Source organism: Phoenix dactylifera, chromosome 10 (assembly GCF_051530095.1).
Source record: "Phoenix dactylifera cultivar Ajwa chromosome 10, Ajwa_hap1_PhDact_Kaust_v1.1, whole genome shotgun sequence".
In the NCBI taxonomy this organism is placed as follows: Eukaryota; Viridiplantae; Streptophyta; class Magnoliopsida; order Arecales; family Arecaceae; genus Phoenix; species Phoenix dactylifera.
The window spans coordinates 26,803,788-26,945,407 of record NC_143199.1 but is presented as its reverse complement, the minus strand read 5'-3'; the positions used below and the strand labels follow the sequence as shown (position 1 = coordinate 26,945,407).

At 42.4% G+C, this 141,620-nt stretch overlaps 12 protein-coding genes and 1 pseudogene across 18 annotated transcripts; 9 read left to right on the top strand and 4 right to left on the bottom strand.

The window, feature by feature from the left end:
- The first annotated feature begins 18,397 nt into the window (after window positions 1-18,397).
- On the top strand, window positions 18,398-19,583 carry LOC103722561 (uncharacterized). Its single transcript, XM_008813159.3, has one exon. It carries the CDS (start codon window positions 18,560-18,562, stop codon window positions 19,448-19,450), a length of 891 nt encoding a protein of 296 aa, XP_008811381.2. The 5' UTR covers window positions 18,398-18,559; the 3' UTR covers window positions 19,451-19,583.
- A 5,318-nt stretch (window positions 19,584-24,901) lies between these two features.
- On the top strand, window positions 24,902-28,507 carry LOC103722562 (UDP-N-acetylglucosamine transferase subunit ALG14-like protein). 4 transcript variants are annotated; one of them, XM_039115523.3, is made up of 7 exons: window positions 24,902-25,300; window positions 25,391-25,599; window positions 25,906-26,051; window positions 27,123-27,272; window positions 27,353-27,412; window positions 27,809-28,009; window positions 28,155-28,507. In XM_039115523.3, the coding sequence occupies exons 2-6, from the start codon at window positions 25,446-25,448 to the stop codon at window positions 27,983-27,985; spliced, it is 687 nt and encodes a 228-aa protein (XP_038971451.2). In that variant the 5' UTR covers window positions 24,902-25,300; window positions 25,391-25,445; the 3' UTR covers window positions 27,986-28,009; window positions 28,155-28,507. The 4 variants fall into 4 exon arrangements, with proteins under 4 accessions (XP_038971451.2, XP_008811385.3, XP_008811386.3 ...); XM_008813163.5 differs by having other exon boundaries at window positions 28,149-28,507; XM_008813164.6 differs by having other exon boundaries at window positions 25,138-25,334; window positions 25,418-25,599; window positions 28,149-28,507.
- A 2,591-nt stretch (window positions 28,508-31,098) lies between these two features.
- On the bottom strand, window positions 31,099-34,968 carry LOC103722563 (putative purine permease 11). Its single transcript, XM_008813166.6, has 2 exons — window positions 33,853-34,968; window positions 31,099-32,472 (listed from the first exon to the last, which is right to left on the bottom strand). The coding sequence occupies exons 1-2, from the start codon at window positions 33,887-33,889 to the stop codon at window positions 31,367-31,369; spliced, it is 1,143 nt and encodes a 380-aa protein (XP_008811388.4). The 5' UTR covers window positions 33,890-34,968; the 3' UTR covers window positions 31,099-31,366.
- A 138-nt stretch (window positions 34,969-35,106) lies between these two features.
- LOC103722564 (ras-related protein RABH1b-like) lies at window positions 35,107-40,695 on the bottom strand. Its single transcript, XM_039115524.3, has 6 exons — window positions 40,438-40,695; window positions 37,930-38,000; window positions 37,483-37,571; window positions 37,204-37,315; window positions 35,857-35,947; window positions 35,107-35,637 (listed from the first exon to the last, which is right to left on the bottom strand). The coding sequence occupies exons 1-6, from the start codon at window positions 40,552-40,554 to the stop codon at window positions 35,491-35,493; spliced, it is 627 nt and encodes a 208-aa protein (XP_038971452.1). The 5' UTR covers window positions 40,555-40,695; the 3' UTR covers window positions 35,107-35,490.
- A 2,648-nt stretch (window positions 40,696-43,343) lies between these two features.
- LOC103722565 (vesicle transport protein GOT1-like) lies at window positions 43,344-51,473 on the top strand. Of its 3 annotated transcripts, XM_039115525.3 has the most exons (8): window positions 43,344-43,621; window positions 43,925-43,969; window positions 47,026-47,101; window positions 49,974-50,065; window positions 50,186-50,266; window positions 50,346-50,443; window positions 50,907-50,988; window positions 51,121-51,473. In XM_039115525.3, exons 3-8 carry the CDS (start codon window positions 47,068-47,070, stop codon window positions 51,157-51,159), a joined length of 426 nt encoding a protein of 141 aa, XP_038971453.3. In that variant the 5' UTR covers window positions 43,344-43,621; window positions 43,925-43,969; window positions 47,026-47,067; the 3' UTR covers window positions 51,160-51,473. The 3 variants fall into 3 exon arrangements, with proteins under 3 accessions (XP_038971453.3, XP_026666379.3, XP_038971454.3); XM_026810578.4 differs by lacking the exon at window positions 43,925-43,969 and having other exon boundaries at window positions 43,349-43,621; XM_039115526.3 differs by lacking the exon at window positions 43,925-43,969 and having other exon boundaries at window positions 43,487-43,621; window positions 47,011-47,101.
- A 13,593-nt stretch (window positions 51,474-65,066) lies between these two features.
- Window positions 65,067-67,517, bottom strand: LOC103722577 (pentatricopeptide repeat-containing protein At3g12770). Its single transcript, XM_008813181.5, has one exon. It carries the CDS (start codon window positions 67,388-67,390, stop codon window positions 65,201-65,203), a length of 2,190 nt encoding a protein of 729 aa, XP_008811403.4. The 5' UTR covers window positions 67,391-67,517; the 3' UTR covers window positions 65,067-65,200.
- A 514-nt stretch (window positions 67,518-68,031) lies between these two features.
- On the top strand, window positions 68,032-68,430 carry LOC149752747 (peroxidase 60-like). The gene has a single exon (XM_089925721.1). The coding sequence runs from the start codon at window positions 68,032-68,034 to the stop codon at window positions 68,428-68,430; it is 399 nt and encodes a 132-aa protein (XP_089781847.1).
- A 1,068-nt stretch (window positions 68,431-69,498) lies between these two features.
- Window positions 69,499-76,207, bottom strand: LOC103722566 (uncharacterized). Its single transcript, XM_008813169.6, has 9 exons — window positions 75,944-76,207; window positions 75,607-75,847; window positions 75,235-75,384; window positions 73,479-73,536; window positions 73,288-73,380; window positions 72,923-73,021; window positions 70,506-70,597; window positions 70,190-70,249; window positions 69,499-70,090 (listed from the first exon to the last, which is right to left on the bottom strand). Exons 1-9 carry the CDS (start codon window positions 76,105-76,107, stop codon window positions 69,815-69,817), a joined length of 1,233 nt encoding a protein of 410 aa, XP_008811391.4. The 5' UTR covers window positions 76,108-76,207; the 3' UTR covers window positions 69,499-69,814.
- Window positions 76,208-78,016: 1,809 nt separating this feature from the next.
- LOC103722567 (large ribosomal subunit protein uL6-like) lies at window positions 78,017-81,696 on the top strand. The gene is made up of 3 exons (XM_039115527.3): window positions 78,017-78,464; window positions 81,141-81,263; window positions 81,378-81,696. The coding sequence occupies exons 1-3, from the start codon at window positions 78,102-78,104 to the stop codon at window positions 81,459-81,461; spliced, it is 570 nt and encodes a 189-aa protein (XP_038971455.2). The 5' UTR covers window positions 78,017-78,101; the 3' UTR covers window positions 81,462-81,696.
- Window positions 81,697-103,870: 22,174 nt separating this feature from the next.
- On the top strand, window positions 103,871-108,000 carry LOC103722578 (WAT1-related protein At3g30340-like; annotated as a pseudogene).
- A 4,973-nt stretch (window positions 108,001-112,973) lies between these two features.
- Window positions 112,974-114,964, top strand: LOC103722579 (berberine bridge enzyme-like D-1). Its single transcript, XM_089925853.1, has one exon. The coding sequence runs from the start codon at window positions 113,084-113,086 to the stop codon at window positions 114,701-114,703; it is 1,620 nt and encodes a 539-aa protein (XP_089781979.1). The 5' UTR covers window positions 112,974-113,083; the 3' UTR covers window positions 114,704-114,964.
- Window positions 114,965-122,382: 7,418 nt separating this feature from the next.
- LOC103722580 (berberine bridge enzyme-like D-2) lies at window positions 122,383-124,315 on the top strand. The gene has a single exon (XM_008813184.6). It carries the CDS (start codon window positions 122,463-122,465, stop codon window positions 124,089-124,091), a length of 1,629 nt encoding a protein of 542 aa, XP_008811406.5. The 5' UTR covers window positions 122,383-122,462; the 3' UTR covers window positions 124,092-124,315.
- A 7,512-nt stretch (window positions 124,316-131,827) lies between these two features.
- Window positions 131,828-137,424, top strand: LOC103722570 (NAC domain-containing protein 14-like). 2 transcript variants are annotated; one of them, XM_089925852.1, is made up of 8 exons: window positions 131,918-132,286; window positions 132,404-132,690; window positions 132,944-133,009; window positions 135,116-135,472; window positions 135,645-135,974; window positions 136,064-136,804; window positions 136,900-136,996; window positions 137,089-137,424. In XM_089925852.1, the coding sequence occupies exons 1-8, from the start codon at window positions 132,118-132,120 to the stop codon at window positions 137,310-137,312; spliced, it is 2,271 nt and encodes a 756-aa protein (XP_089781978.1). In that variant the 5' UTR covers window positions 131,918-132,117; the 3' UTR covers window positions 137,313-137,424. The 2 variants fall into 2 exon arrangements, with proteins under 2 accessions (XP_038971457.2, XP_089781978.1); XM_039115529.3 differs by lacking the exon at window positions 132,944-133,009 and having other exon boundaries at window positions 131,828-132,286.
- The last annotated feature ends 4,196 nt before the right edge of the window (window positions 137,425-141,620 follow it).

Below are 141,620 nucleotides of genomic sequence, written 5' to 3'. Positions count from 1 at the left end.
GGCGTCTTAATTACTAGGGTTGACACGTGTCATGATCTGGTCGGTGAGCAGCGCTCCGTCCCGCGGATCCGGGCCGTTGGAGGGGTGTATATATAAGTCTTCCTTGGGCCACCTCCTACCTCCTTTCTTCTTCTTCCTACTTTCTTCTCAGTCTGGAGTAACCGATTTCCGGCGAACTTCCGACAGGTTCTCTTCTTTTTTTTCTTTTTTGTCCGGAGTCTCCCTTCTTCCTCTCCTTTCTGATGGGTTCTGGTCCGAATGACATTGCGTCCGTCATGAGCGAGGTAGAGGTTGAGATGGTCGAGGAGTGGTTTTTCCCTCTGCACGGGTTCCGTTTGGAACCCGCCGGGTTGGGGGACCGTGTTACGAATCCCCCGGTAGGCCGGATCGGAGTGTATTTGGAGGCACTCTGGGCCGGCCTACGGTTCCCGCTTCATGGGTTTGTGAACGAGCTGCTCGCAGAGTACCAGTTAGTCCCGGCGCAGCTCGCTCCAAATGCATGGAGGACCATCATCGGGTTCCTGTCGCTATGTCTGGCGTACGGGATCCCGTCCTCTGTGAACGTCTTCCGGCGACTTTTTATGTTAAAGTCGAATCCGGGAGACGGGGAGTGGCTCTACATCGCCCTTCGAGCGGGTCGGCCACTCTTCCAGGGCGCTCCGTCGTCCATCCATGACTGGAAGAAGAAATTCTTCTTTTTGGGCTCGGAGCGAATATGGGGGTTTGACCCTAGGTGGAGGCCGAGCCGACTCAGGAGTGCCAATAAAATTCCCAAGCTTACTGCGCGCGAGCAGGGGATCCTCGACGACATTCGCAGCCTCGGGGACGGTATCCTCCTAAGCGGCCTCATAAGCGAGGACGCTTTAGTGAATGTAGGCCTGAGCTCGGCGCGCCCTCAGGGTAAGGGTAATAGTAGGAAGTTTGTTTTTTCCTCTCTCCTCTTTTTGTCTAACACATTCTGCCCGTCCCTGCAGACATCGCAAAGATGGTGACAAAGAGCGAGGTCATATATGCTCGGTTCCGCAAGAGGGCCGCCGAGCTCTCGGGGGAGCCGCTGGAACCGAAGAAAAAGGCGAAGATCGCCGCTCCCCGAGTCGGCCCTTCCGAAGGTGCGAGGGGAGGTCGAAGCTCCGATCCCGGAGGCTCGGGGAGTGAGGTCTTGCCGTTGGCGTGCCCTGCGCCTATTTCACAAGTACCGGGCCGGCCTTCAACTCAGCCCGGGGGCTCGGCATCCGAGCCGAGCAGCAGCAGAAGGGCTGCGAGGCCGCCTTCCCCGGTGGCGGCGAGGCCCGGCTCTCCCGCCCCGCCAGAGGAGGAAGAACGAGGGGAGCGGACCTACACCGTCGAGTGGAGGCTATCCGAGGGCGACTCCGCCCTCGAAAACATCGAGACGGCGCGGCAACTCTTCCGTGTCGCAATCCTTCCCGCCGATAGGGCGAAGATTCAGGCTATGAGCCTGAATCAATTTCTGGATTTGGCCCGCCTCTCGGCCGTTCGGATAAGTTTTTCTTTAGCGACTCCTTGTACCTAGCCCTTTACTTGTCCTCGACCTGACCCCTGTTTCGCTTACAGCATCTCTTCGAGGTCGACACTCTGATCACTCTGGGTGCCGATTACATGGAACGGGCTCGCCGGTGCATGCGAGCCCAAGAAGAGGCCGAGAAGAGAGCACGAGAACTAGGGCTCCAGAAGGAGGAGCTCTTGCTTAGAGTGGGCGCTGCCGAGGATGAAGCCAAGCTCCTGACGATGGGGCTTGACGAGGAGAAGGCTGCCCATTCTTTGGCCAGGTCGGAGCTGCGGGCCTCCGAGGCTCGCCTGGCCGAGGCGCGGTCTTTGTTCGCTGTGCGTGAGCAAGCAATAAGAGAGGCGGAGCTCAAGGTCGAGGAGCTCCAGGCTCAGCTCGGAGTCCGAGAGGAGGAGGCCGAGAAGCGGGCCTTAGACGATGTCCGGCTCTTCAAAGAGTCGGAGGAGTTCCAGGAGCTACTGGAGGAGGAAGCCGTCAACGACCTTGTCCAAGGGTTCGACGACTTCCGCAACCAGCTGCACCAGCTCTGCCCCGAGTTCGATCTGAATCTGCTTCAGCATGGAGCTGGAGTCGAGGGCCTCGGGACAGAGCCTGCCGAGGCGGCCTCGGAGGTCCCCGAAGAAGAGGCAGCTCGGGAATCCGCCCCCGAGATTGCGCCCGAAGGCAACGAGGTCGGTGAGCCCGGAGCTACCGCCGAGAGGGCCGAGGCCGAGGGCACTGAAGTTGAGCCCGGGGAGATTCCGGTTGAAGGTGCCGCGCAAGCCGCGCCCTGACTTGTATATATTTTTTGTAACTCGGGGTCGGTCCGCGCCTGTCGCACGGCCGATCCCCAATTTTGTACTTGGCCTCTGGGCTTTTTTTAAATGAATGTACTTTTTAACTTTTGGTCTTTGTTCTCTAATGCTTCGGACCGAGCCGCTAATCGTACTATAGATCGGAGGATGCTCGGACCTGCCGAGCTGAGTTTGGGCCGCAATTTGGCGACCGTAGGGCTCGGGGTCCCAAATATGGGGCGCCGTGCTCTTAATCATCGCGAGACCTCGAGCTCGGGATTAAACCTCACCGAGCGGTCAAAAAAGCAAACAAAGGTTAAGTAGGCGCATTCCACCAGGTTTCTGGCCGTAGTTGGCTCAGCTTAAGACCCCGGTATCTATCGAGGTACTTCTCGCTAGAACTATCCAACGTAGGAACGAACATAGCATATATATCGAGCAGTGCATAGGCGCTAACCAAAGCGTACCTTTTCGGGGCTATAGAGGAGCCGTTCTCGAAGCCGCTACTGGCTTTCGGGGGCCCAAATCTTGATCTGGGTATATCATTGGAATTATGCATCGATAATCGAGGCGGGCTCGATGCCTGATGGAGATCGAACCGAGTTCGATGCCTGATGGAGATCGAGCCGAGCTCGATGGCTGATGGAGATCGAGCCGAGCTCGATGATCGATGGAGATCGAGCCGAGCTCGATGGTCGATGGAGATCGAGCCGAGCTCGATGACGGATGGAGATCGAGCCAAGCTCGATGATCGATGGAGATCGCGATCATTTGTTTCCGAGGGGGACCACGTAGGTACTGCCCCGTCATCCCGAAGCGTCGGCGCATCCTGACCGTGGTCGAGGTATCTGATGGAGGTCGATAGTCGATGGAGATCGAGCCGAGCTCGGTGCCTGATGGAGATCGAGCCGAGCTCGGTGCCTGATGGAGATCGAGCCGAGCTCGGTGCCTGATGGAGATCGAGCCGAGCTCGATGCCTGATGGAGATCGAGCTTGGTTGATGGAGATCGAGCCGACCTCGGTGCCTGATGGAGATCGAGCCGAGCTCGGTGCCTGATGGAGATCGAGCCGAGCTTGGTGCCTGATGGAGATCGAGCCGAGCTCGGTGCCTGATGGAGATCGAGCCGAGCTCGATGGTCGATGGAGATCGAGCCGAGCTCGGTGCCTGATGGAGATCGAGCCGAGCTCGGTGCCTGATGGAGATCGAGCCGAGCTCGGTGCCTGATGGAGATCGAGCCGAGCTCGATGCCTGATGGAGATCGAGCCGAGCTCGATGGTCGATGGAGATCGAGCCGAGCTCGATGCCTGATGGAGATCGAGCCGAGCTCGATGCCTGATGGAGATCGATAGATGGAGGTATCGGCGTTCCGAGTTTTTCGCTGCGGTGCCCGACTTTGCTCGGTTCTATTTGCATCCGAGCAGGGTCGTATATATGAGCTGGGCCGGGTCATCTGGAAGCATGTAGACACCAGGAGAAATTTAGCACAGTTAAACAGTTGCAAATAAGTCAAATTTACAATTGACGCGGAGGACCCTTTGGGACATTATTGGTAGTACACCCGAAGATTTTCGGAGCTCCAACTCCGTGGAATGGGAGTCCCGTCAAGAGATTTTAGCTTGTAGGCTCCGAGTCGCTGGACACGTGCGATCCGGTAGGGTTCTTCCCAGTTCGGGGCCAGCTTTCCTTGTTCGGTTGGCTGGGAGGCTTCTGCCTTTCTGAGAACAAAGTCCGCCTCTTTGAAGGATTTGATTTTGACTCTGGCGTTGTAGTATTGCGCCGTCCTTTGCTGGTACTTTGCCATGCGAACTCGGGCGGCTTCTCTTACTTCCTCGATTAAGTCAAGATTATTTCTGAGCTGCGAAGAGCTGGAGCTGGTATCAAAATGTTCTACCCTCGAAGAAGGGAGCCCGATCTCTAGGGGGATGACGGCTTCTGTCCCGTACGTCAAATTGAAGAGAGTTTCGCCGGTGGGCACCCGGAACGTGGTCCGGTAGGCCCACAGGACGTTGTACAGGTCTTCGACCCACTATCCTTTGGACCGATCGAGCCTGGCCTTGAGCCCCTACAAGATGGTTCGATTTGTTACCTCGATTTCTCTATTTGTCTGTGGAGGCGCGACCGAGGTGAAACGGTGGTCGATGCCAAGTTCGGAGCAAAATTTTCTAAAACGGGCGTTGTCGAACTGGCGACCATTATCTGATATGAGGATGCGGGGAAGCCCGAATCTGCAAATAATCGACTTCCAGATGAAGTCCCGCATCTTCTGCTCGGTGATCCGGGCAACCGGCTCGGCCTCCACCCACTTCGTAAAATAGTCGATGGCGACAACTATGAATTTCCTTTGCCCGGTCGCCAGAGGGAACGGTCCCAAGATATCGATCCCCCACTGGGCAAATGGCCAGGGGGAACTGATCGAGGTCAGTAGGGCCGAGGGTCGTCGTTGGATGTTGGCGTTTCTCTGACATCAGTCGCACCTCTGAACGAAGTCCAAGGTATCTTTTTGGAGCGTCGGCCAGTAGTATCCTTGGCGCAGAATCTTGTGCGCTAATGCTCGTCCCCCCATATGGCTTCCACAAATCCCCTCGTGGACTTCGCGCATTGCATAATCCGCCTCGGACGGACGGAGGCACCTAAGGAGGGGAGAGGTGAAAGATCTCCGATAGAGTTTACCTTCGTACAATATGTACCGGGCAGCCAAGCACTTGACTCGGCGAGCCTCGCGTTCATCGCTGGGGAGAACTTCATCCCGCAAGTAGCTGATGAGCTCGTCCATCCAGCTCGGCTCAATTTCAATGCAGAGAGCCGGCTCGGGCTCTTCTGTGCTGGGTATTCGGAGGTACTCCAGCGCCGCTGCTTTCGGGAGCTCGCTTATGCGGGAGGACGCCAACTTCGATAGTTGATCCGCTCGGAGGTTCTCCGTCCGGGCGATGTGTTGGATGTGGAAGGAGCTCAGGGTCGAAGTGAGATCCCGCACTTTTCGGAGATACTCCTGCATCGTGGGTTCTTTGGCTTCAAAATCACCCAGGACTTGGTTCACGACCAGCTGGAAATCACTAAAGACCCTCAGGTCCCTTACTCCCAGCTCGCCGGCCAATTTGAGCCCGGCGATGAGAGCTTCATACTCCGCCGCATTGTTGGAGGCAGGGAACTCGAAGCGTAGGGCCTGCTCGGCGACCACTCCATCTGGACTGGTGAGGATTAGGCCCGCTCCGCTACCCCCCGAGTTCGAGGAGCCATCGACATGTAAAGTCCAAATCGGACTCGGGGTCTGCTCCGCTGGAGCTGGCCTGGCTTCGGGCTCGTCCGGCACTGTGCACTCGACTATGAAGTCGGCGAGTGCCTGTGCCTTGATCGCTGGCCTGGGTCGGTACTCGATGTCGAACTCCCCGAGTTCGATGGCCCACTTCATAATTTGACCGGCGCGATCTGATCGCTGCAGGATCTGCTTCACCGGTTGGTCGGTCAACACGGCCACTGTGTGAGCTTGAAAATACGGCCGGAGCCTTCGAGCTGAGACGACCAGGGCATAAGCGGTCTTTTCCAGCTTAGAGTACCGGGTCTTGGCGTCCCTCAAGACCCGGCTCGTGTAATATACCGGCTTTTGGAGCTTGCTCTCCTCCCGAACTAGGACCGAGCTCACTGCTACGGGAGAGATAGCCAGGTACAAGTAGAGGAGCTCGCCCTGCTGAGGCTTCGTGAGCAGCGGGGGAGAGGCGAGAAGGCGTTTGAGCTCCTCGAAGGCTTGCTGACATTCGGCCGACCATAGGAAGTCCTTTGGCTTCTTGAGGGCCGCAAAGAACGAAAGGCAGCGCTCGGCCGATCGGAAGACGAACCTTCCGAGAGCTGCAACTCGGCCCGTAAGCTGCTGCACTTCCTTGATTGTCCCCGGAGGCATCATTTCCTGGAGCGCTCGGATCTTCTCGGGATTGGCTTCGATTCCTCGCTGTGTGATTACGAAGCCAAGGAACTTGTCCGAGGTGACTCCGAACGCACATTTAGCTGGATTAAGCTTCATCTGGTGCCTCCGAAGTGTAGAGAATGTTTCACTGAGGTCGGCTACATGATCTTGCGCTATCTGGCTTTTCACCAGCATGTCATCAACATAGACCTCCATGTTTCGGCTTAGTTGGTCTTTGAATATCCGGTTGACCAGCCTTTGATAAGTTGCTCCGGCATTTTTCAAGCCGAAAGGCATCACCTTGTAGCAGTAGGTACCTCCGTCGGTGATGAAGGCCGTCTTCTCCTCATCTTCTGGCGCCATCCGGATCTGATTGTATCTGGAGAAGGCGTCCATGAATGTCAGCAGCTCGTGCCCCGAAGTGGAGTCTGCAAGCTGATCAATGCTGGGGAGGGGGAAGCTGTCCTTTGGGCAGGCCTTGTTCAGGTCGGTGTAGTCCACGCACATGCGCCATTTTCCGCTAGCCTTTTTGACGAGGACCACGTTGGCGAGCCACTCTGGATAGGATATTTCCCGGATGAAGCCGGCCTTGAGGAGCTTGTCGACTTCCTCAGCTATCGCCCGTTGCCGCTCTGGGGCGGCGTTCCGCTTCTTTTGCCGCACAGGCTTGCAGGGTTTCACCTGGAGTCGGTGGACCGCGACCTCCGGGTCTATCCCTGGCATGTCTGCGGGCGACCAAGCGAAGACATCCATGTTGTCCCGCAGGAAGCTGACGAGGCGATCTCTCTCGCGGACGTCAAGGCCGGAGCCGACCTACACGGTTAGCTCGGAAAAATTTTCTCGTAAAGGAATTTGGATGAGTAGCTCACCGGGCTCTACCTGATTTTTCTGAGGGCCGACCCGTGCATCCAAGGCCTCGGCCGAGAGCTTTTTGTCTGCTGTCGATTGCTTCGCCTCACGGGTCGCCATGTAGCATCGCCTCGCTACCATTTGGTCCCCACAAACCTCGCCGACCCCTTGGCTAGTGGGGAACCGCATAAGCAGGTGACGTGTCGAGACCACAGCTCGGAGGACGTTGAGCCCTGGTCGTCCAAGGATGGCGTTGTAAACCGAGGGCAGGCGCACCACAAGGAAACTCATCTTCACGGTGCTCTCTGGGGGGGCGAGTCCGACCGTAACCAGGAGGTCGACCTCGCCCTCTACTGGGACCGAGTCCCCAGTAAAGCCGACCAGCGGGGCGTTCATCCTCCGCAGTTGCTTTTCCGTCATCCCCATTCTGGAATAGGCATCAAAATACAAAACGTTCCGAGCTTCCATTATCAATCAAAACATGCTTTACATCAAATTTGTTCACAACCATAGAGACGACCACAGCATCGTCATGGGGAGTTTCAACTCCCTTCAGGTCCTCATCTGAAAATGAGATGGCCTCCGAGGCGCGCAAGCGCTTTGAGGTGGTTCCTTCCTCTGGAGCTCCTCCAGCCGAGGCCCCGCCTCGGATGGTGTTGATAGTGCCGGCGATGGGCCTGTTGGCATTTGGATCTTCGGGCTGTGGGGGATTCTCCATCGGCCTTCCGGTGGGCTGGTTCCGCACGAACCGGTCGAGCACTCCTCGGCGAGTGAGTGCTTCGATCTCGTCCCGGAGCTGGAAGCACTCCTCCGTATCATGGCCGTGGTCCCGGTGAAAGCGGCAGTACTTCCGGGGGTTACGCCTGGCCCCGGGGTCTCGTCTCGGGGGCGGGGGCCGGAAGTAGTCTCGGCCCTCGATCTCCATAAGGATTTCGGCCCGAGGAGCGGTAAGGGGAGTGTAGTTTTCATACCTCCCGTTGGATGTGCGGGCTTGTGGAGACCTCGGGCGAGGTGGGGACCTCTGGCGAGGTGGCCTCCGCAGCCGGGGTGGACTCTTCAGGCGGGTCGGGTTCTTGGCTCGGCGCGGGAACGGGCTCCTGGGACGGCCACGCTCCTCGCGGCGCCTTTTCTGCTTCTTGGAGGCCTGCTCGGCCCCGCCCCGTCTGGAAGCAACGGCTTCTTCGGCCTTCGCATACTTCCGCGCCCGAACCAGCATCTCGGTGAGATCAGCAGGGAAACTCTTCTCGATGGAGAAGAGGAATCTGTAGGACCGGGCTCCAGTCTTCAACGCTGACATGGCGATTGACTGGTCAAGTTCCCGGACCTCCCATGTTGTGGCGGTAAATCGGTCCAGGTACTCCCTGAGAGACTCCCCCTCCTTTTGTTTTATATCAAGGAGGGAGTCAGAGGTCCGCCGCTGGGGTCGGCTGGCAGCAAAGTTGCTGGCAAACTGCTTGCCGAGCTGCTCGAAGGATGAGACGGTACTAGGCTTCAGCCTGGTAAACCAGAGCCGGGCTGCTCCTGGGAGTGTTGCTGGAAAGGCTTTACAAAGCAGAGCCTCCAAGGCTCCCTGCAGGGCCATTAAGGCCCGATAGCTTTCCAGGTGGTCGAGAGGGTCGGTCCTGCCGTTGTAGGGTTCCACCTGGGGCATCTTGAACCTTGGCGGGACCGGCTCATCTTCGATTTGCTGGAAGAAGGGGGACCTCGTGGTGAACTCAAAGTCACCATCGCATCCTGTTTTCCTGCCACGGAGCGCCTCAATCTGACGCTCCAGGTTCTCGACTTTCTTGTCGAGCTCATCACTTGGAGGGACCGCCGCAGCGGTCCGCCCCGGCGCGAGTTGTCCTGGGATTGACTCGGCTTCTGACGGTTGTGGCCAGTCTCCAGGACCCCTCATCGGGTGTTCCCCCCTCACCGGGTGTTCCCCCCAGGGGGAGGCCGGAACACGGTGATCTTGGTCTGGGAGGAGCGGTCCACTCACAGGGGGCGCCGGTTGAGCTGGGGCCGGAGGGAGTGGTGCCGTCGGGATGCCCCTAGGTTGCAGGCCTTGGATAGCAGCAGCCAAGGCCTGAACCTGCTGCACCAGGGCATCAAACTGCTCCGGCTGAACTTGGGGAGTCGAATCGGCCGGAGGCGGCGAGTTCTGGACAGAGTGTCCAGGGCTAGGTGGAGGACGTCGGGAGGCGTTGGAAGCTCCCTTGCTTCTCATCTTCATGGTCGCGACTCGAGCCCTTCCTCTAGCGCCAACTGTTGCTGGAAATTGGACCCGGGGGCGACCGTCGGCCGGAAGGGGGAGGCTCCGCCGCCTGAGTGGCGAGTGACGGTCCGTCGGCGGGTGGCGTCTTTCTGGAGACCTGCAAGAAGCCGGTGGCCGGGCTCTCCGGCGCCGGCCCTCCGATGCTTTTGTCAGCACAGGGGCAATATGTGGGGAAAAATGGACCGAGAGAGAGAGAGAGAGAGAGAGAGCCCCCCCTTGAGTGGAGAAATACTCCTTTTATAGGGAGAGCTAGTTCACCTGTGATGTGACAGAGTCTGTCGTACGATCAATCTTTTAATGCCCGATCATGTAAGTCAATGCCATCATCGCAGGAGATTAGGCCGGAGCCCAAGTCGTCATGGAGCCATGCCGTCATTTATGGGCATGTGAGTTTGCGTGAAAGGCTTGGTGTCCGTAAGCGATGGAAGCCATACGCCTTAATTGTTGAGTAAGCTGAGGGCCTGCGAACGCCATGCACTTTGATTGTTGAGTAAACCGGGAGTCTGCACGACTCATATACGTCGGCTGTTGGTGAAGTCAACACGTAATCTCCCGACTAAGCTGCGGGAGGACGTGGCCTCAGGATATGGTTTGGGCGTTCTTGGGTTGGCCAGACTAAGTATTGCTAGGTCGGACCCTGCCCAGGGGGTCCGCTCGGCTGGCTCCTCCTCAGAGGAATGTGCTCGGGTGGCTCCTACTCGGAGGAATGCGCTCGGCCGGTTCCCGCGCAGGGGCTTGCTTGGCTGGCCCTCAGCCTGCTCGGCCGGCCCCTGCTCGGCGGAATGCGCTCGGCCGAGGATGCGGCAACACTTTTCCCCCAACAGTAATACTTGTATTATTGGAACAAACCTAACAAGACGCCATATGATACAAGCGCATCCATTTCTGCAGTGGTTTCGCAAAGAATAGCTTTAAAGTTTTTAGCCAATTCTCGATAATCCTCAGCTTACCATGGATTGGATCTGCAATGGCAAAGCCAAACTCCTTTTGGTCTAGTGGACAATAATGATATCGCATTATCAAGGACAACAGCTGACCACAGCAAGAAGATTTAGATATACAGTTGCAGTTTTGAGCTCCAACATGGGTTGGGGAAGCTAAACATCAAGGCTATTTGATGTTGAGGAAAATAAGTAAGAAGTCTCTCTAAATTAGATGCATTGTTATCTACTGGTTCCTACTTTACTAGTCTCCAAAACAGGTCCTTAAATTGACATGATAATTATATACCAATGACAGTACTCAGAGATTGTGAAGAATCACAGTCTCTTTGTCAAATTAAAAGTTCACTAGGAGGTCTAAATCACTTGCACCAAAATGCAGTTCATTTGGTCACTAATCCAAATGACTGAAAACTAATTACACTTGTAGTGTTCAACCACTGTCTATATCAAATAATTCACCTATGCTAGGTCTAGCATCCATATAACTTCTACTGAGGTCTGAGTAATATAAACTTTTATGGTCAGGTGGTTACATGGATTCTTTAGCCATCCTCTTGCTAGGGAACAAGAGATCAATACTGAAGGATATTTATTTGTCCCACATGACAAGTAACGACGTAATTCACCAATGAAATCTATCTTTGTTATAATTAAACATATGTTCTGCAAACTAAACCACCAAATGAAGGTCTGTTTTTATAATAATGGTGCAAAATAATACAACATCCATTATAATCGGTTATTTAGCATTCTAATGGTATGTTATATTGGAAATATCAGCAATTGTTTCACTTGTATTGTTTTTGTAAATAAAACAAAATATTTTCAATATTCAAATTTTGTAACCAAGTTTGTTCTCCAAAAGAGATAGTATAGGATAAGAATTTTCTATTAAATAACAGTAGTTTTGAAAATAACACCACTATCTTTGCACTAGTGTTTGTTATTTTCTGTTCCAATGCCATTGTAATAGCCATTATAACAATCACTTGTTTCATACTAAAGAGTGTGAAATCACAAATAATAGCTATTATAATTGTTATAATGGTTAACAATGGTTTTGATAGGGGTCTGTTATAACAAAATAATGCTATCATTGAAACCTTGCACCAAATGAAGCATCCAACAACTCCCATGAAACTGGATCGAAAGCAGAATGCCGAGGGATAACATGCTTCCTTTCTTGTGCAGTAGTTCACTCCACTCTACATCCGTTTTAAGCTTAAGACTAGTCAATTAACCCACCCTATGGTCAATTGAGTGACAAGGCAACTTGGCAACGCTTCAACAAATCACTTTAGACACAAACAAAAAAAAAGAACCACATATCAACCTATGATTATTCCTCTCTTACATTGGAGCTCATCAGCTACTGGTAATTAAGACATGGGAATCTATTTTAGCTTTAGAAAGAAAAGAAAAATGATAGAGAATCACTCCTCTTAATATTTGATTAGATATTGAGAGCGAAATTGCTGCACTTTCTCGCAACATAGTTTGAACTTTGAAGTGCCATTTTAGCATGGCCAATGGAAAACTAGTGCTTGGGTAACTATAATCCAAGCCAACAGGGCCAGAGGAGTAGGTAGCTGCCATTGAGCTTTAGGAGTTCACTAAGCATTTAGATGAGTAATTCTGTTATCATGCTCATGAAATTGTTGTTGGTGCTCCTGCTGTAATGGAGAACCACAAAAAGGGCTCAGGTTCGTCTCTATATATCATCTTACTGGAAGCTAGTGGGCCTTGGTATGGCAAGTTCCCAGCACCCATGGGCAAGTTTGTGGGTACTTTGAACTCGATAGCCCAAAGTGCCTTGTTGTAGCCCAAAACTTCACCCAAACTACTAGTCAGAACTCAGAAGATATAAATAAGTAACAGCTACCCAACGAATAACTGATATGGGATTAAACACACGTCCACACGGATCCTCACATACTCCTCTCGATGTGAGAGCTCTGGTATCCTTGTCAGGCTAAGGGTTAGAATTCATTCAAATCTAATCACAAACGCCACGATCGACCTATAATAAACCTCCATGAATCCGTGTCGTAGTGTCCTCTAGTCCACATAGACTGTAGGTCAGATTCACTCTGATATCATTTTGACAATCCAGGACCTCACCCAAAAAAATCTAGCCAGAAGGTATTATTTAAATTCGTTGATCTAGTATAAATACTCAAGATCTACCCAGTGAATAATTGGTATGGGATTAAACATACGCCCACAGAAGAATTACCATTTCAAGGGAAAAAATAATCTACCAGTTAGGATGGTGTGAGAAAACATATTTACGGAATAGCTCAGATATGTACGCTAAGACACGATGCAAGCGCATGACTCTTTTGGTGGGATATTACAGGGCTTTTAAGCCACGTTGAGTTGCAGTTAATATCTTCAAGTTATTTGATTTATTAATATCAAAATCCAGCAATGTACTAAAAACAAAAAACAAAAAAAATCAAAATCTAGCCTGGGTGATAATTGATGGTAAAGTGAGAAATTATTAGTTAGATCGGATCCACCATCGAGAAGGCAGACTAGTCTGACTTGAAAGCAACACGGCGAAACATGAATTGAGAAGAAAGAGGATGGAAAAGGGAGTCGAGGCTTGTGGTGCTTTATGATTGGATTGGCCCACCAGCTTAGCGGTGGATCTAGTCTAAAGAAAAAATTTACTAATAAATTAGTAAAACTGAACAATCATGTAAGCTATCAACTCAAAAAATATGTTACTATCCAATATAGCAGTTGATCAGGCCAAAGACCAGGTAAACATGGTGACTCCCTGGCTCCCAATAATTCTAGTTCTTTTTCCTTCAAAATGAAGGCAAAAATAAAGAAGGCAAACAATTAATGCTCCATTTGCTATGGTTGGACTGGCATTGAGGTACAAGTCTGATTTGGATCTAATCATAGAAGTTATACACAAAAGAGAGCATCTATTTGCTTAGTATTTTTGTTAGCTAAGAATCTGTGCAACCAAAAAAAATATTAAGAAAAAGAAATCCTACAAGAGTCAAGCTTAACATAAAGATTAAATCATAACAAATATATTGTAATAAATTAATTTATTAGTAACAACTACTAACAATAACAACACATGACACAGAAATTTCATGGAATAATACAGGTTACTGTTTCATTACTCCCTTTTTTTTAGCAGTTAAGAGGAAAAATTGATACATGGATATACATACATAGATATGTATCTGTGTACGTATGTACATATGCATGGAATCAGATCAGATTTCAGGTTTTTCGATATTGATACACTTAAATCCAAACCTAACCTAGTAAGATTTCATTTATAATTTTAGGATACAAACCTAACCCAATAGTTTATTGGGTTTAGTTTTCAAACCCAAACCTTATATCTCATGTTGGTTTGAGATCGGTTAGCTAGTTGTCAGTCTCCATCGACACCCGGTATGAGATACATTAATTTAGGCATTAGTAGGTATAGAACAAGTATGAAAGATGGGAATGCGCAAGTTAATTAGCCGCTTGTTTTCATTATCCTATGAACATGTTTTGACTTTCTTAATTTTTTTAAATTAAAAAATTTATATAGGTATTGAATCCGAGTATCCAAAAAAAACAGAATATTTAATGGAAGAATAGAAAATTCTTTTGAACAACCTATTTTAATAGAAAAGTCCCTCCACCTTTGAAGGCAAGATAAGATACCTCGCCCACACACCGGAGTGCTCTCGAAGCCACCCAATCTGCAACCCTGTTAGTCTTTCTATAATCATGCTTGATCTAGAAAGTAACATCGTGACTCACCATTGCTTGAATATCTAGAAAATTCCTTTTCTTGTGCGTGGCATAAGACTTCACCAGCTATCAAACAACGGGCCGTGTACGAGAGGTCAGAAACCTTCAGCAGCTGTGACATCGCGTCCAAGACTTCGGCAAGTCTAAAGCCAAAACCAATGCTCGCATCCTCTAATCACTGTCATCTTATGCTATAAATCCATCTGTTCATGGACAACTTAAGCCTTAATTTACTCGTTATTAATTAATTGCTAACTTGTTCACAGTTTTAATATAGCTTGGCCGGTTATGCCTAAAGATTTGGACATTTTGGGGATGCAAGGCAAGAAAAAGACTTGTTGTGGATGTAGTTGTTGGAGATGGACTTTGAAGTCATACCCTTTTTTCATGCACTTGAATATTTAAGTATAGAAGCATTGAACCCATCGACTGATTGCTAAATAAATTAAGCATTAAGCTTCATGCCTTGATTAGAAAAGAACAAACACTGGGACAAAACTCGAGTAATTCCACTGCCAAACTTGACACCTTCAATGCCTTTTCTGCTCCACTCTTTGTTTCCAATGCAGATTATTTAGGAGCTAATAAGGTTTGATGATGATGAGGATTTCAACTTCTGTTTTTGTCTTATCATTACTAGTAGAATAAACACAAAAAATAAAATCTAAGATGCGTGATGTTGCAGTTTTATGCTTGTCTAAACAATGGGGCATTTCTTACTCATGAATTGACCTCTTTGAGACCTAATTTTTTGGCGACGTTCAAGGATCAATTAATTCTAGGTGGTGGTCATTTTATTCCCATAAGACAGCCCAACCAACTAGGATAGTGATTCATGCTAAGGGATCTTAATTTCCTAGTGAAATTCCATGAACCAGTATTCTTTTCTTATCGGTTCGATCGGTTGTCCTTCATTTTCAAGCCAGGGTCAACAAGACCTATTACTTCTGCTCCCTTGTGCACCAAAAGCTTGTGGAAAAATTCTATAGAAATTTGGTCTCCTTGAATTGGTCAGAACACGCATGCACCTTTCAAACATATGGAAACTACGAAGAAATGTTTAACAATAACTAGTTCTCAATTGTCATTGATGTCCAAGTAGTCATCCATATATTTTCCACAACTTTTCTATATGATATTTTGATTTTTTATTTTTATTTCCATAGGAGATAATTTTGCTTTTACCGGTTCTTCCTTCATCTAATGCTTTCCATGCTTCTCGAAGCGACGGGCATTACTCACGTTAGAGGTATATGAAATGAAATACCCCGAGAGCCAGAAGTATTGAAGGAATGGCCATAGGAATGGGCGCATCATGACACGTTTTGACCCCCCCCCCCCCCCCCCCCCCCCCCAAAAAAAAAAAAAAGCGACAGGCATTACTTACGTTGAGGTATATGAAATGAAATACCGTTTTGACCCAAAAAAAAAAAAAGCGACGGGCATGGCGAAAGCAGCATATCATCTGCACCATCCACATCCTGTGCAACATGTTAGAATGAAGAGTCATCTTCAATATCATACATTCAGGACTTGCAACATTTGCATATCATGCAGGTGGTCCTAGAAGAGAGAGAGAGAGAGAGAGAGAGAGAGATGCATCAAGAACCATTAAATAAACAACTGACAAATTATTAAAATTTACGATGTCATTGCATGTAACACGTACCTACATCCATGTAACACACACATGCAAAGCACCTAGCATCCAATATTAGAAAGCAACTTGGTGCAATATATGATTCAGGAGTAAGTTGTTAGCTACATACAACCTACCATTTCAAAACTTGGTGCAAACTGACAAATGCATATGAAAAAGATTGCCTATTGTTGGAGTATTTCAAAATTCCAAGCCTACCTTTTTTTTTTCTTCTCTTGTATACTTTCTTTAGTCCCACATTAGAAAGAGATGAAACTCGAATGATCTTTATATAGTTTTTAGCCTTTTTAACCTAGTGAAGCAAAGAAAGTAAGTAGCCAACGCGCGAATGAGCCCAATAGAGACCCAAGCCAATATTGGCAGATTCGATCTGAAAACGGGTTAATCGGATGCGTCGCGCTCGATCATCTACGCAGAGACCCCCTCCCTCCTTGTGCGGGAGTTGGGCTTGAGCTCCTCAACCAATAAGTTCTTTAATTTTTCTTACCATCTATTCTTTTCCTAACACCCACTGCAATTGTTGCCTCGCTTTTGTTGTCGGCTAATGTTTTATGATCATATCATTGCATGCAAGGTATTGGACTGCCATCGAATGAAGTGTGATTCATGCGACATGAGATGTTAGCTCACCAAACCTGTTGAATGATGGTTTTACTTGAACGATCACACGGTGCACTGATTCAAACAATTAACCAAACACTTGACCTAGGTGCCTAACACTCAGCTAACAAGTAACAAAGCACAGACTGAAATGAAAAATTTTAGATGACACGAGGTTGATTAGATGCAAAAAAAATCACCTTTAAAGTAGAAACTTCCAACCATGCGCAGACATTGCCCTCGAACAAGGCCAAAAGTCCACAATATCTAACTTTACGCTCGCACCAGTATAAGCATTATCGAATACACTAAGATTTTCTCTAGCTATGTATAAATGGACCCCTCAAATGTGTCGAGTTATTACCTCTATCATTTCAAGGTGTCACAAATGCAATAACCTAACATTAGGGTATAGTTTCCTTCCATAGAACGACATGATACCTAAGGTTCTAGTAATCAAAAATTAAGTTGCAACTACTTATAGACCCTGTTTGGCAAAGCTATTGGCAGTAGAAATTTCAGAAGTAAAGCTTTTATAAAAAGCTATTTATTGTTTGGTAATTACATTTATAAAGTGTTGTGGACTTTAATATATATTTGGCAAATAAACTAAGGTAAGACAAAATGACCATAAAGGATATTGCATAGTATTATACAATAGAGCATAATAAAATATAATATACATTAACACATAAATATATGATATAGTATAATATTACTATAATATAATATAATATTATTTTAATATAATTAATACAATATTTTATACTATAACATAATATGATATTATATAATATAACATATCAACGTATTATGATATAATGTAATATAAAGGAATATTTTCTGTAATTATATGTATTTTGGTTTAAAAAGAAAAATTTTATAAATCTAAAACAGCTTTTCAATGCGTGCTAAAAATATTTTTCCAAAGAAGCTCCATTTTGGAACTTTTCCCAAGTAAACGTTTTCAGATTTCTAGCAAAACTAAAACAGCTTTCTGATTTTTTTACCAAATACCTATATTTCATCCAAAAGTACTTTTAGAGGATTAAAATGTGCTTTCTGTCATACCAAAAGCTCTGCCAAACGGGACCATAAAACTACTAGAAGTCTCTATAGTGTCACAAATGCCAGAACAAATGTGTTCATCAAATTAATGCAATTTCACGCAGCATAGTTGTGGTTAGAAGGGGATACACTTATGGTTATCTCATGGATTAATACAGGCCAAACATCCAAATTACAATAAAACTCTTTAAAAGGCATCCTCTAGTGGAAATGGGTACCATTAGCTTTTTTTAATTCAGGCATATACTACAACAAGGCAACCGAGCAGCTGGTTGGGTGGCGGCGGCGAAGCATGGGATTCGAGCTTCTTCTTGGATGGACAAATTTAATTATTTTTGATGCTTATGGTGTATGCTACTCTAGAACCTAATTTACATGTTAGACCTCCAACATGTATTAATATATATATATATATATATATATATATATATATATATATATATATATATATATCAAATTTATTATTATTTCACCGAATTTAATGGATAATGCTACATTTGTAATTCAGCAAATTCCTGAGTGGCAGAACAATACGTGGACATGGACCATGCAACAACATTTTACAATCCTAACCTGTCACCATGCGACATGCCGACGTCAGCAACAGCCACTGCCACCCAGACTTTAAATGGCAGTAATAATTAGATGGGCGCTGTGCTGTACCCAGTGAGTCGTATCCAATCCACTTAGGTCCACAGATCTAACGGCCCCAATTGCCCCATCACCCGAATCACCGCGATTCCATCACCTAAATCACCATGATACCCCCAGTATTTTAGAAGACATAGGGTGAAATATTAGGGTATTCCGGTAAATGTATACGCATTGTTGAAGCAGTGAATACGAGTAAGTGTTGACCCCTGGAAATTTTACATGCTCCCGCGGACCACATTAATTATGCGAAACTGCCCTAGGACCGCCAGCTCCCAAATCCGTTACTTTGCGTCTCATTTAATAGAATCCGTTTAAATAAAATGGATCCAGAGGATCATTTTAATTAAATTCTTATATTTAATTCCTGCCTTCTGCTCGTGGTGTCGGAGAAGAAGGCGAAGGGAAAAGTTCCAATTTTCCTACCTCTCGATCTCGTTTCGATTTTGTTGGAATCTAGGGTTTCGGCGTCTCTGGCGGGTTCTCCGATGGGGAAAGGGAGGTGGGGCGGGCTGTGGCAGTGGAGCGACGGTGGAGCGGCGGCGGCGGAGGGACGATGAAGTGCGAGAAGCACCCCTACGAGGTGGGCGTCGGCGTTTGCGCCTCCTGCCTCCGGGAGCGCCTCCTTGCCCTCATCGCTGATCAGAACGTGGTCCCCGCCGACTATGACCACTGGCGGCCGGAAACCCCTCCCGGGCCACCGCCGCCACTTGTCTTCCCCCGATCTGTTTCGCCTTACGTCTCCCACCGCCGATCCGTCGGATCCGACGCCTCGGCGGCCTACGGTAGCCACAATAACCATCGTTTCTTCAGCACTCCCCAAGTCGGCCCCACCTTCGACGCCGCTTCCGGCGGATGTGGGGGCGATGTGGACGAGGGGAGGCGCCGGCGCTCCGGGAAGTTCTCCGTCTTCTCGAACCTGTTCCGCCACCACCGATCGGAGGAGGCTGAGAGCGATCTGGGGAGCTTCAAGAGTTACGGATCGGATTCTTGGTTCTCGGCGCTGATCCGCCGCCGCCGCCGGAAGAAGAAATCGCGTAGCTTCGCGGCGGCAGAGGAGGCGGAGCCGTCGGGGATGTCCCGGCCGTCCGACCGGGGAATGTCGCCGGTGATGGATGATGAGGCGGAGGATTGTTCTAGTGGGTACTCCACCGAGTCGTCGAGCGGGCGGCGGCGGCGGCCGACCCCGACGCCGATGCGGCGGTTCCTGGCCGGCGCCTACAACCACCACGGCAGTCTTGCCAGCGTCTCGGGCTTCGCGGTCTGCCTGAGCCCGCTGATGATGGCGGGCTCCAACGGCCGGAGGGGGAAGCCGGCGGAAGCGAGTATCTCCGGCGAGCTTCGGAGCACGCCGAGCCAGCACCACCGGCGCTGCGGGCGCCACGGCGGCGCTCGGCTCGGACCGAACCGGTCAAGGAAGCTGGCGGACTTCGGCCGGTTCGAATGACGGTTTTGCCCTCGTCCCTCTTCTCTTTTTACCCGGTCGAGGACATTTTTCTCAAATTTATGTATAGGAATTAGAAAAAAAAAGTTGGACGGTGGAATTGAATGAGCTATATAATATCCTAGTGGTTTTATTATCTCCGGAATTTTTGCACTTTTTTTCAAATATTTTAATTCAATTTTTTATCCAACGTTTATAGTGGAATCATCTAACGTTTAGTTTTTCTTTTATTTTTTTTATTTTTTTTATTTTTTATCTATGTCAGTCTTAGATTCCTTGGGCTTATTGTGTGAAAGCTCTTAGGTTGCGGCCGTTATTACAGTTTGGTAGAGTTCTGGCACGTGCCATTCTTTTGGTTATATTTATGAGGAGGGGGAATTTTTTTTTTTTTTCTTTTTTGGTACAATGGCTCATTGCTCGAGCGTAACTACAGCCAATAGAGTCGAGAAAAAAAAAAAAAATATAACGTGATGGTGAAGAGGCGGCTACAAAATATGTCCAAAAAATTTTTATCTTCTGAAAGGGAGATATTTAACGGGTGACATTTTATAGGGCATATCTAATAGATGGCCATGATTCGATCTAAAGTTGAAAGAAAGGAGGCTTGGAAATCGGCAATGAGGTTCAGAAAATATGGAGGCACAATGAGTCTTAAATTGCGACTACTAGAAACCTATCACTAGAAAATCAGCGCTCTGCACTTCTTAGCATTAACTCCTTGCATGACTTTTACACATTGTTTTTTTTATAATATTGTTGAGATATACAATGTAGCAGAGGTAATATGAATGGCTGTGAAGTTTTAATCGTATGATTAGAATGATTTGTTATTTTATATTTGATACGCTCAATTTGATGGTCTCATGGATGCACATAGATTGTTTCTCTCTTAAGGTGAAATACAAATGATATAGAGATGTATTTAGTTCATGAGTTGGTTTAATGAGGTGAAGATGCGGCAGTAAAAGTTTTTTGCTTTAATTGTAACCATTAGAGCCTATTTTTCATGAGGTACAAACCGCTCTTCCATAACTTGGACGGTTGTTCACCAATCATAAGAAGTAAAAAAAAAAAAAAAAAAACAAAAACTGATGAGAAAGAAACTCAATGAAGAATTAGAAATTAAGATGTACAGTTCTATTTGGAAGGTAATTTTCTTTATCTTTGTTTTCTTGGGAATTCACGATGTTAACTCTCTAAGTGTTTAACTTATTTTCAGTCAAAATCATATACAGAAATAATCTACAGATAAAACATACTGATATCCAAACAATTCCTTCAAATTTCTACAAAAATATATAAAATATCCATGAATTATTAGTTGATCGATAAAGCTGTTGTAATGGCTATAGATACATCTTTGATATCCTATATTTTGCTCAGAGGCAAAGATCTTGGACTGCGGTTAAAACTTGATGTATAAAAATATTTATTTACTTAAGAAATATAACAAATGGCACAGTTAAAACACCATAATCACAAAGAAAAATATATTTTTACAAGTTTTTTTTGGCTTAGTTTAATTATTGAAGGATTTTTTTTTACTGTAAATTTATAAACTATTTTGTTTCACCTATAAAAGATAAAAATAAATATCTATTCAATACATTCAATTTTTTTCTTTTATTTTTTTTAAAATAAAACTTTATGTTGCAACGAATCATATATAGAGATATTAATTGAGTATTTTTTTAGATTGCCAAGATCAATTCAGAGAACCATTTGGCCAGGGGAAAAATCTTGAATTATCAACCGAAATTTCAATAATCAGGAAGATAGTGTCGCATGAACAATCTTTGCTGAAAATGAAGTGTTTTTTTTTCATCTAATAAAGCTTTTAACGCCACCCTCCTTTTAAGTTGTAACGTTCTGATTTAACGGGCCGGGGCCGTTATCACGGCGTCCCTCATTGACGATGGGGAGTTGGTGGGAACATTAATGGCTGTAGTGGGCGTCTGACACTCTGACACGTACCCTGCACGGAAGTGGGACCCGCGCACTTGTGCTCACGGAATCCACCTCGGGCTTCCTTATGTCAGGTGCGATGCACCTCCATTTGACTTAAAGAGTGCTTACGAGCGATGACGTGATGGGAGATGGGGAAGGTTTTTGAATTGCGTTCAAAGTGGTGAGAGGAATGCTGATTTTGATCATGATGAGTTGTTGTGTTTGATGTGACACTCTGATCGATTGGATTGGTGATGGTCGGCTCAGCTCATAAGGATAAATAAGAGGGTAGATTGGGTCGTCTGCTTTATTTTCCGACATTTTGGAAATTTTTTTAAACGTTCGCATCAAACATTCCTCTTTTTTTGTATTTTTTACTTTTTCGTTGCCTAACAAATTATACTTACGTTAGAGTTATACAAAATGAGTAGTCATTTTTAACCAAAAAATTATTTTTTTTAAGACGGACATATCAAACTATATAACTCCAAGCACATCTAACAAAGTCAAAAAATAAAACATTACGAAATATTCCAAATAAATCCTCAATCCCAATCTACAAGGTACCACTTATATGGTTGGTTGTATAAACGGTCATCCAATTTATCGTTAATTTTTTTAAAAACATGCTTGATTTCAAGAGTCACGCTCTGGATCTGGCCTATCACGGAGATCGAGTCTCCATAATATCTTCTTTGACTTATAATATCCATGCAACTGGAGACTTTTGATGGTGAAAGGGCATGGGATGCATCTTTTTGATGCGTGTGCACTTGGTCCTCCCATAATAATTGTGACAGTGGAAGCACATGAGATTACATCTTTAAGTTAAATGTATACCAATTCTTTAAAAAAAGGTTTTTGAATGTCAATTTTAAAATTTGACAGCACACACATATATATATATATATATATATATATATATATATATATATATATATATATATATATATATATATATATTGAACTTAGTGGAATTATTTTTTTTTTTTGGAGAAATAAGTTTGTGATTTTGTTTTGGGTAATCATGATTCTTTTTACTACTATGGTATTTGTGAAGCATAAAGTAATATTTTATGAGCATTTTTTTGGGCAAAAATGTAAATGAGTTAAATTTTTTAGAGTAAATAAGCATATATTAAAATATCCATGCAAAAATAATCATGTATCTTATAAATAGTATTTATCCATTCTTTTTCGTAGTTCTTCCCTTTACCTTTTTCGACTTATCTTGCATATGCGTCTAAAAGCAGGCAACTGTGGTCAGATCCAATGCACAACCCAAATATAGAGCATTAAGCGCAATGAAGAGCTGGTCTTTTTTTTACGCACAAACAAGACATTCTAAAATGCTTTCGCTTCATGTTGCATGCATTCCACTGACCGCAATAATACAATTAAAGTGCATTGGATGCTCAAACATCATGTTTACTATTAATCCCATCCTAAGATGCATTGGTTCACGTTTTCAATGCATAATTAACAATGTTATTTAAGTTGAAGTGTTTCACCTAATCTGACTAAAATAATATATATATCATTATGTGCTACCAAGAAACTTCCGAATTAATTGCATGCAAATTTCAACGCAATGATTGAACAAATCTTTGGATCGAAGTTAGGGCACCTTTTGCTATCAAGGTCATTAGGATGACCCGTGGACCAAGCTCAGCTGGACATTGGCAGCAACATGTCTACATGGGAGACAACACATCACCATCTTATAGGAACGTAGATGTAATAATTCAGAATCTTTTTCAAAATGGCTAGTCGAAAAATATTATTTCGACTTCTTAGTTCTGTATAAATATCTAAGATTTTCTCGGTGAATAATCGATTTGGGACTAAACACACGTCCGCATGAGTCCTCATATATTCTCCTCATTTAATTTCTGACGTTCTCGTCGGGCTAAGGATTTAAATCCATTCAAATTTAATCGCATGCACCACGATAGGTCTGTGGTCAGCCTTCATTAACTCGTGCTATAGTGTTTCTTAGTCCGCATAGACTATGGGCCGAGTTTGCTTTAATACTATTTGTAACAACTTAGGAGCTCACTCAAAATGATTAGCCGAAAAGTATTATTTGGATTTCTTAGTCCTGTATAAGTACTCAAGATCTTCTCGACGAATAACCGATATAGAACTAAACACATGCCTGCATGAATTTTCATGGTGGATATGAAACACCGTAACCTCTTTGCCAATGACTTCAAACATGAAGCATGGTGGCTGTGAGTGGAGACCCTTCGTACGTAAGAGTTGGGAAGATGGCACAGTGATTGAGACTTTTGGTGTAGTAGCTATTTTTCGTGGGACTTTGTGGCTATATGCCATTTCTTTATGACAGCCTCTATCTCCTAGCCTCTTTATGTCAATACAAGTAATTTATACCCCTCATAGAGCAAAATCTGATCCAATTTATCGTAATCAATTAATTAATATGTCAATACAATGTTCTTTGTCCGAGCCAATAGCATAGATGTTTCAGAGAAGATGGGTGGATTTCAGAAGTGAACTAGTAAACTATTTTTTGGTACAAATTTATAGTGAATAGATCTTTATGTCACTTAAAATCTCCATTATATGTATATAATGCAAGCTTGCTGCAAAGGAAGCAAGTTGACTAACCATGAGACCATCATTTGATTTCTATCAAGCGAGCACACTCGATCATGATAAGATTAATTTATCTATCTATAGGACCTGTCTTCGGAGATAGATCTATTGGATGTGCAGAATTAAAGATCAAGAATGCAATAAAAGAGAGACTTTTATTAAACTATTTGGGGCAAAAGTTATTGACGTCTTGATCTTCAAAATCAACTCGACTGTAATCACAAGAACAAGATCTGGATGTGCTTCTCGCTGCCCATGAGTAACATCTTGATTTTCCAAACTCAACTTCGAGTATTTCTGATGGGAAGGACCTTACAAGTACTCTCGGATGAATTAGGGATCAAGTCTGTGGAGAGATGGACGTTATCTCCACTATGGTTATGTAGAATTTATCGCAATGATCACAAAAAATATCTCATCATTCGGAGGCTTATTTTGAATCAGAGTCCAAATCAAATTAAGACAACTAAAACAAATTCCTATGTGTGTTGGTGTGGGCCACATCCAAATGGGCTCAATCGGATAAATTTCAATAACTTTCTCTTCCATAGCGAGGAACTTTCTACGTTATGAATATCTTGCGCATCTATTTCACAAATATCTTAAAGAAAAGAGCATGTATCTATAATTATGATGCAACCAATCAATGATGAAGTAGACGGATGGGGATTGTATCTTTCGCACGAAGGAATCACCTTTCTTTGCACGGATCTACAGTTGGACTGAGCAACGATCGCTTCGAAACCTATGCAGATGAATGGAGAAGTTCGGAGTGCTTTAAGATCTAGGCATGGTCCAACGGTTAGCATTGTGAAAGAACATCAATCATTAAACTCGAGCCCGAATCGCCTTGACGAGAATAAGCTGAAAAAAATCCAGATCCAATCTACTCTATTTGGATCAGACCTGGAATTCACCTGATCCACTTGGATCGAAGCCAGATCGAGCACAGCCATTTGTAACCGGCGATTACCCAAATTGAACGCCAACCGGGTTTTCTGAGCACGTACACAAATTATACAGGGGTTAAATGGTTCATGGAGGGCTCTAATACCCATTTTGCCCCCCTAGGTCCAGTACGAACCCGGTTCGAGTACGCCGTGGGTGCCCAATAGAGTCGACTTCTGAAGACCTTCTTAGCTTCTCTTTTGGGGAAGACGACGAGAACCGGGGGAGAGCTAGGGTTTCTAGACGTGGCCTCGCATCACGAAATCCAGCGTTCCATCTGGCGCCGGAGAAGATCTTCAGCAACGGAAACAGAAATTCCGGCCAGATTCTCCGGCTTCGGTGTCGTAGCCCCAGCCCAATTTCTTTCTTTTAGGTTTGTTTTCACGTGAAGCTCTGATCTTTCCGGTTGTCTAAATGTTTTATTGGTAGGTAATTGTCGAAACTTTGGATCGCCAGAATCCTCAAAATTCGGTTTTTTGGAGATATGTGGCATGAAATTAGCGGAAATTTCTGCTACGTTTTCCCAATTCTCGTCGCCGCCATTGTAGTTCGTGCGGCATATGTGTTGTATTGGACTGGAAGATCCCTCAGAGCCTCTGCATCAGAGAGAGTTAGAACTCTCATTGTTCTCGGGTCAGGTATGCTGAATTTTCAAAAAATATTATGGATTTGATTGTTGTTTGTGGATTTCTTTAATGGTTAGGATGCCAAATTCGGAGATTTATAATGTTTTCTATTACACAGATTATTATTTTTTGCATCGATAAGTTTGACAGATCTATGCAAGCCAAATTGTTTAAACTTCATGTTTTATATGCTTTTATTGGAAGTTTTGGTTAAATATGCAGTGGATATGTGAGAGGGCAGCAAGGAATTATACTGAACTTAATGTTTATATTATCAATGTATTCATTTATCTGGTAATTTCTGTAATGGTAATGTAGGAGGCCACACGGCGGAAATGCTTAGCATATTGAATGTGCTTCAGAAGGACAAATTTGTGCCTAGATACTACGTTGCGGCTGTGACGGATAACATGAGCCTTCAGAAGGCTCGCGTTTTGGAGGAGTCGTTGGTCCAGCAGGGGGAGGTACAGTTTGCATGGCAGTTCTTTTTTTTTTTCACATGAAAAGGCTGGGATTGCAAGTATGTTAGAAACGTAACTGAAAGTTAAAACATATATTTGATTGCATGACAAGTTTTCCATCTTGAGGATTGTTGAAACTTAGTTGTGTTCTCAAATACTATAAATTACATTATGTTGTTTTCCTTCTATTGTTAGCTGCATTTTTAAGATGGGTATTGCTGATTTATAACTTTATATTGAAATCATGGGATTAATTAACAAATCATGAGTTTTTGTAATTCTTTTCTTTAGTTCTAACTTAAGGGACACTCTGAAATCCTTACTACTTGTATAGTTCTGTTTTGTTGCCTAACATCTAGATTCAACTTTTGTTTAGTCAATATTCTGGCCTCTGCTCTGTGAGTAATTGGATTTTGTTTCATATAATTAGCAGAATTATGAACTGTAGATGCAGGGGGGTCTTGTGATCGTCTATGTCCTTTCGCATTTGTTATAAGAAGGAGGAAGAGACTGTAATTAACAGATCACATTTTACAAAACTAAATAGAGATAGGTATGCCCTTATAGCATGAATTTACCTTTTGTTGGAAATGCAGAACTCATTGTGAAGAAGGGGAAACAATCCTTTTATCTATTCTTTGTGCAGGAGCTGCAGAATGCGTTTTCATCTATGACATGGTCTAGGGTTGGATGTCAATGTGCTAACTGTATATGATTAAACCTTTCTTGCATGCTTATCTACATAACCATAGAAATCCATAACTGCATCTTTCCTCTGCCACATAAATTACCTTAGCTTGAAAAAATACAGTAAGTGATGCAAAAGCACTCGAGTAAAACTCAAAAATTTATACAAAATGTGGTAAATGGCTTGCCCAAAAAATAACTATCTATTATTGTTCATATAATGAAGATTACTTATATCTGGTAATTGATACCACCCTTGTAGATACTGTAGCACATGCAATGATGCTCTTCTAGTCATTATATGATTCCATTTCTTTTAGTGCTATCTAAACCATCTTTCCTGTAACCTTGTTGAATAGCTGAATTTGCAGATGATTTTTGTTGCAGAATAGTGGAAGAGATATCTTAGAGGCTGCTCAGTTCATGCAGATTTATCGAAGCCGTGAAGTGGGTCAGTCTTATTTTACCTCCATTGGAACAACTTTGATTGCAATAGTACATGCACTGTGGTTAACATTACAAATTAAACCTCAAGTGGTATGATTATTATTCAACTCTCATTTCATCAATTAATTATTGTATCTGGAACCAGAAGACCACTTATCATTCTTATCCAGATCATCTGTAATGGTCCTGGGACCTGCATTCCGCTCTGTGTTTCTGCGTACCTTTTCAAGGTTAGTACTGCTTCAGTCGTACTTAATCATTGGAGGCTACCCTTGTCCTTCTCAAACAAAAGATTATTTCACTGGTATAAAATCCCTTTTTGATAACATCTGGAGCTATATTTTCCAAAAAAACATTTGGATTTTTTGTTGTCTTCTTTTTCTTGAACAACCTTATGAATTTCTTTTACTATCATATGAATTTCTTTTACCGGACAAATGACTTCCTTCTACATGCTGCTGACAGCTGCGAATCAGAATGTTTGGTTTACCTTAGGTTTTAATATACTTTTGTGATCCTTATTGCTGTTCTGCAGATGAATACACTCAAAAAGATTGACGTTTATGGTATAATTATCCATAGCATTGGTATTCAGTACCAAACTTGTTTAGCTTATACTACTGCAGGTACTCGGCCTCAGATGGTCAACAATCTTTTATGTGGAGAGCATTGCAAGAGTTAGGAAGCTCTCCTTAAGTGGCTTGTTTCTCTACAAGTTACACCTAGTTGATCAATTTGTTGTGCAATGGCCCCAGTTGCAAAAGAAGTATCCCAGAGCACACTATGTTGGTCGTCTGATGTAAAATCTTTGGCTCGTGCTGACCCTGGTATTTCGTCCATCTCCATCTCGAATTTACTGACCTTGTCGAGAACCTTTAAAATACTTCCAATTCAACTGTAAATAATTATAATATCTAATTGGTTTCTTGTATGCATGGTTTCTGGACCGCTGTACATTGGTCAAAGCAACAGAAGATCCTCGATGAGATCTACACCTCCAGCCAAAGTAATCTGGGCTTCTCCATAAATTGGGGAGCAATATTTTCCCATGAGCCTCCAAAAACAGAAGCAGCAATAACTGTCTAACCGACGTGGTCGATGGTACAATTCAATCCAAGCCTAGATTTTTTAAGACTTATGATTTTGATAGCGGTAGAATTTTTTGTTTTAGCCACTTGGAGAGGGGAGTTCTATGTGATTTAAAAGTAGGATATCTCCCATCTGTGGGATTGTGTATTATTTATTGGGCCACTTCAACCCACTTATATGCTGTTGCTATCACCAACCCAATTATCTGATAGTGCTGCTATGAATTGAACTTGCCATGATAGTGCATTGACTATGAAACTGTTTTTCTTTTTCGAAGTCAATGGATGCTTTCATGATTACCATGGTGCTATTTTCCAGCATTCACACAAAGCATGAAGCTTCCTTTTCCACTTATGTTTCTGATGACTTCCAGATTGAAATTGGGATTGTTATCCCTCTGTTGTGATCATGGTTCACTTACATTTGCAGATCATCTCCGACCATATCTAAGTGATCATTGGTAGAATCATGAGACAAATCATATCCATCTGATTCTTAGCCCTTACATGCACTGGGTAGATGAGAATATATCAATCGAGAAGTTATTGGTGGCTCCAGTATAACTATAGTTATGAGGAGGTTAAAATAGAATAATAGATTTATAAAGTAGTTTATGGCTTCTCAAGAAATAAGTTCAGCCACATTATTCACTTTTCATTGTATTGTTTTTTTATGGCGGAGTTGCAGTTTTGCCATGTGGGGATAACTAGTTTCGGATAGGAAATGATATAAATTTTATAAAAATTGCAGGGGATTCAATGAAATTTCAAAAAGAATAGGACTTCACTTAAATGAATTAAACTCACCACAAACATTGATCATCGTAGACCCATATACTATCCATGAAAACAAATGTGAAAGGACAGCTACCACAAACAGAAGTGACTATGAGAACGATATCAGCAACCTATGTCTGTCACCAATGTAAAAATCTGCATATATTTTGTACAAGTCATGAATAATATGCGAGAGTTTATATAATCAGCGTATTGAATTGTGTCAACCTATTTCAATGGCATGTGCTTTAACTTGTGAAGGCTGTGCCTGTGTTGGAGGGTTTGAAATCAATATTGCCTCTTCAGCCATGCAATCTGTTTATAGAATATTCATGAAAATCTCAGTTACTGGAATTCTTTAGAGTTGGTAGAATCATCCATATGATAAAAAAGAGAAACTGTGGATTTGAGATTTGATTTTAAATATTCAAAATATTGTCATCAGAATTTATAGGCTGTAGACAACTCATACAAGAGCTATTTTTTCTTCATTCATAAACCGGTTTTTTTTTGCCTCCTTTTATCCCATTCTGTATATTGTCAAGTAATGCCTGCAGGCTTATCTATCAGTGTCTATTACACAAGTACCAGATACCCCTTGATTGCAGTGATACAAAGAACCTAGATAGTGACCATTCCTTATGCCAGAAACATCTGAACTTGGTTTAGTCCATCATGTTCTTGCTCCAATTCCATGTCGAATCCTGTTGATCTTATCCGCCAGCATCCTTGCGCCGCCTTCAACTTAAATCATGGATTACTTTCCTAGGCATGAAGATACCCGATCTCTCCCAGGCCATAATCCACCCAAACCTAGCTGTCAGAATCTGTTCCAAATGAATGGGGACATGGAAGGCACCATTCATCACACATGACAATGAGAGCTTTTGGTGGAAGATGGAGTATATGACAAACTCTCATTTGTCTTGTCCTCCACTGCGATCCCTCTTTCCATATGCAAACTTCAAGCCTTCATTTCCTACAAATCCAATGGCCCCTTTTATTATATTGAGCAGTAGATTTGCAATGGAAGAGACAAGTTATCAAGAAATATGACATGTACCGAGAAACAATCATCCTAGGTTTTATGCTAATCATGTTTTTACAGTTTATAACTTGTACTGATCTTATCATATTATGTAAATCATGAACTATTCTCGCTTTTGTAGTTTATCACTCACAAGTTCGTTTTGCAAATTTGGAAATTAATTCCAGGAAAAAGAAGAATATTTTGAAATCTCCTCTTTGTACAGAAAACATGAGATTTGCTACCATGGCTTGATATAAATGACGACATCGACTACGCAAGGCTAGCACACCTTTAAAATTTTCTCCTCATTCTTGTCACACCTAATTTGGATTCGGCATCTTAGTTGGATTCTATCCGAACCCTGAATTTTTTTGTTTGTTTCCTTTCTTATAGAATTATATTCCGATGGATATTATATGATCTTAGTCATTATTAAGCTATTATAAATTCACTATCGAGGATATTTTTTGCCATCAAAATTTTTATGCCCATGGCCCCACCGGTTTGATTATGTGAATCCAGTAATGAAATGATTTGACAATTGTTATGGTTATGGGGAGTGGCTTCCAAGTCCCAACCAAATGTACTGGATTGAGCTTGCAAATCAACTCCAGTCGATAGGTGTTCGACATAGTAGTAACAAGTCTCATCCTGGGGTTGTACCCAGTGGCAGTTTTATGAATTTTTCTTCCTCTCAGTGTTTCAAAGTGTTACCAAAAAAATTGTAAAGAAATGTGGATATGCTATGTGATGAAAGATTATATACCATGTCATCAAAAAATAATTTTAGCACACGCATACACATGCATGCAAGTGTGGTCTGAGGGAGAGGTGAGTTGGAGATTTTTGTTGCTATGGTGTTAAGACAGTAACTCCAGTTCAGTCCATTTTTGCCAAAACCTAGGCATAAATTTCAGGCATGGCCTATATCACATGTCTAGATCTCATTAGCATAGCATTCAGTTAGTGCAATGAGTTTTTTGTTGAAAATAATTAGAGCTAATGAACTCATGAATGATGCTAGACCAAGAACCAATACTCTTTCCTCCAAAAAATACAGAAAACAGCATTCACATTTATGTTTAAAAGTTTTAAGCTCTTTCAGTTTTTTTAATCAACAATGTGACTCATGACACAAAGAACAGTATCATATATCTTCCTTTTGAGAGAATTCATATGCATCTTTCTTCGAATACATGATCACTGATTCCCATGAATGGAGGATAGGAAGACAGCCAACCAACTCATACCTAAGAGAAGAAGAAAGTTAAAGGTGACCACCTATTTTTCTATGGAGGGATGGAAACACCTGACCCAGCCTCTGTATCACTTCTAATGGCCCTTTTGGCCTCACTGTCATCAAGATACTGCTGATAAATATAAGAAATGAACCCCCAAAGAGCAATCAACATGGCCATGACCTTCACTCCATCCATCTTATCATGAAAGAAGATCACAGCAAAGATTGGCACCACAGGTAGACCCAAGGTGCTGATCACATTAGAGAATAGAGAGGACACCACAAAAACCAAACCTACTATCCCCACGGCGGCCACCTGCCAAGCCACTGCAGTCCACACCAATATCATCACATATGACACCCTCCCCTTCCCAAAGCCATCCATCTCCCCCTCCAACCTCCTCCACTCTCCACTGGCAAACAGCCCTGCCACAGTGGCAGCACTTGCGACGAACGATGTCCAAATCTGCATCCGCAGCACGACGGAGAATGTCTCGGTCTTCAGAACCGTCTGGAAGGTGAGCTGCATTAGAGACAGGATCAGTGAGTAGGTAGCTGATGCTCCAAGTGTCAACACAAATCCTAGTGGATACTTCTCTTTAGGGATATATTTGGAGTCCTCTGTATTGGATTGGATCCCCAGGAGAGCAGCAGAGAATGTTAAGAGCATGATAGAGTTGAAGATGAGGGGAGGGATCTTTTGTGAATTGAGGAAGTAGGCGAAGACTGCATTGAAAGCCAGTTGAGTAGCACATAGAAGGGAGTAGGTCGAGATAGGAAGGTACAAGAGGGCATAGGAATACATTAAGTTGTCTGCTGCTACCATGAGGCCTAACGAGATGTATATGAATGCAATGTTAGTGATGGGCACACGGGCAAAGGAGGTGGTAGAAGTGGGTGAAGGGAAGAGAAGAAGTGGAAGGAAGAGGATTGGATAGCCTGCAGACGCGACAAGTGTGAGCATCCATTTGCTGCTGCCGCCTTCGTTGTAGTAGAGCCTCCCGAGAAGGGTGCCCACTGTTTGGCCAGCGACGAGGAAGAAGATATTGAGAGCCACCATGAGCCACCACCGCCATTGTTTGAACGAGGAGGATGGTTTCGGTGGTTGATTGCCGGCGGTTGCATCTTTATGGAGGCTTTGTTGTTCTTGAGTTCCTTGGAGTGCAAAATATACATGCAAAAGGAGTGCTGTCAGTTCGCATTTTAACACTAAATCTAGCACACATGAGGATGAATAGTGTTATATGCCATGAATTAGTTCATATATTTTTTGAGAAAACATGAATTGCATAATCGTAGTTGATCATACTGAAGACTGGAATGCTTGTCTGAAAATTGATGCATCGCATCATTTGGAGCTGCATCCATATCATTTCATTCTATAGATGGGAAATTTCAAATAAAATGATGGCAGCTGCTTCATTAAAAGTTGTTGATTATCTACTACAATCTGGGAGAAGAATGCAGAAAAGAAACATTTGAAATTGACAATTGAAATAACCTACAGGGTGGCTGGCCTCTTCTCACATAATTTTGAAATTAATTTTGAAGAAACCAAGATTTAGAACATGGCTGTTCCAATTGTCGATGTTGTTATGAAGAAAAACTTTGTAATTGGAGAGATCTTCGAGAGAGATGCATCTATGCGATGTCATCACAGTGGAGAAGCAGCTGGTCTAGTAGTCCCATGCAATCAGGTAACTGCAGAGTTCAAAATCCTTGATAATCTAGTGGACTAAGATATTAAAATTCATATCTCAAATTACTTATGGAAATGTATAATAATGTATGGTTCAACCATATGGCGCTAGAAGGTGCACAGGTTCAAAAGAAAGTATTAACATTATTAATATGAAATTTACAGGACCTCCTTGGCTCCATCTTAATATAACTGTCACTAAAATATTCTTTGAGAAATTCTTCGTCAGAGGGTTTGAAGATTCTAAGACTGCGAGAACATGCATTTTTCATCACTAATGATAAGATATATTCATTAGACAGCTATATAATACAAAGTTTTGATAATTGACACATCTAACTCAAGTTTGTATAGTTTTCTATTTGTAAACTTTTGTAATTTAAAAATTGTGCTAACAAAAACTATTTTTCTTCTTTGAATATGACGTTGTAAGTTGAACAATTTATGCTAGCTCTGTGCACTTGTCACCCCAATGAGCAACCAAAGGGATCTCATATTGGATTTTAGTGACTACCAGACATACATACTAGTAGACGCAAGCAATTGCCACACGATTCGTAGACTTTCACACCATCTCACACCATTCCCAGACTTGCAGTTTGAATGGACTGATGTTTTAGGTGAATCCATGTGAGCAAGCAATGGTTCTTTGGATTAGCCAAAGCACTCTTGGACCAAGAACTATCACAAAGAGAACAGGGAGTGCATGAGGAGCCCTTTAGCACACTTACGTAGCTCTCAAAGAGCTCAAGTTGAGTGGGCTCTCTCTCGAACAAATAAAGATAACATACCACTATATTTAGATTTCTTAACAGTTCAAAGAGAGAAGTACTAACCTCTGATTTGGAGTTGAATTTCTCCGGCATCCCCCATGTCTGGCAGTTTGGAAGACCCCCTACGAGTTCGTAAGACGGTGGTTCAGTACAAGGAGTAAAGAGAAGGGAGAAGCAGAAGAGGAGAACAGAAAGAGCAGCGGCAATTACTGCAGATTTTTAGTGGGATATTTTTCCTCATCATTGACACAGGCTTGGACTTTGTGGACAGATACCGTCACTGGTTTGGTCTCTTTGAACAATGACAAAGATGTCAGGCTTATCATATAAATCTATCTTGAGTATTCTGCTGTATGTATGGATGGTGATGATTGGGTTGAAAACTTGGCCTCATTGTTCAGAAAAGAACTACAAAGATTGTATCTCGGACCCACCGGCACACCAAGGTAGACCAAAATGATGCAATCGTATGCTTGCAAGTTGCAACGCAACTTGCTCTCAACTTGCTCTCACCCATACATCGTTGCAACTTGCTCTCACCCATACATGGTCTTGCACAATGGCATCATCTATTTTTCCGTAGAAATGGCATTAAAAAGTGCAAATAGGAGGTCTTAACAAGGCAAAAGTGATGTCAACATTGCAAATGCTTGCATAGAAATATCCATGCACAGCTCATTGAGTCATTGTCAAACTCCACCATCATTGAATAAAGAGTTGAATAGAAACGTAACATGCGACGGGTTCCTTTGGGGAAAGTAGAAAAAAAACAATTATTCCATTGATGACGGCAAATCAGTAACTACAGAAGGGCAGTTACTCATCTGATGTTGTGAATAAACACTTTGATAACATCACTAGAAAAATATTTGATGGTTAATTAGCACAATCTGTATTTCATATGCTAACCAGTGAGGTTCGCCATCTTTCAACAGTTTGACCTATATGCGATCGTTACCTTCAAACAGCTGATATTCAACTGCATCAAGATATATCCCAAACTTGATGTCATAGTCAACCCAGCCATTCTGCATACCGCATGCCCAAAAGTAACCATTGCAAACTGGGATATAATCCATAAGAAATCGATGAGAAATGTACTCAGGTAACTCCAAAGAATCAAGCTTTCATGATGACTAGCAAAATAATAATACATCCACCAGCAGCAATCTTACTGTGTGGAAGCCTGTGAAGGCTACGCTGTCGAGACCAGCAGCATTGACACATTAACACATACCAATACACCCCTTTCACAAAGCAGTCTTGGCTGGAAGCATATATAGTTCATAATGTTGTTGCTGGCAATGCTCAAAAATATTTATCATCAATGACCCATGTTAGGAAGTAAACCATTATTCAACTCTCTTAAACAGTACTAAAGAAAGATAGGAGTTCACCAAAAATCTAAAAGCTGGATTCTAGTCCAACACACACCTCTACACAAGATTCTTTGGATGGTCAATTATGAATAGAAAAAAGGGAATTCTATTTACATGCTTGAGAGAATTTTTACTTTGAATCATGAAGCTGGAAACTGATTTAGCCACCATAACCATAATCTCTAGCAAATGCCCTTGACTAGGTTGCATGCTTTGAGGGAAAAACTAATGCCACTGATCAAATGATAGGACGAGCTAGTTCCACCAACTCCTTACAGATGAAGTAATTTAACACACCAACAGATTTTGAACTGGACTGGCATTAGCAACTGCAACCTCCAGATTGCTGCTGTGATTGGGATGCACTTGTAGTGGTTGTCTTGAGATTCACATCAACCATATCCTCCTGTTTTGCTGAGGAAAGATTCTCCATACCTGGCAATGCTGCAGCAATTTTCCGAAACAGTGCCTGGAGTAATTGAAATGGTCATTACACCACCTTTTTCATGAATAACATATCTAATTCCAGAAAAAGAAAAATCATAAAAAAAATAATGTCTTTTCTCATTCATATCATAATTTATCACGCACAGGGATTTGGCACCACATACTCCTGGATCTGTTTTTAAGCCAGAGCATGTCACTTTAATGAAAGAGAACAAAGAGAATTTTCAAGTGGGAGAGACACCTTGACATTGAAGCCAGCTTTGGCACTTGTTTCTATAAACATAACACCAAGATCCTGGGCTTTAGCCTCTCCTTCTTCTATTGAGACTTGCCTGTTGCAATCAACAAACCAAAAAGCAACTATCAAACCATACGTTGTTCATAGGCAATCATTGCAAGTCATAAAATAAGAATATATGAAAGGCAATGTGCAACATAAGCCCAGAGGAGGCCTAGTAAAGTTTGGTGCTAAAATCAATGTTGCATACTCTATATTCTTTTAAAAAGAGGGTAAACTAGTACGAGTGAGAACTAAGCTAAGTAGCTAAGTCGAAAGGAAGTTGCAAGAAAGAATTTGAAAAAGCTAAGACTGCATGTAGGCCTTAATTGAAATGACTGGTAAAATGTCCAGTTAGTCAGTTGTTGATTAATATGGTCAGTAAGCTTCCATAAGAACAGTAATAATTTGGAATGGAAGAGGTGCTGTGGGAAAGACTATAATATCCATCAGAATCATGATACAAGTTCCCTCACAAAATTGATTAAAATACGGCAATATTTACCAAATAGTAGCACAAATAAAGCGGTGATACCTAGGTACCTATTTCATTTCCTAGAAGAGAATAAGCTATTCCCCATTACTTCACCTGAGACCTGATTGTAAATAAATTTTGAATAACAAGAGTGAGTCAAGAATTACCAGAAAAGGAAAAAAAGTAAAAAACCATCAACCGACATCCGTATGCTGTTAACTCAACCCAATGGCCCAACCTCTCTCTCTTTCTCTCTCTCTCTCTCTCTCTCTCTCTCTCTCTCTCTTTCTCTCTCTCTGTGTGGAGAGAGAGAATGAGAGATCCTCAAATAATTTGTTTGAACAGAACTAAACAGAGAGATACATAGATACCACCACAACAATAAACAGTCTGGACTAAAACTAAACAGGGGAACCTTAAACTACAAGGCTAAGGAAAACTGCCCCTAGACACAGTCCATTAAGAAGCACTGCATCCCAACAATGGTAAGACGTTCCTAGAAAACCCTCCTTGACCTGAATTTCACCTAATCTTATGACCTAGAACCTGCCTATTTTGTTCTTGTAGACAACAAATGCTTAGCCTCCCTTCTCTAGCACCCTATGTTATCTCAAGAAGTTAATCTTTCCAAGAATCTTTTCCCCTTGCTCATCCAAGCACGATAAATCAAATAACTTGATGCCCTTCACCCAGTCCAGTGAATATTTCCTGGTTCTCTATTTCAAGGACTTCCATTCTAACAATCTTCCTATTGATAGAGCCATAACTGATATTAAAAAAAATAATGAGAGTCAAAAATATAAGCATACTATCAGATTTAACTGACACCTGATCACCTTTTGTCAACAAGGTCAGTTTTGTTTCCAACAAGGACAATGATAACATCACCACCCCTCTCAGTTCGAACCTCTTCAATCCACTTTGAGGTGTTCAGGAAAGTTTGTCGGCCTACACCATTAAGATGACAAATCAGTAAGAAGCTTTCTCATGCAACAAAAGATCTACTTCGCATTCAAAGTAGAGTATGAGATAATCCACCCAGAATCTTCCGAGCATTATTATACAGGTCCTAGCTATGGATGTATGCAATATGTGTCTGTGTGGCAGAAACATACTTGCAACATCATACACAATTACTGCAACAGAGGAATCCCTAATGTAGCTTGGAATTAGACTTCTGAATCTCTCCTGGCCAGCTGTATCCCTGTGGAGACACAAAAATAGACACAAATCAAGAACAAGAAATATATGACAGAAGAAAATTATACAAACATGGTTAAATTTATGATCTTTCTAAACAAGGAAATTTTATAAAGTAAAAGGCCAAGAGTTTCCTGTTGTCAATTTCTTGCTTTTCATTTGGCATCTAAACTTATTTGTGGTCCATCTTATGAAAGTTGGGATCCAATATCTTACTAGTTTCCAAAATGGTTGTCATTAATGGAGATCCCGGAAAAAAGTAATTACTATTTCTTCGGTCTGTTTCATGATAAGTTCTATGGAGACTGAAATGACACATTATGCCAATAACCGTTATCGGTAAAACAAAGTTGCAATCCTACCAAAGTTGCAGCCTAACAGTCCGATCTTCAAGGTACATTGTCTTGGATAGAAAATCAATACCAATTGTTGCCTGTCCAATGCAAGAATCACTAGGCATCAGAAAAAAAAACTCTATGCTTACAGAGAATAATTTTGCTGTAGTTGTAAATTAACTAAGGCCAGCATCTCATTCTATAACAGAAGAATCAAAGGAAATGAAATGATAAGAAATGCCAACACAGATCGACAAGACCAATGACAAATAACTCTGGTGCGTAATCAGTATGGCAATCACATATTCCGATTATTTATACAGAAGTATATGCAAATAGCCATAGTGATTAATTCTTATGAGATCCCAAGACAAATTTTATGTCCATTTCTAATCTATAAATGCAAATCTACATGTCATTATAAGTCAAGCAGACCGTACAACTTCATTAATTAGTGCATGTTTAAGTTTTTTTTTGATGTTTCAGTTTTAGTTTCTAGAAGCAAGAGCAGGTGTGAGGGTAGATTCAGGTGCCGGTATGGGGAAGTGGATCTTTCAACAGAAATAAGAAATATTTAGGAAGCAGGTGAAGCAACAAGTCTCCAAAGATTTCCTGCTACTAAAGTTTTGCTTAATGATCCAGAATGATCTAATGCAAAAGTATGAGAACAGCCTGTTCCTAAGTTTACAATCAATAGATACTCAAAAGAAACAACTTTAGAAACACTGGAAGAAAATATCAATAAGACTGTTGAAGATCCTAAAGATCCAATGTCAAGGATATATTCCATTACTGATTTATTGCTTTTTAAGTATCCACAGGTCAATTTTATAGACCAAGTTCCTTTGACTATCTTGATTCAAGATAGTGAAAAGTTGATCTGTAGTAATTCATGGCAATGCTCCATCTAAAGCCTGGTCATCTTGTATGATAAGGTAAACAGGTTCAACAGATGTTCTCCTTAAATTGATGGTCCAATCACATTGCATGATTGTCCAGCATCACTAAGTTTTGGAGATCAAACAGTAGAGCTCTCACTTTGGAATCAGATAAAGGATAAGGCAATACCACTGAAAAATGAGATACTGATGTTGTCTAGATCTTTGATAAGGTATGGAATTTGGGTTTTCTTTTACTAATATGATTTTATTGATACAATTTTTTTCGGTTTGGCAATTATGCTTAAGCATGCCATTTTAAGTAAAACAATCTATTGTCATGGTTAAGCAAATGACCCACCATTCTTCAACTGTAACATGGATGTTATCTCAAACGGAAGAATAGCAAAAATAGTAGTCTTGAGGTCATCCCCACTCAGCAGGATGTTCATCCCCATCCCAAATTGAAGAACATAAAGAATATTCTTGAGAAAAGGGTTACTTCATGGTTCACGATGGAATGGCCATTGCGTAAGTCATCAAAAGAAGAACAATTGTATGTTCATGTCTCCTTTTAAGCAGTAAGCTCTTCAATCTTAGAGGCACTCAAAGAGTGATTAAAAAAAAACGAAATTAACCCTAAAACCTGAAACCAAACCTAAGAATCAGAAGTTAAATTTTGGGGTTAACAAGTATTTTATGGATAGATACTATCAAAAAGGAACTAGAATCAGTCCCTTCAGACACTCCTAAGAGTAAAAGAATCGAATGTAAAACGGCCATAATCGAAAAGATGCTCAAAGCATATGAAATTAGAGAATCAAGAAATCTTGCTTACTTGCAAAACACCATAAACAATGATAAGTATTCGACTTCTTCAACACTTCTCTCTCTGTTGATACAACAACTACTCTTCAAGTTCTGGTCTATGAAGCATATAAATTGAACAATTAAAGGGACAAGTGGAGCTTGGCCAACATGAAGTGTGTAAATTGATCGAATTATCACAAGTCCCAAACAAGCAACCAGAAAATGACATCAGAAACTTGATCAATTTATGTTTCATGTGGCTTCAGTTTAACCAGATCAGACAAATGGTTATTCAGTAAGGTTATAAATTATCAAAATCTTACTGCAATTCTTTTTTTACCTCGAGACCTTTTCTCACGCAACATTTTCTGGAACATTTTGCATGTCTATAGACATCCTAACATACATAATCCTCCACCTGTACTTGTCTATTGCTCACATCTCTCTCTCCCCCCCCCCCCCCCCCCCCCCTCCTCCCACCCCATGCACATCAAAACAACAGAAATAGCACATCAAACGAAATCTGCAAGAGAGAAAACCATTGCTAAAATCCGATCTCGGCTAAAACCAGCCGACTGCAAACAATTGACGCAATCTAAATAACCGAAAAGCCTTGAATAACTCAAACAATAGCAAAACGCATCCGTCTACCAACATAAATTCCAAAAGGTATAGATTAATCAAGCTCTAATTCTTCAATCAAAAGCAGATAAAAAAACACAGATCCAATCACGATCCCACATCAACACAGAGAATCAAACCCAAAATATCCCAATTCAAACCGATTTCACGATTTCCAAAACCCTGGATCAATCGATGATCGAGGGATGCTGGGATTCCGCCTCACCTGATAGGTGTTGTCGAACTTGTCGTACATGAATCGGGTGATGATGCTCGTCTTGCCGACGGATTGGTCGCCGAGGAACACCAGCTTGTACTTGGCGAGAGCAGAGACCGGAGCCATTGCCGGAGATCTGGCGACAAAGCCGAGAGCAAAAGCCGAGAGAGCCCGGCCTAGATCCCCTTTCGTTCCTCTCTGTTTTGCGCTCTCTCGGAGCGCAACCTGGCCGTCTTTATTGGGAACCTACGTAGGATCTAAAAATTGTCTGTTTTGGATCGGGACTTTGCCTATATGTCGCTGCTCAGCTGGGTTGTGTTGGAGTTCATAAAATCGAGTTGGGTTTGGGTTAAATCCCACCCACTAATAACCTACTTGCCTTTTTACCTGGTCTGCCATGTTTTATCTTTTTACTTAAACCAACTTGAAATAATTAGGGTGGAGCTTGGCCTAATTCAGCTTGACCTAGTGAAGTTTGGCCTAGCTCAACAAAATTCTAGTTATATGCAAATTAGAAATTACGAACGTAGGATAGAATTAGACTGAATTAGGTTTGTTAGGTTATGCGTTGGTGATTACTTTTTTTTTCTAGAAATTAGGGTGGATATAGATTAGCTATTAACTTGGCCTAACCGATCAATTCATGTTGCCTCCCTCACTAATGTATTTCGGAGAAGACTAGGGATTGACTTTGGTTATATTATTAATTTTAATGTAGGATAGGATTAGGTTGGATTAGATTTTTTAGGTTATACTGGTGGTTACTTTTTGTAAGAAATCGGATTGTATATAGATTAGCTATTAACTTGGCCCAGCTGATCAATTTATGTTGTGCCCCTCACTAACTTAGCGCTCGAGCAAGTCGGACTTTAGAATTTCGAAAAAAACTAGGGATTGACTTTGGTTATATTATTAATTTTATTTTAGTCTAATTGGCCTGAACATGTATGATAGAGATAATTATACTGCGTGTGGGCTTCTATCTCTTTCTCTCTCAATACACAAAAAAAAAGGCTTCTCATGAGATGACCAATATTGGAAATAGATCATTAAAGCTACTTATTGTTCTCCCTCTAGTTGTGAGATAAAAAGAGCTCCATCTTTTAAGTTGAAATGATATTGTCATGACCCTTGACCCCTTTGTTTGAGTAATTGCACTTAGGCAATGGCAACTCAATTAAATTCTAGAAAGATGTTTGGATTGATGACCACCCTCTCTTCATCCTTTTCTCTCGTCTCTATGCCAATGTAGAGAAGAAAGAAGCTATTAGTTACCTCCTTTTATAATGATACTTCATCCCTTTAAACTTTCCGATCACAAATCTGACAATGCAGGAATTCAAGGCCCATCCTCTTGCTGGACAAGCCTGAGTTTTCTTTATCAGATCTTCAAATGAACTTCTTAATAGTGGAGGCATCATCTTTTCCTCTGTTCCTAGGATCTATCTGGACGCTGTATCCTAGAAAAATTCACATTTTTGTTTGCAGCTAAGTTCTAATTAGGACAGCTAGAAGATTAGGTTGCGTGAGGAGTTAATGCTGTTTGGTTGATGAAAACTATTGGTTTACTATTAAAATAATTCAAAATTTTTATATTTTTAAGGTAGTCCCACATTGGATATAAAACTAAACAAATACCTAGTTCAATATGAATCCTTAATCTTAGATTTTATAACTTGGTTTGCTGAGTGGATAAAGTTTGATTTTTTATTTCCTGACACTTCTCAATTAAGTAAGGGATTGAGAAGAGAATAAATTAAGTACTAACCGCACGTGCGAGTTCCCCCGCATACGGCTCAAGTGGCGAAGGCCCTTTCCTTCGCGCTTGGTAAGCGCTTCGCTGTAGCCAAGCTTACTGCTAGCCTATCGGCTAGAGCCAAGCTTCGACCGCGACTGCTCGTCGCTTCTGGCCGCCTTATTCCGTCACCCGAGATCCAAGTCAGCACCGGCAAAGATGGGCCAAAAAGAACTACTTCTATTTATTGCACGAAATGTGCAGCTACTTCGGCCCATCACAAGCTCGTAAGCTTCACATGGCGATTCTTCTGCTACATGACTAGTGCACTAACCGACTCTTGATTACCATTTTTTGCTTACTCTTTTTTGGCCTGGGGCAAAGAACAAGAAGAAAAAGAAAGAAGGAATTTGTCCAATAGTCACAAATGGTGCCTCCGAACTCCTTCCCGAGGATGATTCGCCCGAAGCTGGGTAAGCAATTGACAGAAGTATTACCTTCCTGGCTCGTATGATTGTGTTGTCTTCCTCACCGGGTCAGCTCCTCCTCTGAGGAGCCTTTCTCGCCTCCCACCACTATTCGGAATCAAGAGAATGATGGATCCCAGCTGCCTTAACTGCAGGAATCCCAACAGCAGGAATAAGAGCTACACGCCGAGCTGACAGAGCGAGACCGGCTGCAAAAGGGAGATTTGGACAACCCGTAGAGTGAAGTCTTCAAGCCCAGCTGTGCCCGGCCGATGCGTTCCATTATTGCTGCATTTAAGCGCTGGGGAAGAAGTCTCGTCATTCCAGCGTTTTTGGATGTGAATCATCCCCGCCATGAGCGAGATTTTGGTGCGTTTATTTGTCTTTGTCTAGTTAACCCTCCTATTTCTTTTTTCATTCGAGTCAACCGGCCGAGTCTAAATGAGTGAACTCAAGTGGATTCAGGAAAAAAGATCATGGGAAGCAGAAGCGAAAATGGAAGGAAATCCCGAACGGCACAACATTTTGGCAGCCAACTCCTGGTTCGCACGAAAGCGCGGGGATCGGGTCTTCTTTCGTGCGAAAGAAGGATTCACCTTCCTTCGACCGTTGGATCACCCAGTGCGCAGATCTCAAAGCAATCAGTGGATGATCCAACGGTAGGCTTGAGGGTGCCCGAGAGCTCAAGCATTTTGGTCTCTCTTGCCAATTTTGATTTGCTCGACCTGAAACGGTGAGACCTCACCTAGAAGCGTCCCTCCTCCTCCTCCTTGCTCTCCGAGATCTTCTTCCCGTCCTCCCATTCCGATTCCGAGGCGTGGGAACGCGGTGGGCGCTCTCAGTTTCCCCCTCATCCGCCTCGGCCTCTATAAATACCGGCCGATTTCTTGCCCCAGAGGTCTTCGCTCGCCTCGCTTGGTGGAGGGGAGTCTTTAGACCCCTTTCTCTCGCTCGCTCGCTCGCTTGCTCTTGCTCTCGAGGACTCCGAAAGGTACCGATCTCATCCGGATCCAATTTAGTCTCGTAGTCATCGATCGATTTCTCTTCTTTATTTCGCGTCTTTCCGGTTCTTGATAGGTTCTTTAATGATTCCTCTTTGTATTGAGGTTATCTTGATCTGCTCTAATTTGGAGATCAATATGATCTCCAGTTGCTGATTTCTTCTTAGGTTTCATTTTCTTTTAATTAGCAATTTCGTACGTCCTAATTTCGTTGGCTATTCTTTGGATTTCAAGAAAGAGGGTTCTTCTTCCGAGAATTTCATAGGATTTCTGTTGTTCTTTGCATGTTCTAGGTCAAGAGACAGATTGGATCTCTTCTTGGGTTCTCAATTCACAAAGTTAGTTCTGAATTTCTTCTTTTTTTCTCCCGTTTAATTGTTCTAATGTTCCGCTTGTGCTATAGATCTTTGAAATTATAATTGCTTTTCCCCCATCTGTTCATGACTGAGATATTAGATTTTCGCATATGCGCTTTTAATCTCATGGTGCATCTGTCGTCATGAATGTGGAGCTTACTCTTAATTGTCAGGTGACTTCATGTGAATAGCTGTTCGTTGCTTATAAATTCGGCTGCCCACCGAGCTTTCTTTTCCTCTCTATTGTTGGAATGTCTAGTGCTACCGTTGATTCTGAGATATTTTTCGTTTTTTTTTGTTGTGGTTCGCTTTGTTTGCCCACCATTTTCCCCTTCTTCGCTGCCTATAAAGAATTCAGAAGACGAGTAATCAAATTTTCCGTGGGAAATATTTAACTCAGCATCTCAATCTACAAACTCCTACTTAAACTAAAACGGGCTTCGATGGGCTTCAGTTTTACAGTCCCTATGTACGCACTTCCATATGTACTGACGTCGCCCTATAAGGAAACTGTTGCTAGTGATTCGGTGCACCATTCCAGCAGCGCATGTTCTGTTCTGTTATGTGAACGTGAGATCAGTATATAGGTGCATGCTGTTGACGTCTATTGTTAGTGCACTATGAATTTTCTGGACCTCTATTTTGTGAATGAATTAATCTGAGAACTGCAGAAACACTTTTAAAGGATAGATAAAGAATTCAGGTGAAAGCTTCGTGGATTTTTATTTTAAGATTATTAATGCATATTCAGCATTACATTATGTGGACTCTTTTATTTACTGAATATCCTACAAGTTGAGATGCAGTGCTGAGGTAGCGCTGATTTTGTCCAAAAATGAACTGCGTCTTTCCATTATCTTGTTCAGGTTGTCTCAGTTGGTTTTTTCTCCAGGATGCTTGTTTAAATACCCTTCAAGATGCCTGAGCTGAAATGATTTGGCTCAAGAAAACATTATTAGTGCCAAGCCAACTGACTTTATCCTTGGGCAAACTTGGTTAAAGCCAAGCATTTGAGCATTTGTCTAAGCATTTGCCATGATCGTGCCTAAGCTTTCTAGGAACTTACATAGGTCACCTAGGCAAGGGAAAAAAAGCATCACCTTATTTGGTTAAACTCCTAGGGTCCCCCGTTTAGCTATCTTTAGGGCACCATTTCAGTGTACTTTGGAAACATCATTTTAAAAAGAAATTAAATGCTAGATCATCATGGAAAATCAAACTATAACAATAAAAATGAGATCTAAGAGCTTTGATATCTATGTTCTTCACCTTGTTCATATTGGATGGGATGAATTGTATGATGGAGGATAAATGATGTGTATGATTCTCCAATATGTAAGTTCGAAGATTCAATAAGAAAGGTCAACTTGGTGTGGGACATTCAATATTTAATTGAGAGACCTTATTTTCTTCTTTTATGTCTCTTCTTCTTCTTCCCTCGTTTCCTTATGCTAATTGCTGGTGCATGCATTGCACATGTGCGTGCAGAATCAATAGTTTAACATAAAAAGATTCCTTCAAATTTCGCTGGTCAGAGTTAGTTGAAGCAAACTGTTAGCTAGTTTATGACTAAATTTCGTTCAACGTCAGTAACTAAGATCTGGCATTGTGATACATATAGGAGATATTGGTTTAAAAAGCTTATATGCTACCTTTTCTTTATGTGTGCATATGCTACCTATATACAATTTTTATTTTGTCAATTAGTATGTTAACACACATGCTAACATTTAGAAAAGAACTAAAAATTGTGTTATGCAAAATTATAAAGTTAATGTTGAAAAAAATACATCAAAGGTTGAATATATGCTGATGTTAGGACATGACAGTAATAATACAATTTAAGAAAATGTCCAACTTGATATATACTTATTTTAAGCTTACAAAGTAGTTTAGTCAATTTAGGTGGGGATGTTGAATTATCTAAAGCTTCAAGAGCAGATAAGATTGACAGATGAGGAGAAACATTACTTGATGGAATTTCATCTTTTATCATTATTTTTCAGCTTAGTTCTATGGTGGAAGTGTCAGCAAAGAGATATGGCATCTAAGAAGTAATTCTATGACTTTTATTGATAACTGAAGAAATCCTTCTATCAAACACTGAAAACGAGGATTGTGAATTTTTTCTGAAGCAGAATAATGGGGAACATGACCCATATAATGAATGTATCATCAATCACTGACAAAAGAGGGAAGAAAATGGGAGCAAGAAGTGAAATAAGAGTTCATCATACACGATGTTAGCATGAAATATAATGATAATCAAAATTAACAGTAAAGATGTGCCTGCAGCAAGAGGATTACAACAGGAGAGGGGGGGGGGGGGGGGGGGGGCGGGAGAGAGAGAGAGAGAGAGACTTATCTGTGAAAACATACTTGCACGTAGCCATCAATGTGCAAAGAAATAGGAAAGAGTAAATAATATAGCAAAAGGGAAGAATTATATAGAAGGAAAGCTAAGATTAATACCAGGATAGCACGGGGAAAGCGTTATGAGCAACATAATTGCCCTCATGCTAATTGTGTTCTTACACATGGATAATGAAGGCAGTTTCTCTGTGTGTTCACGTGCTTGCACATGGTAATGGGAAGGACAGAAGTAAGCTGGTATAACACAATATTCAAGTGTCCTTCATGTACTAATGTGTGTGCATGCACATGCATGCGTGCGATAGAAAATGTTGATGTGGACACCTTTTCCTTCTCTTGGATCCATAATTTTTGAAAAAAACAAAAGATGGGACAAAAGGAATGTGCATATTATAACCTACGGAACAACTACACTGTCACGAATTAGCTACCACCACGAGTGTCAAAGTTGATTAGATTTTAGCTGACAAGATTATTTTGAACTTTAGTAATTGCAAGAAACTTATTATTTCCCACATGCTGATCATATCTTGAGAAAAATTTTGCCTCATTGTTATCAAATTTCTTTTACAAAATTTTGCTTTTTATAATTTAGTGCTCTTTATGCTGAGTGGACATTGATGAATTGAATCTAATAAAATTCTTCCAAGTTATTTCTGTTGCAGGTTGTTGCGTACCAGCATCTTGCTGTGTGTCTCTAGCCTGGCATGATGGTTTCTTTTGAGATGAATGACCGCAAAAGTATGAATTCTTTGCCTAATGCATGTCATAGTCTATTTTTTCTGTCACATGCTTGTAGGTGGTGTAATGTATATGTGATTTATGATCATTCCACCTTTTTCCTTATTTTGTCGCAATCCACATATCCATTGTACGTCTTAATAATATAATAATTTTGTATTTTCAAAACTTTAGACCAGCTGGAAATTGTGTAAATTATGATGTTGTTTTTCCATTACTTATTATTATTTTCTTTCTATAGTGGCTAATATCACCCACTATAACTGCCAATATTTTAATCTCCATTTATACCCAGTCTGGGCTGAACTGTGTATATGTTGGCTGTCATTTCTGATATAATGATGAGGTCTATTATTTGGGGTTATATAAACCTCGTGTTGCACAACTTGATCCTTCTGCTCATAGCTATGCAATAAGGGAGTTTGTCTTGAGGCATGACATTTGCTCCAAATACAAAATTTTTCAGATCATCTTGTTTAAATATGAAGAAAGTGGAAGAAATCTTCTGAAACCAGCATTATGTATCATCGGGCCTCCTAATCCTGTGATTTCCAGATATCCCTAGCACATCAGAGTTAGTAGGAATTGCAACGTGGGATGTGAAATATTTAAGACATGTTAGGAAGGATGTGAAACTTTCAATCTCATAATCTCTCATGTTTCACAAGTAACTGAATACTGCAAGCAATTTTATATCTATGCATAAAAAAGGTTTCAACATATGAATATTAGTGTCAGCTGCAATATTAGACAGTCCAGAGAAACTAGAGCTACATTGTCTTCGCTCACCATCCTTTGTAAGATGTTTTTTTTGTGTTTCTAGTTGCCCACTTTGAATTAAATACTCACCTCGAAAGAGTGATGCTGGAATGACATGCTTGAGAAGAGTATAATGTCTCAGCTACCCCTACATTCCCACCCTTCTTGTTCCATCCATTAGTTATGAAGCACTTTTCTCTTAAAACTAGCATACTTAAATAGCACATCTATGGAAGCAAATTAAATGAAACCTTTTCTTAAAGATAATGTCCTCTTGAGAGAGTCTTTTTGATGCTTATTGCTTGTAAGTAATAATTCTTCTTGAAGAAAACATGTAGTACTTTGAAAATATAGAAGGGTGTATATGGTTGTACTTAGTCTTCCATTTTGAAAAATTACATCCAATTTTTGCAGCATGGGGACTCAAATGTTGGAAGACATCGTAGTAGATGCATCCAATATTTGTCGTACTACTATGAACCGCATGATTTGGGAGTATGGTACTGTATTGGATCGGAATCACTATGAAAGTACTATCTGGGTCAGTATAGGCCTCGTACTAAGCTAAACTAGGTGTGTACAATACCATATCGATCCGTACTACCCATTTTTGGATGGTACCATGATAAAAAAAGTGAGAAAAAGGGCTCGGGAGCTGTGTTGCTATGGGTTGTATACTATACTGACTCTTACTGTATCAAACTAATAACGTACCGATATGGTACATGGTATCGAGATTGCGGACTTTGGATGCATCCATCCGGAGTCCAAAAATCTTTTGAATTTTAAGCTTTCTGGATTGTTGTCTCTACTCTCTTTTTTTTTTCTTTTTTTTTTTGCTAGGGCTCTACTCTCTTACTTTCCTCGTAGTATTTTTTAACTCTTCCTCTTTTCATTTGGCTTGTAAATATTTCTTCTTAATAAATTTGGGTGGGCTTCTGCCCTCTCCTTCTTCTTGAAAGGAAGATCCTGACTGACTAGCATAGTTCTATTATGTCCCCTGGCTTAGAAATTGTCATGCTTGATCTATTTTTATAAATTTTAATTTTTAGGTTAAATTGATTGAACTCCCTCATTGTTAAGCGGCTGACAGTCATACTAATTAGTTATGTAAGCCTCATTCATGTTGGAGTGTCCTGGATGCTGGTAGTTGAGAGAGCTTGGCATGGTTATGTGGATGCCAGTCATGTCAATTACTTTAATAATCTTCATCCAATATGGAGTGTCTTGCATTGAGGTAGTAGATCCTTTTCAGTGCCTTAAGCCAAGTTGTGGGTAGTGTGAAAAGGGCAACAAGCTGATGCATCATTTGATGCTTTAAGATATACCTTGAGTTTTAATATAATAAAAAACCTTCTCAATCTGAAATTGTTATCTTGAAAGAAGAGGAAAAGAGTGGAACTAGCATATAGGCTCTGAATTTCTTTGAGGGTTTTTTTTTGCATGCCCATCTACCCTACAAATGGTTTTGTGTACACAAGTGCAGACGTTACTTTAAGCTTTATATTCAGCTAAGGAGTGGAGAGGATTGGACAGGGTGGTCCTTGTGCAGTCCAAAGATTTTGCTGATATCACTGATCACCTTTCAAATGGCTTGGAACAAGATGTGGTTATATACACAAGGCAAACACTATACACATCCATGTACTTCCTTGTATATACCATTACAAATGCATCTCTCATTCATTTGCAAGATACTGATGATTATCATAGTTGAGAATCTAAAAGTCCCTATATTGTATGAGGACCGTCAGTGCTATTTTAATTTAAGTATCTTCTAGGTATATATTTAGAACTAAAGAACTACAATGTCCTAAATAGATTGGGTTTTTTTTTTCATTTAGGTTTACAGGCTGAAAGCCAAAATAGCCATTACAATATTATGTTCTGCTAATTAATTTTTTCCTTTTCTTATCTCATAAATGAGAAAACCCTCTGGGCTCCTTGAGTTGTGCTTCCATGCCATTTATAATTTTGCATTTAAAGTGTCTTTGTTTTTTGGTTCTTTAATTAAGAGACACAGGTTGATGGTATAAGATCATTTATTATTGTATATTCATGATGTTTCAAGCATTAGCTGCTGTCTCCTAACCTGAGTTTGCATATGAAGCAGAGATTGGACTGGGACTGACAGGATTTGGTATACTTTTTTCATTTTTGGGAATCATTTTCTTCTTTGACAAGGGACTGCTAGCAATGGGGAATGTAGGTTTTTTTTTCTTTCCCATCTATTTTCATGCATTCCATTTTCTCTTTGTAGTATTGTTTCCCCATATAACTTGATAGAATGCCTGCTCAACCATCATTTTTTTTGGACCGTCTCAGATTCTCTTCCTGTCAGGTGTCATGTTAACCATCGGACTGAAATCCACCATGCAATTCTTCACCAAGCGTAAAAACTACAAGGTTTTTGCTTGTTACCGTAAGTCAACTAATCATTTCAGTAACCATTTTGATGTAACTTAAGTGTGTCATGATGTGACAGGGTACAATCTCGTTTGGATTTGGCTTCTTTCTGGTCCTGATTGGCTGGCCTGTCTTTGGCATGATCTTGGAGTCGTATGGTTTCATTGTTCTTTTCAGGTTAGTATACCCTTCTTCTGCGTCTTTGAGCATTAGTGATTGTCTAGGCTGAGTGGCTCACGCTGTTAGGTATTGGCATTGAAAAATTAGGCATTGCGACTCTTTGCTTTCAAATCATGAGGTTTGCTAGATAGCTGGTGAATAATGTTAATGGCACCCGCTTCTGAGTGATAATGTTGGGCATGTCTTTTGGAAAGCGAACCAAATGGTTAACTGGGTCGCCTTCTTCGCTGCACACCACTCTGGAGAGTTTTTCTGGACTCAGCAGTCTTCTGTTTCTTTTGCTTTACGTTGTTTGTTTGATGCTGATGTAGCTGGCAATGCTTATGCTAGGATAGTGTGAGCTGCTGATTCACCCAAAAAAAAAATGTTAATGGCTGGACACCACCACTCCTGATGCTTTTTTCCCTTTTTAGTTAAATTAACTGTGTGTCTGGAGTGCTGATTATTTTTTGTTTGGCAGTGGCTTCTGGCCGACCCTTGCAGTTTTCTTGCAAAGGATTCCTGTGCTTGGTTGGCTATTCCAACAGCCATTTGTAACATCGGTAAGATGACGTGTCCGCAGGCTGTCACCTTGGGAACTTTCCTTTTTGGGGTGGTGTTTCTATTGACACTTGTTTATCCTTGAAAGTTTGGCTAAACATTTTTATTGTTTATTTTCATTTCTTGCCCTGCAGTTCTTTGATCGATACAGAGGCAAACGTGTCCCAGTCTAACAAAGGATCTTGTTGCTACTGATTGGGTGGAATCATGCAGCACAAAGTTCTTTGTAAGATAGCAGTTGATTTTGTTAAACTCATTCTTGCCTTGATGTGTGCGATATCCCGTCACAAGCCAGCTATGTTGATAACTTAGCCAGCTCATTCTTCGTAAGATAGCCTACTCCTTGGATGTTGGATCGTGTTATAGAATTACATTGCCTCCTACTGTGTCGGCTATCTTTTCAAAGATACTTTGACGGTTTTGATTGCAACTGCTCGACATCTTCCTGCTTCACGCGGGAATGGTTAAATCAGAAAATGTTACAAGAGCCACTTCGCGTTTGGTGGTTGTGGTGCTTTTAACTGGTGTGCATGTTTGGGTAGGAAGTAATGCATTTGGTATTTACCATATTAAATTAGGAATATATGGAAGGAGTTATAGTTGTTATTTCCATCAGAGGAAGAGGCGATTTATCAAAATTTGTGTGCCAAGTATTATGTTTGTGTTAGTTGGATGGGGGAAAAGGCTACTGAATTATTAATGGTTAGTTTCTAAATGGTTTGTTTCTGGGTATGCTGCATGAAACCCAAGTTCCCAATACCCAGTCTTGGTAATTTTCCTGGTGATGACATTTATACCTGGAAACGCTGGTCCAATAAGATTCTGGGTCGGAGCTGTGGTGAAACCAGGGAGGAAATGAGAAATCTGGGTCTGGTTTAAGACTGTCATGCGCTGTACAAGTCTGAGCATTGGAAACAGTAATTTTAGCTAAATTGGAGGGTATCTAGTTCAATCTAAATCCAACTCAAATTGGCCTAGGGTCTAAGACCAAATTCATTCACTTCGCTGATCGGGTCATCTCTTGATTGAATCTGGCATTTGTCTAAGACTAAGTTCAAAGGAGGACTTAGATTTTTGAATTGATTTTATTGAGTTTGTTTGGATTAACTGGATCTCCCTCATCCATACTCGACCAAATTAAGATTTGGGTCTCAATTTAGGACCCATGCCTCACCTGTAAGTTTGGAATTGATTTGTACATGGGTATAGCTTTGCTAAAGCCTAATCTAAATGCTTAAGTTGGTGCATGGATGTGCCTATAAGTATATAAGCACTACTGAGCCCGAAATTTGTATATGAGTTTTGTTTTATTAAAGTCCAATTCAAAAGTTTAAGCTAAAAGATGGGTGGAACCATGAATATATAAACGCTAGTAAGATCCTTTCTCTAGAAACTTAAAGAGAAGTGGCACATGGTGAGAGTCTTAAAAGGAACAGCGGGGAACAGTGAGCAAGTTCAATCCAAAAGTTTAAGCCAATAGGTGAATGGTTCCTGTTACGGGGGAACTTAGCCACCATGCCCCACGTGACCGGCACGCGCGCCCAGGAAGACTACGGCAGCCCCTTGATCCAGCAATCCGACCCCGAGTCGGACATCTTCGGCTCCGCAGCCCGACCCCGAGTCGGCTGCCCCTTGATCCAGCAATCCGACCCCGAGTCGGACATCTTCGGCTCCGCAGCCCGACCCCGAGTCGGCAGCTCCTTGATCCAGCAATCCGACCCCGAGTCGGACATCTTCGTCTCCGCAGCCCGACCCCGAGTCGGACATCTCTCGACAACGACATGCTATTCCCCAGAGGCACGCCGCGGCCCTCTGCTCCACTACACCCAGCAACGGTCGTATCCGGCGCTGCTCCACGATCCCCTGTAACAGCCGTACAAAGCGGAGCTCCACTACGCCCTGTCATGGCCGTACCCAGCGCTGCCCCACGACGCCCTGTAACGGCCATGTCAGTGGCAGCTCCATCGTGCTACACGATGACCAACCCCCCAAAAGGACCCCCCAGCCTGGTATATATGCGGCTGGGGGGAGAAGGGGGGGTAAGCAAGAACTTCCAGAGCATTCTCTTACTTGCTACTATTATCTCTCCTTCTCCTCCAATCTCCTCTGACTTGATCGTCGGAGGGCCCCCACTACCCCAGTGGTGGTGCGAGGCTTGCTTGCAGGTTTCCCGGTGGAAGGTGGAGCGCAATCAACACCAACCAAGGCAACTCAAACGGAACCCCGTTCACACCGCTGTGCCAATCGTTCTCGGTTTGGACCACCAGCAACAGTTGGCGCTAGAGGAAGGGCCCGAATCTCAGAGCGATCGTAATGGCACGGCGAGGTGGTCGTGGAGCTTTCAATGCCTCCGGTCGCGGGGCCTCTCGCGCCTCCGGCCGGGAGGCCGCTGCGTCTCCAACACATTCTCAGCAACACTCCACCGCTCCACCTCCCATTCAGATGGTCGAAGCCGCTCAGTTCGACCAGTTAGCCCAGCAGGTTCGCACCCTCGCAGAGGCAGTGCAGAACCTGCAGGGTGTGATGTCCCGGGCGCCGCAGCGGGCCCAGGAGCCGCTGCTCCCTGAGCGCTCACCTGTCCTCCTCAACCCGCGCTCCTTCCTCTCCCATGGGGAGGAGCGCCGGCGCGAGGAAGATTCTCGAGCACGGTCCATTCTGCCGGGACCTTCCCATCGGAGCTGCGCGGGGTACGAGAGGCGGGCCCGGGCGCGTTCCCAGATCCCCCAGTCCTCAAGGAACCCGCGCTCCAGTCGGTCCCCCTCTCGGTGCTCCTTGTCTCCCACCCATCGGTCGCGTTCCCTGGACCGGCGGGTGGACGATCTCCACCGACAACTCCAGGTCCTGAAGGGCCACTCCAAAGATCCCTTCGCCGACTTGGAGATCTCCTCCCAGCCGGCGCTTGCCTCGAGGATCCTGCGGACCCCGAATCCGCCGGGGTTTAAAATGCCGGCGATCGAGCCCTATGACGGGGCGGCGGACCCGCGGGATCACGTCGAGAGTTTCAGGACCCTTATGCTCCTCCACGGAGCATCAGATCCTCTCCTCTGCAAGGCCTTCCCGGCGACCCTCCGTGGCCCGGCAAGGGCGTGGTTCGCCGGTTTGGAGGCTAACTCAATCCAGTCCTTCGACCAGTTTACTCGCCTCTTCATCACCCATTTCGCCGTCAGTAGCCGGCGGCGACTGGTCTCCGACTCCCTCTTTGATGTCCGGCAAAACGAGGGAGAAAGCTTGCGGGATTATCTTACCCGCTTCAACAAGGCTACGCTGGAAGTCCGGAACCTGAGCCAGGAGGTGGCTCTTTCAGCCCTGAAGCGTGGCTTCCGAAAGGGCAGACTCACCTTCTCCCTGGACAAATGCCTGCCGCGGAGCTTCCCGGAGCTGTTGTCCCGGGCGAACCAGTATGCGGACGCCGAGGAGGCGGCCGCCCACCGGAGCAAGGAGGCCGCCGAGATCCCTCCAAAGCTCGGGAAGAAAAGGCGAAAAGAGGCACGCCAGAGGAGGAGCCCGACGCCTCAACGTCGGCGCAGAAGCCTGTCGCCGGCGAGGAACCACGGCGCCCTACGCCCTCGTTCTCCGCCCCGACGTTTCAACCGGTACACTCCTCTCTTGACTCCCCGGGCCCAGATCCTCATGGAAATCAAGGGGCGGGAGGACCTCCCAGTCCCGAGACAGATGAAGAAGATTCCTGGGAGGAGGCCCTCTCGGGCGTACTGTGAGTACCACCGAGACCACGGCCACGACACGGAGGACTGCTTCCAGCTTCGGGACGAGATCGAGGCTCTCATCCGTCGGGGGCGTCTCGGTCGATATGTGAGCGACCGACGTCCCCCCGCGGACCCGCGTCCGGCCGACCCGGCTCCTCCGGAGCCTCTGGAGCAGAATCGACCCGTTGCGGGCGTGATCCATACTATCACTGGGGGCTGCTCTCGGCCTGTGAGGAACGCAGGGGGCTCGGCGGAAGCATCAGGGATGGCCGTCGTAAAGAGGCAGAGGGTCGGCAATGTAATCACCTTTTCTGATGAGGATGTAAAGGGGGTTCAGACTCCCCACGATGACGCCATGGTGATCTCCCTCACTATGGCAAACTATGATGTAAGGCGTGTTCTTGTTGATAGTGGAAGCTCAGCTGATATTTTGTTTTACGAGGCCCCCCGGTCGTTCCGATGCGGGTGGCTCCAATAAAGGCGGGCGCACCGAATCCGGAGCCGTTCCGGCTCTCGAGGCGTATCCTCCCACGATCTCCTAAGAGTCGTTCTCCTTAATTGCATTCTTCATGCAGGACACTCAGGGCAGCGTGTATCCCGCGGCCCACATATCTCCGCTCGCGCCCAGGCCGCATCCGCCTCGAAGAGCGCGCGTATCGCGGCCGCTTAACTGACACTCCTTGCAAGCAGCAACTGGCGATCCGATTTCTCAGGTAACGCTTCAATTAGCATTTAATGCCCTTCTGGTGTTCCCCAGGCAACGCTTGGAGAGGAGGAGAAACACGATCGTAGCTGGACACGGAGAAATCCCGTCGAGTGGCAAGCGACAGGCGCGTGGCCAACGAGCGGAATTTCCCGAGGCTCGGTCCTTGGATGCCAGGCTAACCCGATGACCATCCCGGGAGCAGACTAGACTGAAGCTCCGACCGGTCGCCTCGGCTTGCGCCAGCCTTGGCCGACCAACGAGCGGAATTTCCCGAGGCTCGGCCCTCGGATGCCAGGCTAACCCGATGATCATCCCGGGAGCAGACTAGCCTGAAGCCCCGACCGGTCGCCTCGGCTTGCACCAGCCTTGGCCGACCAACGAGCGGAATTTCCCGAGGCTCGACCCTCGGATGCCAGGCTAACCCGATGATCATCCCGGGAGCAGACTAGCCTGAAGCCCCGACCGGTCGCCTCGGCTTGCGCTAGCCTTGGCCGACCAACGAGCGGAATTTCCCGAGGCTCGGCCCTCGGATGCCAGGCTAACCCGATGATCATCCCAGGAGCAGACTAGCCTGAAGCCCCGACCGGTCGCCTCGGCTTACGCCAGCCTTGGCCGACCAACGAGCGGAATTTCCCGAGGCTCGGCCCTCGGATGCCAGGCTAACCCGATGATCATCCCGGGAGCAGACTAGCCTGAAGCCCCGACCGGTCGCCTCGGCTTGCGCCAGCCTTGGCCGACCAACGAGCGGAATTTCCCGAGGCTCGGCCCTCGGATGCCAGGCTAACCCGATGATCATCCCGGGAACAGACTAGCCTGAAGCCCCGACCGGTCGCCTCGGCTTGCGCCAGCCTTGGCCGACCAACGAGCGGAATTTTCCGAGGTTCGGCCCTCGGATGCCAGGCTAACCCGATGATCATCCCGGGAGCAGACTAGCCTGAAGCCCCGACCGGTCGCCTCGGCTTGCGCCAGCCTTGGCCGACCAACGAGCGGAATTTCCTGAGGCCTGACAACCCTCAGATGCCAGGCTAACCCGATGATCATCCCGGGAACAGACTAGCCTGAAGCCCCGACCGGTCGCCTCGGCTTGCGCCAGCCTTGGCCGACCAACGAGCGGAATTTTTCGAGGCTCGGCCCTCGGATGCCAGGCTAACTTGATGATCATCCCGGGAGCAGACTAGCCTGAAGCCCCGACCGGTCGCCTCGGCTTGCGCCAGCCTTGGCCGACCAACGAGCGGAATTTCCTGAGGCCTGACAACCCTCAGATGCCAGGCTAACCCGATGATCATCCCGGGAGCAGACTAGCCTGAAGCTCCGACCGGTCGCCTCGGCTTGCGCCAGCCTTGGCCGACCAACGAGCGGAATCTCCCGAGGCTCGGCCCTCGGATGCCAGGCTAACCCGATGATCATCCCGGGAGCAAACTAGCCTGAAGCCCCGACCGGTCGCCTCGGCTTGCGCCAGCCTTGGCCGACCAACGAGCGGAATTTCCTGAGGCCTAACCCTCGGATGCCTGGCTTAGCGCCGGAAGAAGTTCCTGAGGCCTAACCCTCGGATGCCTGGCCTAGCGCCGGAAGAATTTCCTGAGGCCTAACCCTCGGATGCCTGGCTTAGTGCCGGAAGAATTTCCCGAGGCCTAACCCTCGGATGCCTGGCTTAGTGCCGGAAGAATTTCCTGAGGCCTAACCCTCGGATGCCCGGCTTAGCGCCGGAAGAATTTCCTGAGGCCCAACCCTCGGATGCCTGGCTTAGCGCCGGAAGAATTCCCTGAGGCCTAACCCTCAGATACCTGACCTAGCGCCAGAAGAATTTCAAGAGTCGGGAGTCAGCGAGACGCTACCAAGAGTTAAAAAGAAGAAGGACGAAAGTGAAATGAAGAAACTCTATTTGCATTAACTTTCATTGTTTCAGGGCCGAGACCCATACAACTTGGCAAAACGCCAACACACAAAGAAAAGAACGAAAATACAGAAGGTCAGCTTGGAGGAACCCCCGGGTCGGGAACGCCGGCCACGTCCGCAGGGGGTAGGGAGACGGTTGGAGAAGTAGCAGGCAATGGCGCCGGAGGGGAGTCGAGAAGGGAGATCCCACTCAGGTCAATTTCGGGGTACTTAGCCGACACCCTTGCCAGGCCTTCCTCGAAGCCTAAGACAAAGGAGTCGGACCCCGCGTCCGACATGTCACGGACGAACTCGTCAGACTGACGATAGGCCTGTACCGCCTCCGACATATCACGGGTGAACTCGGCGGACTGACGATAAGCCTGTACCGCCTGACGCCCGATCTCCGCACTCTTCTCGGCCAGCGCCGCCTCTGCCCGCTCCATAATCTGAGCCTTCGCCTCCAAGACCTTCGCCACAATCCGGTCGTCCGCCTCGGAGGAGACCCTCAGCAGATCAGCCTGAGCCTCCTTGTGCTTCGCCTCGGCAGCAATGCGAGCAGCCTCAGCCTCCTCCAAGCGCGAATGAAGCTCCTGGTCGCTCGCGCGGGACTTCTCCAAGGCCGACTCCAATTCGCCCAGCTTGGCTTCAAGAGACCGGGTTCGGTTGCGGGCGTTGTCGGCTGACCGCTGGGCCTTCTCCCACCTCTCCCGGTAGTCGGCAGCCTTCCGGGACTGCTTCTCGGCCCGCTCCTCCGCCTTCTTGATCTCGCCCTCGAGACCCGAGGCAACCTTGAGTTGCTCCTGAGCCTCCAACAGTTGCTTCTCGAGGGTGACGAAGCCGAGTGCCCGCTCTTCGGCCACCTGGAGCCTCATCTCGAGGTCCCTGGTCGTCCTCCCCGCCGCAGCCTGACCTCCCTCCTCTACTGCCTTCAGTCGGCTCTCGGCCCTCGCCAGAAGCCTCGCCTGTTCCTCGTAGCACTCCTCCAGGCGGATCATGTACTGGGCGAGCTAAGAGATAGGAAAAACGAGGGCGTCAGGCGGGGATCAACAGAGCCTATAAATGATGAAAGCGACCAAAAGAACACTCACCGACATGAGACAGACGCAGCTGGCAGCCCCAACGTCAGGGACCCTCATCTCCCGGACCTGCCTGCGGTCCTTCTCCAGCAGCACCGTCTCGATGAGGTTTCGGGCGCCGGCGAAAGTGAAGGCCGACCCCGACTTCTCCCCGGAGTCGGACGGTGGTTCTGCAGCCTTACCCTTACCCATCGCTTGGGGAAGAGTCATGCTGACCATGCTCGGGGTGGGGACCGCCCCTGGAATTGACAGGGTCCCGCTCGGCCGGGGCCTCGGCGCGTCCCTCCTCGTATCATCCGGAGCCGACCGAGTCGAAGGCTGGGCTGGGGACCGATCACGTCCGACCCGTCCATCTCGGGCGCGCCCGGGTGATGCCTCCGGAGAAACGGTAGTCTCGGCATCGGAGGGCTGATACAGCGTCAACTGCCGGTCCGCGCCCGCGGCGTCCCCCTGATCGGTGGGTCCGGACCCGTCTGTCGGCGTCGGAGTCGCCTGCCGGCGGGACTTCTTCGCCGGTGGGGCCCCGCTCGGAGGAGCTCGTTTCTTCCTCCGGACTGCTTCCAGTAGGGACGTCCTATCAACAGCCGTTGCCTTGTCCGACCGCATGACGTCGTCGATCTCTGCAAAAAGGACGAGGTGGTCGGAGGTTGAGAAACTGAAGGAAAGAACGAGACGAAAGAGGAGAAAAGAGCTAAAAAAGAAATGGTGGCGGGCTCACGGTCAGCGGGGACCGAGCTCAGACCGACGTTCACCAAGGTATCCTCGGAAATAAGGCGAGCCACCGGGGGGAGCCGGCCCTCGGCAACCAACCCTTTCAAGACGGCGACGCCATCGGATTCCTCCCTCGACAATCTCGATAGGCCAATCGGGGACTTCATCGGCGTCTCCCAGGTTGCCCTGATTCTCCAAGAGGGATCTGCGTCAACGAAAAAGAAGCGCCCCTTCCAGCCGTGAATGGAGGTAGGAGCCTCCTTGACGAGGCCGCACCCTCGCCGCGCCGCAAAGCACCACCACCCTTTGTCCTGGGGGTGGCCGCTCAGGCCGTAGCATTCCCAAAAGACATTCAGGGTGGCGGGAACTTCGTGCATGCGGCAGAGAACCTGAAAGGCCGTCAGGGCGCGCCATGAGTTCGGCACCAGTTGCGTCGGCGCCACTCTTAAACCCCGAAGCACCTGAACGACTAAGTCCGAGGGGGGAAAGCGGAACCCGGCCTGAAGAATGCCCTCATTGATGGCAACCTTCCCTGGAGGAGGATGGGACATCCTCTCCTCAGGCCCCGGGAGCGTAACATTGCAGGCCTCGGGAAGGTGGTATCGAGCCACGAACCTATCTAGGTCTTCGGCGACCAGCTCCGACTTAATGCGGTCTGCTCTCACTTCGCCCATCCCTAATGGCCAGTGAATCTACGGTCAGGACGGGGTCAAGAAGGGGGAAAGGACCGGAACGACTGGAGTACACTAATACAAAAGGAGAAAGTATGGAGAGCCTTAAATTGAAGAATGGGACAACTCACCGGAAGAGAAGGAAGAACGGCTCCGAGAGCGTCAAAGGAGGAGCAAGCGAACAGTCCGACGGCAATGACGGCAGCGCAAAGGAGAAACTCGAAGATGTCTGTAAAGAGAAAGGCGGACGGAGGAGGGCCCCCGGTTAAATAGGCGGAAAGGTGGGTGACGCCTCGGTGACGCCAGAGAACGCCTGGCTGCCGAAGGGTCGCTCACGCCCCAAAGGCGAATCGACGCCATTAAGGAAGGATGTCCGCCGAAATCCTCAGACTGCCAGGTCAGCAACAACCGCCATACGCCATAAAGAAGGTGGGGAGCTCGAAGCGCGCGCGCCTCTCCGAGGGATGGCGGCAATCTCGAAGCATCACTCCCTTCACCCGTTCTCCTTCTGGTTCCAGGCTCGGAAGTAGGGGGCTACTGTTACGGGGAAACTTAGCCACCATGCCCTACGTGACCGGCACGCGCGCCCAGGAAGACTACGGCAGCCCCTTGATCCAGCAATCCGACCCCGAGTCGGACATCTTCGGCTCCGCAGCCCGACCCCGAGTCGGCAGCCCCTTGATCCAGCAATCCGACCCCGAGTCGGACATCTTCGTCTCCGCAGCCCGACCCCGAGTCGGACATCTCTCGACAACGACAGGCTATTCCCCAGAGGCACGCCGCGGCCCTCTGCTCCACTACACCCAGCAACGGTCGTATCCGGCGCTGCTCCACGATCCCCTGTAACAGCCGTACAAAGCGGAGCTCCACTACGCCCTGTCATGGCCGTACCCAGCGCTGCCCCACGACGCCCTGTAACGGCCATGTCAGTGGCAGCTCCATCGTGCTACACGATGACCAACCCCCCAAAAGGACCCCCCAGCCTGGTATATATGCGGCTGGGGGGAGAAGGGGGGGTAAGCAAGAACTTCCAGAGCATTCTCTTACTTGCTACTATTATCTCTCCTTCTCCTCCAATCTCCTCTGACTTGATCGTCGGAGGGCCCCCACTACCCCAGTGGTGGTGCGAGGCTTGCTTGCAGGTTTTCCGGTGGAAGGTGGAGCGCAATCAACACCAACCAAGGCAACTCAAACGGAACCCCGTTCACACCGCTGTGCCAATCGTTCTCGGTTTGGACCACCAGCAACAGTTCCCAAGCATATAAGATCTATACACACAATTAAATTTCTCCAAACTGCAAACGTAAACCTTATCTTTGCCATACTAAAAACAAAAATGATGTGGCCTAATCCGCCTATCACGAGTAAGACACATGGAAAGCATTTTGAAAAAAATTAAATTCAAAAAAAAAAGAATTCTTGGCGCAGTCCAAATAAGAAAGGAGGTTACAACAAATTTGAATCCATATAAGAAAGAAGGTTACGGCAATCCTTTGATTTTCGCTTCCAAATCGTAATGGATTCATGTTCCCACCTCTATATAAACAAGATCAAAGGACTCCAAAAGAGGACAGAGGAACAACGAGAGGCTCCAAAGCACAGATGGTGAAAAGCTTCCAAGAAGAGGCTCTCAAGCTCTTATGGCTCCCACGGAAAGGCTCCCAAGCTTTCATGGCTGCCTCCATGCCCAACTCCTTTTCCACGGCCATCCTCTCACATTGTCTCTACTCCAGACGAGATGCACGTCCTTGGAGGCTACCCTTCCATGCCATCTAAGATTCGAGCATTGTGCATACGTGATCCGAGTCCTTGGAGACCGGAATATAAGTCCTTGAAGGCTGCCCTTCCATGCCATCCAAGACATGAGCTCCCAGGCCGGGCATCTCTAGGTCGAGTTCCCAAGCCAAGCTTCCAGGTCGAGCTTTTAGCCAAAGCTTTTAGGCCAAGTTTCTAGGCCAAGCTCTCCAAGACAAGCTTCTAGGTCGAGCTCTCCAAACTGAGCTACCAAATAGAGCCCCCAGGCCGAGCACTCGAAGTTGAGCTCCCAAGCCGAGCTTTCATGCGGAGAACTTCAGACTGAGCTTCCACGACATACACTTCAGGTCGAGTTCCCAAGCCGAGCTTTTAGGCAAAACACTCCAGACCGAGTTCCCATATCAAGCTCTTCAAGCCAAACTCCCATACCAAACACCTCAAACTAAGCTTATGTTGAGCACTCCAGCTGAGTACTTCGGATCGAATTACCATACCAGGCACTCCAAGCCGAGCTTCCAAGCTGAGTACTTTGGATCGAATTCCCATACCAGACACTCTAGGCCGAGTTTTTAAGCTAAACACTCTAGATCGAGCTCCCAGGCCAAGCTTCTAGGCCAAGCACTCTAGATCGAACACTCTAAACCAAGCTCCCATACCAAGCACTTCAGGCCGAACTCCCATATCGAGTACTCCAGGCCAACCCCATGCTGCTAGGCCGAGCAATCCAGGCCAGACACTCAAAAGATTACTCTTCTTTGATACTTTTATTCTCTTGCTATTTCTCTCTATTATTCCCAAGCCATGCCTAACTTAAGCATCGAAGGAGGCCTGGTCAGAGCCACCTCGGTGGGTCTCTCTTTTCTTTATGTGTAGATCCGCAACTCTCCATGGCAGATTAGCACTTCGTCTTCCACCATAGTGGACCAAGGGTATTGATCTACATCTCCATGCCTCCAAATCATGAGACCATGGTCGAGCAGAATTTGTGCATCAACAAAAATCATAAAAGCCAACGACGAGAAAAACCAAAGAAAAAAAATAATCCCTCTATAGAGGTAGTAATGAGGTATGACATATTCTCCAACCTTTGGTAGCCCTAGTCCTCCATCATTAATGGTAAGGTCTCAGCATCCTTGAATGCTTCCTTGCACGTCTCCATCCCTTTAAGAGCGGACTTAAGCAATAACATCCCCTCAAAATAGAGCTTGGAGATCAAGTTGTCCAATGCGTCCTGGAGCTGGTCGATGGCATTATTGTAGGTATCCAAACAAGAGTTGTATCTCTCCTTTATCTTAGGATCAGACTCCAAGTCCACTAGCTCCTCAATTTCTCACACGGTGCTTATGGCATGGGAGATGGCAAGCCTCGTTGCAAGGGTTGCGAGGCCATGAAGGTCGTCGGTAGACTTGCTCTTTCTTTCTAACTTGAGTGTATTAACACAATAATGATAGCCACCGGCCGCCATTCTGCCTGTTACAGTCCCGCAGACTTCTTCGCATGATTTGAGCATTATTGATCCACAGAGGAGGCGGTATGGTGAAGAAAGAGGAGGAGAGGGAGATAGAGGATGATGAGAAGCTTCAATGGCTCAAGGGAGAGAAAAGGTGGTGAGGAATAGGGTGGAGGCGATAGTAGAGGGGAGACTAAGGATAGATATATGTTTCTACTTTTATATGGGGGCGGTAAGGAGTGAAGACCTCTTCTTGTGGAGCTAAACTATGCAGATGTTACATGGTGAGGGACATTGAATGGTTCCAAACTCGCGGGTTTAGCGTTCAACTAGTGAAAGCTTGGTGGAGTGGGTGTTGCCACAGCCTCTAATGTACTTAATTATCGGAATCTCAAGGTATATGTATGGGGGTTTCTCAACAAATTTTGGTTAAACAATGACAACTACTTCCACGGACTATTTTATCGCATTATTACAAAAACTGAAATGAATAAGTTTGGTAAAATCTATTTCGTAAAACTTGTCAAATTAATCATAAATACAAAAGTCGAGTTTTATAAAAAAAAGAAGGTGCATATTTTTTCCCGTTTTTCATAAAGTTTCTCTTACAATAAATTTGTTATTGAGCTTTCGAAAAATCTGCGTGCAACTAAACAAGTCCTAAATAAGTTTTTTTAAGAATTTAATTTTCAAGGAGGTTCAGGAATTCAAACTTTGGTAGTGACATATTACCTCTGCGTTGTTCAAAGCAAAAAGAAAAAAAAATCCATGCAATGATATGCGAGAATTTTTGAACTACTTTAACCTTCAAGTCATGCAATAGGCATGACTTATGGTGTTATGCTATCAAGGTATTGGTAGATAATATATTCTAGAATTGTCCAGTCAAAATATTAACCTAGGCTACACTATACATAAAAGCACTAAGATCATTAAATTTAACCTAAAATATATACTCTCTCTCTCTCTCTCCCTCTCCCTCTCCCTCTCCCTCCCTACCCCAAGACTACCTTACCACAATCTCCTCCCAACTCATGGCCGCATGGCTCGGAGTTCTAATTTCACCATCCTATCCCAATACCTTGAACGTAAAAGGTAACTGGCCTTGTCTGAGTTTTAAATTAACATTCTGGAATCATCCACTAATGTTTTACCATAACTCATAATGATCTGCTAGCTTCTCTTCCAAGTAGTCTCAAATAGTCCTTTCTACCCTGGATCACTCAATTTGTCCTCACCCCTCATCTCATCCTATCAACTGCTAGAAGAAGCATGACTGCAGTCCCTCTCCTAGCCCTGAACTCCCAGTCCATGTGAGTTCAAAGCTATAGTTAGTACCGTTTCTTTCAGATGTTGCAGATTATGTGAAAATCTTACAAAAAAAAAAAATCAATTGACTATTTGACTGGGACTTTGGGCGCTTCAATTCCCAAGGTTTGGAGGACTGATTGAAGAATATAATATTTTTATAAAATATCTTAATATTTTCAATTTATTTCTTTCTTTCTCTTTTGGTGGAGAATACATCTTGTCAAAGTGTTGGTATAAAAGTTTATTAAGATGGAAGAAGCATAACCCCCTAGTTCCTGAGAAGGGTCAGGGATTTGAATTTTGAGTGGTGTCATTCCTCAAGATTTCGACCCCGAGTAATTTGGAGATTCGAGGTAAAAATCTTAGGTTCGCATGTTGGACTGATTTTGAGGTTGTAGGCAATCGTATAGATCAATTAGGATCTAAAAGTATTTAAAAAAGAAGCAGATTCAGTCAGAAGTTTATTAATTTGAGTTGAAAATTAGCTCTTTTGTCAACCATATGGAGTATTCCATGTGAAAATCTTAATTTTTCAAACTATATTATCTATCTTAGATAATATAGTATTCCATGTTCCCTTTCTAGTAAGTATATTCCTCATGTTCTGGATTTCGTGTATGGCTTAAGTTACTCCTTTAGGTTGCTACAGTTTGGAAAAATCTTGGCCTGGCTTTCTCCTAGAAGGGAAGAAGCAATGGTTGAGATGCCTTCTTTGAGTTCTAGTCTCTGAATTCCGCCACCCCCCCCCCCCCCCCCCCCCCCGGACCCAAGTGAGGCAAGACTAGAATCTAACTGCAGTGGATTTTCAAAATACGGTCTTTAATACTTCTGTATTCAGCTGATATTTTCCATAGTATTAATTTTGAACCAATAAGTTCTAGGAATTATAATATGTTAAAGAATTGAGAAATACCTGGTAGCTAGTATAGCTGAGAATGAGATCTTTGGCCTTTCACCAGTAATCGCCACACGAGCAAAGACCATCCTTGAAGTGATGAAATCGATTTATATCCCTGACCACTATTTCTCTTCCCACAAGCTTAGATATAAGTTTTGTGGCAGAATGGCAGTTTACACAGGCACGAAGGTTCTTCATAATCCTGAGGGTTGTTCCAGGAGCAGTACTGATCAGCCCAAAAGCAATGGCTATTCTCTCACTGTGATTACACAAGGATTCTTCCTTCTCTTCCATGCTCAAGTCATGCAAGACAGAGCCCATATGTGGAACAAATCCAGACTTCTTCAGCTTTCTCTCCAACTCAGATAGCATCTCAAAAATCTCCTTAGATCTTGGATGCAATTTATCTCCAACTCGGAAGGAGTGAAGCTTGCCATTTATCTCGATCAAACTACACCCTATAGCCTTGGTCACTCCCTTCTCCTTCATCAAAACCCGCACCTTTGCGACATCACTCCACATGCCAGCTGAGGCATAAATGTTTGAAAGCTGAATATAGTGTCCTGCATTCAAAGGCTCTAAAGCAAATATCTGTTCAGCAGCATACTGTCCTAATCCCACATGACCATAAATCTTGCATGCATTCAATAATGCCCCCCAAACGGTTACCTCAGGTTCCATTGGCATGCTCCTGACGAACTCATAAGCTTTCTCAAGATGCCCAGCACGGGCAAGAAGATCCACAACACAAGCATAGTGCTGATGCCGCGGCTCAATCCCGTAATCTCTCATTGAGCAGAAATACTTCCAACCCTCATCTACTAAGCCTGCATGATTGCATGCTGATAAGACTCCTACAAAAGTGACATCATTTGGTCTAACCCCGGCGCACTTCATCTCTTCAAATAGATGAATAGCTTCTCGCCCACGACCATGCAATCCATAACCCATGATTATAGCACTCCAAACAACCACATCCTTATTGGAAATGCATTCAAATACCCGATGTGCACGGGCAATGCTTCCACACTTGGCATACATGTCGATAAGGGATGTCTTGACAAAGATGTCATCTTTGAATGGACTATGACCAGTGTAGTCCTCAATCCACTTCCCAACCTCAAGTGAGCCCAGCTGTGCACAAGCTAAGATTGCCGAGCGTATTGTAACTGAGTCAGGTTTCGTATGTCTTGCAATCATTTCACGGAATAGCTCGACAGCCTCACTGGCAAAACCATTCTTAGCATATCCTGAGATCATCGCATTCCACAGAATCAGAGCAGGTGATGGGACCTGATCGAACAAAGATCTCGCAGTATGGACTTGCCCACACTTTGCATACATTGCAGTGAGAGTAATGACCAAATCTGGCTCATCATCAAGTCCAAGCTTGATTACCAGTCCATGAACAGATGACCCCTGGTCCAAGTCCTCGATGTCCATATAGGCCTTCAGAACACTGACAATTGCAATGAAATCTGGTCTGACATCAGAGGACGACTGCATTCTGGCAAAAATCTGAAGGGCTTCAAGAGGGAAGCCATTCTGGGCACAACCTGAGATTATGGAAGTCCAGGAGACCACATTTCGATCACTTAGCCTATCAAAGACAGCACGGGCACAGGGAATCCAGCCGGACTTGGCATACATGGCAACAAGCCCGTTCTGGACAAAGAGGTCAGTCTCAAAGCCCCGCCGGAGGATGTGGGCATGGACAGCACGGCCAACGGTAGGGGTGGGGAGACCGCCACAGGCCTTGAGGACAGGGGGCAGGGTAAGGCCATCGGGGACCACTCCCTGGTGAAGCATTTTGTCGTAGATAAGGAGAGCGTCCACGAAGGCTCCGTGTCGGGAGTGGAGGCGGATGGCCGCGTTCCAGAGGGGGACGGATGGGCCGGGGATTTCGTCGAGCAGGTGGCGCGCTTGGTGGATGAGGCCGAGGTCAGCAGCGGAGAGGAAGAGCTTGGCGGCGAGGGAGGGGGAGCAGCGAAGGATGCCGGAGGAGAGGAGAATGGCGTGGATTTGTGAGAGGTGAGACGGCTGGGCGGCGGAGTTGAGGAGGGCGGCGGCGCGGCGGAGGAGGGTGGCGGAGGAGTTTTGAGGATCGCAGGGCTCTTCGTGGGGGGTCGGAGAAAAGGAGTGGAGGCGGAGGATTTGCCGCGGCGGGGACGACGGTGGCGGCGATGGTGGGGTTCGGGGAAGGGAGATGAGGGCTCGCCGGAGGGCGGGGACGGCTGGCACCATCCCGCGCGCATGGCGAAGGAAGGGAAATTTTTAAATCGAGCGCCGTTATTGTTTCTAACGGTACGCTAGTGCTTTAAAATGGGGAGGGTGGTGCACCTGCGATACACGTGAGAGGAAGCAATATTTGATGGAAAGCTCTCAATTAATCTAATATATCCACCTTTACCTAAAGAACAACTTTTTAACTCCTTTGCTTCCCATCTTTAACACCCCTTTAATAATATTATTAAATAAAAACCAGAAACCAAGTCTTAATCTTAGTCTGGATAAGTCTGGATAAGGAGGAGGGGAGAATAGACCAGCTTTATCCCTATAAAGATAACAAAAGAAAAAGAAGCAAAAGCAACGAAAAAACAAAAAACTTGTTCTATTGTCTCTTATTTTGTGTCTCTGATTTTTTTACCATCCTCGATGGGTAATTGGCTTTTTCTGATTAATATTCTCTGATTTTGGTAATGAATTAGAAGCATAATATTTCACACAAATGCAAGGAATATATACGAAGTCACAGGATGCGCAATTGAAGCGCAATAAAATTTAAAGTTTTGTTTCTGTTCAATCTTTGATGAATGAGGGCCCCTGATAATGAGAGTGGAATCACAAAAGAACAAAGAATTCCTTGTAACACAACTAAAATAGCGATGGCTTATGTTTTTGTAGGCGGCCACCATAGTGCTGGGAGTTACATAGTGGTTATTCATCTCCAATTGGCCACAACTTCATTGGAACAGGTCACCCTGATCCAACCATGGATCCCAAGGTGCCCTCAGAATGCAATGGTGGATAATGCAGTCGATCTTGATCAGAAACCATTAAGTTCAAATATAGACAATAGTTATTACAAACAGATCACCATGAACAGAGGCATTCTTGCAATTGATCAAGGCTTGGCCAAGAACATCATTGCATCCTTGGCTTCTCGCTCCAACTCCCCCACCCAATTCCATAATGCTACGATCAAGATGCGTGGTGCAATTGGGGCCCTCACCGGCTCCCAAGAGAAATATGAAAATCTTGCCAAAGCCACGAACACCCCATGAATCATCTGATCAACATCTTTTAATTTATATAATTTTAACCATTAAATTTTTTGTTTGAGTTGGAACATCTTTCGTCACAACTCACAAATTATGTTCTTATGGAATATAACCTTGAAGCAATCATTTTAGTTGTAAGGGAAACTGTATTCAACAAAGTGATGCTGCCCAGTTTTTGTGATACTTTTCAACATCAAAGCAATGAAATCCTGTGCTCATTTAATGGTTGTTTTCTGTGTATTCGCATTTGATGGATGATTACTCTGTCTGGTCTCTAGTATTTGCTCCATGTTCACTTGGTCTCCAGCATTTCAGGGTTCCTTCTTTTGTAAACTAGATTGAATCGTATGTTCACAACATGCATCAAAATGCCATGGCACAAACTTTTTTTTATTTGGGTAGGCCAATCTCGATGATTACTAAAAATGCAGCAAGAAGTACACGATATTCTCGATATGCTTGCATTGTGTGAGGTCATAGTTTGCTACAATACCAAATACCCAGAAGCACTAAATTTCTTCTACTCCAATAGATTTATTTCTAGTTGTTGTTTGATCATTTGGATCCATTGTAATTATATCGAATACAAGTTTCAAAGATTTTGCTTGATTGCAAGATCAAGTTAAAAATAAGGCACAAATGTTTTGAAGGAAATTTTGGCTCCACCAAAGAGAGGTCAAGGAATAAATCAGTCAAGGAATAAATCAATCACTACATAGTTCATCAATTTTTTAGAAACACACGTCAACTCATTGACCCCATGAGATAATCAACTAAGCTTATACCCTTAACCCAGTCATGATAACTAAATTTTTTTTTAACACAAACCATCCTTGTGGCTCTTACTCTGATCACCCTCACAAATCCCTAGCACCCACAGCAGTAGAATTAGCAGAAACTTTCAAAACCTAAATTGCGAGCTCATAATATTCTTGACCAACACCACACAGCTTCAACGAAGAAACAGGAAACTCATGGTGCAGAATCTTAAAAAATTTACATCATCCACCATTTTGGTTTCCACTTGAAGACAAGGATTTGGTGAAATAGGCTGGACCAACATAGACAACATGATATAAATTCCAAAAAATATTATTATTTGCCCCTCCTCTTCTTATATGAAATTGTTAATTCTGGTATCATCTGAATATCAACTGCTCAAATCTGTGGCACAACCGCACAAACCTAGGACTTCCCAAATCAATGTCTTAATCTTCTTCACCGGAATATATCAAAAAATGTTAAAAAGGGTTCAAGGTCTTCTCAAAACAATTAAATTGTAAATTAACAGTTTCAAAAAAATTACAAACTAACAAGCCTCGTATCATGCGCTTCCAAAATTGAGTGGCCGATCTTTTTCCTCATAAGTTGGAGGCAAAGCCAACAACTAACTCAGTCCCTTTGGTGGGCTTTGGAGAGAGAACACTCTTTCACTTGGATCAGCAGTAGGATTAGGGACATCTGTTGTGCCTGAAGAGGGAGTTCCCACCTCAGCCGGCCTTGTATGGCTATCAGTTTTACTTCCATCTGTGGCTTCTGTTTGGGGGCTCTCCCCAGGGGAAGCATTATAACTGTCACTGTTGAGTTTTTGGTATATTGTCAGAGCCTGAGCTACCATGGCAGAAGGGTTATCAGCAGTGCTAGGAAGCAGCAGAGTGGTTCCCTGCAATAACAAACAATGAGAAGGAGAAGAAGGATATAGAGATCAGCAGTAAGCACGCTTTAAAGCTTTTAACTGGATATCATATGTTCATTGCTTTACCTCCTTGGCTATGCGGCCAAATGCTTGTATGTATTGTTCAGCAATTTTTAGACTTGCTGCCTGTAAGTGGGGAAAAAGGTAGCAGTCTTTCAGAGCCAGGATAAACAGGAGAAAAAAAGTACTTTTCCAGATAGACATTTATGTCAAAATCTGGGCATGCAATATCTCTGAAAAGGTCTATATGGTGATGTAGTTGGTGCTTCCTATATTTTTCAGATTATACAACATGAAGGCACTGAGAAACCAGTAATTGATTTTTCATGGTGAGACAAACATAATAATAGGAAACAAGCAACCAAGTGGAAGGAAATCTTACCTGAGCACCTCCCTCTGCTTTCACAGCCTCTGATAACACCTTAAGCCCTTCTGCAGTTGCCCGTGATCTAGCAAGGATAGCTTCAGCTTCTCCTGATATATTAGCAATAAAATCCGTCAGAGTGGACTTTGCACAAGCTTTTAGCTCATGTTTTCTACTTCTAGAAGAATTTTACATTCTACATTCAGAGCAGAGTTATAGACAATTATACATGAACAACTAGGAATGAATTTCAATGAGAAGGTAGGGAAAAAAGGGTAAAAAAGAGTTACATGCATGCACCAGAAGCAACGTGTTTAAAATGACAATAAAGTTCCCTAAATGTACACCTACGACCAGCATAAATCCTTGCAAGTGCAAAAGAAGCACAGAAACATACAAGCAATATCACAGTAGTCACTATGTAACTTTTCCAGGATATCAAAAGCAGACGGGCAAATGATATGACTAAATTGACATTGAAAGGATTAACAAACCCAGCCACAACTATTTGATATATAACTCTCATGCACCATGTCGTGCATATCAATGCCAAGATGAACAAAGGAGGTGTTACGATGCCAATCTTAGTGATTGAGTTTTTTTATTACATGAATATTGGTGCTAGAGTGAAGACATGATATTGTATAGATAATAATAGATAAAAATGTGCCATGGAAAAGCAGTAGAACCTAACTTAATAGCGAGCAGTGCAACATGATTAATGGATCACTTATGAGGCTTTTGGCATTCCAAGTTAACACATGAAGATAATAGGTACATACTGTTTTGCTGTTCTGAGGAAGTTGAAAACTGAAAGCTGTGGTTCCATGCTTTGCCTCAGTACCAAAACTCTATGGCTTCAAGTAATCTTAATAGCGAGCAGTGCAACATGATTAATAGATCACTTAAGAGGCTTTTGGCATTTCAAGTTAACACGTGAAGATAATAGGTACATACTGTTTTGCTGTTCTGAGGAAGTTGAAAAATGAAAGCTGTGGTTCCATGCTTTGCCTCAGTACCAAAACTCTATGGCTTCAAGTAATCTTGCATGGACCTAGTTGAGGCTGGGTACTTTTGGAAGTCCTTCTAGGAGATGGAGATATTTACATTGCATAAAAGGAAATTCTTCTACTGTTTGAAACTGCATTTTGGAGGCTACAGAATTTTTGCTAGAAAGGATTGGGGGGGGGGGGGGGGGGGGTGATATATAAGTTCCATGATATTAAAAAGAGAAATTAAATATGTTACTCTATAAAGATGTGTTCAATACCATAATAATTGACTGGTAAATGCTACTTTATACAAAAAGACTTGTTTCAATGATATATTAAAAGAGAACACTGTGATACTTATCTAATAGTGTTTCAATGATATGCCTTTCCAGATTTTTAATAGTGATTAGCATGGAGTAGTTTTAGTTGATTAAATTTGTTATCACCATGATCAAATTTATCTGCTGATTCTTAATTTGTATAGAAGACTATGAGTAAAACTGAGGCAGATCTGTATTCCACACACCCAAACTTGCAAGAGAATGCTGTTTTCTTCAAGACTTAGATTGAGCCTAAATGACTAAATTAAATGACCAACGCCATAGACAGTGCTAGGCATTAAAGAATGGATAACACTGTTTTCTCAATTTACATTCAATTGGTCTTATGTATTGATTGGACCATATATTTACACAATATCTTTGAACGTATTGCAGTATTTGCCGCATTCTCAATTAACTATATTTCTGTCGTCTTATCTTTGTATCGGAAACATTTAACTGATATTTGTAGAAGATAAATAAAAAAGCACTTGAATAAAGACACAGATCCCTTATCTGATATTGGTCAAAATGGATTGTTATGAAAGAGATCCTTAAATAAAACCTTTCTATCATACAATATCATGAATCTCAAATTTCTTTGAACTTTTTAATATTTTTGTGATTTTTTTTTGTAATTTATGTTTTTATTTGGGCAGATTGTTTTTACTAATGTCTCATTCTAAAATGGGTGAAAATGAGACTGTTGAAGATATTAGGGATGTGGATGATAGAAATGAAGATAGTACTGAAAATAATTTTGACAAAAGTTCTAAAAAAAAATCTTGGGTATGAAATCACTTTGATGAGGAAAAAAATTCTAATAGATCAATAGCTAAGTGCAAACATTATTAAAAAGTATTAAGTGGTAGTACTAAAGGAGGAATGAGTCATCTGAAATGCCATCTTGAAAATGTTTGCAAGAAGTATCAAAAGAATCCAATTAATCAAATGTTCATAGAAGCAAGTTCAAAAGATCCAGTGAAGCCTTTCCAGTCAAAAAGAGAGTAGAAAATTTATGGCAAAATTGATCATAAGTAGGGGTTTGCAATGATTACCAGATACAATTCCAGAAAGAAGATAAGCTAAAGCTAACAACCTATAATAAAATAGAATAACATACCTTTAGCCCTATTCACCTGATCCATCATTGCAGCTTCTGATGCCAATATCACAGAACTTTTCTTTCCATCAGCAATGTTGATGTTTGCTTGTCTTTGTCCTGTTCACATTAAACAGAACTTCTCAAATTTTGTATTTCTATTATCACAGAAGGCTGGATGAAAGAACCAATTAAAAGCGCCTCTTTGTAAAATGCAACATGTAGCTGCATATGACAGTCTACAGTATCCAATGTCAACATTTCATGCTATGTTATATGGCATATTGACGAAAATCTTTCCTGATGAAATATATCAGTTATAGTATATAGCAAGGATAAGCACAAGAACCTATTAATTTCAAAAAAAAGAAAAAGAAAAAATAAACCTTCAGATTCGAGAACTTGAGCACGTTTTCTTCTTTCTGCTTCAGCTTGCATCTCCATAGCTGCCTTCACTCCAGGTGGAGGAGATATATCCCCTGCATAAAGATTAGGAAAAAAGTGAAAAATGATCAAAACGACCTTTAACAGATGGCAGATCTCAATGACAAAAATAGATCATAGTTCATAGACTTACTTATTTCATATCGCAGACACTTAAGACCCCAATTGGTTGCAGCCTCATTAATTGCTCTCTGTTAATAAGAAAATTTCACTAAACTGGATATGAATCCAACAGAAAAAAATAAAATAGTAGCAATAGCATGCTTTCTACCATGCATCCATGGCTAAAAAACCATCCTAATCAACGTCCTAAACCTGCCGGTCCAAGTCTCTACACCGTTAGCAGCAGGATGGAGGAATGATAATAAAATATGATAATGAGATAATTAAAATAACACAAAAAATTATATCAAATTTTTAAAACAAATGAAAGGAAGAACCATATTAGAGAGAGAGATAGATAGAAGGGGGGATCTAGATTGAAGGTTATTATCAAGCTAGTTATACCATCAGTTTATAACTTCTTCTAAAACCTTAGAGGGAACATAATTATTGATATTAATTACCAATTCCATCTTCCAAAAGCACAAAAATATTAACTTCACAATGCAAGTATAACAAGTACATGCTTCGCCAAAATGTTGCAAAAACCAGATAAGGCCACTTTTTCTCCAGGGTATGAAATGATGAGCTATAAAGCCTGGAGTACTCAATTCTTAAAACCAAAATGGGCCTTATAATTTTGACAGTGAAGATCTTACTGCCATCTAGGCTTACAACCAAATTAATCAAGACAAAAATACAATAATAGCAATCAATAAAAGCTGTGTCAGACAAATGCAGTAGACAAGTCTCTAATACGTTCTTATGACGGCATTTTAAAGGAACAAAGATGCCTAAATAGTAACTTTTTATTGGATGAAACAAAATGAATCCAAATAGACATAAACAGCCCTGGAATAGATTTTGTGAGTCCTTAATAGTAGCACTATAATTTCCTTCCGCTCTTTACTATGTAGAGCTGAACGAACATTCTGGCCTAGCCTTTGTTTATCGTCTTCCTGTAACTATAGTAGTTCATAACTTCCCGCAGTGTATTTTTGGACAATCTCAGAAAACTTATTGCAGTTATGCTTGATTATGAGAAGTCATGATAATCGTACGTAATATTTGTGTAATCATTGAAATGCAAGCACCAGGTCACATCTTGTTAATGGAACACATGCTCATTTACCTCAAGCAACAATTTCATGCAATCCTTTACGCTAACAAGATGAGAAGGGACAATTAAGATATCATGCTAGAGTAGTGCAAATGGAATTCAAGTGATTGTACAACTGGCTGACATGCTAGCAAAATACATTGATAGTTCAAAGGATATGCCCGCGTAGAGCAACACTGATCCTTAGCAAGTTGCGAGTGCATCATTAGTGATGACACAAGTTTGAGGGGCCTTGCATCTATTATCAAGCATAATATTTCCCTAATCTGCCATTCATCTATATATAAACATCCTAGGATTTAGAAACATTTAATCAGCACTCCATGTACTTCAATGTATACGAGCCAAGTTGACACTTCAAAAATCTCGGAATCGAAGTACATATATCTTGATGTAATAGTGCACATGCACGTGCATATATGAGTTTTGATTTCTTAGTGTCTATGAGGAGAAAGCAAGAAATTTTATGTTCTTCAAAATTATCATCCCAAACATAGAAATTGCAGCAAGTATAGAGGAAAATTCCAAAGAAGAAGAAGAAGGAGGAAGAGGAGGAGAAGTTATTGTCTCCTAACAAGCACTATAATTTCCAGCAACCACTGACACAAAATCAGAATTTAGGGAGCAAGAATAGAACCTGCAAAGAATGCTAAGAAGAATATCATACCACAATGTTCTCATTGAGTGTGTCCCTCTCCACAAATGTCTTGTCCAGAGTAATCTTCCCCAGCTCGCTTCTCATCGTTGTCTGTGCCAACTGGATCACGGCAAATATTGGATTCTCCACACCATACGAAGCAAGGATTGGGTCCACAATCTGAAAAAATTGCAAAAAAAAAAAAAAAGAAACACAAAAATTAAGAGAAACCCATTATCAAATACATATGAAATAATCAAAGATTGCTGTTCTTGAGAGGGATACAAAGAGCCTCATACAAAATCAAGAAGCACGTCAACATAATCACGTAAACTCATGAAATGGTAGCATTTTTGAGCAATAATAATTAGAGAAAATGCCCAGCCAAAGATAATTGGATACCTTGACATAGAGCACACCATCGATGAGGATGCTGACGTTGTCCTTGGTGATGGCGGACTGGTCGGGAATGGGGATAGCCTCCTCTTTGAGGGAGTGGACGTAGGCAATCCGGTCGACGAAAGGGACGAGGAGATGAATGCCCGAATCGAGAGTCTTCAGGTACTTTCCAAACCGTTCGATGATGTAGGCCTTCTTCTCCGGCACGATGCGGATGCCCCAGTTCGTCGGCGGCTGCTCGTACCTACCCCAACCCCGAACAACCCACTAGTCACCAGATCAAAAGAGTAGGAAAACATAGTAAGGAGGAACCGAAAGGCTAGGGTTTGGAGTTCGCTACCTGGAGGCGGGGAAGTCGTCACGGTGCTGGCGGCCGCCGCGGTAGCGGCGGAGGAAGAGAAGGAGGGGAGGGGATAGGAGGGCTTCGGGGAGGGGGAGGAAGGCGGAGGAGAGGGAGGAACGAAGGGGGAGAAGGACGGACGATTTGGCCCTCCACATCGCCATTTTTTTTTTTTTTCTTTTTCTCACGGAGCTCTTCGTTTAGCTCGGCGGATGAGGAGAGAGCCCTCGCAAAACCTCGAGGGCGGTAGCGCTGACCGTTGGGGTCTCGGATTGAAGTCTTATGCCTCTGGCTCCCCCCGAGGGCCGGAGTCGAACTTGAGAGTTGAGAGTCATGCCTGGCCGTCCATTTTTTGCACAACAGTCACGATTTAGTGGAACTCATCATCACGCGTCTGAATTCTGAAAGTAATAATAATACATTGGACGGGAAAAAATGTGTATCGGCACAGTATTTGCCGATATCAAAAGGTTTGCATTTCTATATACATATATATATTTTTTTTTTGATATAGCGGCTGCTTATCCTAGTCGAACATGAGTATATCTAATAAAATCAGAAAAACGTATATGATGGAGAGGAAAATGAATAGACTCGTAATTCTTCTAGAGGATCTCTTTCGAATGATGTGCAGCATAGGAAGTGATCTAGTTCGCCGCACTATGCACCTCTCGATAGACGTGAGAGGCCCGAAAGGAGCCAAATTTTCTCGCGAGCCCACGTATGTTCCGACGTAGTAGGTGCCGGTTATCGCAGTCGTGCTAGTCTCGAATCCACTTGATCACTATAGCCGAGTCTCCTTTCTGATAGATACTGTCTGTACCTAGAATCAACTTCGCATAAGTGATGCCCTCCCATGTCGCTCTCAACTCTGCTCCGAATACCGACTCATCGGAAATGCATCACCCCCAAAGGTTTCCATTTCGCACGTCATACTATGCTACACAGCAGTATGATTGGTTACACTACAAACATCATAGGTTTAATCCATTCTTGGGTTTTTTTCTTAAATGAGATGATGTAAGAAAAGAGACAAATGGCACAAGCTTTAGCCCATCATTTGGTAGCAGGTATATGGGCTCTACCCTGTCATATAAAAAGAACAATGCATAGGGTACCCCACAATTCAGCTCGATGCTGCTTAACTTTCATTCCCCATAGACCCATGAAGACATGAAAGCTAGCATCTATTGTAAAATCAAATGGCTTTCTTATTTTTGGATATTACATATGCTTGCGTGTCAAATGAATCATGTTTGTGCTTGAGCAGCAAGCTTAGAACCAGCTTTGTAGTTTTGAGATGCATGTGACATAGGTTCATATGGTTATCTTGGTGTTATTGTATCATTTGCTGCTTCATGCAGTTACCATCTTGGTATTATATGAAAGCAAGTATGTCTGATGCTCATCTTATCATCTGATGATGCGATGCAATTATCGGCTTCTGATCCTGCATCTAGCTCCATGAAAAATAACTTTTGGATTGACTTTGTTGTGCATCAGACATTCAAATGGTTCTACCCAATGTGGGATATAACTGTGTTGCAAACCTTGACCAATATATGACCCTATCAAATAATTTAATCCAATCTAATACAACTCAATGCCTTTTAGCCTGAAATTATTGTTTCGAAAATAAGAGAATCAGGGAGCAAAACCTTTTCTCTGCATTTGCTGTATTTCTTTCTTTTTTTTTCACTTTTTTTTTCTTTTCTTTTTTTCTCATCTGTTTCAATCCGCTGTCGGTATAACTCGATGTGTCCCATGATTATTTTTTTTAATATACTGATTGCTTACGCTGACTTCGCATGAGTCGATTCAACTCTTAGGCGACTGTGGAAGTCGTCTGGGCCTCGGCCTCCCAGTGCAATATAACTATTATTTTTATAGCTAAAATGCTTATCTAAGCTTAAACCTTTGTCAGCCATCACACCCATCTCTAGCATCCCAACCAATCCAGACCGCATATCCAACCATCCCAATAAATGACTCCCCATCTGACGGCTCAGATCTAATCACCCTCTCATCTCCAAAACCCCGTTCAAAACCCTAATTAATCCCCCTCACCTCGGTCATTTATACGGACCGCGATCTCCGTCGTTCCTTCCTTCCAACCTCCGAGAGAGAAAGTGATCGTCGGGGAGCGGCGGCGGCGGAGATGAAGACGATCTTGGCGTCGGAGACGATGGACATCCCGGAGGGGGTGAAGGTCCGGGTAAAGGCGAAGGTGATCGAGGTCGAGGGACCCCGGGGTAAGCTCACCCGCAACTTCAAGCACCTCAACCTCGACTTCCAGCTCACCGAAGGCGGCCGGAAGCTCAAGGTCGACGCCTGGTTCGGCTCGCGGAAGACGACGGCGGCCATCCGCACCGCTATCAGCCACGTCCAGAACCTCATCAGCGGCGTCACCAAGGGCTTCCGCTACAAGATGCGCTTCGTCTACGCCCACTTCCCCATCAACGCCTCTATCACCAACAACAGCACCAGCATCGAGATCCGCAACTTCCTCGGCGAGAAGAAGGTCAGATCACTTCTCTTTCGGTCGTTTTCTTGCTAAAAATTGGATTTTTATTTGATTTGTTTATTAGTTCGTGTTGATCTCGTGGTGGATCGGTTTGTTATGTTCCGATGTTTGTCTATTAGGGTTTTTTGAAATATTTGATGATTGGATCGCGGTAAAAATGGGGCTCATTTGGGTTTATTTTGATTTCGTTCCCTTCTTTTTCTGGTGGTGGTGGTGGGGGGATCATCATTGTATCTTTGATTGATGCAACATTGGGTCGATTTAAGTTTGGGTGTTGGGGTTTTTGGTATACTTAGTGATGGATCATTGTGGGAAACGGGTTGAGATCGATTTATGTTTTCTGAGATTAAAGTTGATTTTTAAGTCCATCATGCGGCGGTGTTTGTTTTTTAAGTTGACGTGGTGATTCACTTTGTGTAACTTCCAATGCGGAGATGGCTTCTCTGTGTGTCTTATTTTGGTTGGAGTTATAACATATTTTTTGATTTACATGACATATTAACCTGCTTAAGTTTTAATTTTTAGAGTTTTTCTGAAGTTTTGTGATGAAATCCCTTGAGCGATTGACTGTGGGAGTGTGGTTTCTAAAAATATTTCGGTAATTTTCCTATTTATACGTATGAATCATATGCATGTTGATACATGCAAACACATGCATTCAAACAAGATGCGACTTGATTTTCTTGACAATCTTGACTGATTTATCTCAGTTTGAATTACTGTTGATTTTTTAACTTATATATGCCAGTATTTTCTTGATGCATTTCTTTCTATAAATAAAGCAATGCTAATTTGAAGTAAGATAGATTGTGTGACAACAGATTGAACTTCCAAAGAAAAATCATTTTGCATTAGAAAATTGTGAAATTAACTTGGAAACAATAGAGTATATTCTTGGGCAACGTAGATGACTAAATAACATTAGTGATCGAATGCATGCATGTGGGTTGGTGTATGGCCGCATATGTATGGGTGTCTATGCATGTGTCTATTGTATACTCAATAGTTTCTTAATTATGAGTTTTATGTAAATTGTATAAATTAAAATTTTTCTTGAAACTGTGCTTAACTATTTATCATTATTTGTATTAAATGTTCACTGCATAGCACTTGAAGAACTTATAAATGTTGGCCTATTGAAAATAGCAGAATATCAAGCACTATAGATGTATAGATGATACATGAATGAAAAGATTATTAAGTTTCTTTTAACTATGCTAACTGCATGGACACTAGGATCTTTTTCTGGACTATAACCTAGGGCCACTGCTTGGATATCTTGCCATTTTGATAATTTGCAAATGCAACATAGTTGATAATTTGCAGTCACCAATACACTTATAGTTTCTTGGTGGTAAGATTTTTGCTTTTGGATCTGCTTTTCAACTTGATTGACAGATTTTGCTTTGCAGACATGTTGTGGCCATGAAAATTAGGATAATCATGGCAAAGGAAAATAAACATGCTTTTGATTTATATTGTAGAAAACATCAAAAGCTGATTGAAGCAATATGTTACTTGTCACTTTATGCTACAGCTCTTTTATAAGTTGAACCTCATTGGGATCCCATGGCTGTTTATCCTCTCTTTCCACAAACCCTGTACCAGTAATGGTACCATGGCGTAGCATATACCATAGCTGTACCTGTTGGTTTCATCATTTTGTGAGGGCATGCCAATAGATATATATATTACATCATTAGCTATGCTTTTTATGTCCATAAATCAGTATGTATGTATTCTTAGGGATCGTACAAAGCATGCATATGCACATGTTAACTTGTGTTTGTCTATGTATCTGTATTTGTATTTATGCCCGTATAAGTGTCCATATATCTGCATATGCGTGTTCAACTATGTTATTCTTGGTGACCACATAAAGCGTGTATGAACAGATGCAAACTTTTAGTTGTGTATGTATGCATACATGTATTTATGCATCTATGTCCCCATTCATGTGAGCATCACTTTTGTATACTTTCCAACTACTATATAATTTATTACTTTGAATTTTCATAACAGGTCTATGCGCACAGCTTATAAATATATAAGAGTAATTACAACGAAAATCTGAAGCACTTACAAAGATAATGTGTAAATTCCAATGCTTAACTTATTGCTGGCAAGTTTTTCTCATACTCTTTTCACCTCCCTTTCCAGTGTTACCCTCTTCAGTTTCCTTTGTAAATTCATATATTCTTAAACTCTTATGTTTCAGCTTATGCTGTGGTAATAACTTTAAAATGGTTACACATTTGCTTGCAATTCATGCTGAAATATATAAGAGTAATTACAAAGAAAATCTGAAGTACTTATAAAGATAATGTGTAAATTCCAATGTTTAGCTTATTGCTGGCAAGTTTTTCTCATACTCTTTTTACCTCCCTTTCCAATGTTATCCTCTTCAGTTTCCTTTGCAAATTCATATATTCTTAGACTTTTATGTTTCAGCTTATGCTGTGGTAATAACTTTAAAATGGTTACACATTTGCTTGCAATTCATGCTTGAGTTCGTGCTGGCGAACTTACCTGAGCCTTGGTTTATTCTTGGAAGGGAAACTGGATACCATATCTTTATTCTGTCATCACCAGAGTATTGTAGTGGGCAGAAAATAATCAACTGCTTTATGCCTTAGCTAAACTAAACCATATATTGTTATTTAACCCTCACAGGTGCGGAAAGTGGATATGCTTGAAGGGGTGACAATTGTTCGGTCTGAGAAAGTCAAGGATGAGCTCGTTCTTGACGGTAATGATATTGAACTTGTTTCCCGGTCTGCTGCCCTGATCAACCAGGTCAGCACCTAAATCTCTGCTAAATTTGGGAATGAATTTAATGCATATGCTTTTATCTTGCAGTGTGTACATTTAGAAAACTAACACCATATCTCATGTTTTTTGTTCGAACAGAAATGCCATGTAAAAAACAAGGATATCAGAAAGTTTTTGGATGGAATCTACGTTAGTGACAAAGGAACGATGGTTGAAGAATAGTAGGTGAGGGGTTGAGTCAATCTTGTAGATGTCCTAGGTTTGTTAAAGAGAGGTCGTGCTAAAATATTTTTATAGCATGCTACATGTAATGGTAGAGGTTGGGCATGGAAGCTAGATTTCGAGATTTTCCTTTATTTTGAATGATTTGAATCTCTCCTTCTTTTGTACTGATGAGTTGGAACTTGGAACTATGTTAATTCTTCCTTGTTCAAGATGTTTAGGTTGTTTGAGTTTATATTTTTTTGATTAAGATCCTTCGAAAATCCCCCTTAGCTATTGGTCATCTTGTCAGCATGATAGCTTGCAGATTGGACTATTAAATTAGTACCCTGTAGGATGGCTTGATTGATGACAAATTGGTGTAATGCCTTGAGAGCTTGTCGACGAATGTGCTGCCTGATGTTCTACAGATGACATCATTATTTTCTTGTTTACTTTATTTAATTGCCATGTATTTAGATAATTGGCAGCTAAATTGAAACTAATTATCTTTGTATATTATTGTTGTACTTGAAAATTTTAAGTTCTTAGATCTAGGTGGATAAATGTTAGTAACTCTCGTTTCTCAATGGATGAAAAATTCCATTGCAAATATCACTGCATCAAAGCACCTGAACAGATGCTTGTCATTGTCATAGTTTAATATGTAGGCAATGAACGGTTAGCATTAGACATGCAGAAACTCTTGATGAACAATTGGACATGCATATCTTGATGAAGAAAGACAATTCCTACCGCAAGTACCATGTATGTGGAATTTATCTTTACTGATATAAATCAATGTATCTCAAGATATCAGCCGATAGGATGTCAATATATCGACTCGAGATATTCTAATCTCTCTATGAATTTTTTTTAATGATTAAATAGTAAGATTGTTTTTTGTTAAATGGCATATAATCTTGTTTCTATTGATCTATTGATATTCTGATATCTTAGTTCCATTAAAAGAGATGAGATATTGGCTTCCCTCTTGTTATAAGTTCCTGACTTATATCATCTTGTCTGAGATCAACTGAAATTTTGGTATCGGTCGCCCACCGAGACCCGAAAATAATACCCCTCATTAGACATGAATTTTGAGTCTCACTAGATAGATCAGTCATGGTCCATCAAGTCAGCTCTGGAGTAGGTTCGAAATTTGAATCATGCCAAAGGGGCTACATAGCAATTTAGTTTAGGTTTAATTCTTTGTTGGGGGAGACTTGTGTTCTAATATCTCAACTTGAGGACGCGGGATAGAGTTGTGATTTGGGAATTGGGATGCTACTATCCCTTGGAAATAAATAAGGTTGGGTAAGTTCATTTGCCAAGACTTAAGAGCAGGGTCTAAGCTAGCCCTAATTGTAGGTTCCGATTGGCTTGTTTGTAGATTACAAACTGTTGCTGGGGGTCCAAACCGAGAAAGTTCCCCCGTAACACAAACTGGTTCATGAAAATAGCAGATAGAAATTTTATTGGATATGCAACTCTAGCTCACAACATATTCGGTAGACTAGTTTTAAATGGGAAAAGAATCATGCTTATATATATTTTTGGTCCCAAACTCTTCCATGTACTTGAGTTTATAAGATTGTCGGGGATCCATGGCCATGGAAAATTTTTCTTTCCAGTATAAGATTGTCATGTAAATTGGTTGTGGAGGATCCATTGCCATACCAAATAACAGAAGTCCTTTTTGGAGAATTGTGTGTGGAATAGGAGCACTGTTAAATGGTGCCAAAGTGAATTTTTTTTTTTTTTTGAGCTTTAAAGTTGCCAAGATAAAACGGTGGTGGATGGCTTCATCCTTACAATGTTTCTGAAATGCAGACAATTAGCATTGATTTCAAAGCTTTTTGAAAAAGGTGACGAGGCACATTCATGCACCAGCTTGCCGAATTTTCTTTGATGCTACTATAATCATCCTATCCACACTCTACCATGCTCTTTATTGGACGATATCCCTGATTAGGCGAACGCGTGACGCATGGATCTATTTTTGGTGATTTACCTATTTGGTGTCTGATGATTTTGGTGATTGTAATCAATGGGATTGTTTTTCCTTTTACTTTGGCAACAGAATAGGAATTGTTTCCTTAATTTATGGGAGCCGTTCCTTCTCCCTCTTCTCCTACTTTTGCCTATAAGAGAGAGGAGAGCTATAGCCTTGATAAGAAGAAAATAAATGGTGTGAGGGATTTCTACTATGGATGTAGGCTTACTACAGCCGAACCACATTATATCTTGGTCTCTACTCTTTCTCTCTTCCTCCTCTTTTCCATTACAATCTTCTTTAGATTTTAACATGGTATCAGAGCATTGATATCACACCCATCTAGTATCATGGCGGATTTCAACAGCAATACCAACTCGCTTTTTAGCGGTATCACCACGAGTTGTGATTCGGCTTATGTTCTCTATCCTTCTGACAATCCTGGTATTTCTCTCGTCACACAGAGTCTCACTGGAGACAACTATGCTACCTGGTGTCGGGCCATGCGCATGGCCCTCATGGCCAAAAACAAATTTGGTTTCGTCGATGGAACCATCAGGAAGCTTGATTCATTCGATGCTAAAGCCTCATAGTGGGAGCAATGCAACCGAATGGTATACTCCTGGATCCTGAATTCGGTGCATCATGACATCGCCAATAGCGTGATGTATGCTGAGAAAGCCAGCGAGGTATGGAGTGAACTCAAGGACCGTTTCTCCCAACAAAACGCTCCTCGTATATTCCAACTCTCTCGGGCTATCGCTACTCATCAACAAGGTACTTCTCCCATTGCTACTTATTTTACTGGCCTAAAGGCATTATGGGATGAACTATCTTCCTATAGCACTATTCCATCTTGCACCTGCGGTTCCTCAAAGGAACTCACAGCTATTCAACAACGAGAAATGGTGATGCAATTTCTTATGGGCTTAAATGAAAGCTACAATGCCATATGTAGTCAAATCCTCTTGATGGATCCTCTTCCCACTGTTAGCCGTGCATATTTCCTGTTACTTCAGGAGGAACGGCACCGCAATTTGCATTTGGTTACTTCTTCTACTGATGTTGCTGCACTTTCTGTTAGTCGTCCTCCTATTTCACAAAAACGTATCTTGTATTGTGATCATTGCAAGAGGACCAATCATACGATTGATCGATGTTTTCTTCTCCATGGATTTTCCAATAAAAATAATGGGCATCAACAGCAAGGGAGGAACAAATCGTTTCCTTCCAATCAGCGCAGCCAGCAAGCTTCTGCTTCTTTGGACACTACCACTAAAGGCCACGCTCATGGGGAGCCCTTCACTCCAAATTAGTATAAGCAGTTGATGGCCCTTCTCTCTACCATGGCTCCTACTACTTCATCTAACCCAGTAACCAATGTTTCTGGTAATATCTCTTGTCTCTCTGCTTCGATTTCTTCATATTGGATTATTGATACAGGGGCTACACACCACATGGCTTGCTCCAAGTCCTCCTTTGTCACGCTAACACCACAATCTACCATTGCTCCTGTCACTTTACCAAATGGTCAGACTGCAGATATCTCTTTTACAGGAACTGTTATTTTGCCTAATGGGCTTCGCCTAGATGATGTTCTTTATATCCCTTCCTTTAATCTAAATTTACTTTCTATTTCTCATCTCACACGTACTTTTCCTTGCCTTGCAATTTTTCATCCTGATCATTGTCATATTCAGGACCTTCAATCGAAGAGAACGATTGGAGTGGGTAGACTACATGGAGGACTTTATATCCTGGATTTACCACTTGCACATCTTGCTTCTCCCACACCGCCCAGCACCTTCGACCGTTGGCATTGGCGTCTCGGACACCCTTCTCTTCAGCGTCTACGGCTTTTATCTAAATCTATTCCTGATATTTCTTTTTCTAAGAATTGTATTTGCGACATTTGTCCTTTAGCCAAACAAACTAGATTACCTTTTCCTTCTAGTTCTATTTCTACTACTCATGTTTTTAGTTTACTTCATTGTGATATTTGGGGTAGTTATCAAACCGCTTCCCTCTCAGGTGCACATTATTTTTTAACCATTGTTGATGATTTTTCTCGTGCTACATGGGTATTTTTAATGCGCCATAAATATGAAACTCAGTCTCTTCTCCGCCACTTTCTTTCCTTTGTCAAAACACAATTTCATACTTGTGTTCAAACCCTTCGCACTGATAATGGCCAGGAATTTCTCGCCAATGACCTTCAACAATTTTTTAAGGAATATGGGCTTGTCCACCAACGCACTTGTGTTCACACTAGCCAACAAAATGGTGTTGTAGAACGCAAGCATCGCCACGTACTTGAGGTGGCACGGGCACTTCGTTTTCAAGCCCATCTACCTCTTTCTTTCTGGGGCGATTGCGTTCTTACTGCCACATATCTGATAAACAAAATTCCTACTCCTCTATTATTTGGAAAAAGCCCCTATGAGATTCTTTTTGGCTCGCCCCCCTCCTACAGTCATTTGCGTGTCTTCGGGTGTCTCTGTTATGGTCGAAATTCCCAAATCTCTCATAAGTTTGATACTCGATCCCGGCCTGGCTTCTTTATTGGTTATCCTCTCGGGCAAAAGGGATACCGTATTTATGACTTAGAGTCAAAAAGCATATATGTTAGTCGTGATGTAGTTTTTCACGAACACATTTTTCCTTTTCAGACTCTTGCACCTGAGCATTCCTCTGTCATGCCACGTCCCATTCCTGATGTTTCTGATTCGCCAGTGCCTTCAACATCCACTATTACTGATTCTATTTCAGACCCTATTACAACTCAAGACAATTCTTTCCCTCTGGCTGAACCCACATCCACCCCTGTGGAGTGATTGATCATAACCCTATTTGATTTTGATGAGTTCAAAGCATCTGAGTATATCTCTTGTTTACTAATGAATTCAATTGAGTGTTTCAGTGAAAATCTTGTCTAAAGTGTTTCTAGACTTGGTTCATAATATTTTGGATAAGTTAAGAAGTCAGTTTGAACCAAAGTCTGAGACTCGAGTCGACTCCAGAGTATTACGAGTCGACTCCAAGCGTATCAGAATCACTGGCACGGGCTCGAGTCGACTTCGGATCATTACGAGTCGACTCCGACTGAGAACAGACAGACGAGCAGAAAGCATCAACTCAAAACCTGTCAGCGAGTCGACTCCTGAAGTGCGCGAGTCGACTCCGATGTTTACCGAGTCGACTCCGGAGTAGTATGAGTCGACTCCAAGGAGTTACAGACAGAAAAGTCAGAGAGCGATTTTCGACCCTAAGATTCGAGTCGACTCCTGTGGAACGCGAGTCGACTCCGATGGTTGGTAGGTCGACTCCAAAGAAAGCGAGAGTCGACTCTCAGTGGTTCACAAGGCAAAAGTCAGAGAGCAGTTTTCGGACTCTGAGATTCGAGTCGACTCCCGCAATGCGCAAGTCGACTCCGAGACAGCGCGACCCCAAAAAGACAGAAGACCGATTTACTGTCTCTGAGAGCCGAGTCGACTCCCAGACAGCTCGAGTCGACTCCCAGACAGCTCGAGTCGACTCCAAGGCAGCGCTACACCAAAAAGGCAGAAGCCTATGTTTCGGAAATTGAGAGCCGAGTCGACTCCGGGGAAGTTCGAGTCGACTCCAAGACTGGACGAGCCAAAAGACAGAAGATCGGGAGTTCGGGCTCTGAGCGCCGAGTCGACTCCCAGGATTGTCGAGTCGACTCGAGTGGGCCAAGTTGAAAATTAGCTCCATGGATTTCATGAGATGAGCCGACTCCGAAAATGCCAAGTCAGCTCCAGAAGTTGGCGAGTCTACTCCGGGTCAAGACGAGTCGACTCCCAGTCGAAGAGGCTACTTTAATTCAAATCCGGAACAGTTGCCGAGTCGACTCTAGAAAAGCATGAGTCGACTCCCGCTACAGCCGAGTCGACTCCTGATCGCGCGAGTCGACTCCGACCCCCAACGGACATATTGTCAGGTTGTGCAGAGTGTGCAGAACGGGCAGAAAAAGGTGTCTAACGGCTAGTTTCCGTGGGGGATGGCTTAAATAGCCACAGAGGACTGTAGCAAGGTAGAGACGCACCATTCCATTAAAAGTAATCAAGCATTCATTCTCTGCAAGTGGTTTTTCAACGAAAAGAGGGAAGAGCGCCATAACTCCATCCAACTACCTCTTCCCAAACATTGAAAGAGATCTCCTCCTGCATTCAAGTCGGCCAGACATTCAAGAGGAGACCCGAAGTTCAAGAAGCCCTACTCTACTCCAACTCAAACGTGTTTGAGGGCTCTTAACTTCTCTCTAGTTTATATTGTTATTTATCTGCTTTTGAAAAGCTCTGTTTTTCTGTTTGTTGTCATTATTTCCATCTTGTCTTTGCTTGGTTCAATCGGGGGATTAAATCAAGGGTGTAGAGGTTGGTTGGTGAGCCGAGTGTAAAACCAACGAGTAAGGGTTCGATTGTGATCCCGGAAAAACAATCGGGGTGGTTCTAGTCGGTGAGCCAGGAAAAACCGACCGAGTTCGTTGTGAGCTCGTAAAACAACAAGTTTGGTTGTGAGCTTGTAAAACAACCGGCTGTAATCCAAGGGGTTATAGTGAATTCCCAAGTGAGACTTGGGGAGTGGACGTAGGAGCAAGGGTTAGCTCCGAACCACTATAAAAGCCTTGTGTTTGTGATTGTTTGTCTCTTTCTTTTACTCTCATTTCATTCACAGCACATAGCAATTAATTAATCATCTTGGTAAAGCATTAATTAGTCATCCACAACGTTTTAATTGCAAAATTATTTTAAAACCCAATTCACCCCCCCTCTTGGGTTGTCTATCTGGACAACAAGTGGTATCAGAGCCTAAACTCTTCTACCCTTAGAGTAAAAGATCAAAATGACAACCCCATTTGGATCTTCCCACATTGAGGGTCAGTCCACCCAAAGACCCCCATTCTTTAATGGATCCGACTACTCATATTGGAAGGCTAGGATGAGAATATTCATCCAAGCCCAAGACTATGAGATGTGGACCATTGTAGTAAATGGACCATACATCCCATCCATCTATGTAGAGAGTGTCACTGTACCTAAACTAGAAAAGGGTTGGGATGAACATGACATGAGAAAGGCACAACTCAATTCTAAAGCAATGAATATGCTTTACTGTGCATTAGATAGGAATGAATTCAATAGAGTCTCTACTTGCAATTCTGCAAAAGAGATTTGGGACAGACTTGAAGTGACCCATGAGGGCACGAATCAAGTTAAAGAATCCAAAATAAATATATTAGTTCATAAGTATGAACTAATTAAGATGGATTCTGATGAGACAATCACTAGCATGTTCACTAGGTTTACTGATATTGTCAATGGCCTAAAAAGCCTTGGCAAAAACTATACTAACAGTGATCTTGTCAGAAAAATTCTTCGCTGTCTACCAAGGTCATGGGAAGCCAAGGTGACGGCAATCCAAGAAGCTAAGGACTTGAACAAGCTTCCACTTGAAGAGCTCCTTGGATCCCTAATGACTCACGAGCTAACAATGAAGCAGCACAGCGAAGAAGAGTCCTCCCATAAAAAAAAGGTAATAGCTCTCAAATCTACATCATCTAACAAAGATTTGTCTTGCAGTAGCAGCAGTGAAGAAGAAGATCATGAGGGAGATGATGATGAGGCTCTTCTTGTGCGCAAGTTCAGAAAATTCATCAACCACAAGAAGTCCTATCATCAAAGGAGAGGCCCCTCAAATTCCTATCGCAAGGATAAAGGTAAGGAAAGAGAAAATGAGGGGATTGGGTGTTATGAGTGCAAGAAGCCGGGGCACATCAGAGCTGAGTGTCCCTTACTAAAGAAGGGCAGCAAGTACAAGAAGAAGAAAGCCCTTGTCACCACCTTATCGGACTCCGACGCATCATCTTCATCATTGGATGAGGAACAAGAAGAAAAGGCCAATTTCTGTTTCATGGCCAATGAAAATGAGGAGTGTCTTGCAGCCAAGGTCAACAAAAATTGCTGGTACTTGGATAGTGGCTGTTCAAGACACATGACGGGTGACAAGGATCAATTCTTCACCCTTGAAGCTAAGAAGGGAGGTGCTGTGACTTTTGGAGACAACAACCAAGGTCACATCATTGGTATAGGTAAAGTACAAATTACCCTTCTACTTTTATTGATAATGTTAGATATGTTGACGGTCTTAAGCATAATTTATTAAGCATTAGTCAATTATGTGATAAAGGTTATGATGTTATGTTTAAACCATCACTATGCATCGTAACAAACCCAAATGACAATAGTTTAGTTTTTAAAGGAATAAGACGTGGAAATGTGTATGTTGTAGACCTTGAGGATCTTGCCAAACACAACCTATGCTTAGTTGTTAATGAAACTAAGGACAATGATGCTAGTTGGTTATGGCACCGTAAGTTAGGTCATGCAAGCATGGACACAATATCTAAACTAGTTAAAAGAGATTCGGTGATAGGTTTGCCAAAATTAAAGTTTGAAAAGAATAAAATATGTGAAGCATGTCAATTTGGCAAACAATCAAAGAACTCCTTTAAATCTATAAATTGTGTCTCAACCTCTAGACCTCTAGAACTACTACACATGGACCTATTCGGACCAACTAGAACCACAAGCCTAGGTGGAAATAAATATGGTCTAGTTATTGTAGATGATTATTCTAGATACACTTGGGTCATGTTCTTAGCTCATAAGGATCAAGCTTTTTCAGTTTTCAAGAAATTTCATAAAGAAGTAACCAATGCTAGAGATACTTCAGTAATAGCTATTAGAAGTGACCATGGTACCGAATTCGAAAATCATTTATTTGATGAGTTTTGTAGTAAAAAGGGGATAACACAATTTTTCTGCACCTAGGACACCACAACAAAATGGAGTTGTGGAGAGAAAAAACAGAACTCTAGAGGAAATGGCTAGAACTATGTTATGTGAAAGTAACCTCCCTAAGTACTTTTGGGGAGAAGCCATTAATACTTCTTGTCATATATTAAATAGAGTTTTATTGAGACCTATTATAAAGAAAACACTTTATGAACTTTGGAAAAACAGAAAACCAAAGGTAAACTATTTTCATATCTTTGGATGTAGGTGTTTTGTTCATAATAATGGGAAAGATAATCTAGGAAAATTTGATTCTAAATCTGATGAGGGCATATTCTTAGGGTACTCTACAACTAGTAAAGCATATAGAGTCTTTAATAAAAGAACCCTAGTTATAGAAGAATCCATACATGTTGTCTTCGATGATTCTAGCGATATCTCTTCTAGTAAGAGAGTTAATTTTGATGATGATACGGAAATTCTTGAAGAAAAGATTGACGAGATGATATTACAAGATAACAGTCAAAAATTAATTGAAGATGCATCATCAAGCCAAGAGACTATAGTAGATAATGGGCTAACTAAAGCTTAGAGGTATGCTCACGGGCATCCTAAGGAATTAATTCTAGATGATCCGTCTCAACCTATTAGGACTAGAGCATCCCTTAGGAACTTAAACAATCATCTAGCTTTTGTTTCACATTTTGAGCCTAAACGCATAGAAGAAGCTGAAAAAGATGTAAATTGGATAAATGCAATGCAAGAAGAATTAAACCAATTTACTAGAAACAAAGTATGGAATCTAGTTGAAAGACCTTCTGAATATCCAATTATAGGTACCAAATGGATTTATAAAAATAAACTTGATGAAAATGGAATTGTCATAAGAAATAAGGCTAGACTAGTAGCAAAGGACTATAATCAAGAAGAAGGTATAGATTTTGATGAAACCTTTGCTCCTGTAGCTAGACTTGAGGCTATTAGATTATTATTAGCATATGCATGCTCTAAGGACTTCAAACTATTTCAAATGGATGTAAAAAGTGCATTTTTAAATGGGTATATTAATGAGGAGGTATATGTAGAACAACCTCCTGGTTTTGAAAATCATCAATACCCTAATCATGTTTATAAATTGAACAAAGCACTTTATGGTTTGAAACAAGTACCTAGAGCATGGTATGAAAGACTTAGCAAATTCCTATTAGAACATGAGTTCTCTAGGGGTAATGTAGATACAACACTATTTCTAAAAAAGCAAAACAAAGATATGTTATTAGTGCAGATTTACGTTGATGATATTATTTTCGGTGCTACTAACAATCGCCTCTGCGAAGAATTTGCTGATTTGATGCAGAGTGAATTTGAGATGAGCATGATGGGAGAGCTGAACTACTTCCTCGGGCTTCAAATCAAACAGTCTGAAGGAGGCATCTTCATCAATCAAGCCAAATATATCAAGGAGATGCTTAAAAAATTTGATATGGAGGGGAACAAGTCAATCAGCACCCCCATGAGCTCATCATGCAAATTAGACCAAGATGAATCAGGTAAATCTGTAGATCAGAAACTATATAGAGGTATGATAGGATCTTTATTGTATCTTACTGCAAGTAGACCTGATATCATGTTTAGTGTTTGCATGTGTGCTAGATATCACTCTAATCCTAAGAAATCACATCTAATTGCAGTTAAGAGAATCTTTAAATACATAATAGGAACTAAGAATATAGGTTTATGGTATTCTAAAGAATCTAGCCTAAAATTAATAGGATACACAGATTCAGACTTTGCTGGATGTAAACTTGATAGAAAAAGTACCAGCGGGTCTTGTCAATTTCTAGGAGAAAACTTAATCTCATGGTTTAGCAAGAAACAAAACTCGGTTGCATTATCTACTGCTGAAGCTGAATATGTTGCAGCCGGGAGTTGTTGTGCTCAAATCTTATGGATCAAACAACAATTAGAAGATTATGGCATTAAACAAGATAAAATACCCATTAATTGTGATAATACAAGTGCCATTAATCTAACTAAGAACCAATTCAGCATTCAAGAACTAAACATATTGAGATAAGACATCACTTCATAAGAGATCATGTACTGAATGGTGATGTGACACTACAATTCGTTTGTACTGATGATCAATTAGCTGACATTTTTACAAAACCCCTAAGTGAAGAGAGATTTAGTGTGCTTAGGAGGGGATTAGGAGTGATTGATCCATCCTAGTGGTATTTTCCACTAGATTCATTTGATTTTGATGATTAGATTGTGATTAATATAGAGTTTCGTTTCAATGATCATCAAATCAGATCATAATTTAGTGATTTTCCTCATTCGGCACGAACATAGCATGATTTTTAGGTGCGTGCCAGAGTTCGAGACGACTCGAGCAAGTTTCAGAGTCGGCTCGTAAGGGGGAGTCGACTCGCGCATTTGCGGGAGTCGACTCGAGATCGATGGCAGCAGAGGGGGAGTCAACTCGCATACAGACGGGAGTCGACTCGAGGTTAACAGGCACATAAGGAGAGTCGACTCGCGCCTATTTTGGAGTCGACTCGAGGTCGAGTCGACTCGCGACTCAGAGGAGTCGACTCGCAGTCGGGATCCGACTTTTTAACCCTAACTCCATCGTTTAGAAAACACTTATTTTCACCGCCGCCACTGTTCAAAACCCTAGAGCCGACTCCTAGATCATCTCCGGCCGTCCCTAAGCCTTTTCCCGTCGACCTTTCACCGTCCATTAGCGTTTTACTCCATTCTAGGTCGACCATGCCTCGTAAAACCGTTGTCCCAAGCCGGAAGAGGCCCCAACCCGCAACCGGCACCGAGCGACGTTCCAAGGCTCGGAACGATCCCGCGAGGCCACAACCTCCGGCTCGTTCCCCGCCGAGGGCGGTTCCCTCGAGGCCGTGCGCCGGGAAGGCGGTCTCCACCGGGAGATACGTCAATTTCGACTATCTATCCCGGGAGGGCTTTACGATAGGAGAGAGACTTAGGGCCCAGGGCTTAGAGTATTTCCTCACCTTAGATCTCCCCACATACCATGAACTAGTTAGGGAGTTCTACGGTACCGTCCACAGGGGCGATGGGGGTATAGAGGGCACGATAGCCGGTGTCTCATTATTCATTTCGGAGGATATCATTGCTCAGGTCCTCCATCTTCCCCAAGTTGGGGTGGCACCCGCACACCCTGAGGATAGGACTGAGGCCCTTACGGCCATTCTAGGGCATCCACCCCAGTCCCCCTTGGATGAGGTATCCGCTAGCTCACTTCCAGTTGAGGTGCGGATCCTCCTGAGCATCCTGTCTAGGTCTCTCTTCCCGAAGACTGGGCGCTTCGACTTTGTTTCTGAGAGGGACCTCGCCCTTATGTTCTATATTCTCCAGGACACCCCAGTCAACTTCCCAAAACTTATTTATAGATATCTATGTGAGCCACTAGATAGACCTAGGCTCACCCTCTCCTACGGCATGATGTTCACCCTTTTTTTTAGGGAGGCCGAGATTCCCATTCCTCAGGGGGAACCCTCTCGCGCATTGCGATGGACAGATCGCATGCGTCCGGGGACCCTACACAGGATGGAGTTTCGGAAGGTAGAGGGGACCTGGGTTAGGAAGTCTTCCACCTCCACACATACCACCAGACATTCCCCTAGTCCTGAGCCAGACTCAGATTATCCTGACTTTCCCTCCACTTCTGCTCCTACCACCTCAGCCGGACCCTCCTCCTCAGCTCCTCAGGTCATGGAGGTCTGGATCGCTCCTGAGCAGCTCTGGGAGTTGCGGCAGGAGATTGTCCGAGATCTGCGAGATGATCTACTTCGAGAGCTCCGGGGTTCAGTGCCTGCTCCCACTCCTGCACCTTCGTCAGCGTTGGTCCCTTCCTTGACAGCCGTGACTGAGATGACGGCCCATGTGCGGGAAGAGATTTACAACATCCGGAGCCTGATCCAGGCTCAATTCTCCAGTATGAGTGAGGTCACGGGCATCACTCGGAAGATGCGCGATGACATCCGGAAGGACATGAGCACCACTACTCAGGGGGCCGAGCGCTTGTCGAACGTGCTCATCGACAAGCTGGACGCACTTCAGAAGTCGGTGACCGAGCTCTCCACTACACATAGCAGGGCCACTTCGTCCATTATCTCTCAGCTCGGGCATGTTACAGATGCGATCACCCTCCTCATGGAGCAGAACAGATTGAGAGGAGGAGCCACATCCTCGAGAGGAGGAGCCACATCCTCGAGGAGACCTTAGCTGCTTTTTGCTTTATTTTGACATGTATTCCTTTTTTTTTGCTTTACTTATTGTATTCTCAAATGTATTTACATACACATCAATACAATGAGTAGACATATTCTCTTCAATTGTGTGCACTTTGATCTCTAAGTGATTGTTTGTTCTGCTTACCTCTTTTTTGATATGATGACAAAAAGGGGAAGAAATACTTAACAGATATGTAAATGGAATCAACATAAAAGGAATAATGAGAATTCAAACATAATTTGTTCTTAGTGGATTTGGTACCTCGAGGCTCATTATCTCTCTGTTGGGGCTCCTAATGGAGTAATCTCCAGAATCTATTCAAGGGATATTCGGAGATTAGTTGAATCCAACTCAAGAACAAATTGTCAGATTTTCCCTCTAAAAACCAAAAAATTTCAGTTCAAAAACTTCAATGCATTAAAAGAAAATTCAGAGAATCAAAACAAAGTTGAATGCATATGTTGAGGGGGAGAATCTGAATTTTTAAGAAAGCTAAATCATTAAATATATATAAGCCAAACAATTGATTGCATGATATGAAGGCTTATATAATTCCAAATGAAAGGGGGAGCCTTAACTCCAAAATTTATTGTTTCACACCTTTCAAGATTGGATAAATCAAATAACCAGACACTTGAATTCATTTATGGATTTTATTTCCTTGTTTATTGAGCAATTCACTTTACATATACTCAATGTTTTGTCATCATCAAAAAGGGGGAGATTGTGGAGTGATTGATCATAACCCTATTTGATTTTGATGAGCTCAAAGCATCTGAGTATATCTCTTGTTTACTAATGAATTCAATTGAGTGTTTCAGTGAAAATCTTGTCTAAAGTGTTTCTAGACTTGGTTCATAATATTTTGGATAAGTTAAGAAGTCAGTTTGAACCAAAGTCTGAGACTCGAGTCGACTCCAGAGTATTACGAGTCGACTCCAAGCGTATCAGAATCACTGGCACGGGCTCGAGTCGACTTCGGATCATTACGAGTCGACTCCGACTGAGAACAGACAGACGAGCAGAAAGCATCAACTCAAAACCTGTCAGCGAGTCGACTCCTGAAGTGCGCGAGTCGACTCCGATGTTTACCGAGTCGACTCCGGAGTAGTATGAGTCGACTCCAAGGAGTTACAGACAGAAAAGTCAGAGAGCGATTTTCGACCCTGAGATTCGAGTCGACTCCTGTGGAACGCGAGTCGACTCCGATGGTTGGTAGGTCGACTCCAAAGAAAGCGAGAGTCGACTCTCAGTGGTTCACAAGGCAAAAGTCAGAGAGCAGTTTTCGGACTCTGAGATTCGAGTCGACTCTCGCAATGCGCGAGTCGACTTCGAGACAGCGCGACCCCAAAAAGACAGAAGACCGATTTACTGTCTCTGAGAGCCGAGTCGACTCCCAGACAGCTCGAGTCGACTCCAAGGCAGCGCTACACCAAAAAGGCAGAAGCCTATGTTTCGGAAACTGAGAGCCGAGTCGACTCCGGAGAAGTTCGAGTCGACTCCAAGACTGGACGAGCCAAAAGATAGGAGATCGGGAGTTCGGGCTCTGAGCGCCGAGTCGACTCCCAGGATTGTCGAGTCGACTCGAGTGGGCCAAGTTGAAAATTAGCTCCATGGATTTCATGAGATGAGCCGACTCCGAAAATGCCAAGTCAGCTCCAGAAGTTGGCGAGTCGACTCCGGGTCAAGACGAGTCGACTCCCAGTCGAAGAGGCTACTTTAATTCAAATCCGGAACAGTTGCCGAGTCGACTCTAGAAAAGCATGAGTCGACTCCCGCTACAACCGAGTCGACTCCTGATCGCGCGAGTCGACTCCGACCCCTAACGGACATATTGTCAGGTTGTGCAGAGTGTGCAGAACGGGCAGAAAAAGGTGTCTAACGGCTAGTTTCCGTGGGGGATGGCTTAAATAGCCACAGAGGACTGTAGCAAGGTAGAGACGCACCATTCCATTAAAAGTAATCAAGCATTCATTCTCTGCAAGTGGTTTTTCAACGAAAAGAGGGAAGAGCGCCATAACTCCATCCAACTACCTCTTTCCAAACATTGAAAGAGATCTCCTCCTGCATTCAAGTCGGCCAAACATTCAAGAGGAGACCCGAAGTTCAAGAAGCCCTACTCTACTCCAACTCAAACGTGTTTGAGGGCTCTTAACTTCTCTCTAGTTTATATTATTATTTATCTGCTTTTGAGAAGCTCTGTTTTTCTGTTTGTTGTCATTATTTCCATCTTGTCTTTGCTTGGTTCAATCGGGGGATTAAATCAAGGGTGTAGAGGTTGGTTGGTGAGCCGAGTGTAAAACCAACGTGTAAGGGTTCGATTGTGATCCCGGAAAAACAATCGGGGTGGTTCTAGTCGGTGAGCCAGGGAAAACCGACCGAGTTCGTTGTGAGCTCGTAAAACAACAAGTTTGGTTGTGAGCCTGTAAAACAACCGGCTGTAATCCAAGGGGTTATAGTGAATTCCCAAGTGAGACTTGGGGAGTGGACGTAGGAGCAAGGGTTAGCTCCGAACCACTATAAAAGCCTTGTATTTGTGATTGTTTGTCTCTTTCTTTTACTCTCATTTCATTCACAGCACATAGCAATTAATTAATCATCTTGGTAAAGCATTAATTAGTCATCCACAACGTTTTAATTGCAAAATTATTTTAAAACCCAATTCACCCCCCCTCTTGGGTTGTCTATCTGGGCAACAACCCCATCCCAGGATGAAACCACAGCACCTCCCTCTCTCCTAACTCGCCAGTCTACTCGCCTATCCAAAACCCCTGTTTACCTCCAGGATTTCGAATACTCCATTGCTGGGAAACCCAACTCCTCCTCTTCCTCTACTGCTCACCCACTTTCTCATTGTCCCTCTTATTCTCGACTCTCACCTCCTCACCGAGCATTTGTGGCTGCTCTCACATCCTCTATCACACCTACTACCTTCACTCAGGCCAACAAACACTCACATTGGCGGGCTGCCATGGATATTGAACTTAAAGTATTGGCTGACAATAATACTTGGCGTTTAACCATCCTTCCTCCTGGCAAGCATGCCATCGGATGCAAATGGGTTTATAAGACCAAATATAAGCCAGATGGTTCTGTCGAACGCTATAAAGCACGACTTGTTGCTAAAGATTATACTCAATTGGAGGGTCTGGACTATCATGAAACGTTCGCACCTGTTGCCAAACTCACCACTGTTCGCTGTCTTTTAGCTCTTGCTTCCATTAAGCACTGGCCGCTATACCAATTGGATGTGCACAATGCCTTCCTTCATGGCGATTTAGAGGAAGAGGTCTACATGCAACTACCGCCTAGTCTCTCCACCATTCATCCCACTTTGGTTTGCAAGTTAAACAAATCGCTCTATGGCTTAAAGCAGGCTTCTCGGAACTGGTTTTCCAAACTCTCGGCTGCATTATCTGCTTTTGGTTTTCTTCATTCCAAAGCTGACTATTCTCTTTTCAGCAAATTTTCTAAAAATGGTTGTGTCCATGTTTTGGTTTATGTGGACGATATTGTTGTCACCGGTGACGATGCGCAAGCCATTACTCTTCTGAAGCAATTTTTCAACACTTGCTTTCACATGAAAGACTTGGGCACTCTAAAATATTTTCTCGGCATTGAAGTTGCCCGCTCCGCCAAAGGCATATTTCTCAATTAGCAAAAATATATACTTGACCTATTAGATGATGTCGGCATGCTTGGCACTCGTCCCATCGACTTTCCCATGGAGCAGAACTTGAAGCTTTCCGACACTGATGGCACGCTTATGCCAGATCCATCTCTTTATCGTCGTCTTGTTGGCCGACTCATCTACCTGACAATTACTCGACCTGACATTACTTATTCAGTTCACATACTCAGTCAGTTTATGCATCGTCCGCTTCAGCCACACTATAGTGCTGCTCTCCGGCTTCTCCGATATCTCAAAGGATCTCCTGGCAAGGGTATTTTATTTCCATCTAATGGCTCTCTTCATATCACTGGCTATTGTGACTCTGATTGGGCTAGTTGTCCCATGACTAGGCGATCTACTAGTGGCTATATTACCATGGTTCCTCACCACTTTCATGGAAAACAAAGAAACAAACAATAGTTGCCAGATCCTCCTGTGAAGCTGAATATTGCTCTATGGCTCTTCTTTGCTGTGAGCTCACTTGGCTTAAGTCCCTCCTCACAAGTCTTCGGATTCCTCATCATGAGCCTATCACTATTCATTGTGATAATCAATCCGCATTGTATATCGCTTCCAACCCAGTTTTCCACGAAAGAACGAAAACATCGAATTGCACTGTCATTTTGTCCGTGAAAAGCTCCACGCTGCTCTCATCAAACCATCATATTTGCCTACTAAAAGTCAACTGGCAGATGTATTTACTAAAGCGCTTGGCCACGACAAATTTTTAAATATCATCTGCAAGTTGGGCATGTCTGACATATTTTCCTCTGTCCAACAACCTGCTCCAACTTGAGGGGGGGTATTGGACGATATCCCTGATTAGGCGGACGCGTGACGCATGGATCTATTTTTGGTGATTTACCTATTTGGTGTTTGGTGATTTTGGTGATTGTAATCAATGGGATTGTTTTTCCTTTTACTTTGGCAACAGAATAGGAACTGTTTCCTTGATTTATGGGAGCCGTTCCTTCTCCCTCTTCTCCTACTTTTGCCTATAAGAGAGAGGAGAGATATAGCCCTGATAAGAAGAAAATAAATGGTGTGAGGGATTTCTACTGTGGATGTAGGCTTACTACAGCCGAACCACATTATATCTTGGTCTCTACTCTTTCTCTCTTCCTCCTCTTTTCCATTACAATCTTCTTTAGATTTTAACACTCTTCTTTGGAATTAAACAGAATAGATAACAGCCATTAATGTCTTGAAGCATCTTATGCTCTCACCAACGTTAATGACTAACAGGGGAAATGGTACGGCTCGAAGTTGTTCTACTGCAAATTCTACTGGCTGTTCGAAGGTTATAAAGTCATAGCCTTTATGGATTCCTATTATGAGCCGCAGCTGACCGAAATGGCTGTGCAAGAATGTGCATGCAGAGAGAGAAAATTTGCACTAGTAGTTTATGATTATTTCATATTTAGTTATGGTCTTGAACATTGGTTGATGCAGTCTATTTCTCATTTGAAGCTCAGGGTTTGCCTTATACCTTTAGATTGTTTTAAACTCATGAATATGATAAAATTAATGAATGAAAAGTATCAATATCAAAAGCTGAAGGGCTCCACAAATTGTTATATTAAGCCACCTATGTTTTTTAACTCAACATAATCTTCCCGTAATCGTGCAATATCTTTGCAGATTTGATTCTTTTTGGACCAAGATTCCTCCATTCCCACTCCAAACATAAGTGGTTAGTAATATTTCTTGCAATTTTGACTGCAATCCTAAATTGCTAGCTTAACACATTTGTGCACATGGTTTGTTGCGGGTTCGTTTCATTTTGACATGAAAATATCCCTAATTATCAGTTTGTAAGTGTTAAAAAATGAGGAAGAACACCCAAGAAGAAGGTGGTAGAAACTCCCAAGAACAAAGTTTGTAAGAAAGATAATTTTAATTCAACTCACACTTTACAAATTGATGCTTACAATCCTTTATATAGATTTTATGTGACTTTAGAAATTTCTACATGTAACTCATAACTCTTAACCCTTAATATTTCTAACTCATAACTCTTGATATATGCATGACCCATGATTTTTAAATCTCATATAATTTATGACTCTTCACATTCTACAACTTATGACTCTTAACCTTCTATAACTCATGATGAATCTTGTGACCCTTGGCCTTTTACCTTTTTGCCCTTGGCTTGACTTTGACTCTCCAACCAGAAAGCTATTTGGATGCCACATCACCTTAGGAATCAAGTTTATTATCCAACACCCCCCTTTGAATTTGATTCTTCTTCTCCACCAATTATCTTGAATTTTAATCTTTGAAAGGTGTCAACTTTGAGAGGCTTGGTGAATATATCCGCCACTTGATCTTGAGATTTGACATGTACAAGCTCGATCTCCTTTTTCTTTATGTGCTCTCTTATAAAATGATATCGAGTATTAATGTGCTTACTTCTTTCATGATAGATGGGGTTCTTGGCTAGTGATATGACAGATATATTCACCAAGCCTCTTAACATTGACACCTTCCAGAGATTAAAATTCAAGCTTGGAATAATTGATGGAGGAGAAGAATCAAGTTTAAAGGGGGGTGTTGGATAATAAACTTGATTCCTAAGGTGACGTGGCATAGTCAAGTCAAGGTCAAGAAGGTGAAAGACCAAGGATCACAAGAGTCATCATGAGTTATAGAAGGTTAAGAGCCATAAGTTGTAGAATGTGAAGAGTCATGAGTTATATGAGTTTTAAGAGTCGTGGATCATACGTATATTAAGAGTCACGAGTTTTACCATTTCTCCTTAATTAATTAACAATCACCATAACTCTTGTGAAATAATCAGCAATAAATTATGAATCTTTTATTTATAAAGACTCAAAATCATTTTAGTACTTTGAAGAAAAATCTTATTTACCTTTTCAATACCCTTGTATGCTTTTTGAAGAAATTTCTAAGCTTGTCTTAATGTTGTAGCAGCTGCAACAATCTCAAAAGTGACTTCATCCAACCCTTAATAAATCAAGAAAAGAGCCTTCTTATCCTACTTCCTTGACTTCCTTAGCAATTGCCTTTGATTCTCCATCAAAGTCGCCTCATCTTCAGGCTCCACATAGTCTTTTCCTACCATCTTCCATGCACCTTGCGAGCCGAGCAGCGCCTTCATTTGGATGCACTAATTCTCGTAGTTGGCTTTCATGAGCTGAGGAACCGAAAATGCCATCATATTGTTGGCCATTGGATCAATCTAGCTCTGATACCACTTTATTAAAAAATGAGGAAGAGCACTCAAGAAGAAGGTGGTAGAAACTCTTAAGAACAAAAGTTTGGAAGGAGGATAATTTTCATTCAACTTACACTTTATAAATGGATGCTTACAACCCTTTATATAGACTTTATGTGACTCTAGAAATTCCTACATGTAACTCATAACTCTTGACTCTTAATATTCCTAACTCATGACTCTTGATATATGCACGGCCCATGACTCTTAAATCTCATATAACTCATGACTTTTCATATTCTGCAACTTATAACTCTTAACCTTCTATAATTCATGATGACTCTTGTGACTTTTGGTCTTTCACCTTCTTAACCTTGACTTGACCTTGACTCTCCAATTAGGATGCTTGTTAGATGCCACATCACCTTGGGAATCAAGTTTATTATCCATTTCACACACCGTATAGGTGTCATGAGTTCAGTTAGTTGAATCTAACTTGTTTCACAATAGGAACATAACGTAAAGCAACATACAGTTGGAAGACCTCCTTGTTGCTTTGCTAATAATCTGCCCTTCTATGTTCTTGCTTTGAAAAGACCATTCTCCCATTGGAAGCTCCACGTCAGGAATATTTGAGGGAAGCTCTTGTATATCATCATTTTTATCTGCTGAGAGGGTGAGTGAGAGAGAGAAAAAACCTTGTAAGACATAATAGATACAAAATTCAAACTACCAACTTGAAGGTTTAAGTGATGCTTGCCTCGTATTGTTTAATGCATCATCTCTAAAGTGCCTTTAGAAGTTCAGTTTGCTTTTTCAGAAACTTCTCTGAAAAATGGAGATTTCTCAAGACTTATTTAATCAGCCATAGCACAAATCCAATATCATACACTAGTTTATACAAAGCAAGAGTTTCCATGTATTATGATCGTCAATCAATTCCTTAGCTATCCTTTGAAGCATATATCCTATAAACGAAGTAACATTTTCAGAACAAAAAATGAGCTCAAATATGACTACAAAATATATCTACGAAAATCCAAATTCTACACAAACTCTACTTAGATCATGTCTGTGAATATATCACAGTAGATTAAGCATGGACTCTCATCAAATCTAACAAAGTCATGATTATTATTTCCGATTCAAACCAAACACATTGCATGTTTAAAGAAATACATCTTTTTCTCAATTGAAGGAATAAAAAGTAAATCTTATTTTGTGTTTTGTCCTCTAAGCTGAAGGAGTAATGTACCATCATTTTATAAATTTAGTTGTATAGAACAATATTCACTAAAACGAACTCGATATAGAACTTGCCAATAGGCGATCTCATGTCCATTAACCTTGATGTAAGATTTGTCATGTATGTAGGAAGGATAATAATGTTAAAGACCCGCTTTGCATCTGATTATGAAGGTAAAGAAGATACTGGAATGTGGAAAGTGATAGGAAGCAACATAGAGGGCGATACAGCCGATACTTCCCATGTTATCTGTGTATAGTTACAATGAGAAGAAATTATCACTATCATCATCATAACCATCAAGCTTGATTCCAACTGTTCGGAGCCAGCTTTATGAAACTTGGCTTCGTTAGTATGGAAAGACATCTATGTGGTCATTTCACCCAACCCAGTATAGTGATTCCAAGACGTCACAATCCATGATCATGTATGCAAGGCTTCCATTTGTAGATTGGCTATTCAATCCTCCTAAGAATTTTGCTTTTCTGTGATGTCTTGATCTAAAAATCTTATTAGACACTGGCATTTATGACTAAGAAAAGCCAACCATGAAGTAGCCAGAAATGCTGAGAGACCCAAAGATGAAAGTAACTGGTGATGGTTGATAGATTTACTGTCCCCACGTAAGCAAATATAAGGCAGCTTCTACATCCCGTCCTGGAGAGAGCATCAGATACCACCTCGAAGGGAGTGGAAACTGAAGCAGTGGACATCATTCACTCCGACCACACCTTGGTAGTAACAGTTCTGCCTTCATCCAGAAACAATTCTGGTAGGAGAAAAGATTTGAATTTCTGAAGAAGAGAAAAGGAATCATCAAAAGTTCAAAAAGGTCATACAAATTATGTACAAAACAGAAGTTAAAATTATGTGCATATTTCTTATCTATTCATATGGAAACAGACATCATTACTTCATAAACAGTAGCAACAAAAGCACACCAAGAAAGTTGCATGCATCATTACATTGTGACCCTCCAGTGTCCATGGGAAAAGCTGCGAACATTTCATGGGTAATTCATGAATATATAATAAAATTTTCAAATCATTGAACAAAATTTTGATGAATTTGACTGCTCGACTTTCTTTGAGAAAAAGACAGAAAAAAAAAAAACAACAAAGAAAAAGCAAAGAATGCTTGGAGACTGCTTGTTGAATAATTTGAGAATCCTATTAAGCATATTGTAACTGTAGGAACAACTGAGAAGTATTCTTTAAAGAAAACAAAACGTGTATTCTGAACACTGCATGGGCGAATATGCTGTATGCATGCATTTGATGCTGCTCAACCTCGTCTGAAGGATGGCGATATTACGTTGATTTCATCTAAATAGATTCTAAAGCCATGATGTGACCCTGAGAGAATTTTGGACCCCTGGACCTTAAATAGCTGGTGTTGTGAAGATAGAGTCTTGAAAAGCATTGAGCGCATTAAGATTTCTATATTATTGGTGGAGATGGGATGGTGTGAAGAGTGGAGGCCAATTTTTGCAATGCTGGCTGTGGAAGTAGCTTTCGCTGCCATGAACACCATGATCAAGACTGCCATCGATGAGGGGATGAACCGACTCGTCCTCATCACTCTTCGCCAATTGGTTGCCACCTTGTTCATGGCTCCCATTGCCTATATTAGAGAAAGGTATCGAGCATACAGCATTTTCTTTCATACAATTTCTGAAGGATTGTAGTGGAGTTCATAATTTATCACCATGGCTGGTGATTGCAGGAAGACTAGACCAAAGCTGACAACTGAAAACTTTGTATATCTTTTCCTTAGCGCGATGTTCGGGTGGGAAGAGTTCTTTGAGGCTCAAGCAGAATTTAGCTTTAGAATGTTGAGGATTGGATATTGAATTAATGAGAGGTTGCTAATTTTGTTTCAGGGCTTCCCTCACGCAGTATCTCTTCTTCTTAGGCTTGAAACATACTACAGCAACGTTCGCTTGTGCTTTTCTTAACATGGTCCCTGTGTTAACCTTCCTGATAGCCTTGCCATTCCGGTGGTTTCTCTCTCCCACTCCCTCTGTGTAGTTAATTATGAGAAACACTCTTTCAACAATAAGAGGACTGCTTTCCCTTTTCTCAGAAGTCCCTTCTTTGACCGGACTTCAGCATATAACTCTTTGATCGTTATGATTTAATTTTTAGTCTTGCACACATTTAGATGAGATTTGCACACACTTATGAGCTTGACTGCCGGAGACCGGGAATTAAAGAAACTTCGAAATTTGAGGTGGGTATTAAAGGTTCGGTTGATACGGATTAAAGCTCATATATATGGGGCTTGGTGCACTACAATGTGGACTTTGATATTCATGTAGGGCTCGAAAATTCTTTGGATTACCATCTTTCCCTTATCACAAATCTTAGATTCCTTGGGTAGATTGAAATCACATTGATACTTAGAAGAAAAACTTTGAATATTATGTATAAAGCTGTATGGAAGAATTTAAAGCACACTGGTTTCTTATGGTTTTCCATTTTTTTTTCTTTGTTTCGTTGCTGGATGCCAAGTGGTCATTTTGTAGGAAGTGTCTCAAATGTAGCCAATTCAAAAACATTTTTAAGAGAACACCTATAACAAGCTTATAATGAACTTGTGGATTTTGTCATCCACTCCCAAAGCATTTCCTCTAAAAAATTTTTCCCCTAGCGTTTGGGTACAAAAGTCATGTCCTCTAGAAACCATGGTTTGTACCAAGTAAATGATACCCACATTTGTTGCTTAGCATTTTTATGTTGCTATGCTTTTTTTTTTTAAAAAAAAAAGAAATCGTGAAATCCATTTACTTCTGCACTTGTTTTTCTTATAACGAAGGCTATGAATAAATGGAATAATTTGTGGTGTTTATGCTAATCTTTCCTTGTTATTTCAATTAATATCTCTTACAGTTTGGAGACACTAAATGTGAAGACAAGGGCAGGGATTGCAAAGTTGCTCGGGACGTTCATATGCCTCATTGGAGAAACGTTGCTCGTATTTTATAAAGGTGTGGCCTTAACCAACACTTCCCATAGATCAGTGATATCAGAGCAACAAGAGAGACAGAATGCAGGCTACAGCACAAAGTAATGGATGATGGGTTCAATTGCCTACCTTGCTGGTTGTCTTACTTGGTCCTCGTGGTTCCTCCTCCAATCTAAAGTTGGGAAGAAGTATCCGGCACTCTGCTGCTCTGGGACTTTCCTTATTTTTTTCCTTGGTTTCCTTCAGACAACAGCATTGATCTTAGCCACTCAGAAGAGTTTATCTGCATGGGTTCTGAAAAAGAAGGTGGAGATCATGACCGTCATTGTTTCGGTAAGCAAATATTCGACCGGTTAATTATTCGAACAACATGCATCACATATTTATGATTTGCATTTTTTTTCTCGGAAAAAGAAAATGAAAAAAAACATATTTATAATTTGCATTTTGCTTAGTTAGGTTACATCTAACTTCAAGAAGAAAAAGAAGAAGAAGAAGATGATGATGATAGTTATGTTACATATTAGTACCAAAAGCATGCGTACTTTAAGAAGAAGAAGAAAGCACACTTGTTTCATTTGTGGATAGGCTAATTAAATGTTCTTAAATGAAATTTACATAAGTTATTACTAGAAAAGGCTTTGCCAGAAAAATTTAAGGAACTCATTTATAGCTAGCTTACATCTAATATCTACTTGATCATGGAATAAAACAATAAAGTCTACTGGTGGTGTCTAAATATGGGCTTCACTTTGAGTTAATCCCCTGCGCATATCAATTGGAGAAGAAAGCTCCAGCTCACCCTATCAAAAACCTCTTCAAAGTCTTACTCTCGTAGCACCCCTTTGTATACAGATCTATTGTAATAAGAAAGAGTTTCGTCTTCGAGATAATTTTGTGTACACTGTCGAGCAAGCCAATGGGATGGAGATCTTGGACAAAGTTAAGAGGTCATCATTGAATAATCTCTAATTATCTCTGGAAGAGAAGAGAGAAAATCATATTGGTTCTGTGCCTTCGAGCTGCCCAAGAAGAAAACATGATGTTGGATTTACTCCATGAAGAAGGCATCCACAAGGGTATTAATATCTAAGGTTTTGGAGCACCATGTTACAACATCTAATTAATGGAGACAATCGGATTCAAGTACAAGCCAAATAAACCGCTAAAGAAGGTATGGGGTTTCTCTCATATATCTTCTTGAAATGATTATTCAACTCCATCCTCCACCAGAGATGTAATGAGCTTTCTTCTTTTACTACCTGAGGTAACCTTGAGATTCTAATTAATGGTAGAGTGTTGGTCATTGTCAATTTTTTCCCTAAATAGATAAAAATTTGCCTAGATGAAAGATAGGTGTAAGCAAGATTCGTCGTCTCGTACCAGTGCTACATTATCACAGTATCAGTACGATACGGTACAGAGTTTTTGTTGGCATACTGAGTGTCGGTATGCCATCCGTACCGAATACCGATACCAAATTGGTATGGTACGGTATGCCTCGTATCGTTCGGTTCGGACTATAATGAGTTTTCTTCTTTTGCTGCCTAAGGTGACCTTGAGATTCTACTCTAGCAAAAAGCACTCCCCAGTAGTGGGAAGAAGTAACTGGTCTCCCTTTAGCTGGTAGAGTGTTGGTCATTGTCACCATTTTTCTAAATAGATGACAATTTGGCTAGATGAAAGATAGGTGCAATGTAAGCGTAAAAAAGCGGACTCAGTTGGACATGTCATCTCTTTCTTAAGTAGACATCACTTCCATGATCCATAGCAGCTACTTCATACATACCTTCTTTTCCTCCCCTTGAATCTATGTGTTATCCTCATAATCATTTGAAAATGGACTAGTTGCATGACAAAATCTCTTCTAGGGGGGCCATCTCTTGTAATGAGCTTATTATTTCAAAATCGGAAGTCCCGGTTTGCAGGCAGTAATAATGCATTTCCTTGAAATAAATTTCATGGTTATCCAGGGGATAGCAGGATCTGGATTTGGCCTCTTGGCAATGTCATGGTGTGCTGGAGAAGAGAGGCCCTGTCTTTACTGCTGCCTTCACTCCTCTTGTACAAATTATGGTGGCTGGAATTGACTTCTCCATCCTCCATGAACCGATTTACCTTGGAAGGTATTGGATTCAAAGCTCCTATTAGCAGTGATTGCATCCATTTACTATTGCAAACTAACTTTTGTTATTTGTTTGCCATGCCCAGTGTTTTGGGGTCTATTCTTGTGATTGCAGGCCTCTATTTTCTTCTATGGGGAAAGAGCAAGGAGGCCCCGGCGAGAGCAACCGGAGAAAATGGCGAACATCAAGTGCAATGGCAAACTGTATGATAAAACAACATCATTTTGAAGGGGTTGATATCTTTTCCGTTTGCTTTATTCTCTTGAGAGCAACACAAGTAAGCAACAGAGCTGAAGAAGGCTCATTCTTCTTCCTCTTTTTGTTTGTTTGTTTGTTTGTTTGTTTGTTTGTTTTTTTCCTAAATGGTTGAAGGGTTGGCTGCAATCTTTCAAATGAAAATTGCACCTCATTGTGTTGGGTTTTAGTTGGATAATACTGGATAAATTATTAGTTGGACTAGGTCTACCAGCTCAACATTAGACCAATCCAATCAGAAAGCCCTCCGGTGATGGCTTCCTCCCAGCCTCCATCCAGCATAGCACGCTTCACATCCTCGTGCTTTGCCGCCAGCCCTCCTCCGATCTGCCACTCCACCGTCACTGCCTCCCTCACAGCCATTTTCCCATCCATACTGCTCGCATACTACTACTCTTCTTTTATTATACCAACCCCACCAGCCCCTCCCATCACACCCTCCGCTGCCCCCACCTTCGCCTGCGTCTCCACCGACCACAGCCCTACCATAACCGCCTCCCCAACACCGCTGCTATGCTGATCCGCAACTCCATCATCGGGTGATCCTCTCCTTAATAGTTTTGTGCTATTAAGTCTCCTATTAGCCAAATTGTGATGATGCCACCCACTATCAATGCTCAATCAAGCTTATTTCTAGCAATGTTGTGAATCTAAAAATGAATTATAGTGCTACCATTGCCGCTGCCAAAATCCGAGCTGAATCATCATGGTCGGACAAAATCCAACGTGAAGAAGTGAGGTTGGCTGACTGAACTCCGATGAGCAATCGAACATTAGAGTGCCGGCAACTTCAGAGCTTAAATTTAGCTGGAGAGGCTTGCCCAATGCATCTTATCGGACCTAAAATCAGAAAGAGAAGTCCACCTGTCGGAATTTGTCCAAATACTTAAGTAAGTCAGATTCTAGAGAAAAGGAAGAAATTTGAGAGAGTTGCAGAAAATAAGAGTGTGAGAGAGCTTAGAAGCGACTTACCTAGAGGTCCCCCTATAACCTCTTATATAAAAAGAAGGCCGATGTCTATTACTAAATAAGGTGGAAGTGAGCTTTAATTGCTCGGTAACAGTCCATACATTGGCACGTGGAAAGAATTAACTACCCGATCATGCAATATCGCCAATCCATCCGGAACAAGCCGCAATCGCCATTTAATTGGTGGGATCACAATCATGCCTTTTATAGCGGACCGCCACCGCCTCCCTCGTAGCATTGCACATATTTCAAAGCATTGCGAGCTCTCTTATTTGTCCGCCTGCATAGATCCAAACGAAGGAAGGTGAATCCTTTTTTCGCACAAAGGATACAACTGCTATCCTATTGGGCCCTTAATGGAATCTCATAAGAATTCATAACAATATTAATGGACCTGGCCCATCCCTGGTCCACCGGGCCGGGTACGATTGGTGTGGTGGATGTGAGACCCATATGTATGCCAACATGCTGGGCCTCCCTTGCAACACAGGCCTGGACATAACTTGGCAGAGGTTTGATCTGCACATCAGCCCATAACCAGGAAATATCCCACCAGGATCAGAGAAAGAACCCTCGGCATTAAATTTGAACAAAGATTCATGTACAAGTTCCCATTGAGTCCATCGCATAATGAGGTTGAGTCAGTGGCCTTCAGCGAGAAGAAGAAATCCAGCACCACGGCCCGGGTCCTGTGAGCCTTGTGTGGGAGTCCTCACTAAGGACTGAAATAAGGAAATATCGATCAATTTGTTCCCTTTTTCTAGATTTTGGCCTCGGAATAAGATAGGGATTCACCGTAGTTCATCCAAACCAGCGAATAAGCGATGCCAAACCAAACTGCACACCTCCAACAATGTTCAAGATCGAAGGCTATTCCAATCATTTCCATGGGCTCATCTTGCAACTTTCATACATCATGAATTTTAATGTAACAATTGTTATTTAGCAGCTATCTTCCTATAATAAGTGTTCTATAGATTGATATTTTTTTAAAAAAGTTTAAAACACCCTGCTAGCTGGAAAATATTATTTGATGAACAAAAGCCATATAACTATTTTGTTTCATATCATAATATCTAATGGTGACTGTTATAATAGTCGTTTTTTATTTTCCTGACAAGAAAATGTATCAGTTATATATATATATATATATATATATATATATATATATATATATATATATATATATATATATATATATATATATAATAATTAGTATCACCACAAAAATGGTTGATGTGTCCTATTAGCCGAGTTGTTATGGTGCCATTATCAATGCTCAATTAAGCTTATTTCTAGCAATGTTGTGAATCTAAAAATAAATTACAGTGCTACCATTGTCGCCGCCAAAATCCGAGCTGAATCATCAAAATCGGACAAAATCCAACGTGAAGCGGTGAGGTTGGCTGGCCGAACTCCGAGGAGCAAGGGAATATGAGTGCCGGTAACTTTTGAGCTTGAATTTAGCTAGAGAGGCTTGCCTAACGCATCTTATTCGATTTGAAATCAGAAATAGAAGTCCACTTGCGAAATTTGTCCAAATGCTTAAATAAACCAGATTTTAGAAGCGACTTACCTAGAGGTCACCCTATGATCTCTTAATTGCTCGGTAATAGTCCACATATTGGCACATGGGCAGAATTAACTACTTGCTCATGTAATGTCGCCAATCCATCCGGAACATCACGTAATCGCCATTTAATTGGTGGGATCACAATCATGCATTTTATGGTGGTTTATCGCTTTAAATACGTTTGATTTGGAGACACGTGACACATTATCTTTGGCCAGTCAGCTCATTCCGATTAGCCTAACCGACGGCTGAGCTCGATTCTCCTTCGGTGAACCTCGAGGTTAACATTCGATTAACTACCATGGCTAATTGCTCAGGGCTAATTCGACTGTTAAGACTATCAACTCGGTTCATACCAAAGTCATCACGTCGATCGGCCAACGAGATCATCACTTAGGTGAGTTGCTGAGGTCAGATCACATCAACCAAAAATAGCAATGATGCTATAATTCCCTCCCCTGAATAACAACTTGACAATGACTAAAGTACATCTTGGCCGAGCGTTGGTTCCGGCATCATCACAGCTGGTTTCAGGCATCCAATGGAAGGACTCGTTGGTCAAAGACGCCGCACGGAGGTTAGGTCAGGCCTCACAAACGACCATATTTTTCTTATGATCCCTTTAATTGATGTCAACATTTAGGAGGTTTGGAGCCTAATGGACACGTTGGCATTTGAGGCTAATTGCATCCAACTCGTTCAAGAAATGTCTTTTAGACTACGTTCATATATCCAGTCATCAACGAAACGGAAGAAAGATTAGTCAGTCAAATAAGTCTTTGAATCCTATAAAACTCTGAAGTATACGAAGCTTGGATCATCTTTTACTTCTTTTATTTTTTTTTTAATATATAAACTAAGATGGTTAATTGAAAGCTTCATGGAAATCAAAGCTGAGGCAGTATTCAACTTAAATTTCGATGCAAAAGGTTTACCAAGTTGACTAATTGGTATTCTTAACAATAAATACTAAATTTTAAAATGGAAAATCAACAAAAGATAGCATGCGGAGATTGCTAGATACGTAGCTAGGACTCATTCTAATGTTGGACAACCTTAGCTTAGATTTGCTTAGATAGTAGCAGTGGGTGAAACGGAAATGTTTCCATATGCGTGTATGACTTTTTATTTTATCAATTTCACGTGCGTGATTAACATATCCAAGCATTTGTAGATAAGTCTTTTTCATTAGCTTCTCATTAAAAAAGAAGTATGACAATTGATAATATTCCTTCCTAAACGCCACCTATATCCTATCAAACTTCAAAATAAGCATATATTTGGTACTTACTCCAACTTCAAGCCCATTCACCTTGTTCTAAAAGGTCAAAGAACGATATGACCAGGCATAAAGTGTCAGAATTTAATTTGATGCACCATTTGTTATAAAAATGAATAAAAAAGATGAAATTTGAGAATTGTACAAGGAGTCCTCATGAGATATGAGTTTATATAGCCAAAAAAAAAAAAAAAAAAATTTATTGATATGAGAATCCAAAATAAATAAATAAATAAATAATTAATGTCAAATGTCAGACAAATATCAATATTTATTAAAAATCAAAAAACAAGTGCCGGTTCCTCTCTTGCATATAAAACCAAATTTTGTAGAGATATGATCAGTCTATGTCCTTCCCCATGCATTCGAAAATAGATATTGACAAAAATAAATGATTGATCCTCCATATCACCACATGGTAAATCTCTCAAATGAACATATAATCCTATAAATGGTCTGGACGATCTTAATTCATCTATGGGCTATAAAATCTTGATATTTATGTTTTGAGAGATACTTAATCTTGATACTTCAACTAGAATAAAGTTATATGATTACTAATTTGCTAACTATAGTGATAGAAGAATCCAACCAGAAATTTTAGTATACATGACAGCATACTGGTACCATGATTCAGCAACATAACCCTTCCTAATAATGCTTTAATGATTATATGATCTATCAAAGACACACTCAGAGGAAGAGAATTGCAATCACCAGAACATGCTCTATTTGTAGCTAGTTAAAGAATTCATCTTGAATGCTAAAAAAATTTTGCAAGTAACACGCAAAAATCTTAAGAAAATGTTTGGATTGCGATCAGAATCGAAATTGGAATCGATTGGAATGTGAATCGGAATTGGCCTTTTTTTTTGACGTATTTTGTTTATGATTGGAATCAGAATTAAAAACAAAATAAAATTTAAATATTTTTGAAAGAGCAGAAATTGAATTTTGGAGGAATAAGGTATTCTCAGAACGGGACTTTTCTCAAATAAATTGCTGGGATGACTTTTTTTCTCTTTTTTTTTTTATGATGAAGAATAAAAGTCGCTTCTATTTATTTTTATTCGATAGTTCAATTTCTTTCAACTAAGTATATCCTAAAAATAATATTTTTTTAACGTGTCCTGCAGGTATATATATGCAAAATACGTGCTGAAACTTCCAATGCGTGGTCTTCCCCATAGCCCGCCGTCCCACTACAACTCCTCTTTTTATATTCTCCTCCCGGCCAGGCCGTTCACAAAAAAAGAAAAAAGTAGTCCCATAGACAACAAAGAAATCAATGAATCCAGAGCCTAGTCCTCCCCTCCTCCTCCTCCTCCTCCCCCTCTTCCTCCTCTTCACCACCACCCGCTCCCAAAGTAACACTTCTTCTACCACTGAGACTGCCACAGCAAATGCTAACATCTCTTCTTGCCTCCTTTATTCCCATGTTCAAAACTTCACCATCTTCTCCCTTCCACCTTCCATCCAATACTCCGATCTCCTCAACTTCTCAATCCAAAACCTCCGCTTCGCTGGCCCCTATGTACACAAGCCTTCGGTCCTCATCCTCCCAAAGACCCAACAAGAGCTCCAAAGCTCCATCCTCTGCTGCCGTTCTTCTTCCTTGGCCATTAGACTGAGGAGCGGCGGCCACAGCTATGAAGGCTTATCCTACACCGCGGGACAGCACACTCCCTTCGCGGTCATCGACTTGATGAACCTGAACCGGGTCTGGATCGATTCCGGCTCGTCCACGGCCTGGGCCGAATCCGGTGCTACACTGGGCGAGATCTACTACGCCGTGGCCCGGTCCAACCGCTCCCTCGCCTTCTCGGCCGGGTCCTGCTCGACCGTCGGCAGCGGCGGCCACATCTCCGGAGGCGGCTTCGGCTTCCTCTCTCGGAAATACGGCCTCTCCGCCGATAACGTCTTGGACGCGGTTCTCATCGACCCCGCCGGTCGAGCTCTGGGCCGGAAAGCCATGGGCGAGGACGTCTTCTGGGCCATCCGGGGCGGCGGTGGCGGGAGCTGGGGGGCGGTCTACGCGTGGAAGCTCCGGCTCGTCCCGGTCCCGGACCGGGTCACTGCGTGCACCATCAGCCGGCCCGGCTCGGTCAGGCAAGTTGCCGAGTTGACTCACAAGTGGCAGTACGTCGCCCCGAGTCTCCCGGACGAGTTCTATCTCTCCACGTATATCCAAGGGTCAACCACTGGGAACCTCGACCACTCGTTCTCGGGCCAATTCCTCGGCCCTAGAAGAACGGCAGTTTCCATACTGAGTCAACGATTCTCCGAGTTGAACGTATCAGAATCGGAGTGCAAGGAGATGAGTTGGATCGAATCGGCGGTCCGGTTCGCAAATATAAAATCCGTCTCGGATCTACTGAACCGCGAGCCAGCGAAGACGTACTTCAAGGCCAAGTCGGACTACGTGAGGGCCCCAATCACGCTGGAGGGTCTGATCACAGCCGTTGATTTGTTATCCATGCAGCCAAAAGCGTACGTTATTTTCGACCCCTACGGTGGGGAGATGGGCAGGATAGGCAGCGGTGATCTGCCGTTCCCTCACCGGGGAGGGAATTTGTACGGGATCCAGTACATGATCGATTGGCGAGAGGGAGAGGAAGGAATGGCGTACGTGGCATGGCTGCGGAGGTTCTACGAGTACATGGGACGCTTTGCTTCGAAGAACCCCCGGGCGGCGTACGTGAATTATGTGGACCTCGATCTCGGGACCATAAAATGGACCACAGGAAGTGGTGGGTCCTGGGACGCGGTGCGTGTGGCGAGGGCGTGGGGCGACAGGTATTTCCTGAAGAACTACGACAGGTTGGTGAGGGCCAAGGCGGCAATTGATCCGGATAACGTGTTTAGAAATGAGCAGAGCATTCCTCCTTTGCCCAAAGGAGGTTCTTAAACTAATACTATTCCTTAATGGTCATACCTTGCACCACTTGATTGAGCTACCTAGTAAGTCATCAAAAATAAAAAAAAATAATTCACAATCCTAGTGAAGAATGTTTTCTGACTAATGTAGCTCAATCTGTATTGTGCCAAATAAGACTGCGAGGTTATTGAGTTATACTTGTCAATTATTTTTGGTCTTTATGTCTTTAATCTTATGGATTGTCAAAAGTTTCTACCATCAATTATATATATATATTGATCTTTTGGATAAGACAATTTTGTTTGTAAATAATATTGATAACATTTTGGTTGATTGACATAAATTCAATGTCATTGTAGTTGACATGACTGAATGATTGCACTACAGGCCAATGTATCTTCACATTTTCGAATCTAGAATTAAAGTTTGTTCAAAATATTGCAACCTTTAAATTGATTTAAGTATAGCAATTCACTAGCATATAAATCAGGCGATGCACTGGATACAGTTTTGTCTTCTCTCTCCAATTGTACTTGATATACAAAATAGTAATATAATAGATTACAGTAAATAGAGAGCTTCTACAGCTAAATTTTTATTGTATTTTAAGCAATGAACTTTTAAGGCCAAGTAAGGAACCTCTCTAAGTAGGAGCTCATTCAAGTAATTCGAGTAAGAAGGAAGACCATACGGGCCTTGTGGTTCCTCCTCCAATCTAAAGTTGGGAAGAAGTATCCGGCACTCTGCTCTGGGACCATCCTCATATTTTTCCTTGGTTTCCTTCTGGCAGCAGCATTGAGCTTAGCCACTTAGAAGAGTTTATCTGCATGGGTTCTGAAAAAGAAGGTGGAGATCATGACTGTCATTGCTTCGATAAGCAAATATTCGATCGGTCAATTATTCGATCAGCATGCATCACATATTCATGATTTGCAATTTTTTCTAGAAAAAAGAAAATGAAAGGAAAAACATATTTGGAATTTGAATTTTGCTTAGTTATGTCGCATCTAACTTCAAGAAGAAGAAGATAAAGAAGATAGTTATGTTACATATTAGTACTAAAAATATGCAACTTTAAGAAGAAGAAACCACACCTGTTCCATTTGTGGATAGGCTAATTAAATGTTCTTAACTGAAATTTACATAAGATATTACTAGAAATGGTTTTGTTAGACAAATTTAAGGAACTCATTTATGGCTAGCTTACATCTAATATCTACTTGATCATGGACAAAACCATAAAGTCTAGTGGTGGTTTCTAAATATTGGGTTCCACTTTGAGTTAATCCCCTGCCCATATCAATTGGAGAAGAAAGCTCCAGTTCACCTTATCAAAAACGTCCTCAACATCTTACTCTCGTAACACCCCTTTGTATCCGGATCTATTGTGATAAGCAAAAGTTTCGTCTTCGAGATAATTTTGTATACACTGTCGGTTAAGGGGATGGAGATGTTGGGCAAATACAATGTCTCTAGGGATCAGTGTGATATGAACAAAATTAAGGTGCGACAAATCAAGCAGACCTTTACGGAATTCATCCAACAAATTCAAGAGATCATCATTAATTGATCTCCAATTATCTCTAGAAGAGAAAATAGAAAATCATGCCGGTTCGGTGCCTTCTAGCTGCCCAAGAAGAAAACAACATGTTGGATTTTGTCCATGGAGAAGGCATCCACAAGGGTATTAAGATCCTAGGTTTTGGAGCACCATGTTTCAACCTCTAATTAATGGAGACAATCAGATTCAAGTACAAACCAAATAAGCTACTAAAGAAGGTGTGGGGTTTCTCTAATATATCTTCTTAAAATGATTAGGCAGCTCCATCCTCCACCAGAGATGTAATGAACTTCTTTCTTTTGCTGCCTGAGGTGACTTTAAGATTTTATTCTAGCAAAAAGCACTCTCCTCTCCCTTCCTAGTTGGTAGAATATTGGTCATTGTCAACTTTTTCCTATATAGATGAAAATTTGCTTAGATGAAAGATAGGTGTAAGCAAGGTTTGTCATCTCATACTGATGCCACACTAGCATAGTATCGATACGGTACAGTACAAAAATTTTTTTAGCATATCGAGTGTCGATAAACCATCGTACCAAGAACCAATACCGAACAGGTACGGTACAATACGCCCCGTATTGTCCGATTCGGACTGTGATGAGCTTTCTCCTTTCGCTTCTTGAGGCAACTTTGAGATTTTATTCTAGCAAAAAGCACTCCCAAGTCATAGGAAGAAGCAACTGCTCTCCCTTCCTAGCTGGTAGAGCGTTGGTCATTGTCATCTTTTTCCTAAATGGATAAAAATTTGCCTAGATGAAAGATAAGTGTAAGTGTAAAAAAAGGGACTCAGTTGGAAATGTCATCTCTTTCTTAAGTAGACATCACCTCCATCAACCATAGCAGCTACTTCATACATACCTTCTTTTCCTCCCCTTGAATCTACTTGTGTTATCCTTATAATCATTTGAAAATGGACTAGTTGCATGACAAACATACCTATTAGCATTCAGAATATTCTTCTAGGAGGGCCATCTCTTGTAATGAGCTTATTATTTCAAAATCGGAAGTCACGGTTTGCAGGCAGTAATAATGCATTTCCTTGAAATAAATTTCATGGTTATCCAGGGGATAGCAGGATCTGGATTTGGCCACTTGGCAATGTCATGGTGTGTGGAGAAGAGAGGCCCTGTCTTCACTGCTGCATTCACTCCTTTTGTACAAATTATGGTGGCTGGAATTGACTTCTCCATCCTCCATGAATCGATTTACCTTGGAAGGTATTGGATTCAAGCTCTTACAGCAGTGATTGCATCCATGTACTATTGCAAACTAACTTTTGTTATTTCATTGCGATGCCCAGTGTTTTGGGGTCTGTTCTTGTGATGCAGGCCTCTATTTTCTTCTATGGGCAAAGAGCAAGGAGGCCTCGGCGAGAGCAACCGGAGAAAATGGCGAACATCAAGTGCAACGGCAAACTGTATGATAAAACAGCATCATTTTGAAGGGGTTGATATCTTCTCCATTTGCTTTATTCTCTTGAGAGCAACACAAGTAAGCAACAGAGCTGAAGAAGGCACATTCTTCTCCCTCTTTTTGTTTGTTTGTTTTTCTTCTTTTTTTTTTCCTGAATGGTTGAAGGGCTGTCTGCAATCTTTCAAGTGAAATTACACCTCATTCTGTTGGGTTTTAGTTGGACAATGTCCTAGAGATAATATTAGTTGGACCAGGTCTACCAGTTCAACGGTACACCAATCCAATCAGGAAGCCCTCCGGCGATGCCTCTCTCCCAGCCTCCATCCGGCGCAACAGCTACACCATCGGCCCTCCTCCAATCTGCCACTCCACTGCTGCCTCCCTCGTAGCTATTGCACAGATCTCAAAGCACTCCAAGCTTTCTTTTTTGTTCACCTGATGGATTTGTAGGAAGGAAGGTGAATCCTTTTTTCGGGCGCGAAGGATACAACCCCTATGTCATAAATATTCATGATAATTTTAACAACCCTGGCCCATCCCTGGTGCACCGGGCCTTGCTGTGGGTCGATGTAAGACCCATATGCATTCCAACATACTGGGCCTCCATTACAACACAGGCCTTGACATAACTTGGCAGAGGAGTCCAAATATCATAATCTTTGATACGTACATCAGCCCAGAACCAGGAAATATTCCACCAGGATCTGAGAAAGAACCATCAGCATTAAATTTGAACACAAGATTCATGTGCAGGTTCCCATTGAGTCCATTGCATAATGAGGTTGCGTCAGTGGGCTCCAGTGAGAAGAAGAAATCCAACACCGCGACCCAGGTCCTGTGAGGCTTGCGTGGGAGTCCTCACTCAGGACTGAAATAAGGAAATATCGATCAATTTGTTTCCTTTTTCTGGATTTTGGCCTTGGGATAAGAAAGGGATTCACCGTAGTTCATCCAAACCAGCGACAGAAGATGAACAAAAGCCATATAACTCTTTGTTTCATATGATAATATCTAATGGTGACTGTTATAATAGTTGTTTTTTATTTCCTTGACAATAAAATGTATCAGTTATATATATATATATATATAATAATAATAATAATAATAATAATTAGTATCTATCTCAAGAATAGTTGATGTGTCCTATTAGCAAAGTTGCGATGATGTCACTATCAATGCTCAATCAAGCTTATTTCTAGCAATGTTTAGAATCTAAAAATGAATAGCAATACTACCATTGCCGCCGCCAAAATCTGAGTTGAATCATCAAGGTAGGACAAAATTCAAAGTGAAGTAGTGAGGTTGGTTGACTGAACTCCAAGGAGCAACCAAACACGAGAATGCCGGCAACTTCTCAGCTTGAATTTAGTTGGAGAGGCCTGCCTAGTGCATCTTATCCGACTTGAAATTAGAAAGAGAAGTCCACATGTCGGAATTTGTTCAAGAGGCTTAAGTAAGTCAGTTTGTTGGGAAACTGAAAAAATTTGAAGGAGTTGCAGGAAATAAGAGAGTGTGAGAGAGCTTAGAAGTGACTTACCTAGGGAAGGCTGATGCCTATTACTATGTAAGGTGGAAGTGAGCCTTAATTGCTCAATAATAGTCCACATATTGGGCGCGTGGGAAGAATTAACTACTTGATCATGCAGTATTGCTATAATCGCCATTTAATTGATGGGATCTCAATCATGGCTTTTATGAAGGCTAATTGCTTTAAATACACTTAATTTGGAGACACGTCGCGCATTATCTTTGCCAGTCAGCTAATTCTAATTAGTCCGACTGACGGCTCAACTCGATACTCCAGTGAACATCGAGGTTAACGGTTCGATTAACTACCATGGCTGATCGCTCGGGGCTAATTCGGCTGTTAAGACTATCAACTCGGTTCATACCAAAGTCATCACGTCGATCGGCGGCTAACGAGATCATCACTTAGGTCAGTTGCCGAGGTAAGATCACATCAACCAAAAATAGCAATGATGTTATAATTGCCTCCCCGAATAACAACTTGACAATGACTGTCTTGGCCGACTATTGGTTCCGGCACCATCACAACTGGGCTAATGCATCCAATGGAAGGTTCAAAGACGCCGCACGTAGATGACAACAAGAGTCATGGTAATGATAAAATGTTGCAACTTCGGTGAGCCCCATGGCCTCGACAACACGAGACTTGATATGCCGCTGGTCTAAAGTGATTCAACCAATTAAGCGAGCCTTACGTTGCGGACTTTCTCTTCGTCTCTTACCAGGAGAGCAGCGCCCGCTGCACGGAGGTTAGGTCAGGCCAACAAACGACCATATTTTTCTTAGAATCCCTTTAATTGATGTCAACATTTAGGAGGCTGTTGCGGGGACGGCCTTTGGCCGGAGCCTCACACAACAGCATAGCCCACATTAAGCTAGCAGAGAAAGAGGACCGCGTTCCTCCCGAGGTATTGTCCGCTTTGGGGGTCGAGCGTACCCGGAGCCCTCCTCACAGTTTTGTCCCACAAAAAGGCCCTCGAGAGAAAAGGATTTTCACCCCCCATTTAAGGCACGGAACCTTTCCGCTACTAGCCGATGTAGGACTAAATTCAAGGCCCCCTCCCCCCCCCACAACATAGCCCCCCCAGCGGGAAGGTTCCGGCCAGGTTTTACCCCAACGGGCCCCCACAGTCCTGGAGGGTAGTCAATGGAGAGAGGAGGCGCCCCTACCTAGCGCGCCATCTGTTGCGGGGACGGCCTTTGGCCGGAGCCTCATACAACAACATAGCCCACATTAAGCTAGCAGAGAAAGAGGACCGCGTTCCTCCCGAGGTATTATCAGCTTTGGGGGTCGAGCGTATCCGGAGCCCTCCTCACGGTTTTGTCCCACAAAAGGGCTCTCGAGAGGAAAGGATTTCCACCCCCATTTAAGGCACGGAACCTTTCCGCTACTAGCCGATGTAGGACTAAATTCTAAGGCCCCCCCCCCCCCCCCCAACAGAGGCTAATTGCATCCAACTCGTTCAAGAAATATCTTTTAGACTACGTTCATCCGGTCATCAACCAAACTGAAGAAAGATTAGTCAACCATGCTGCTGCTTTCCTGGAGGCTAATGGTCAAAATAAGTCTTTGAATCCTATAAACCTCTACGGAGCTTGGATCATCTTTTACTTCTTCTAACAATTGTTTTTATAATAATAATAGGAAAAAAAACTCGATGGAAATCAAAGCTGAGGCGGAATTGAACTTAAATTTCGATGTAAAAGGTTTTACCAACTTGACTAATTAATTGGTACTCTTAACAATAAATACTAAATTTTAAAATAGAAAATTAACGAAAGAATCCATGCAAAGCTTTCTAGATACACATCTAAGACTCATTCTAATGTTGGACAACCTTAGCTTATATTTGCTTAGACAATAGTTGTGGGTGAAAAGGAAATGTTTGCATATGCATATGACTTTCTATTTTATCAATTGTACATACATGATTAACATATCCAAGCATTTGCAGATAAGTCTTTTTCGTTAGTTTCTCATAAAAAAAAAAATATAACATTTGATAATATTCCTTCCAAAAAGCCACCTATATCCTATCAAACTTCAAAATAACGATATATCTGGTACTTACTCCAACTTCAAGCCTATTCACCTTGTTGTGAAATTTAAACGAACGGATTGACAAGGCATAAAGTGTCAGAATTTAATTTGATGCACCACTTGTTATAAAAATGAATGAAAAAGATGAAATTTTAGAAATGTATCTTGCCAATGGTATGATAGGAGTCCTCATGAGATATGAGTTTACATAGCTAAAAAAAAAATTTCCTTTTATTGTGGAAGCTCGGATATGAGAAGCCAAAAAAAAAACAAGTAAAAAATTATGGTCAAATGTTAGACAATTATCAATATTTGTAAAAAAAAAATAAGTGCTGGTTCCTCCCTTGTGTATAAAACCAAATTTTGCAAAAATATGCTCACGTCCTTTTCCATGTATTCGAAAATAGATATAGACAAGAATAAAAGATTGATCCTCCATATTACCATATGGTAAAGTTCTCAAACGAACATATAACCTTATAAATAGTCTAGATGATCTTAATTCATCCTTAGGTTGTAAAATCTTGATATTTGTATTTTGAGAGATGGTTAATCTTGATACTTAAACCATAATAAAGTTATATGATTACTAATTTGCTAAATATAGTGATAGGAGAATCTAACCAGAAATTTTAGTATATATGCATGGTAGCATACTGAGGCTATGATTCAACCCAAACATAACCAACTCTTGATTCTTTCCTTCATGATATTGTCTTAATGTTTATATGATCTATTAAAGACACACTCAGAGGAAGAGAATTGTAATCACCAGAACATACCCTAGTTGAAGAATTCGTCTTAAATACTAAAATTTCTGACGTATTTTGTTCACTATCTGAATCAGATTTGGAATCAAAATAAAATTGAATATTTTTGGAAGAGTAGGAATTAAATTTTGGAGCATTAAAATATCCTCAGAATGAGATTTTCTCCAAATAAATTCCTGGAATGAGAGGGTTTTTTTTCTTTTTTTAATGATGAAGAATATGGGTAACTCATATTTATTCCTATTATATCGTTCAGTTCCTTTCAACTAAATATATCCTAAAAATAATATTTTTTAACGTGTCCTGCAGGTACATCCAAAATAATTGCTGAAAATTCCAATGCGGGGTCGTCCCGAAAGTCGCCGTTCCACCCAAAGTCGCCGTCCCACTATAACCCCTCTTTGTATATCCTCCTCCCCGCCAGGCCGTTCACAGAAAAAAAAAAAAAAAATAGTCTCATAGACTCCAAAGATATCCATGAATCCAGAGATTAGTCCTCCCCTCCTCCTCCTCCTCCTCCCCCTCTTCCTCCTCTTCCCCACCACCCGCTCCCAAAGTAACACTTCTTCTACCACTGAGACTGCCACAGCAAATGCTAACATCTCTTCTTGCCTCCTTTCTTCCCATGTTCAGAACTTCACCATCTCCTCCTCTCCACCTTCCATCCAATACTCCGATCTCCTCAACCTCTCAATCCAAAACCTCCGCTTGGCTGGCCCCTCCGTCCACAAGCCTTCGGTTTTCATCCTCCCAAAGACCCAACAAGAGCTCCAAAGCTCCATCCTCTGCTGCCGTTCTTCTTCCCTGGCCATTAGACTTCGGAGCGGCGGCCACAGCTTTGAAGGCTTATCCTACACCGCGGGAGAGCACACTCCCTTCGCGGTCATCGACTTGATGAACTTGAACCGGGTCTTGATCGATGCCGGCTCGTCCACGGCCTGGGCCGAGTCGGGTGCTACACTGGGCGAGATCTACTACGCCGTAGCCCAGTCCAACCGCTCCCTCGCCTTCTCGGCCGGGTCCTGCTCGACCGTCGGCAGCGGCGGCCACATCTCCGGGGGCGGGTTCGGCCTCCTCTCTCGGAAGTACGGCCTCTCCGCCGATAACGTCTTGGACGCGGTTCTCATCGACCCCGCCGGTCGAGCTCTGGACCGGAAATCCATGGGCGAGGACGTCTTCTGGGCCATCCGGGGCGGCGGTGGCGGGAGCTGGGGGGCGGTCTACGCGTGGAAGCTCCGGCTCGTCCCGGTCCCGGACCGGGTCACTGCGTGCTCCATCAGCCGGCCCGGCTCGGTCAGGCAAGTTGCCGAGTTGACTCACAAGTGGCAGTACGTCGCCCCGAGTCTCCCGGACGAGTTCTATCTCTCCACGATTATCCAAGGGTCAACGACTGGGAACGTCCGCAACACGTTCTTGGGCCTATTCCTTGGCCCTAAAGGAACGGCAATTTCCATACTGAGTCAACGATTCCCCGAGTTGAACGTATCAGAATCGGAGTGCAACGAGATGAGTTGGATCGAATCGGCGGTCGGTTTCGCAAATATAAAATCCGTCTCGGATCTACTGAAGCGCGAGCCGTCCACGAAGACGTACTTCAAGGTCAAGTCGGACTACGTGAGGGCCCCAATCGCGATAGGTGGTCTGATCACAGCCGTTGATTTGTTATCCAGGCAGCCAAAAGCGTACGTCATTTTTGACCCCTACGGTGGAGCGATGGGCAGGATAGGGAGCGGTGATCTTCCGTTCCCTCACCGGGGTGGGAATTTGTATGGGATCCAGTACAGGATCGATTGGCGAGAGGGAGAGGATGGAATGGCGTACGTGGCATGGTTACGGAGGCTCTACGAGTACATGGGATGCTTTGTTTCGAAGAACCCCCGGGCGGCGTACGTGAATTATGTGGACCTTGATCTCGGGACCATCGAATGGACCATAGGAAGTGGTGGGTCCTTGGACGCGGTGGGTGTGGCGAGGGCGTGGGGCGGGAGGTATTTCCTGGCGAACTACGGGAGGTTGGTGCGGGCCAAGACGGCAATCGATCCGGATAACGTGTTTAGAAATGAGCAGAGCATTCCTCCTTTGCCCAAGGGAGGTTTCTTAAAGTAGTACCATTTCTTAAAGTAGTCATCAAAAATAAAAATAATAATTCACAGTCTTAGTCAAGAATGTTTTCTGACTAATGTAGCTCAATCTGTATCGTGTCAAATAAGTCTGCAAGGTTATTGAGTTATACTTGTCAATTATTTGTGGTCTTGATGTCTTCCATTTTATTTATTGTCAAAAGTTTCTACCATCAATCACATATATATTGGTCTTTTGGATAAGAATAACATTTTGGCTCATTGATATAAATTCACATCATTGCATTTGACTTGGCTAAATGACCGCACTTAACGTGCCAATGTATCTTCTCATTTTCGAATCTAGAATTGAAGTTTGTTCAAAAGATTATAATCTTTAAAATTGATTTAAATATAGCAATTCACTAGCATATAACCCATACGATGTACTGGATACATATTTTTCTTCTCTCTCCAATTGTACTTGAAATACAATATAGCAATATAATAGATTACAACAAATAAAAAGCTTCAATAGCTAAATTTTTATTGTATATTAAATAATGAACTTTTAAGGCCGAGCAAGGAGTGTCTCTAAGTAGAAGCTAATTCAAGCAACTCGAGTAAGAAGGAAGACCTTAATTAGTTCTCTTGGTTGGGAGCCTCTCTCTAAGTAGAGGCCCGATACCAAAGAGAGAAGAAGAAGATGCCAGATCAAGCGCACTGAGGCGCTTGACCCATTTTATATTTTCTATATTTTTCACTTTTCTTGGGGTCTTTGATTTTGTCTTCAACCCAAACCTAGAGTAGGAGTTGTATCTTTTTTCTAGGACCTCCAACTCAAAGAGGTAATAGGATGCATCTAAAGGTCCTTCCATGTTGCTATCTTGAATCATTACTCTAAACAAGCCTTATTCCTGCTTTAGACTTTGTAATTTTTCTAATAAGGCTAGGTGGCGACTCCTAGCAACCATTGACCACCGGGGGTGGCCCCCGTTTGCATGATAAAAGCTTCACACCATTACAGGGAAAGGATTGTTGTGTCTTCTTATAGCGAGCGAAGCTTACTTGTTGGATCCATCGGAGATATGCAGAGATGACATTGAGGATACTTAGAAATTTTTTTCTATATTCTTAAAGCATTGATGGATCTAATCAGACTTAACCATGCAAAGCTGTCGCTCGAATAGTTGTCCATTTATTCAAAAGAGAAACCCCTTAATTACATGCATATTTGTAGGCTTTTTTTTTTTTTTTTTTTTGGCTGAAAGCGGGTATTCCATACAATACGTGTACGAATACATCCAAGAAAATCAAAATACAGCAACTCACGGAGCGCATGTGGCAGCTCCTCCTCCCCCGACCAAAGGGTGTACCCTGAGTGATGGGCCGCATGGGCCGTCACCCAGTCGGCTGCCCCATTAGCTTCTCTAAATACATGCTGAGCCTGAAAGGCTCTCTCATCTCTCATCATAATCCCTATGTCGCGGATCAAGGGGTGGTCTGTACCATCACCCGTCGCCCCCCTCTGAATCCATCCGATGACCGTGGTGGAGTCGCCCTCCAAAATGATCGACCTGGCCTGCAGGATCATCCTCGCATGGCGCACGCCCGCCCAGGCTGCTCGAAGCTCTGCCTCCGGAACCGACGTGTCGAACAGCTGGCAGCCACCTGCTGCAACTACCCTGGAGTGCAGGCCTCGTATAATAAAGCCTGCACCACCCCGCATGCCGCCGTCCAGCACCGACCCGTCAAAATTAACCTTGAGGAAACTCGGGGGTGGGGGCTCCCAGGTGAAAAACACCATCTGGTGGGCTGCCGAAGCAGAGGGGGGGCCCCAGGTGTCCCGAGCTATCAAAGGTCTATCTGAAGAGGTGGTGGGTACAATCTCTGAAGCCTGAACACGAGCAAGCTCCGCAGCAAACCTCGGTGACACCCTGCGCTCACCGAGAGTACGAGCGTTTCTTGCCAGCCAAATCTGGTGCGCTGTGCAAGTCGCTCTAATGGCCTCCTGACACGTCCCTGAACTGGGTAGCCATTGCCGTATCACATGAAGGAAACGTGGCCTGTCACTCCGAGCCTCCTGCGGGATCCCGGCCCACTGCCATGTCAATCTCACCCATATACACTGGAAGAGCACATGGTCTACCGACTCCACGGCCCCACACGTCCCACACTCTGCAGGGATCCCCCATCCACGCCTGCTCAGCACTGCTCTCGTCGGAAGGCGATCCCAGAACACCTTCCATAAGAAGAGGGCTACCCGCGGGTGGAGACCGTACCTCCAGATCCATGTACAATCCGGCCCCCTCTCCTGCTCCGACTGGATGACACGGGAAAGGTCTCCTAGCCTGACACTGGCCTGGCTCGATGTGCCCCATACCCTAACATCCCGCCCCCAACATCCTGGTAACGGAAGGGACCGGATCCTCGCTACGAGGTGTTCCCCAAATAGCTGTCGAAGTCTAGCATCATCCCACTCTGCTCCACCTCCTGCCAAAAGGTCACTGACCCGTAGTCCCTCGACTGCCTCTACATCAACCATGGTCGGCCAACTCCTCAATGGCAGGGTGTCCACCCATGGCTCACTGGTCATATTTGTAGGCTTTGGCCTTTATGGGTTTGCTGCTGTATGCTTTCTTGAAAGTGTTAGCAAAATTATAATGCATTTATCATATTATTTGGCTTATATAGTTAATATTTTTTTCTGAATTAGGTTAGCATCTTGTCCATATTCACTGAGCAAATTATGTTTTGCTTGTATGAACTTTCTCTGTTTTCTTATTTTTTAAGCAGGATTTCTTCCAAATGGTAGATTTAGCAAATGTTTATCCAGATTGGCTGGAGGGGGAAAAATAGAAAAGGATGAAGAAGGCAAATAGTTGTAGACGAACATCTTTCATTATTTTTTGTTGTACCCTGTAAATTTTGGACGCCCAAATTATGAAGTGATTGCATGATATCACTCTTGGAGATCCAAGACTTGTAAACAGGACTTATGACACTAAGATTTATGTGATCTCGCAGGTGTATTAGTTTTTCAAAAAATGGGGGGGGGGGGGGGGGGGGGGGGGGGGAACCTTCCGCATTTATGCTCTCTTGAAATTCTATTAACAAAATGGTACCAAACGGAGAGTATTTATCAAAGATGCATCACGATGCTGCTGCTGCTGCTGCTGCTGCTTCTTCTTCTTCTTCTTATTCTTCTTCTTCTCTGTTTTGTTGAAAACGGCATTTCATATACTCTAACGTAAGTACATCCAGCCAGATCATAAAAAGGTAAAGAGTATAAGATCGGAGGTATGTCTCCTACAGATGTCCAGATGAACTCCCAGAGTGCCGGGCCGCAAATGAGGCAACCCAGTTCGTTGCGCTGTTCGCCTTTCGGAATACATGTAAGCCTGAAAGTCGCTCAGCTCCTGAGCCAATCTACGAGTATCACGGATAAGGGGATAACCATCACCATATCTATCCACTCTCCAAACCCAATCGATCACCACAGTGGAGTTCCTCTCGAGGCATATATGCTCAGCACTAACTACCCGCCTCGCATTGGAGATACCATCACGATGCTTTTCACATAAGAAGTGGTGTGTAAATATTTTTGGATGCAGTTGCTGTTCCTTCCTCATAAAGTTGTTAAACAGGAAACCTTTTTTGATGTTGAACAGGTCTCTGCCAACCCCGATATGGAATCTCAGCCAACCATCTATCCTCCATGATGTCGATAGACCGTCTATCTCCAATCTTTCATCTAATAAATGAAAGGCCACCCTCGCCTGGGTCGGCCGGTTCCAAATACATTTATAAACTAGAGAATGTGATGTCTTTTTATAAAGTCATATGGATGGCGGTTTTGACGCTACTTAAAGATTATGTATGATTGGATTGGGCACAAGTGAGGCACGTGTCCCCTTATCAAATTCCACCATCCACAATTCATACCGTGTCGCAGTCTGGATTTACCATTGCTCAGCCCTTTTTCTTGCAGTAGAGAGTGGGGTGCCTTTTGAAAGGTTATATGGATGGCAATCTAGATGCCCACGTAATTAAAATTCCATATGATTTGGCGCTGCATGACTATGATAGCGATAGCAAAGAAGAGAGATGATAGCGATAGCAAAGAAGAGAGAGTATTTCTAGAACCACCCTCTCTTGAGCCTGCACAATTGACCTAAAACTAAATACGTGCCTATGTAATCAATCCAAATGAACCTGTATTGCAGCCTCTTAATTTATTGATCCAAATAAACCTGTGTTGCAGTGTCTCTTAGTTCACACAGGCCAGAACCAGATCGGTTTTGGTATCATTTGCAATAATTTAAGTTCTCATCTAAAAAAGCTAGCCGAAAAATGTTATATTGATTTTTTAGTCTTGCATAAGTACTCAAAATCTATACAGTGTATAACTAATGTGAAACTAAATATATGTCCGAGTAGGCCCTCACAATTAAAATTCAATATGGCTCTATATTTTTCTCTACAAGAACTGAACGAAGGATGTGTGCAAAGTGAAAATTTAGTTTTCACTTTGTACCTACTATTGATATATATCATTTTGAGGTTTGAAAACGCCATTGTGTATTACTGCAATATTACATTGTGTATTTATTTAAGCAATACTAGGATTATTCCCATGATTTTCTAAAAGGCAAGTCTTTACAGGAGAGGTACCCATACGATAGTTGTTATTTATTACAATATATTTTATATAACTTGAAAATTTAATCTTTTTATAATTATTCATTATAATAATCTATATTGGCCTACAATATCATGTGAAGACTTATTACAAGGTCTTCAGCAAAAAAAAAAAAATGAAGACTTATTACAAGGTAACGATGTTTGAATATAAGTATTTGATTGGAATCATATAATATTTCGAATATTGCTTTGCGTATCCAGCGCCCGGCAAGTGCCATACAAAGTTTTATTCACCATATACTGAGGGCTGATATCGATTTGCTCCAAATGATGTGGCAAAAATGCAGCCTTTGTACGTGCTGGAGTTTGCATCGGGATACGAAAAAAATTTTCTTTTCTCTGAGATCTAATAAATATATTAATGTTAAGATATCAAAGAAGCATTGATACTAAGAACAATAGCGAGAAGTATGACTAACCGTTGCATAATAATAGCCACGTAAAATGTGTAGCACATTTCTTTTCTTTCTTTTAGTTCTTCTTTTTTTTTGTAGCGTGGCAAAATTGCACTACCCTTCTATAGATACAACCAAGGCACCGGAATACAATAAGCCAGTGTGGCAGAATTCCAAAGTGCTAACCCTATGTGATTGGCTGCAAATAAGGCAACCAAGTTCTTAACACTATTAGCCTCTCTATAAATATGTATTGCCTTGAATGGCACTATTAGCCTCTTTATAAGTTCTGTAGTAGGTCATCCGGGCAAAGGCTGTGGCGACGGGGCATAACATCATCGACATAAAGAAGACCCTTTGTCTTTCACTAAGAAAGAGCCCTGAAGGGCATCTGCACCCACTGAATCATGCACGAGTACTACACCGGACTTTGAGTAAAGTCCGGTGTTCAGATTCAGATCTGCCAAAACATGATGCAAATCATCATGAAGAGTAGTGGCCTCTTATATCTAACAGATCACCATCTCAGAATCTCCCTCCAGCACTACGCTGGAGGCTCTAAACATAGTAACAGCACCTCACCCTAGAAGATATAGAAGACACCATGCAAGAGTCTTGATTTTCCTCAACCATCTCGATCGTCTAATCGGTCTTGATCAAGATTTATTTGATTGCCCAGACTTGTGCTTCCAAAAGAGTATCCTTAAAAACGCAGGCATTTTTTTAGCAAAAAAAAAAACGCAGGCATTTTTTTAGCAAAAAAAAAACGCGGGCATTTCTAGACATCCAAACATGGTTAATAATGTAGCAAGTGGTAGCCACTGTGCTTGACTCTAAATGGTCCTGCACACTTTCTGATGCTTGTTATTTAAATCATTAATAAGATTTTATCGGTGAACCAAAGACGCTAGCATGTGGAATAAAGCAAATTAAGCCTGCTCGCGTGCTTGTCACTATCCCAATATATGTCAAGTGGTTAAAGGCAGCCGGTTCAAGCCAAGAACTTTTATTTTTCTTCTCTTTTATTAAATAGCAGGTGAGGTCAGGTATTTATGTATTAAAAATGTATACCAGTTGCACGACAACATAAAGAATCACAATTGGACCTACCATCAAACCTTTTAAGCATGACATGCAGGATCCTAGATATGGTTGAGGTCGAGTTAAATCTAAGTTTATTTTGAGTTTTGATATGAGTACTACAACAAAATCATCCAACGAGTCGAACCTAATTGATTTGCTTATTGAAACAATACTTATCGAACCAGTAGTCCAAGCTGATATAGCTCCTTTAGCAAGGAAGGATCTTGTTGAGGAGATTTTGGTTAACCTACTTACTTGACTTGATATAGTTAATACTAGCACGATCGAAGCTATCAAACTTGGAGCTTTATATATAATAAAAATGCATATGTAACATTTACATTACTTTAATCTTTTAAGCTGTATTTGGTTTACAAAAACTAAAAAAAAGGTTAACAGGAAACGCTTATGGGAATAATTATACTATGAGTTATTCTAATTTTGTTGAGCTATGATTTCTAGAATGTTTCTGATATTTTAATTTATAAAAAAAATAGATAGAAATGATAGTTTATTGCTACGAATAATTTATGATAATTTTTTCTTAAATTAATTAAATTTGTCATAAACAAAAAATAATCACCTAACTAGTTCCAAACAAATATGATCTTAAAGTTGAATGGGTTCATAAAGAATCACTTTTATTTTCGGTTCATGATTCTATTGGCCTAATTCAACTATTAAATTGAATAATTTAGATCAAGTGTATCAACTCTTTAAATCTATAACCGAACCATTCCATAAATAGATTGGTCGCATTATACTCAACCCAAAGCCATCCTACTTCCTATTGGATTGAAAAGCGGATCAAGGTCTCAAGGATTCGCCACCCTTGATTCCATCCTTATTGTACGCAAACCACGATCTTCTAAGACCTACCGGCGGTATCCTTATCCGGATTCAGTCCCAAAATTCACTTCGCCTTGGACCCCAGAATTTATCCTCAAATTGGAAACGAGAACGTGGCGACACAGCCAAGATCTTCTCATCGTTGGATCACGACCGAAGGCTACCTAGCTACCCTCCACGTGTCCCGCCGCTTCTTTTCCCGTTTTCCTTCGCGCGAAAGAAGGATACCTCCCTTCGCGCCCATCGACCGTTGAGAGCACTCCGAAGCCCGTCATCCATGCGATACACAGCTCTCAAAGCGGATGTGGATGATCTGACGGTCAATGGGAGCGGAGGATACAACCGGGCTCCATGAACAACTCTCCACCTCCCCAAGAAAGAACCGGGACTCACAAATAAACCCTCCCTTGTGTCCACGTAGTTCCCACGTAGAATTGCACGCCTTAAAGCGGGCCGCCGGCGCTGAAAAGGTCACACGTGTCAATCACGCATTGGTTCTTTTCCTCCTCCAAAATTACTAAGCACCCCGCCAAAATCCACAACTAGATCACGCATTTCATTTCCTCCTTCAAAATTACCAAGCAGCCCACCACAATCCACCACTTGATCCACTCCCTTATTCTAAAGATCCTAGGGACATACTCGTCCATATGAGAATATACTGGCAGATCTAGTAATTAATCCCCTAATCCAGTGGCATTTTGTTAACGCGGTATATGCAAAGGATCAAAGATGTTCTAGACGCGGCCACCCCGTGTCTCTCTCTCTCTCTCTCCCCGTACGCACAAACTTCGCTTCTTTAAGAAGCTTCCCCTTTCCTTTCTCTCTTTCTCTCACACACACTTAGCTCGAAGCCCTAGGCCGGGAAGAGATCCAAAGCCTCCATTTTTCCAGTGTTTTTTGAGTTCCCGCGATCAATCCTCCCAAATTCTAGCTTTTGGACTGAAGATTTCGTCTTCTCAACCGTTCTCGGTGTTCGATTTCGAACGGGGCGGTGGTATTTTGGAGCATAGTGGAGGAGCTGGAAGGAAGGGAGGAGCGATGACAGCGATCGCCCTGCAGTTGCTTCCCTTAGGGTTCCGGTTCCACCCGACCGACGAGGAGCTGGTCAATCACTACTTGAAGCGGAAGATCAGCGGCCGGATCAAGTCCGAGGCGGAAGTCATCCCCGAGATCGATGTCTGCAAATGCGAGCCCTGGGACCTTCCTGGTATCAATTCCCCATTACTTCTTTCAAACCTCGAGTAAAAAGATTTTTTTTTTTGGGTGTGTGCGCTTAAATATTCGACCTTGATGCGGTTTGGGTGGGTTTGATGGGGGCGGGCAGATAAATCTATTATTAGATCGGACGATCCCGAGTGGTTTTTCTTCGCGCCGAAGGATCGGAAGTACGCCAATGGACACAGGTCCAACCGCGCGACCGAGGCCGGCTACTGGAAGGCCACGGGGAAAGACCGGGTCATCCGGTCGAAGGCCGCGGCGGCGGGGCACAACGTCATCGGCATGAAGAAGACCCTCGTCTTCCACCAAGGAAGAGCGCCGAAGGGCATCCGCACCAGCTGGATCATGCACGAATACCGCACCACCGAGCCGGAGTTCGAGTCCGGTGTTCAGGTTCGGAGCGTTGCTTTCCCCTTTCTCTCTACCAACCATACTCTTTTTTTTTTTTTTTAAGAAAACAACAAACTTTATGTCTGTTTGAAGGTGCGTTTATAGTTTCTGTATGCTAATTTGGATGTTTTTGTGGATTCTTTTCCTGCGTAATGGGAGGTTTTTATTCTTGTAGTGTTGGAAAAGATAATTTTTTTTCCCTACGGCTTCAGGGTAATCTAGCTTAAATTTAGTATACTGATGTTTTCTGACGCAGGATTACATTTTTGAAGTGATTCCGATATGCGTGGGCACCGACTCCATGGTTCTGATTCGGGCGGCGGTAGATATGCTTATCTTCTCACGCGGTTTTGTCCTGATATCCGCGTGTTTTGATGTGCGGCGTGTGAAGCTTTTAACTTTAGTGAGAATTTTGTCTAGAAAGTCGTGTGGCACGACAGTCATAAAAAAGCACTGATTGTGTCGTGGCATTAAACTGAGTGTCGCCATGAAATCGGAAACAGTTTGAGACCCTGACTTGTCGGATATTGTAGTACTCCATGTATAGTTTCATACTGTGGAACACCTGTTCGTTTGTTAAGTTGCCCATCTTGTTTTAATGCTCTGGACATGCAGGTTCTTGTTTTTTTGCCTTTGCATGCATGCACTTCTTATACAAAATATGGATTTCTGTAGTTAGATAGTCCTCTCTTTTGTTTTGGTTTCTATTAGGTATCAACAAGTCCCTGATACTATTATACATATGCATATTGGCATCTCCAGTCATGATTTTAGCTAAGCTGAAAACCATGCTGATGGGCCAATCAAGGGAATGGTCTCTCCCACATTATATATGCAGATGCCTCGATGTATGTATAAGATGATGCAGCAAGGCATGCATGTATGAGATGATTCGGCCAGGCGAGTCATCCATTTATCTTGTTTACCTGTAATGGAATCTATGTGGAAATACAGGTTCATGTAGTTACTCATTCGTGCCGAGGATTTGCCCAAACACATTTCCAGAATTCTTTCATTTCATGTACCTTTGCCTTTTAAAAGATATGAAAGTTTTAAGTTCAGGTGATGGTGGTGAGAAGCTTTTTTGAAGTGGGTTTGGTAGCAGGGCTTCTCATCACCAATTTAGTCTGTATATGTTCTGATAGCTCGTCATATAATTTCATTTATGATGCATTGTAAACATTTCATTTTGTTTTCATTCTCAGACCATGGCATTAGAGAGTTGGAGTTTTATGGAATACTGAGAAGCGTTTGTATACTCCTTTGTTCTTTTGGTAATGGTAAAATAGTTCAAAAACTTCAAATGATTCGTTTAGTGAAATTGGTAGATATTATATAAGTTCAAGCTATCTTATTTTTTTTATGTGATGTTAGCTAACAAATTTGTAGTTTGAGTATCGCATGACATTTTCAGTTTAAACTCAACTTCACTTCTTTTATTTTTTTCCTTTTTTACTTAACTTTCTTAAATGAAACAAAACTATTTTATACTTATTTGATGGACCTGATTCACATGTACATGCCTCTCTGGTCATGTTGAGTAAGAACATGTCAGGTGAGTTATGTCTGGTGGCAGATATGGTGTGTACTTTTATCTTTTAAACCTAATGCCCCTCTAAGGTAAATAATTTCACGCTGCAATTAACTTTTATTTAAACCCTGATTTTTAGTTTATTGGTTACTAAAGCATGCTATTTAGAATATTTTCCCTTTTTCTGACTGGTAATAGTAGAAACAACACTGTTAGATTAGTTAGTGAATCAAATATAAGCAATTGTTAAGTTGGATGTTTAGGACAGAACTTTGAACGCCAGATGGGGGATGGTAGAATTGAAATCAATGCGTGTAGAACCTATAGGTGACAAATACTTAGGTTGAAAAGTCATAGTGTCCCCATATATCCACTTCAAAGGTGATATCCTACCTCCATGTAATTGGCTATATTATGTGTTTATAATCATCATCGAACACCAATCTATTCAAAAGCATGAAAATTGCTTGCTACTTTGATGTTATATTCAATAAACTACTACCAAGAACAATGATGAATAGAATGTTTGGATATTGCAGATCAGTAGACTATTAATATCTTCTTTAGATTAAAATGTAAGGATGATGGTTTTTCAAATGTCGGGGAGGGCTTCGTTGTTAAACAAATAGCGATGCAAAAACCGTCAAATTATTTCATAGGAAGATGCTTGAAAGAGTGGGAACTCTAGCATAGCATAGAGATATTGAAGTCTTTTTTCCCTGTTACGCTCATCTGTTCTGACCCTTACTCCTATTAATGTATGATGATTGAGACTTTTTTGTATACAGTCTGTCTGCATTTATATTGCCTAACGGCTATGCAGCTATTCATCGTGCCATAACTTGGTGTTTACATTTGTTGTTCGTCAATTCACTTTGTGATTTTTATTTTCTTCAGGGTGGTTATGTTCTTTACCGGTTATTTAAAAAGCCAGAAGAAAAGAGTCCAAACTCCAAAACTGATGAAATGGAGAGAAATTGCATCTCTCCAACCCCAGCCAAATTGTCTCCAGATGAAACACAGCACGAAGAAGATGTTATGGAGGAAATTGCAGCCCCATTAAACCAAGAATCTTCAGAATCAGGTTTGCAAGAAGAACCTCATTCCTTGGCTGATTCGGTTGAACAGCAGCCAGCAGGTATCCAGAGATGGCTGGCCGATAAAACCAATGATTCGACAACTTACTCTGTAAAACCAGATGAGAGCTCTTGCAACGTTGCTTCAGATAATCGTGATGCACAAGCTGGAGTGCATGTAAGAACTTTGTTGAACTTGGGCCATCGATAGTTTCCCCCCCCCCCCAACTTTATATTGCATTTAATTCATTTAATAGCATGCCTACCTGATAGATTTTCTTGATCGTGACATGTATCCTTGCTTGTACCTGTAGCACTGACTAAAGCATTGTTGATCTCCATAAATGCAGGCTGATGCTCTGCAGGATGTGTCGGCACAGCACCGTGATCCACAGTATGAGCAAATAGATTATAATGGCTTTCCAAACATCAGTTCCCCAATGCTGCCATACACTGTCCACGGATCCCATATGGGATTTGTTTGTAATGCTGATCAGGACCCCTTAAATGAATTCTTGGATGCAATTTTAAGTAATCAAGATGAACATTCTTCAGGGGCATCTAATGTTCGGAAAGATTCAGTTCCTGAGACTCTGCCAAGACACAGCATCTGGGATTCAGCATCATGCAGGGATAGCGGGACTAGCAGCGATATAGATACTGAAGCAATATTGCCTCAGGTGAGTGTGCTTGTTACATCGATTGATTAACGCATAACAAAATAACATGTAAACTCAGCTCTTTTCTCTCTGTTCTTTCAATTTTACAGGAACTTTTAGGTCCGGAAGCTTCTATGTGGTTTGATGGATCATCTTTTCTGTCAGATGATCCATTACAAATGAATTCTTTGTATGAATATCCAGAAATAGAACCCCAGTTGAGCACACTCTATGAAAGTGCAGCTTTGCTCCCATATGATAGCACTGGGCCAGATGTGTACTCAGTGGGCTCCACTGCAGAATCCTTGCAAGATTTGTTTAATAGCATGGAGGAATCAAGTAACCAGAAGAATGTTGCAAATAATGGAGATGATCTTGGGGTGACTGGTATCAAGTTCAGCACTCGTCAGCCACAGCATCCATCAAATTCAAACAACATATTTGCACAGCAGGGCACTGCAGCAAGAAGGATCCGTTTACAAGGTCTGACTCAAAAGTCATCATTTTTCAGTGCTGATAGTGAATCTAGCAGCAGCAAAGATGATCATGAAGACAAAGAGGCAATGAAAAAGGCTTCGCAAGATTCTTTGGATACTTTTGATAGCACCGAGGAATCATTGACCCAGAAGAATACACCTAGCATTGAAGATGGTCTTGAGGGAACTGAAATCAAGATCAGGGCTCGGCAAGCACCACATTCTCCAAGTTTGAACAAACTATCATCAAAACAGGGCATAGCAGCTGGGACGATTCTTTTGCAAGCTCATCTTCAAGGGGAAACATTTTCCTGCACGGTTGGTGAATCAAGCAGCAGTAAAGATGACCATGAAGACAAAGAGTCAGCGGCAGAGGTGCAGCATTTTAATTTGTCAATATCTAAAGTTTTTTTTGTGTGGTCTCTACTTATTTTTTCCTGAACTAATGGACCTTAACTTTGTCTCTGCAGGGAGGGGAGCATGTGGATGACAATATTGCTGAATTTGGGGAGATTTCTAAGCCTGCTTTACCAGACACGCACAAGCTTGAACAGTTATCTGTTCATGGTAATAAAGAGCAAAAAATCTATAGTATTACCTGAATATATTCTTATCAAACTAGCATTTTGCTGATCACACTTGTTTTATTTATCATGTAGATAATACATCACCTGATTCAGAGTTGTATCTGGAATCTAAACCGATGCTGAGGTTGAGAACAAAATGGACTGATGATAATACAAATATACCAGAAGGCCCTCCCTCGCGCGGTAGATTACAGAGAACTGCTTCAGTTGTTTATGTAATCTGGTTGGTTCTCTCAGTAATCCTTGTGCTGATGTGTGTTGGGATATGGAGATGCATAAACTCTCAATGCATGTAGCTTCGGCTGAAGGTCTCTGTATAATTTTGCTTTCATAGGGTCTCTTAGATATGCAACTTCTGACACGTAGTGGATTTTCAGATGCTTAAAGTGGTTTGTACATGCCGTAAAATTTTCCTGCTTGCTTGTTTATGTGAGCTTATGAACTGTCTTCGAGTGTCTGCTGTAGCAGTGACTGGATGGTGAGCCTTTACAGCTTGCTCTGGTTCCTTTGGCTTGAGTTTTCTGCCGTATATTGCTGAACTTGCCATAATGTCCAAGGAATTAGTTAGCCAGTTAATGACTTTGTGAGGTACAAGTATATGGTTGTCTTACATTTATATGATGAGGTATCATTATTGGTTATTTTTAAGCAAATACACAAGGGTACAAGCATGGTCCCAAGTTTGGTATTTGGGATAAATTCGGCTGGAGTTAATGATCTGGAAAAAAAAAAATCTGTTCTATTGATTAGAACTTCAAACGGGGTTTGGATAGAAACGATTAACAAGATAAAAATCTCATTGGCCGGAGGGTTGGAGTGGCATCCCTAGGTTTGGGCCTAACATCCGAAGCTACTAGGTTCGGGGCCCGGCTAATTTTAGTCATGGTTAGGGCTGAGCCCATCCTAAATGTAGTTCAGTCCGCCCAACCAGCAGGTCTACGAAAAAGAGAATAATTTGAGAATTTTTCAATAGTTTGGAGAATATTATAATTCAACGGTCCAAATTACTCTCTTCATTTAATATTGGGTACGTTGTTTTTCATATTTTATATTAACTCCTTGACATGATCTACACTATAAAAATATTTAGAAACTAAAATTTATATATTTTGGTGGTGTCTAACTAAATCATCAATATATTTTATTATGACCTGATCATAAAAAATTAGTGTATTTAAATTTATGCATACCATAAAACATGCAGATTATAATTTATAAAGTAGATTTTTAATTTAAATGCTGTATCAAATAGTTATCGTACTAGTGTAATTAATATTATTCTTTTTTTACTGATTGATGCATTGGATAGAGACCACTAAATATATTTCAATTTTCATTTCTAGATTTTTATTTATGTGTAGATCGTTTTCAACCATTTAGATCTTGGATTTTGATGGCTTATTATTAATATCAAAATTGTTATCTTCTTTTACAAAGAGTTAACATAAAGTGCATTCCATCTCTCTAATATATATATATATATATATATATATATAAAATCATTATTCAAGCATCCCAAAGGATAAATAGATGAGATCCAGCATGAGTCCAAAATTGTGTAGTCAACTGGGTTTTGGTTCATGTGCAATCAACACTAGTGTGTTTTTACGCTTTACACCAGCTCCTATCCTGCCCTTATCATTTCATTTATTCTGTTTGAGCAACTACATGCAAAATTATTTGAAAAAGTTATTTTCTTTGAAAATATAATTATTATTTCTTCATTTCTATTAAAAATAATAATTCTGAAAATTTGGTAACTACTTTTGGGTTTTTTTTTTTTTTAATTTCCTTGCTGTTAAATAGGCTTTCTGCACATAACTGCACATCCCATCCCCATCTTGCTCAGTCCCCACTGGGGCCCCTTTCCGTTGGAGAATGTTCGATACAGGCAAAGCAGGCGGGGGGCATCTGGTCTCCGCATTTAATCAACGCCCGTACGTTTCGAACCTGAATCACTCCGGTGAAATCTTTAGCCCTGTACCAACTGTGCTACCACCTCGGTGGTATTGCCACGTTCTTTAACATATAAGAAAAGGCAGTACCCCGTAAACGAACAATCTCCTCCTTTTAATGGTCGACTCCGTTCGATGCTGATGAAAGGTAGTTGTCCTGAGGAAATTGGCATGGAGCAAACTCTCTCCATGGCATCATTGCCTTAGGGTCCAAGGATTTGTTAGAAGAGAAGCTTGGCTGCAGTAGAAGAAGTTGGCTTATGAGATGGCATAGTCAGCCATGCTGCATGGATAAGGTTAGAAAAGAATTTGTGTGTAAAAATTCACTTTAACATGGCATATTAGATTAAAATAACTTGCCAATGAAGGTATGCAAGTTATATTTAAGAGAAGCGCATGAAGCGATATTCAATTTAATTTGAAGATGTCTTGATTTTCACCTCCATCAAGTGGAAGAAGGTGGGTTTTATCATCCAAGTCCCCCAAAATCAAAATGTATTGAAGTTATTTTAAATGCAATTAAAGCAAATATAAATGTAATTATACCATGATGGTCTTGTTGCAAGAGGTCCAACATGTAATGTCATACTTAGAAGGCTAATATTTAATCTCTTGCTGGTCTCTAAGCTTTTGTTTATTGTAATCATGTGAAAGAGATATTCTGTGAAGACCCGTGCGGGCGTGTGTTTAGTTCCACATCAGTTATTCGTGAAGTAGATCTTGGATACTTATACAGGATCAAGAAACCAAAATAATACCTTTTGACTAGCCATTTTGGGTGAGGTTCTGGGTTGTTACAAATGGTATCAGAGCGAACCCAACCCATAACCTTTGTGGACTAAAGGGCACTGCCTCACGGATCTATTGAGGCTGACTACGGGCCGATTGTGGTGTTTGTGATTAGATTTGAATGGATTTGAACCTTTAGCTTGACGAGAATGTCAGGGCTTAAACGAGGGGAGTATGTGAGGACCCATGCGGGTGTGTGTTTAATCCCATATCGGTTATTTGCTGGGTAGATCTTGGATACTTATACAAGATCAAGGAACCCAAATAATATCTTCTTGCTAGCCATTTTGGGTAAGGTCCTGAGTTATTACATATTCCATGTCTATATATACCTATTCTAGACAAATATATATGATTTAGTTAAGACTTTGCTCAAGGGAGGAAAAAAAAGACTGTATATTGACTAAAATTGGGAGTTTATTTACCAGATAGGGGCACAGTCAACAATGCCTCCTTTCTCATGATTTCAACAAAAAACAATGGCTTTTCCCAAGCGCATCACCTGTGTTCAGTGCTCATTAAGTATAAGAAAAAAAAATGAATTTCTATAAGTTTCTCAGGAAAACTCTGTTGCTACAAATAACCCACCATTTTAGCTTTCAAAATGCCCCTGATAATGAAATTTTTAATTTATGCTGTGTAGAATTTTGAAAACACATAGCTTTGCGAACTTTTTCCAATATCTTAACCTTATTTTAACAACCAACACCACCTAGAAATTTTCATTATTCAAAATTTTAAATTTAAATTCAAAAAAGGCTAAAATGATAATTTTGAATTTTAAAATTTCAAATACAGCTTTGAGGATTTTATGTAGAATGTTTCTGAGCGTACTATAAAATCAATATAGATTTGAGATAGCAGGTTGTTTGAGATTATATGTTCCACAAAATGATGTCGTTATAAAATTAAAAAAAAATCCCTAAAATTATCAAATGAGAAATTTTCAGTTTGAATAAAAATTTACATAATTAAAAACCTTCTAATGTCATTAATTAAGGATCTAACCAAAAGAGAAAAAAGTTAACCCCCAAAACCATGGAGTTGCACTATATGTTCTTGATACGTCATCATGCCTGGATAATCTATGTGATGGAAGAACTTCCTGGAGAGAATTTAAAAGAAGAATGTTATTTTCTACAAAGCAAACAATATAATCAAAGTTATAATTATAATTGTGCATACCAACAAAGAAATCAATTCACAGCAATAGATCACAAAACTACCTATTTTTTCAAGTATATTTCTTGTTATTCGACTCTTACAATTCACACAAGAGTGCAACATAATCTATTTATATGCTCTTTTTTAGATATACAACAAAACATGCTCCCTCCTGGATCATGCCATGCAACAAATATACAAGATCTTCAATTCCTAGGAATCTAATAAAAAAATCAGTACAAAAACTAATTAAATCATCATGTCTATTGCATAACCACCAACTTGGAGTTATTAATTTTTAATATATATATTAACTTAGGCTATAACTCTTAGGGCTGCAAATGGGTTGAGTCGATCCGTGACTCGACCCGACTCGACTCGCATAAAACCCGACCCGAATTTTAGGACCCGCGGGGCCGGATCGGATCCTAACTTTGGACTCGCGGGGTCGGGTCGGATCCTAAATTTTTCGGGTCGGATCAGATCCACCCAATTTCAATCCAAACTCGGACCCGACCTGACCCATTTTTTTTGGGCCAGTTTTTTTTTAGAGAATGTTGCATTGATGCTTGGGACCGGCTTTTTGAATTTAGAGAATGTTGAATTTGAACATGTAAATATAGCTTATCTAGTAAAATATTTATTTTCTTTTCCAAAAAGATTTAGGGCAATAATTGCTTGATGTTATTTACTATT

Coding starts and splice junctions, on each gene's coding strand:
- LOC103722561 (XM_008813159.3), top strand. CDS start 18,560: ATGAAGTGCGAGAAGCACCCCTACGAGGTGGGCGTCGGCGTTTGCGCC.
- LOC103722562 (XM_039115523.3), top strand. CDS start 25,446: ATGTGGCATGAAATTAGCGGAAATTTCTGCTACGTTTTCCCAATTCTC. Junction 27,273..27,352: donor TACAAATTAAACCTCAAGTG/GTATGATTATTA, acceptor ATTCTTATCCAG/ATCATCTGTAATGGTCCTGG. Junction 27,413..27,808: donor TTTCTGCGTACCTTTTCAAG/GTTAGTACTGCT, acceptor ATACTACTGCAG/GTACTCGGCCTCAGATGGTC.
- LOC103722563 (XM_008813166.6), bottom strand. CDS start 33,889: ATGGGGGATGCCGGAGAAATTCAACTCCAAATCAGAG. Junction 32,473..33,852: donor AATTCAACTCCAAATCAGAG/GTTAGTACTTCT, acceptor TTGCACTCCAAG/GAACTCAAGAACAACAAAGC.
- LOC103722564 (XM_039115524.3), bottom strand. CDS start 40,554: ATGGCTCCGGTCTCTGCTCTCGCCAAGTACAAGCTGGTGTTCCTCGGC. Junction 38,001..40,437: donor AGTTCGACAACACCTATCAG/GTGAGGCGGAAT, acceptor TGCATTGGACAG/GCAACAATTGGTATTGATTT. Junction 35,948..37,203: donor ACTGACCTTGTTGACAAAAG/GTGATCAGGTGT, acceptor TGATTGCAACAG/GCAAGTCTCAATAGAAGAAG.
- LOC103722565 (XM_039115525.3), top strand. CDS start 47,068: ATGATGGTTTCTTTTGAGATGAATGACCGCAAAA. Junction 50,066..50,185: donor GACTGCTAGCAATGGGGAAT/GTAGGTTTTTTT, acceptor GGACCGTCTCAG/ATTCTCTTCCTGTCAGGTGT. Junction 50,989..51,120: donor AACAGCCATTTGTAACATCG/GTAAGATGACGT, acceptor CTTGCCCTGCAG/TTCTTTGATCGATACAGAGG.
- LOC103722577 (XM_008813181.5), bottom strand. CDS start 67,390: ATGGTGCCAGCCGTCCCCGCCCTCCGGCGAGCCCTCATCTCCCTTCCC.
- LOC149752747 (XM_089925721.1), top strand. CDS start 68,032: ATGGCTTATGTTTTTGTAGGCGGCCACCATAGTGCTGGGAGTTACATA.
- LOC103722566 (XM_008813169.6), bottom strand. CDS start 76,107: ATGGCGATGTGGAGGGCCAAATCGTCCGTCCTTCTCCCCCTTCGTTCC. Junction 70,598..72,922: donor TCAGGTGAATAGGGCTAAAG/GTATGTTATTCT, acceptor CTAATATATCAG/GAGAAGCTGAAGCTATCCTT. Junction 70,250..70,505: donor AAGCAGAGGGAGGTGCTCAG/GTAAGATTTCCT, acceptor CCCCACTTACAG/GCAGCAAGTCTAAAAATTGC.
- LOC103722567 (XM_039115527.3), top strand. CDS start 78,102: ATGAAGACGATCTTGGCGTCGGAGACGATGGACATCCCGGAGGGGGTG. Junction 78,465..81,140: donor ACTTCCTCGGCGAGAAGAAG/GTCAGATCACTT, acceptor TAACCCTCACAG/GTGCGGAAAGTGGATATGCT. Junction 81,264..81,377: donor CTGCTGCCCTGATCAACCAG/GTCAGCACCTAA, acceptor TTGTTCGAACAG/AAATGCCATGTAAAAAACAA.
- LOC103722579 (XM_089925853.1), top strand. CDS start 113,084: ATGAATCCAGAGCCTAGTCCTCCCCTCCTCCTCCTCCTCCTCCCCCTC.
- LOC103722580 (XM_008813184.6), top strand. CDS start 122,463: ATGAATCCAGAGATTAGTCCTCCCCTCCTCCTCCTCCTCCTCCCCCTC.
- LOC103722570 (XM_089925852.1), top strand. CDS start 132,118: ATGACAGCGATCGCCCTGCAGTTGCTTCCCTTAGGGTTCCGGTTCCAC. Junction 132,287..132,403: donor CGAGCCCTGGGACCTTCCTG/GTATCAATTCCC, acceptor GGGGGCGGGCAG/ATAAATCTATTATTAGATCG. Junction 136,805..136,899: donor ACAAAGAGTCAGCGGCAGAG/GTGCAGCATTTT, acceptor TTGTCTCTGCAG/GGAGGGGAGCATGTGGATGA.